General features: G+C 32.7%; 1 non-coding gene and 1 pseudogene across 1 annotated transcript; both read left to right on the top strand.

Annotated features, from left to right (window-relative positions):
* The first annotated feature begins 7,297 nt into the window (after window positions 1-7,297).
* Window positions 7,298-7,401, top strand: LOC138388632 (small nucleolar RNA U13). Its single transcript, XR_011234166.1, has one exon. It is a non-coding gene; the product is annotated as a small nucleolar RNA U13 (small nucleolar RNA).
* A 28,771-nt stretch (window positions 7,402-36,172) lies between these two features.
* On the top strand, window positions 36,173-115,129 carry LOC138385698 (oxysterol-binding protein-related protein 9-like; annotated as a pseudogene).
* The last annotated feature ends 29,050 nt before the right edge of the window (window positions 115,130-144,179 follow it).

Here is a 144,179-nt window from a genome sequence, read left to right on the forward strand (position 1 = left end):
ATTTGTGTGTGTATATATATATATTTATTTATTTTCAGAACTGTAGCTTCCATTATTTCTCTCCGTTATCATTTATCTATTATCTATCTTTCTATCTTTAGAACCGTATCTTATACATGCACACACATACAATTTTAACCAATTTTAATAGAAATACTTTGGTTTCTGTGTCTGATGTAGGATTCTTAAAAATTTGTGGCATAATGGCAAGAAAGGACTCAAAACTGATTTAAAATAACCTTATTTTGAGGATTCTAAATGAAGGGGAATCATATGACACAAATAAAACAATTAAATCCCCATGTGCCTATCTGATATGATTTATCAAATTTGAGATTTTGTGATGTCTGGTATATCTTCTAGTTAACTATATTTCGTTTTTATTTTCTCTTTTCTAATTATATCTTGTTTTAATAATAAAAGTAAAAGTTCGCCAGAATAAATGCTTATCATAGAGATAGGTTGATTAGTTGAACATCTCATCTAGGGTTGGATTATTCTTGTATATTTTGAACACAGAAATTTAAATGGTAAAATGTTAAAGAATTTCTTTCTCCTTATAGCCCTGAAAAATATTTGAAAGTTTTAGGCAATAATACTTAGATATAATTCTTGGTAATTAGAATTAAATCATGCCTTTTTATGTTAGATTAGTACTCTTCATAACAATGTCTAGTTGAAAGTTTAAATAGTGTTTTGACAGGAGTGAAATTGAGTAAAAGTTATTCAGTTTGTTTTTATTTTTAAGTTAGGCACACACAGTTATATAAAACTAAATCTTCAATTCCTAATATTTTCTTCTTTTCATTTTCCTTTATTATTCTACTTATTTCTTCACTCATCAATAGGCTAAAGCCCTCTTCCGTCTCAACCTCAGTACTAATTTAAAAAAATTTACATACATGATATTTTGTTACATAATTTCATGTCCTACTTCTCTATTATTCTTCACTGATTATTCTATTTTTGAGTTCTTCTCATGATGAAAAATGTAGATTGGTTCATTCTTTTCTGCTTTACTTTATCCAACAGTTGTTAATACCACATTTTACTTACCAATTTTTCAATTGACAGACATCTAAGCTCTTTCAAGTTTTTGCTATTTCAATCAATGCTAAAATGAATATCCTTGTATATGTCTCTTTGTAGCTTTGCAAATGGTTTTCTAAGGCATATACCAGAAGTAGAATTATTGGATAATTTAAAACATTTCTTAAATGTGATCCAGAATGGCTGTGCAAATTCATGTTACCATCATCAGTACATGAGGACTTTAGTTCTTTCACGATACCACTATAACTTTATGTCATTAAGATTATATTCTTGATTTTCTGATGTATATAAAATCAGTTCTCATTATTATATTAATATGTATTCCTCTATATTAAAGTTATAGTTCAGATTAATTAAAATTGGCATCTTTTCGATGTTGTCTTCCTATATAAGCATTTTTTATCATTACATGTTTTCTTAAAGATTTTCTTCATTTTTAGGAAACAAATTGAACAAATTTATGCTTTTTGGAGCTGTGGAAAATATCTTCTTTTAAATAAAAATAGAAAACTTTTGGCAGGGCGCGGTGGCTCACGCCTGTAATCCTAGCACTCTGGGAGGCCGAGGCGGGTGGATTGCTCAAGGTCAGGAGTTCGAGACCAGCCTGAGCGAGACCCCGTCTCTACTAAAAATAGAAAGACATTATATGGACAACTAAAAATCTATATAGAAAAAATTAGTCGGGCATAGTGGCGCATGCCTGTAGTCCCAGCTACTCGGGAGGCTGAGGCAGTAGGATCGCTTAAGCCGAGGAGTCTGAGGTTGCTGTGAGCTAAGCTGACGCCACGGCACTCACTCTGGCCTGGGGAACAAAGTGAGACTCTGTCTCAACAAAAAAAAAAAAAAAGAAAACTTTTATGTGAATTGCCCCCTTTCATTATATACCTGACTCTTTGCTGGACTCAGTATTTCTACTAAATTATAACTTGTTTTATATTTTCTACTTAAAATCATCATGCTGTGTACTTTTTTATCTTATTGCATTGGCTAGATCCTCAACACTTTGTAGCAAACTGGTAATCAACTGATACTGTCCAGGGAGACTGTGCTGCATCAGATATGATTATTTGGTATTGAATTTGGACAAGTTTTTAAATATTTTGAATGTAATTCCTGAAGAATGTAAATATTTATTTTGTTCCCAACTATAAGTTGAACTCTTCTAAGTTTTTACATTACGTAAACTTACATATATTGTAAATTTTATCAGATTAAGAAAGTATGATTTACTTTTTATTCCTAAGAATTTCACAATAAATAGTTGTCAAACACTGTCAAATACTTTGTGTTAATGTTTGTTTTTTTTTTTTTTCCCTTGTGTGGTATCTTACAGGGATACATTTTCTGATGATAATCCATTTATTTCTGGGAAAAACACTTTTTAGCTATGATTTATCATTTTAATACAACATTTGAATTATTTAGCTAATACTTTATTTAGAAACTTGACCCCGGTTCATAGGTAAATTGACCTGTATTTTTTTATTCTTGCACTGCCCTTATCAGTTTTGGATCACGATTGTACTATTCTCATAAAATCACTTACTACTGCAACTCATAGGAATAATTGTTATGTATGTTGGGTGCTTATCATGTAGTGGACATATTCTATGCACTTCATCTATACAAATTATGAAATTATAGCATAACCCAATACATTTTAAAATGAGACCATAGAATTTCTCTTTCTTTTCAATTTTTTAACCCATTATTTAGTACTTTATCACAATTGCTATCAACATTTACTACACACCTTAAATCTTCTAAGTCTCATATATTTATTAATTTATTTATTCATTAAAACAACACTGAGAGTTAGATGCTATTGTTAGTCCAGATTTATGTGAGGAAAATTGTGGATACGGTCAAGTCACATAGCTAATAACAAGTGGCACCAGGATTTGAACCCAGGCAGGTTCTAATCACTATGATACACTGTGCCTCAAATGATGATGATTTCTAACAACTTGCAAGTAAGAAAAAATTTCTGCTCCGAGTTTGATAAAATTTTATTATAATAATACTGGTTTGCACTTTTTAAAAAAGTAAGATTATCACCAGTTTAATTTCTTTTATGATATTTCATCTAATCAAATATTGCTAAAATAATGTCTCTCAGGATAAAACACTATGTTAGAATGTTGTTAAAATAAATTTATTAATAACATAATAGCATCCAACTAGCAGTTTTTAGGCATTGTATTTTAGATAAATTGTAGCTAGATAAAACATAAGCCATGAAACTATAAGAAATGATACAGGTCTATGTGTTTTTATTTATACATAGTACACTTAAGATGTTTCATATTTGTTTCTAGATTGAAGAAAATGCATTTAAAATAATGCTACCAGTCCTTAGTACTAGTGTTATGCTATTAAAATAATTCTGGTAATTATTTTTATTATTGTTTTTATATTATTATAAAAGATTTTTTCCCTCTCACAGCCAAACTTGTTCTATTTATAAAATTATTTTGTCTCATAACTTATACTGATAGAACATTAAAAATACATTTTTTGATGAAAAGTTATCATGTAAATCCCAGATTTGGTGGGATTTAATAAATAAGGACAAGTCTCTGTCCTTTTAAAAACTGTTACTCCACAAGCTTGATCATGATGATTCAGTAAACAACACTGAAGATGTGCACAGGAAGGTTATGACAGTGAAAGATTATTTGAAGTGCTTCCATCTGTCTTATCAATTTCATTAACCATTATCTCCTGCTGAGTTATGAGATACTTGGTTTCAGGCAGGATGTTTATTGACAACACTTTGGCATTGTCCTTTTTTTCTATTAGAACTGAAAAATCTGCACTTCCTGGAGCAGTGAGAAGAGGGTGGCAAGAATTAAGCAGAGCTAGGTAGCAAAAGTAAAATGATAAATTTTTCCTTAACTTGAGGTGGCTGTAAGAAAAAGAAAAAAAAAAAAGAGGGAATAGGAGGGCAATTTCTATGCTGCTCACATACCTTTTAGCAGTAATTAATGATTAAAATTTATGATCTGTATAGTTTTAATTAAAATGCTATTAAGCCTTCTGATATTGGAAACATGAATTAACTCTAAATGCTAATGTAAAGAAATAGAGCTTTCTCACATGTGCAATCTCAAGGGTGTGTAATTTTTTTCCTCAAATCAAATCACTATCAATTTATCTGATACATATTTTTATATTTTACATGTATATTTGGAAAATACTTACAAAAATACAATTGTATAACCTGAAAAATCTATGTATAATCCTTATCTCATGGATCTTTAATAAATGTTCAATAAATGAATGGTTTATCAATATTTGTATTCTACAAATATTTTAAGAAAACATTTATGCATATATTTTCAGCAAACAAATATTCAAATCAATAAACCTGTGAGGAAGGCTAATAATGGCCTTCAAGGATGTTGACATCCTAATCCCTAAAACCTATTACTGTCACCTCATATGGCAAAAGGGACTTTGCAGAATTCTTTATATCAAAGGTCTTGAGATGAAGAGATTTTCCTGAATTATCCAGAAGAATCCCCTGTTACCACAGGAGCCTCATAAGAAGGGGGCAGAGTTTTAAATAGTAAAGATCAGTAGCATTTTCATACCTTGCACATTATGATTTAAAGTTAAAATAAAATTCAGTGTTATAGTCAATGTAACAATGGAAGCTACAATAAACTCACAAATAATATTGCAGCCTTAGGATAAGAAATAAGACCTTGAGCAAAATAAAAGAAAATATTTTTTATGAAAGCAACTAAGAAATTTAGGAAAGTTATTGAAACTTAATACTACTTGGACATTATATAATCACTGATTTTTTTCTATAAAATACCACATAATCTTATTTTTGATGCCAAATGGAAAGTTTTAACTGTAAGGTAGTTTTTTTTGTTTGAAAAATGCAAATATATTTGATATTTTGGCTAGCTCATAATAGAATCTTAACATTTTTGGTTGCATGAATAAATAAACCATTAAGAAAATAAAGTCTATATTTGTTTTTGTTTTGGAGGCTTTTTTTGAGACAGGTTCTCACTCTGTTACTCAGGCTGGAGTGCAGTGGCACAATCATAGCTCACTGCAGCCTGAAACTCCTAAGCTCAAGCAATCTTCCTGCCTCAGCCTACTGAGTAACTGGGACTACAAGTATGTCCCACCATGCCCGGTTAATTTGTTTTGTAGAGACAGAATCTTGCTATGTTGCCCAGGATACACATGATTATAGGATTTGTTTGTGTCATGCTCAGTAATTGACTCTCAGAAACAGTTTAATCATGTGTTGACTGCTACTAATTTTACATTTATGGAAATCCATTGAACATGGTTTTATTTATTTAGCAAATATAGTCATAGGTGAATTTGTTATATCTTTTAAAATATTTTTATTAACTTTTTTATTGATACATAACAGATGTACATATTTTGGGGGTATATGTGATAATTTGATACACTCATATAATATGTGAAGATCAAATCAGGGTATTTGGGATCTTTTGTATTAAGCTTATTTTTCTCCTTTGCTATAGTGATGTAATATCTCTAACAAATGAATTTATTAAGATCTAAATTATTGTTTTTGGCCATTTCAACAATAATGAACATAGTCATGTGATTATTCCATGATGGTGACTAAGACACAAAGAACAGCCATTCCATGTATCATTTCATGTCATTTCCTGGCTACAAATATAATAAAACAATTTATTATTACTTTTGTAAAAAAAAAAAATAGAAGGATCAGTGGATCAGAGGGATGGAAATTAATGTGATAAGGGAAGCAGAAAGATATTTGAAGGTGCTAAGTTTCTGACTTCTAAACTGGAGGAAATTCCCACCTCCACCCCAACTGCTGTGGACCAATGAATACAAGGAACACAGCTCTAGAATCTGGAAAAGCAAAGAAATGTATTCTCCCTTACAGCCTCTGGAGCTAACACAACCCTATCAACAATGCAGTTTTAGCCCATTGAAACCCATTGCATATTTCAGACCTCCAGAACTGTAAGATATTTTTTGTTTGTTTGTTTTAAGCCACTAAATTTGTGGTAATATGTTACAGCAGCAACTAGGAAACTGATATAGCATATTTTACATAATAAAAGATATATACATATTTGTGTTTTTACCAAAGCAACAGCTAGTCTAGATTAGTTTGCAAACACTATTTTTAGTTTCTCACCTTCCGTTCACTCCTTATTCTCTGCAATCTCACGTTTGTTCTTTCTCTTCAGTCCGGTTCTGTGATAAATGTCTGAAATAATATAAATATACTGAGCTATGATCCCTGTTTTATAAGGTTAACAATAGGTTACAAGGAAAAGAAAACAAAGAAGCTAAGAACTACTGCTCTAAAGTTTCTTGGTCCAGTATAGTAGCTAATAGCCAGATGTGGCTATCAAACACTTGAAATGTGGTGAGTTTGGATCAAGATGTGCTATAAGTATAAAATGAATACATACATGATTTCAAAGAATTGAGTAAGAAAAAAGAATATAAAACTTTTCAGTAATTTTTATTTGATTATACATTGTAACAATAATTTTTGGAGATAATAGGCTAAATAAAATATATTACTAAATTGTCTTTTCTAGTTTCATTTAATTTTTTTTAATGTGGCTAAATATATTTGAAAATTATGTATCTGGCTCGCTTATTACTATGGAAGAGTGCTAATATAGATTATGCTCTCAGAGTCTAGGGGCCTGTTATGGGTTGAATTGTGTACTCCAATATTCATAGGCTGAAATCATAATCCCCTGTATATCAGAATGTAACCTTATTTAGAAATTTGGTACTACAGATGTGATAAATTAAGATGAGGTAATGTGGGTGGACCCTACAGTACTACCACTGGTACCCTTAATAAAAAGGGAAATTTGGACACAGAAATATGCACATCAGGATAATACCATGTGAAGATGAAGTCAGAGACTTCATTTACAAGTCAAAAAAGATAAATATTGCCAGAAAACCACCAGAGGCTGGAAGAAAGGCACGGAACAAATTTTTCCTCACTGCACTCCAAATGAACTCACCCTGATGACACTTAGATTTCAGACTTTCAGTCTCCAGATCTGAGACAGTAACTTCTGTTGTTAAAGCCACTGAATGTATGGTACTTTGTAATGGCATCTCTAGCATAGTAATACAGGGCCTTTTCTCAGAATAGTGTTTTTATTTGCAAATAAAATGTATAGCATTATAAAGAAAACTAATAAAGAAATACTGTTATTACAACTATATCATGTAGATCCTTTCGTAATTCATAGATTTGATAATTGGGTTTTCATACTTATGTGTGAGATAAGCCTCCCTCAAACCTTATTAGTATATATCCACATTACCTGTCTGACATGAAAAAAATATATGCTCTAGTAACATATGTGCTTCTTTATTAACAGATTAAATAAAAAGGCCTTATACAAGTTATAATATCCTCTTCTGTCCTTATTTTTTCTGGCACTATCTATGTATGACCGATTCATTCCTGAAACTATTGTTGTTTTATTTTTTCATTTTTCTTTGTCATATTCTATTCTGGTTCTCCATTTCCTCATCTTCCTTCTGGCCCTCAAATATCAGCAATTTTAAGAGTTTTATCTTCAGGCCTTTTCTTTTATCCCTCTTAAATTCTATTTCATGAACTATTTTCTTGTGAATCCCCAATATTAGCTCTAATACTGATTTATCTTCTGAAATACAGAAAATTTTATTAACTATACATTTCTATGTGTATTTCTCATGGGCATTCCAAGTTCAACTTTACTTCTTATTTTCAAACTCCAAATTCAGATTCTCTGTAGAGTCATTTATAAATGAAAATCTGATTAGTTCACTATCTTGCCTTAAAAAAATTTACCATTTTCTCCATCTTCCAACCCCACTGTCATTGCTATCTGTTTAAAATACAGACTTCGCTAAGTACTACACAAAACACAAGGAACTTAAATATCTACTGATCCCAACTCATTGAAATATGTAGTCTGGGGAAAAAAAGGTTAAAAGTTTGGGATACAGAAAATCTTTGATTCCTGAGAGGCCACAGGGGCATCTATGGTGGAAAGGCAACTGTGATCAATTACTGGAGGTAAAAAAATAATAATATTCATGTAATTTAGAAACGATGCATCTAACTTCTAGGGAGTTGGTTTACTGGATGTATAAGAAAATGCCAAATGAACAACAACAACAAAAAGAAACATGCAACCTCTTGGTCATTGCAATCTGTAATAGTATTTAAAATGAAAGTAAGTGAGAGTGAAGGGACAGATGCTGACCTGGGATCAAGTTGGATTCTGGTCGGCCCATGGTACAGACCTCACCTCAGATCCTCTTCCAAAGGGAAATGTTATGCTGAAATAACAGATAGAAAAGGTTAAAATAATTCGTAAAAGACTAGGAACTATGATGTGGAAAAAGAAAGGAGAGAGTCAAGAGACTGCTCCCAGCAGGGTTGAAATTATTAAATGGATATTAAGAATTAAGATGCATATAGCAGACATTGATGAGGTCAAAACAAAGATCTTAATGCAATATTCTGAGGAGTTGAGTGGACTGATAGGAGCCTCTGTTGGTCTCTATCTTTCAAAAGCCTAAAAAAAAGTATGGTTTGTTCAACCTGATTTTAGGGAAAGTTAAAAAAAAAAGAAGGGAAAGATGACATGAAAAAGCTATCCTCAGACAACCTGAGATAATGATGCCACAGTCTAATCAACATAAGGATTGGTGAAAAGGTCAGTGTCCCTCACTCCAATGCCCAGCCGGGTACTGAAAGGCATATACACTTGAGTGGGTACAATGGTCAGTCAGTATGCAGAAAAGAGATGTTTCTGGGACTCTTTATTGGGAATCTTAAGCACAGTGGTTCCCAAACTTGTTGATAAAGTCATAACGGGGCCTAGGTTAGGTTGGGAAGATCTAAGAATGCAAGAGTTGATAGTATTAAGGTGAAAAGAGGATAAAATTGATATGTTTAAACAGACTTTATGTGAAATTCTTGTGTCTTTCTATCTACATGTATTATAGGAACGGATATTATGCATGATTGAGAACACTTTCCATATCTAGTATTGTAAAACAGAAGACATGTAATATACATAATTAGACATTTTGAATGGGGACCAATATGATTGCCTGAGCCCACACATGCTGATAATTTAAAAATGCCTATTAGACAAAACATGTTAGCATACCAGCATCTGGTGGGTTTATATGGATTTAGGGGGACACATATTTCACATCTGAAAATAATTGCTAAATTCTATGTATAAAACTACCTAAAACGGGTCCTAGAGTTCTTAGATAGACAGAGGCTTACAGCAAAATCTTGTGAACACCATGCAGAATTGACTGCTGGGATTTTGGATTAGACAATTTCACTTGAGTAGCAATTACCAGCCTGCTATTAGACATTAATTGAAACTTCCATGATGAGCAAATGACATAAAATAATGTTTAAACCAGAAAAAATATATATATATGCATAGTATCTTGGGTGATGTCAGAGAAACAGGTCAACGTGAAGGAGAATAATCAGAAATATTCTATTAATAAAATAAGATGGAATTGGTTTGTGCAGGAACATGATAGCAAGAGATTCCAAAAAGGTAATCAATGTATTCACAAGCAGGTAGTCTCTTTTCCCCTAGGACCAACTTTGGAATCACCTGAGGATCTGCCTGATTCTATTAATATTTAGGTTGTGCCATATATATATATATATATATATATATATCTTCATTGATGATAAAGGGGCTGCTTGGTTTTGGGATGACAATTCTAAGGTGAACTGATAGCCTCTTGTTTGTAAGACCACCACTGTGACAGAAGAAAGTAAAAACAGATTAGTTTAGTGGGCTAAAATTGCATGCTCCTTGCCCCTATGCTTTAGTTTTTACTGACTCATGGGCAGTGAGTGGCCCATTGCTTGGCCATACGGTCAGGCAGAAAAGAAATGGAAAACTGGCTTAGTTAAGGGATGATCACATAGGGCATATTCCTATAGAAACGGCTATGGGAATTTGAGGAGCAAATTAAAACAGGACATGTTGATGTCATTTGAAGGAACCCTAGACCGGGATCAAAAGTAATTGGAGCCAGTTAGTAGATAACCCAATGTACTTGCTATAAGTGGCCACCTGGGTCCTTCAAACAAATGAACCTTTGGGAACCGCAGAGATAGGCTGAATCTAGACAAATTCCTCTTGTATTCTGTTCATTGTGTCAGTTGTTTCTTCCTAATGGTACTTCATCTCATGATGTGATTATTAATAGAGATTTGTGTTTTTATTTTTTTGTGTTTTTCATATTAAATAATAGTCCCATAGTGTGTTTTATGAATGCTCCTCGAAAAAAAAGCTGTTTAGTTCCCCTTTTAGAAGCTCTGGGAATTCAACTAGTTTCAGGCTATTTTTACGCTAATCACTCACATTGGCTGTTCTTTTACTACATAAGTAGTGTAAATTTGTATTCTTCACCTATATATATAAAATACAGATTTTTTGTCGAGAAATTTTATGAAAATTATTATGATCTGTCTTGTGTGCTGAATTGTGTGCCTACCCTCATCCCCCCAAAAAGATATATCCACTATTTAGCTCCTGGTAGCTGTGAATGTGAACTTACTTGGAAATAGAGTTTTATAAAATGTAACAAAGTCAATATGAGGTCATACTGGATTATGGAGGGCCCTAAATTTAATGATTGGTGTCCTTATAAAAAGAGAGATTTGGATACACACAGACCTACCCAAGGAAGAAAGCCATGTGATGAAGGATGCAGATAGTATTTTGCTGTTTACCTTCTGAACAGTATATATTCACTGATGCCAGCTAATGCCTTGAACCTTTCATTCTTTGAACCTGATGCTACACTTGAAAAATATAAGTCCACACTTAGCATACTCCTCATAAAAACCTAGCAAAGTAAATCAAATGGCCTCCATGGAATCTTTTCTAACAGTTCTTGGCATGCAAAAAGAACTCAGAATATGGTGAATAAATAAATAAGTAGGTGGATGCATAAAAAATACTGTATAAACTTTTATAGTCAAAGCCACTAATGAAATATATTCTTGATATATTTTATGTTATTAGAACTCTGTGCCAGTTTTCATTTTATATGGAATTACAAAGCTCTTTTCCAATAGTATCTAGAATTCAATAGCCCTTCAGTGAATTGATAACTATTTTGTAGAGGCTTGTGGCTGTATTCTTCTCTCTGCCATCTACATCTCTGCCATTCTCTCAAATTTGGCTGCACTCAAGAGAAATAAAAGTGAACTCATTCAGAAAACAAAGAAAGCTCATTCCAAACCATGTGATAATGTTAAATGAAAGAGCTTTCCTTGGCAGAGCTGAGATCTTTTCTGATGAATTAAATTATACAGTCCATTAGAATAGGAAATACATATTATAAAAACTTTACTCAACACATGGATCATATATTTGGCCTTAGGTATGAATTATATCTCTAATAGTTGCTTTTGGGTTGCTTCCACATAGAAAATATTAATGTATTTCCAAACTTCAGAACAACACCACCTGTTCATCTACAATATGGGTAAAATAGTATGGGTGTGCAGAAGATGGGAAGTATAATTTTTTCTTGGTGTGTGCCCATGAATAATCTACTTGGTTTACTGAGATGACATTTCAACTCTATGTTGTCAGTTGTACTTAGTAGAGGAATGAACAAAGATTATTATAAAGGCTTCTTACACTTAGTGAACTTTCTTGCTAAACTGACTATACCAGTAGCCTTCGAAACCTAACCACAGCAGATACTACCAACTAATCAGAATTTGCTAGGCATCAAAAAAGTTTTTGCCCTCTTTGCTGATATAGATTAAACTCTGATGAAACATGCTAGAACCTTATTAAAAAGTAATTGGCCAAGAATATTCAGCACAGTGACCAATGAGATTTTCCTTCTACCCAAAGGAAAGAAGTCATTTTATCAAAAAGACACCTACACTGAATGTTTATTACAGTACAATTCACAATTGCAAAGATGTGGAATCAACCCAAGTGCCCATCAATACATTAATGGATTAATAAAATGTGGTACATTTATACCATGGAGTACTACTCAGCTATAAAAATGATGAATTAATGCCTTTTGTAACAATATTTATGGAACTGGAGACCATTATCTTAAGTGAATTATCTAAAGAATGTAAAACAAAACCACAACATGCACTTGCTAAATATTAAATTGGAACTAACTGATGAGCACACATATGCACAGAGGGCAGTAAAACTCAGTGGACATCAAGTAGGGGGAGGGGAAGGAGGAGAAGATGGGAGAAAACCTACCTAATGGGTACAATGAACACTATTTTGGGTGATCAGCACACTTAAAGCCATGACCCAAGCACTAAAAAATTGATCCATTTAACCAAAGACATTTGTACCCCCTTAATATTTTGAAATTAAAAAACAGTAAGAAAGACACATTTACTTGCCAATATGCCAATCTATTTACATTCAACCATATCAGCATACCTTGAAAATAAGTTGCATGCCTGTGTGTGTATGTATACAGTCAGCTCTTCCTATCTGTGTGTTCTGCATTGATGGATTTAGCCAACCATGGATCAACATCATTAGTCATCAGAGAAATGTAAATCAAAACTACAATGAGATATCATCTCACCCCAATTAGAATGGCTTTAACTCAAGAATGGAAAAATAAGTACCACATGTACTCACCAGTAAAGTGGTTTCCCTGATCATCATCTAAGTGCACATTTGGGAATAACACCAATTGGGTATCGGACAGAGGTGGGGGTCTGGGGGAAGGGATGGGTCTATACCTACTTGATGAGTGTGATGTGCACTGTCTAGGGAATGGACACGCTTGAATCTCAGACTCGGGGGAATGAGGAGGCATGGGCAACATATATAACCTGAACTTTTGTACTCCCATAATAAGCTGAAATTAAAAAAAAAAAAAAAAAAAAGACAGGCAATAAGGAACGCTGGCGATAATGTGGAGAAAGGGAAACCCTTGTACACTGTTGGTGGGAGTGTAAATTTTAGTGCAAACACTATGGAGAGTAGTATGAAGGTTCCTTAAAATACTAAAAATAGAACTACTACATGACCCAGCAATCACATTTCTGGATATATATCCAAAAAATAATAAAATAAAAAAATGACAATATAACAATAAAAAATGAAATAAAAATAATACTATTAATATAAATACTGTATAAAACTATCTACATAGCATTTACATTGTATTAGATATTATAAACAATCTAGACATGATTTAAAGTACATGGGAGAATGTGCATAGATGATATGCAAATACTATGTCATTTTATATAAGGGACCTGAATGCCTGCAATGTTGGTATCTGTGGTGGTCCTGGAATAAGTCTGTCATAGATATGGAGGGAGACGTGTGTGTGTGTGTGTGTGTGTGTGTATGTGCTATTTTAGGATTTCTTAAGTTTTTGTATTATAAAAATGTATTAGGTAAAGACATTTTAATAGTAGGAAAATCCATTTTTATTTTTTAATCTTTTTGAATTTTTAGATAGAATTGGATTATAATAAATATTTGCTAAGTACTCATGGAACATGTATGTAAACTACTAAAACAGTGACATATTTTAAAAATATTTAATCTTGTCAAACTTTTATGGAAATATAAACAGCTTATGTTAGGTAACTGAAAAGGAACACATACGCATACTCATAACAAAGCCAAAATTAGATAAGGTAGAAGTCACATACAACCTTTTATTAATACAATGGAACTTTGTATTAAACTGTTCATTGATATGAAATTGTGAATATTTGTCTATATAACTCTCTAAATATGATTATTGTCCATAATGTTTTAAGAAAACAGTAGAATCTCTTTTAAATAACTACTTTGGAACCTGTTACTTGTTTTCTATTTTGAATTGTACTTTATTAATCTATAGCAATTTTTTCTCATAATGGGTTATATTTCATTGGCATGATTGTTATATCATGTTTGACTAGCTATTAGTGGTTTAAGTCACCATGTGGACTATGAGACTGTTGTTCATAGGATAAATATTAACATCATTTATTTTCTATGACATTTTTATGTGAGAAACAGTGTGGCTGGCACAATTACAAGATGGTCTGGAACTGTTAATTCCGCAAAATTCATTTGTGATTTCATTGGAATTCTGTGGATTATGAGGGTTACCAATTAATTTATGCAATGTAATGAGTGTTTCATTTTGCTCAACCGGAGTTAAAAAGATATCCACGTTATATTACAGCGTTGTGTTTTTACAGGCGCTCATACATTTATTCTTTTACACATAATGGCAGCAAGACTGGTTTTTAGATATAATGCCTTTATATTTTCATTAAGAATAACAGAACTATAAATAAATTACTGTTATAAAATTTTTCTAGTGTAAAATATCATGACTTACATTATTATGTTCATCTTTTGAATTATCCGTGACTGCTACTTTTCTCATAAAATGTTATAACCATTTTATCATAGATTGTATGTATTTCATTTAAATATTTTACTATATTAACCATTACCTCTAAAATATTAATATTTTGCTTTTAGTGAATCCTTCCATATATTTATAACTATCTCCAAAATTATATTGAAAAGCTGATATATATTATATAATTAAACTATTGCTTGTAATCTTGTATTGCCATATTTTGTGTCATTTTTCTTCACTAATGCAATATATCTTTTTGTTATTCCAACCTAAGTCATAAACCATTAACTTAAACTAACAATAAAACTAAATCTGTTTGTTCTTAATTCCACATATTTCTGTTCTATTTCTAAGGATTCACAAAACATTCAATACATTTGCAGAGCTGTCTGTATAGTTCAAACTGTTATAATCTTCCAGTGTTAAAATATTTTATTGTGGTTACAGACTGTATGTACCTTGAAAATTATAGGTCATTATTTATGAATATGATTATCTCACATTTAGCAATCTGTCACTGATTTTATTTTTATAAAGAGACAAATAACATGCTTTCTGGGAGGTGTGGATGTTACATAATATAAATATTCCCAAATACTAATTTTTAGATTGCCTTTTGAGTTTCATTTTTCTGCCCCACTTTCTTTTTTCTAGCACTTCTTTCTAATTCTTACATATCGATATTATATTATCCAGTGGTATTCAATTGCCTGCCATAAATTTACTTCCATTGGAAATCATGATTTAGGAGGCAATTTACAATTAAGTTACACTTATTGCCTGATTCCTTTTACCTTATATCTATTGACTAAGATTCTTTCCTTGACCAAACTGTAGTCAGGCTTCTGTGAGCCCTCTTTTTGAGTAGGCCTCATCTTTGGGCTTATCTAGAATTGAGCTAAGTCAGTTTCCTACTCTAGATAGCTGATGACCCTTAATATCTGATCAAATTCCTTATCTCCCACATTTGACAGCTGATCATCCTGGTCTGCCTTCAGCAAGAATCAGTTAAGTCAGTTTAGCACAAAAATCTCCTTACCTTTGGTGTTGCCTCGTAATTTTCCATCCACTGAGTCCCTCGCCTGCTTCTTGGCTATAAATTTTCACTGGTCCTTTCTTAATTCAGAGTTGAGTATAAATTCTTTCTGGTCTAGCAATACCTTTATTGCAAAAGTCATGAACAAAGTCTTTCTTGCCATTTTAATGAATGTCAGAATATTTTTTCTTTAACACTGTTTAGCCTAAATGTGTATAGGCTAGAGTTTATATCTATTTCTTTATTAGAAAAACTTTAACATAATTTTCACCCTTGAGATCTTCAAATAATGAGCACCATGAAAAGTTCAACCATATAAAATATCAAACTATACTGAGCCATAAAACTAAATTAATAATGAAAAATATAATTTCAATCCAAATATCTGACAGAGGTCTTAATACCTTAATACAGAAAGGGCTCTTAAAAAAACAATATAATGAAAAACACAAAATACGGTGTAACCATGAATATAAATTACATAAAAAATTATATGCAAATAGCTTTTAAATCTATAAATAGATGTTCAAACTCAGAGACTTTTAGTTGCCTTCCAATTGTCCTTCTTCCATTTTTTTAGTAAAATAATAATATAAAATAAACCTGCTTTATAGTTGCCTTTTACTGCAGCCATGGCTAGAGGTCTCACAATGATCGTTAAGTACGACTGTTGCAGAGACATCCAGGAGGCCTCCTTAAGAACACACCTCTCAGTATCCCCACTGTGTTTCTCTTCATTCCTTGTGATCGTTGAGGCTCCAGCAGTTGTCGGGAAGATGAGTTTGAGGCCAGAAATGTGAGCCTGGATCACAGGCAACTTTGCGGTCCTGCCATTATCAGCCCCAGGTTAACTTCTCCTCAACTTCAGTTTTATTCTTAATGAGAGATATATGCAACATTATGTAGTATCATTTTTCCTTAATTTGGATTTTTTTTTCCATTTATGCGTAGAAACTTTATTCTATGGGCCACAAATTCATTTATAAAGGAATAAAAAAATTAAAAATATAATTTTTAGTTATCAACGAAGCAAAGATGAAAATGGTTGTGACTATTCTGGTCAGGATCTGGAAAGACAAGTCCTAATACATTAGCCATGGTATGGTCAATGTAAGTTGGTGAAAATTGTTTGAAAACTATGGGTGACTTTTATCAAAATTTAAAACTTATACATCCCTTGTCCTAGTGGTAGATATCAAGGAATTGGAATTTAGTCATCCCTTTTATGAAAACTTCTTGGATGTCTGCCCACCACTTCTGCTTATAAAGTAATCCCCCCTTATCCATGGGGTGTATGTTTCAGGATCGCTAGTGGATGTCTGAAATCACTGATAGTAAATAACCCTAAATATAGTATGTTTTTTCCTATACATACTATGTATACATTCTATGGATACATACATTTTCTATACATTCTATGATAAATTTTAATTTATAAATCAGATATAGTTAGTGATTAACAATAATAGCTAATAATAAAATAGAACAATATAACAGAATACCATAATAAAAGTTATGTAATTATGTATGTGGGCGCGCGCGTGCTCTCTCTCTCTCTCTCTCTCTCTCTCTGAAAATATCTTATTGTCACCGTACCTCTAGTAACTGAAAATTGAAACCATGGAAAGCAAAATCGTAGCTAAGGGGAGACTACTATGTTACCATTTTGCAGACCTTTAGTCAAATGGACATACATAGGGTAAGGGAGGTTGCCATAAAAATGTTGAGTTGCAATTGCACCATTATTTATCATAGATGGGAAATCGAGGTAAGTATAATACTCAACAGTAGGGTTCTGGTAAAACAAAACAAAACAAAAAGGAATGGAACATCAACTTAGTAGTAGACAACCTTACATTTACAAAGCATGGAAAAATTCCTGGATACCAATGTGTGAAGACAAGTGAAACAGACTGGGTAAAAGTAGGTCTGTAAGTTCTTCCTTCCTAGGAATGCCTTAGGCAGTTTTGACCTCACTTGCCTTCCTCTTATAAATTAAATATGCTGACAGGATTTTCCAGTTGGGAGACAATCTCAAGGACACACTGAGTTTTTAACAGGGAGTTCTTGTAGCAGAAAATACATGCTATATCCTGAAAATAAGGCACTTCGTCAGACTACCTTGTACTGCAGACAGAACTTGATTGTCTGTCATTCTGGAAACAAAATGTGTCCCAGTGAGGAAAGGAAACTTCGAGGAAGCTGAATCTGATGGTTTGGGTCTTCCCAGATACAGAGGCTGTATTGGTAACATTATTCCTTTCTTGTATTCTCTAATTATTAGTAAAGGTCACGTTGGGTAAGATCTATAAATTATGTGAGTCTGTTTGACAGTTCAGCCTTTAGTGATAGTTCAGTATACAAGACATGTCGGTACACATAAAGCAAATAGGAAATAAACTGCCTTTATAAATAAATGTATCTATTTCCTCTTGTACAAATACAGAGAATACACTTCTGGATAAATACGGGAGAAATTCTTAACTGTAAGGAATAAGCCTCAAAACAATGATTTATGCACTAAATTATTTATTCATATTTAATATTACTTTTACTAAAATTGAAGTAAATACAGATTTTTTCTCTAACTTTAGGCAAATATGACTTTCCATAGTACTACTTTTTATATCAAGATCTATGAAAGCTTACTCATTGAATTAAATATTACAGGGTTGGCGAGGAAATTCAATTTCTAAGTACAAGCTTATTCAATGAAACTATTAATTATTATACTATAAGCAACATTGTATCAAGACTGAAGATTATATTAGAATAAACCTATTAATTAAAGTTGAAACCCATAGGAAGATTTCCATTAAAAAAGTAATCAGGATTCAATTGTAATAATCATGATAATGACAAAATAAGATTAAGTATAAATATGGCATAAAAGACTCCTGAATAAATCTAGTTTATATTTATATTTTTAATGTATTTAATATATCTAACATAAATATTCTGTTGCTTTCCTTCTGTGTTTTACAGGAAGTTGGTCAATGTTAGGTAGTTCAGCTCTTTGTAATTCTCAAAGAGTCTTTTCCTAAACTCAAAGTCTCTCATTATTCTCTCTAGTTTCATGATATTGAATTTTTTTTTTTTTTTTTCTAGAGACAGAGTCTTGCTCTATTGTACAGGCAGCTTCCAACTCCTGGGCTCAAGTGATCCCCCCACCAAGGCCTCCTAAATACCTTAGGACTACAGGTACACACCCACCAAGCCTGGCTTTTTTTTTTTTTTTTAGAGATGCAAGTGTCTTGAGATCCTAGTCACAAGCAATCCTCCCCTTTTCGGCCCCTCAAAATACTACAATTACAGGTGTGAACCACCAAGCCCAGCCAATATCGAAATATATGGCCTCTGGTCTCAACGAACTTTTCGTAAAGCTTATTTAAATACATTTGAGGCTTATATATTTTAAAATTCACAGCGTTATTTTATATGAAGTTGTATTATTTGGAAGGTATTAGAGGAAGGGGTCTTTTCAGATTATATCCTTCTATATTGCTTTTAATATATTTAAGAGATTCTTCTACTACCTTAATAAAAGAAGTTAGAAATACAGCTCATAACATTAAATAATCATATAAATGAATTCAAACAAAATCTTATTCAAATGAATACTATATCTTTTTTTTTTTCTTTTTTTATTTCTGTCTTTTAAGCACTGCTTTGGGGAAAGATTATAAGGTACTAGATCTCTGAAAATCGCTTTGAGGTGAATGAATTAGGTTACATAAGTAAAGCTTATTCTGTGTACAGCCACTAAAAATAACATCCAAAGTAGAATTCTGTAACTCAGCAAAATCGACAATAAAAGTAACACTTTAGATAAAATCTTCATATTCCAATAATCCTTGCATAGCTATATCTTTTCAGTGTGATATTGGGGGTAGAAAACATAACATATAAATTGTCAATTTTTAAACTTTCCATAAGAACAATGCTGCTGACAGGCTAAAAAAAGGCTTGGGAACGAGGTGCAGATGACAATACAATTCTTAATATAGTAAGTTTATAAATCTGATGATGAGGATGTAAGACAATGAAAGATTAAGGAACCTATTAATGGAAAAATAAAAGCCCAACATTCCTGATCATCATTTTTTTCAAAATCATCTAACTTAGAGCAGATTATTCCTTTCTGAAAATAAAAGTTAGTTACATCATGAAATATAACAAATATTTTGGCACATTATCTATTTATAAACAACAATGGTTCATCTAGAACTAGAAGAATGAATTTCTTTCTGGTCTGTGACAAAAAGTAATGGCTTAACAAAAAAATATCCTATATATTCTTCTCAGATTTGAATTGAGTTTTTAAGCATGGGATGATTTAAAATAATCAGTGGTAGTAAGTATAACTTTACAGCATAGACTATTTCATTTAATGACTACTGCTTCATCAGCCAACACTGAATGCAGGTCCAGTCATAAATAAAATGACCAGAATTTATCACACACTTAATACATGAAACCCTATAAATACTTTGTATATTCTGAAATTTAGTTGTCATATCAGCTCTATGATATGTTTCATATTCTTCTTTATTTTTCAAGTAAATAAATTGGAGCCCCGACAGTTTAAGTGTCTTTTCCAGAAATGACAGTCTTGTTGGATTTGAACACAAATAGGCTTAGCCTTTTTCTTAAGTATACTGTATTGTCTTTAAGCAGCTCCATTCAACACTAAGAAAATGAATATTTTAAAGGCATCATTTTTACTTTAAATGTACTTAGAATTGAAGACTGGAAATATGCCCACTAAAATAAATAAGAAACCACAGTATTATATCATATGAGAAACATATATTAATATACATTAACATATATGAATATTTAGATTTTTTCATTATTCCCCATAATTTTTTTTTATTTAAAACTTGTAGAATAGGCTATCATTTTGAAAGTATGCTCTTTAACTGAATTAGAACTGGAGAAAGAACACAATGTTATTTATTTCAATATTTTTAAATGTATGTGATTAAATCTATCTCCTTAGCCAATGTTAAATTTTAATTTTGAGGGAACACAGATGAATTATGCATGTTCTGGTAAATTAGAATTGTGTTAATAAATTCTAAAAAACAAATCTGTATCTTATTAAATGATAATCTTTAATGTTAAATATCAATAATTATATGAGCACAAAATAATACTAGTGAGACCATCATGAAGGTCTTGATCCTCTTTGTCTTCATACTGAGTAGGCTGAGGAGGAGGAGGAGCAGGAGGGGTTGGTTTTTCTGTATAGGGGGTGGCAGAGATAGAATAGGTGGAGAAGGTGGAAGGGGAGTCAGGAGAGGAAGGCACAGTCCATGTAATTTTTACTTAAAAAAATCTGCATATAAGTGGACCTGCACAGCTCAAGCCCGTGTTGGGGTCAACTGTATTTCACATCTGTAATTCAGTACGTCAACTTTTTATTTTGTAATCACTTTATTATTTTTCTTAATTATTTCATTAGTTATCAGTTTTGTAATTTTATCCTTTAATTTTCATCCTGGTGTGATTCTTCTGTATTTTTTGATCACTTTGTCCCTTGTATTGAACTCATCTTTTAATTCTTTTCAATGTCGCATGTTCTTACTCCATGGTCCTCACGTGCTATTGATAACATTTTTGACCGTATCTGTTCCTCAGCTGCATTCTTGAGTCTCTCAGTGGTATACGTTTACTTGTATTCTGTTAAACAGTAATGATAATGAACTAGCAGGCATCATGAAAAGTGATTTTTGTAGACATTCTTTCAAGGTTAATTTTCATGTGTATTTATATATAGCACTATCCAAGGCTTGCACTTGGATTATAGGACTGTTTGTATTGCTTCTCAATTTCTATGGTGAGATTGAATCAATTCCATTCTATCCTGATGGAAGACAACATTTAGTTATTTCAAGATATACAATCAATCAAAGTTTTCTTGGAGATTCTCTACAGGTATCTATGAATGGGCTGGTAATTCAATTAGTCCATGTTGTTCCTACCAAAATATTCCATGTTTTCATTTGTTGAAATCAAATGTTACAGGGTTATTATGAAGATTAAATGAAATAATTTATTTAAAATGTAAAAAAGATTGCCAAAACTCATGCTCAGTAAATGCTTTTACTTCTAAATCAATTTTCTTAGATCATCAAGAAAACATCTAATCACTAAATCTTACCAAGTATTATTATAATAGAAATATATTTACTCAATAGGAAATTACCCCAGGACAAAAGTCTTTCTCAAAGAATCATCTACTTTGCATTTAACAAAGAAGGAATGCACTTTTGTTTCTTTTTAAGAATTTTCATTATTTTTCTGGAAAGTCAACTATTTCATATGTATTGAATTCCATTAGTAGTCCACAAAAAATTATAAAGATATAAATTACAACAATTTTGACAACCACGGAGGTCTGTCACTCAGATCAGCTGCTGGAGGTATAGCCAGCTGACAGCCTCTACCTGCTGCACCTCCCTGTTTCACCGAGGTATACAAGCCTAGGTCCAGCTTTCTCCTGGCTGCTATCAGTGAAGGAGTGAGCAGAGAAGGGGCAATAGACCTGGTTCGTGTCTACCCAATGTGGAACACTTCTAAGAGCAAATCTTTGCTATGGAGTTCCCTATGGCTTGACTGAGACTTTCTCGGAGCTGTCCTGGAGTGTGATCTTCCTCCTACCCCATCGTCCTCCCTATCATAAGTGTCATATCATAGTGTCAGAAATGGATAGGGGTCTGAAGACTCCCCTTGCCATCCTCTGCTCTTTGCCCTCTTTCTCATTCACAGGCACTTCACTCAACGCACTTTTTGCTCTTCTAATTCTGCTTCTCAGAGGATTGGATTGACACACTCCTGAATTGAGATTTTTCTTTGATTAGTATTAAGAAATGTTTCCTCCCTTAGTAGTCAAGGTTGGGCAAAATGGAAATAAGATTATGTGCATAAAGAATATCACATATAGTATTATTTAAAAATCCTATGCCATTTAGTAAGCACATAAGACATCACCACCTTTGCTATGGTATGAGGCCTCCATTCTTGTTTTTCCTGATAAGAATGATATATCCACATTTTCTCATATAGTGATGGTCAGTTTAAAAAGAAATTCTGTTATAAGGGTCATCAAAGAGAGCTGCAATACTTTTGGGAGTAAATTTTATGAAGTCATGGACTTTGCAATCTATCCCTTCTTATTTCAAACACTTCTTTTTTTTTTTGTAACACAGAGTATATTACAATATAATTTTATGTAACATAGAAAGACTGATTTTTTTAAAGTGCTCTATGGGATGTTCAAAATTATCCTGTATAGTCCCTCATTTTACATAAGAGCAAATTAAGATTCTGACAAACTTAAGCCATCATTACCACCAGAACGAGAATTAAAATTTCTATCTCTTGATAGTATGTTTATATCTAAATAAAGTGCAGTAGTTTGAATATTGCTTTTAATCAAAACATCAGTTTAAGCAATTATACATGAAGTGTTCTTCCTACTTTGATCATTTCTCTATCAGATTTCTAAATGTTCATCTCTCTAATGGCTCTCTTTAGGCTACCTAAAGTAAATCCACTTGTATTCAAATTTCCGATAAAGGGAACCCGGAATAAATAAAGACTTGTTATTTATTGTAGAATTGGGGGTCTCAATTCTAAATGCAAGGAAGGATTATTAATGGATGCAAAATACCCTGCTTAAGCTCAAAAAAGAATCCTTCATATCTTGTAAGAATATATCAGTGCCAATCACCATTGAATTTGACTTAAGTATTAAAATGCAATTTCTTTTCATCCCTAATTTAAAATCGCAGTGTCATTACTCTAATTCAGTTGTTATGTATCATTAAAACATTATTTTCTTGAATACATGATGTATTTTAAAAATTACTGATACACTCATGAGATTAAAGTCTTTGTATTTGATTAATATCCACTCATGCCTGAACATCTCATTTTCTCAGAGTTTATGGTAATACACACTAATCTCCTTTTAATCCTATAGAGGGCCACAAGTGTGAATTGGGTGGGCAAAAGAGAATCCTGTGTGCTCAGTATATGTTAATGCCAGAGGGATACAAAATGATCATACTGTTCTGTATGTAAATTTTGTAAGTGCATGCAGAAAAACTCATTGCTAAAATATGCTTCAAATAAGGATTTTCATTAATGATAAGAAAACATGAATCAAGGTCTCTGGGGATATACTGAAGAATCTACAATGGTAATCTCAAAGAGCAAATCCTATTAGGTAGATGGTATCATAGAGACAGGAAAACTGGCTCGAGCTGGGAAGGAAATTTCCAGATCCTCTTAGTATGACAAGTAAAATGGAAAGTGCCCTTTTGGTAAAAGGAAGACAGGAAATACATATTCATAGCTGGAAAAGTCATAAAAAGTATTTGAATCATGACAAGATCAAAGGAAGAAAAGAGAACAAAGGTTAACATTCCTAAGAAGTAAGCAAATTAGACAAGTCTTATGCATTTGAACACTTAATTCAGATAGCATCATAAAAATATTAACTGTGGATTTTGTTTAGCATTTAATTTTTATTGTTAGACCTCATTCTAACTCTAAGAATTGCCAAGTCATGATTTTCAAAGACATACAGTACCTTTGGATATAAAATACATTTTGTTAAAACATATATCTACTTATGTAATTCTCACCTCTACTTTCTACCCATATTTTCCAAATAAATTGTGTAAGTATAGCATCCAAGATTTTCTAAACTCTTAATTTATTTACAAAAATAGTTGTTGATGCAATGTGTTCCTACTTTTCCAAAATAAAATTACTTTATTATTTATTTTTCAGTTTTAAAACAACCTGCTTATCTTAAATCTTTCAAGTAATGAAACATACAAACAATAAGTAAAAATAATTCTAAGACCAAATATCCAGACATCAACACTGTTAGTATTTTGGGGGAAAACCTCTCAGAATCACTGTATGTTACACACATATAAAAGCAGGTAATTATAGAAAAAAATAGAAATGTGTTGATTTATAAATGTTGTATGTCTAAACAATATTACATCACATCTTTCTTTTCAATAAATATGTATTTCTCTTATATGAAGGGTTACTATTTTGTGAGCATTTACCATGTGCCAGACATATAGCAGATGTAAACAGCATACGGTAGTAGCTATTAATAAATTTTATTTGCTGTATCACCTAATTTTTATAAGGCTCCTGTACATTAGTAATTATTACCTCTATTTTATAAATAAATTTTTTTTCATGCCTGCTAATACAACATTCATTCTGCAGTCCATGGATCAAGGAGTAATGTTAGCTTTCAAGTCTTGTTTAAGAAATACATTTTGTAAGGCTGTAGCTGCCATAGTGATTCCTCAGTTGTATCTGGGCAAAGCAAATTAAAAACCTTTTGGAAAGGATTCTCCATTCTAGACGCCATTAAGAACATTTGCAATGCATGGGAGGTCAAAATATCAACATTAACAGGAATTTAGTTTCAAAATATTAAGGAAATACAAATGGTTGTGTTACATGGATAGCTTTTATAATGCTTTAGGAAGGGATACAAGTGTGTCCATCACCTGAATAGTGTTCATTGTGCTAGGTTAGTCTGTGTGGATGTTCCCTGGTCCCCTGCTTCCCAGTGTCAAAAATGAGTACTGGTACTGAGGTGAGCTGATGATGGAGTGATCACAAACAAAGCAATTTTATACCAACAATGTATGCCATAAAAGAAAGAATGAAAGTAAAGAAGGAAGCTACGCAAAGTGAAAATACATTCCAGACAGAATGCAATGGGTCAGTCTCCATGAGTGGAGAAAGACTCCTAAGTCTGAGCACACACTGCCTTTTATGAGCTCACTAGTTTGTCCCACCTTTCTTTTGGCAGGGTTGGTTTGTCGTTTTCCTTCTTATGGGGTGATTGACAGATGGATGTTATATAACAGGTTACATAACAGGTTGGTCATGTGACAGTTTCCCTTTCTACACATGTGTCTTCCCCAGAATCTTTCAGGAGTCCACTCTAATTAAATGGTAGTGAGCTCTGGGTCAGTTAAAGGTTACTAGGAACTTTTTACAATATGTGTTGCTACCAGGAAACATTTCCTAGCAACAATTTGGTTCCTAGCTACAATTTGGTTCTCACTCTCCACATTTAGCCACTTCCTTGCCACCTATTTACTCTCTACCAGACCTCACAATTGTACTTTTCAGGAAGGTTTTTAACACTTCTCCCTCTTTTCTTCTCAATTTCCAAAGAGTTTTACTTCTTTCTGTGCCCATGTGTGCACATTAATTAGGTCAAGATTATTAGAGAGTACCTATAGTATTTGTTTTTAATTCTTGAGATACTTGACTTAGGATAATGGTCTCCAGTTCCATTGAAATTTCTGCTAAAGACATTAATTCATTTCTTTTTATAGTGGAGTAGTACTACATGGTATATATACTACACTTTGTTAATTCACTCATGAATTGATAGGCACTTTCGTTGATTTCACATCTTTGCAATTATGAATTGTGCTGCAATAAACATTTGAATGCAAGTGTCTTCTTGTCCTTTGGGCAGATACCGAGTAGTGGGATTGCTGGATGGAATATTAGGTTTACCTTTAGTTCTTTAAGAAACCATCATACTATTTTCCATATAGGTACTACCTTGCACTTCCACCAACAGTGTATAATAAGGGTTCCTTTCTCTCTGCATCCACACCAGCATCTTTTGTTTTTACAATTTTTAATAAAAGCCATTCTACGAGGGGCAAGGTGATATCTCATTGTGGTTTTAATTTGCATTTCCCTGCTGATTAGTGACATGGAGCATTTTTTCATACGATTATTGGCCATTTGTCTATCTTCTTGTGAAAAGCTTCTGTCCCTTTCTTTTGCCCACTTTTTAATGAGGTTGTTTATTTTTTTCTTGCTGATTTGTTTGAGTTCTTCGTAGATTCGGGATATTAGCTCTTTATTAGATGTGTAGTTTTGAAAATATTCTCTCCCATTCTGTAGGTTGTCTCTTTGCTCTGTTGATCATTTATTTATTTAGTTTACACTTTATAGAAGCTTTTTAATTTAATCAGGTCCCATTTATTTATTTTTGTTTATTTTTGTTGTAGAAAAAATAGAGAAGAAAATGAAGACAACAGTAGTTTCATAAGACATTTGTGATGATAAAATTGTTAATATATATAAATCTTTCAGAACAGTGCTTGTCACATAACAACTATTAATCGTTGTTACTACTATAATTATTCTCCTAAGGGAGGGAGGGCCAAATCAATCTCAAAGTCTCCAATAGCATTATCCACTGTAAAGACCTGAGTTTAGCTTTAACAGGTCAACTACTAATTTACTAAAACATCAGAACTAATATCTGAGGCCTTTGTTTAAAAAAAGAAAATGAGATAATTTGTCCTCATTTCATAGTGGTTAGGCAGCTTCTGGTAAGACTTTATGTATTCCCTTTTCTTCTCCTCTAAAGTACAAATGAAAAAATTTCATATTCAAAATTTTGTTATTTATTGTTTTACAATGTGACTTATGAAAATAAATCTATCAAGGTTTAAGTGAAAAAAAGGATGAATGGCAATATGAACTACTGATACATGCCTTATGTATATCTTTTACATCACAATGAATTATATAACCATACATGAAAGTCAGAAAATAATAGGAGTATTTTAAAATGTTTGCATTTTGAGCATGTTTAGGGGAACTTGACTGGCCACAGGGAGTAAGCAATAATAAAAATATGAAAAGATAGTCATAGTTTTAAAAGTATGTGTATTTTGAAGCCATTTTGTTGAGGGGTTTGGAGCTATTTTTTTCTTTTATTATTGTATTATTTAGCATTTTTATGATGAATATATAATTAGAAAAACAATAAAATATTTTTCTTGTGTGAAAAAGCAAAACAAACCAAAACAACAACAAAACAAAACCCAGGAGTTTGGAAGAAGCTGATTATAACCTTTATGAATGCCATTGAGGGACTCAAGACCTCTGTGGAAGAAAAACTCATGGATGTGGTGGAAATAGCCAGAGAACTAGCATTAGAATTGGAGCCTGAAGCTGTAACTGAATTGCTGAAATCTCATGATAAAACTTGAATGCATGAAGGGTTGCTTCTTTTAGATGAGGAAAGAAAGTGGTTTGTTGAGGTGAAATCTACTCCTGCTAAACATGCTGTGAACATTGTTGAAATGACAAGAAGGGATTCAGAATATTGCATAAACTTAATTGATAAAGCAGAGAAAGAATTTGAGAGGATATACTCCAATTTTCAAAGACTGAATTCCCTGTTTAAAATAAAATCACTTCCACTCAAACTTTACAAAAATATATTAGAGAGCAAGTCCTTTGTTTTCCTTCTTAGATATTTAGTTACTTATTTGAACACCATCCATTTGTTTTAGAGACAATTATATTCTTAAATGACTTTCGAAGAGCCAGGTGCAAGGTAAGAAATGACTTATGGAGAAAAAAATAACAACAGTAATAAAAGAAACAAACAAAAAACATATCTAACTTAACCTATCTCATAGGTAAGGGCATTTTATCATTTATGTTTAGGGCACAATATTTTAGCCATGTAAGTATTACAAAGAATTATTCCACAAACAAAAATCTTCCCAAATTTGTAATTATATACTATTTGGACAATTTCTTTTAAGTAGTCTATTTCATGGAGTTGAGTTTTTTCCTGTTAATCACTGTAATTTTTAATTATATTTAGCATTGATAAGACATTGTGCCACTAAATAAATCTCTTTATACTAAGAATATACTCTGTTTTAAGTTTTTTCATCTATATAATGGGGCTAACAATTAGGTCTGTCACCACAGGATTATTATAAGGATTAAATGTGTTAATTTACTTCTAGAAAAATGCCTACTGTAAAATATTTTCAATATCTGTTAGTTAAATCATCCCATATATTTCATGTACTGAAATTTCAGTTCAGGAATATATTAGTTAATTCAGGCAATAATCTTATTAATAGGTACTATTATTGTATATATTTAGCACATTACATAAATTGTACATTTACAGACCTAGGTTTAGAGATATAAACTAAAGATGAAAAGCTCAACTATACACAGGGTTATTAAATGGTAGAGTCATTCTTTTACTACATTTTTTTTTATTCTTCATGTTCATTCATACTGCATCTCAAATTATAATTTTGTGGTACAAAAGAAAAGATCCTATGGAAGAAAAAGTCAGTAATATTACCAAAAAAAAAAAAAAAAAGATTTTGAAGAAACAAAAAAATATTAGAAAGCTTGCTTAACATGAGGATTAAGAAAATTTCACTGAATATGTCAAATAAAAAGTAATATACAATCATTAATGTAAATATTTTGTGGAATACTTCAACAGATGCCAGATTTAAGTAATATCAGAAAAAAATTTATTTGTCCAGTACTTGTAAATAATGGGCATGTGATACAAGTTCTTAATTCTAACAGTTACAGAGTACTTATTCTGGATTACAAACTTATTTGAAAAGTTAAGAGGACAAGGAGTAATAAATAGGTCTTATCAGACTTAATCTATTTATAAAAGATTTAGACATACATTTATGGTAAAACATATATAATTGTTTTGTCTTCTTAATTAATAAAGATTTTCGTTATTATTTATTCATGAAGTTTATTTTCAGATCAAAACATCCAACTCTGGATATGAATATTTAGATATGTTCTATATTGACTTAGAATGCAGACACGCAAAAGCTTTTAATATCAAGAATTTCAAATAACAAAACTACTGAGAAATAACCTAAGACTTCCAAGTTTTACATTCTGTATAGTAAATATGTCTTTATAGATTGGGCATTTTATGTTAAATTTGAGTTAATAAACTTTAATCATTTAGAAGACACTTCAGTCCTTCCTCAATTTGATTCCAAGTAAGGTTTATGAAAATTTGAATTTTTTCTACTATTTTATTGATTTCTCAGAGTTTAGTTTGATAAGAGGTTAAGAAAAAGTACTGATTGCACAGTATATATTATTTTAACAGTACAAAGTACATTTGAATTCATTGTGTTCAACTATGTAATTAAATATGCTAACATAGTAATTACCTATTCTTATTATGATACATAATTAGTATAAGTGCATATAATTATGTAGTTACATGAAACATCCATGTGATAATAAAAAATCTTACATTAACATTGAAGATAAAAATGGGAAATTAAATAGTAAATCAAATTTAGAGGAAATATTCATGTCATTCACAGTAAACTTTGTAATCTCTGTTGATTAATAGTTGTTTGTTTGGAATGACTGAGATAATTCTTACTGTTGTTTTTAAAAGTTACAAATGAAAAAAGAAAGGTCAAAATATCATATTAAGTAATTTAGCAGTTAGATGACTATCTGATCACCTAGAATAATTAATTCTTTTTTTTTTTTTTTTTTTTGAGACAGAGTCTCGCTTTGTTGCCCGAGCTAGAGTGAGTGCCATGGTGTCAGCCTAGCTCACAGCAACCTCACATTCCTCGGCTTAAGTGATCCTCCTGCCTCAGCCTCCCGAGTAGCTGGGACTACAGGCATGTGCCACCATGCCCGGCTAATTTTTTCTATATATATTTTTAGTTGGCCAGATAATTTCTTTCTATTTTAGTAGAGACGGGGTCTGGATCTTGCTCAGGCTGATCTCGAACTCCTGACCTCGAGCAATCCACCAACCTCAGCCTCCCAGAGTGCTAGGATTATAGGCGTGAGCCACGGCGCCCTGCCATAATTAATTCTTTAAAGATAAAAAATTCCCTAATGTCAACAATGGTAACAGAACTTGCTACAAAACTGATTTCAGAGAGACTTAGGCAAACCATTCTAAAATTAAAATAATTATCTTTGGTAGATATTTCCGCAGATATAAATGATTTCTCCATATCTAAAGAGTAAATCAATTTATTTATCTAGAAGTCTCTTTGAGAAAATATTATCATGCTTGCTTTTAGATCTTTTATGTGTAATATATTGTGACTTTTTTAAATACCCATGGTAGAAAACTGCTAAAAGCTATTTTAAAATTCTCATTGAGGTGAAATTATAATGATTATTGCACATAGTGCCAATCACAAAATAATAAATTAACATAAATGTATATATTTATATAATTATATATTTCATAATTGAATAATTTAATGAATTAACTCATGAACGAGCAGCATCATATCAAAATAATCCTTGAGCTATCTACATGCATTAAGCTCTGTTTCAGAGCAAACTTTGAATTGTTTCTTAAGGAAAATACAGGCTTATGTGAGATGCCCTTGTAGTAAGTTGTCCTAAATGGCCTATTTAATGTTTTTTAAGAAGATATCAGCCCTAGTTCCTGGAAGTTATACAATATAACTCTGTCCTTCATGTCCAAATGTTGATATAAGAAGCCCTTGTCAGAAAAGTATAACCTTTTGATAAATTACGCTGAGCTTATCTGAATACTTATTGAGAATTGCCCAATGAAGATTCATTTCATTGTGTTCTCTAGGTAGTCCACATTTAATCAAATCCTCTGAAAGCAGCATATTTAAACCATATCAGGTTAACTTGTGAAAGAATTGCCTTTATTGAACTGTACTCTTGTTTTGTGGCTCTGATTGACCTTCATTTTAAGGTTATAAAGACCCTGTATCTAAATCAGGCAAATTTTCCATGTCAGTTTGCACATACTAACAATGCACAGGCAGTTCTAGGAGTGTATTGGGTCTAGGGGTCTAAAGAAAATGGAAGTACCAGTTATTGATATTAAAGTACGGTTGATCCTTGAATAATGTGTAGGTTGGGGCACAGACCTGTATACAATCAAAAATCCTCATATAACTTTTGACTTCTGAAAAGCTTAAGTACTGATAGCCTACTATTGACCAGAAGCTTTATCATTAACAGTAAATTAACACATATTTTGTATATTATATTTATTATGGATGATATTCTTACAATAAAGTAATCTTAAGAAAAGAAAATGTTGCTACAGAAAACATAGGGACGAGAAAAGATATTTACTCTTCATTAAGTAGAAGTGATATCCATCCTCCTTTTCATGTTGAGTAGGCTGAGGAGGAGGAGGGCTTGGTTTTGCTGTTTCAGGGCTAGCAGAGGTGGAAGAACCTGCACAGTTCAAACCTGCATTGTTCAAGGGTCAACTGCATGTTTGAGGTTTGGCAAATACCTATTTTGCATAGAAAGTCTTCTGAACATAAAAGAAGGGGTTTAGGTGGAAAGCAAATGTTAATATAAACAAATGGGATTCTTGCTAGTTAAGAACTTGTAATATAAGCAAGGAAATACAATGCATGATAAACACGTTTACAAGAAGTATCAAGACATGTTTAATAAAAGGGCCTGCAAAGCTTCCTGCTGTCTTTCCTTCTTCATGATTATCGAGGTTTTATATGAAGTGCCTTAGAAGTAATGATATCATTTTTTATATTTTCAACCTAATAATGTCATGAATTACTCCTTCATTGCTTGTTCTATTTCATATTGGTGATCTTGTTTTTATTTAATACTGGGATTCAGAAGTGATTCACAGAAGGCTAAAAGGAATATGTGCATGGTATTTATTAACAATTCAGTGTTCAGCATTGCTATAGTTTGTCCTCTCAAACCTCATGTTGAAATTTGATCCCAGTGTTGGAGGTGAGGGCCTATGCATTTGGGTTGCTGTTGCTAATTTTGTAGTTTTTAAAATAAGAGCAGGTAGCCAGATGATGAAATTGATACTATGTCACAAATATTTTTTATCATTCACTTCATCTTTAAGCATGACCTAATAGAGTGACATATATTGAACTTAGAATAGTAAATACTACCAATTAATCTGCTTATTCTCACTAAAGAAACTTGGCTTGTATTATGCAAAATGCACAATTATGTTACTGAGAAATAAAAAATTTCCAAAAATCATAGAAAAGTCATCAAATTATGTATAGTTAACACAGTTCAGACAGCTCTAAGTATTTTGTATATTGGCGTATGACAAGATATGAACAAGGGACTTTGACATGGCAGCATCTGAACATGACATCTGAACATGACAATTGTGATAGATTCCATTTTTATCATTTAAATTTTACAGAAAAAAACTGAGAAAGAGGGAGGTAAAGTAATTTATTCAGTCCCACACTATTAGTTAGAAGTGGTGGGTTATAACCTAGTACTAGGCACGAAACCTGGACTATCTGAATCTAGGGTGCCTGCATTTAACTACAACATCACTTGGCCATTTGACACTTTTACTGGAAGCTTATTCTGTAAATATAAATATTTTACATTAAGCAAATCCTTTCCCCCCTTTTGAGGATTATTTCAATTTCTATTTCACGTATTTCAGTTCAAGCCCACCTGCAGCAGTATGGTGACATTGTGTTCTGTGCATAGGGATTTGCTTTTTTGCTTTTTTGTAATTAATCATTCAATAATGAGGTATAAACACACATGCGCATTGTCCTATGTCAACTAGTTTATCTTTAACCCATAATTCATAATTTGTTCAGGCTTCTGTGATAATAATTCATTGAAATCATAGTAATTATGCATTTATCTTTATGAAATAGCTGCTGCCATCCATTAGTTCTTAAGGGGCCAAATTTCAGAGATTTGTACAGAAGACGAACTCTATTATTTGTGAATGTACATTGTTTATTTCTGAGTAGTTTTTGGTAAATATTTCTACTTCTATTTTTCACTGACGCTTTTGAATTTTTCCTTAGAAGGAAGTTTTAACTATGTAGAATAATGCTTACCTTCAAATAAATTCTACTAAGGAGATATCGTTACCATTCAAAATACATACATTCTCAAATAGTAGAAAACTCTGAACACAATGCTAACAAGAAATTCTTACATTCTTACCTCTTTCAACATTGTTTTTCCTTATTCAGTTCTGTCATTAACTTTTCATTAAGTGCCATGAAGAAACGTGGGTTAAAGCAGACATACTTCATTATAGAAAGTAAAAAGTATGCAAAAGGTAACAAAAGCAAAGAATCATCATCAATATAAGATGAAATAACGGGATCCTTGTAAATACCAAGAGTAACTGAGAATTTAAATTGTGCAAACGTTTTCTTTCAATTTCTTATGTTTCTGGGAAAATAAAGACTGCCACTTTTGCCCTGGTATATTTCCCCAGGACTTTTATGGGTCTGTTGATGGCATTCATAATTAGGCTGTTAAAGAGTATAAGACATTTGCTCATGACCTTTCTACAGTGAATTAAAAGGAAATGGTGGGTTTCTGTTGACTCTACCAATCCTTGTTCCTCTGAAATTCATAGAATCTTTATCAGAACCCTCTGGAGTTGCAATCTAACTGTAACAGCAGGACATAAATATATTCAGTGTTTCAATGTCCAAAATTACTGAAAAGAATTGTTACTCACTACACACACGTACACACACGTACATAGATATACACAAACACACATGCACACACACACATACACTCAGGCTGCTATAACAAACAAAAATATTGTAGGTTATGGCTTAAACAACAAATATTTATTTTTCACAGTTCCACAGAGGATGGGAAGTCCAAGATTAAGGTGGGCAGCCAATTTGTTGACTGGTAGGGCCAGCTTCCTGGTTTAGAAAAGGTCTTCTCCTCACTGTGTCCCCACATGACAGAGTGGCAAGGAGCTTTCTGGGGTCTCTTTTATATGGGTCCTATTCCCATTCATGAAGGCTTCACCCTCCTGACCTAATTATATTCCAAAGGCCCTACCCTCCATAACCATCACCTTGGGGGTTAGGATTTCCACATATGAACTTGGGGGGACACAAATATTCAGTACATAACAATGGTAGTCACAGAAGCACTTTTTTCCTATTGTAGAGAGTTTTGCTTATTTTCAAAACTAATTCAGTAATATTATATTATTTATTTCAATCTCTAATGATATTAATAGGTATGTGGTTTCTATCATTTTATTTGGATAATTTTCAAATTTATTTTTTTTAATTTTCTCTTTCATAAATTTTTTAAAAATTTCTCTTTTAAAACTTGACATGGAACAAAATGTATACCTGAAGATTAATCATATATCAGTGGAGACAAAAGTATTGTGCTAAATTCTATTATAGAGAGCAAATAGCTGGTTTCCAGTGTCCATACACTTAGTGATTCTATTTCTGATCATTTTTGTTTTTAATTTTTCATTAAATTTTGGCTTCTGTAATAAAATATCAATTACAAAATCATCTGGTTTTGTTAGCTTTTATTCTTTACAGATGAAGGGTAAAAAATAGATTGTCCTTCCAATTTTTCTAAGTGCTGAAAATCTGTGTTGAGAAGAATTCCGAGGCTATTTTGAAATGTCATGCTGGAAAACATGCCATGATATAAAAAATTAACAAAGGAGTGCAGAATGAAAGCAAATGCCTGGTATTTTTCAATCTTGTAATAAGGCATTGTTCTCTCTTAGAACACTTACCTTATATATCTCACTTTTTGACTCTTCTCATGTAGTAACCTGATCTAAAAAGTTGGAAGCCTTATGGATATGTATTGTTCTAAGAATTCTTAAATTCTAACAGAGTCAATGCTCATAACAACAATGCTTACAATATGATGTAAATACTGTTATTTCATGTATCTTACAAATGAGGAAACTGGAGCAGAGAGTAATAAAGGAACTTGCTATGTAGGCATACATAGTGTCCATCAGCTAGCTTTACCTCTGGGCAAATGGCCCGTAGTGGGGACTGAGCCACCATTTGCCCTGGAATACCAGCCCCCGCCCCTTGGGCACTGCAGTATAGCTGCCTTACAGCTGCAAGCCCTGAGCTGATGGCCACTCCCACCACTACCAATTGCAAATGAAACATGACAGCATAGATGTGAGATGTAAGATCTCACGAGTCTGTGAAATGGAACAAAGGATGCAACCTAGAAGCGTGGGGAAGTTAATTCCAGCGAGGATAAACTTTGATCAATAGGAAAAAAAGAAGACAGAAAGGAGTCAGGCAGCGCTTCATGGTACAGTTCGTCTGTGTGAAGAAATCTCATGTCTGAGAGGATCGTCTGCTGAGGGAGTATTTCTCATCCTGGTTCTGTGAACCAGTCAACAAGCCCAGTAGCATCTTATTCTCCTTTGTTCCACCTTTCTTTTCTTCCCTTCTCTTTTTCCTCAATCTCTCTGTTCTGGGTGTAGATGTCCCAATAAAGCACCAGTGTTTTCATCTTTGTCTCAAGTTCTGTTGAATAGTAAACAAATATGTCTGCCTATGGTCAGCGTACCTACTGAGCCAGATTTAAACCCAGATGTTTGACTATATAACTTATACTACTTGCTACTGATGCTAGTATAAAATCACAATGCTTTGTTACAAATGTAAAAACAAGCTATTTGTGCTGAATTTGCAAACTCATTTTAACAATCAGAATGTTTTCACTGGAGACCTACAGGAGACTTCAGGGTTTTATTCCTGACCCAAGATTTCCTCAAGACGGATAGTTTTTCCATCACTCTCTTCTGCCATCTGCAGCATGGGCCCTTATCCTTGGGCGTGCTCCCTTCATGGTTTCAAGATAACTATAGCAGCTCCAGAACACAAATTCACAGGCAAAATTAACCTTTCGTACTTTTTTGAAACTGAAAAATCCATTTCATAGAAGACTTCTTACCGGACTCCCCCTAATATGCGATTGGTCAGAATTGCCTCTCATGCTCATGCCTACGGAGGGATACCTACTGATACCTACGGAGGGATATGGGTGATTTCAGAACACCCTCATATATTCTCTGCTAATTGCGACTGGGAGGATCTTCTGCTAAGTCATGGCTGTGCAGAAGACTTCAGATATATAAATAAAACTGAAGTTCTCTTAAAAAGGAAGTCATCTCAAGAATGGAAGTTATGTACAGCAGAGCAGGAGCAAAGACAGCCTGAGGACCTACAACTATGTAAACTACCAAACCAGCCCTGTACTTCTCGTCAAAGAATTATGGTATGTGTAAGAATAAACTGCCGAGTGCTCAATCATTATATTCCTTGATTATTCACAACCTTAATCAGTACATAACTGATAATATAGCATAAGAAATTTATACATAGTTTATACTAAACTAACATACTGTGTTAGTTTACCTGAAAGGTCACAACAATTTACAATAAAGTTTTATAAAAGCAAGATGCAGTTCTTAGTAATCTTAAATCATTACAAGAATGAAAATGTTTGAAAAGGCAGAGTACCAATTATTCTCAATTAATAAGAACTTTTCACTGTGGTGTAGAATTGGGAATTTTCAGTTTTGATAACTACTGAAATGAATATTAATTAAGATTTCCTCTAGGGTAATATAGTTCTAAAATACACTGAACCATTTCAACATACATATTTATGACTAATTTAAATATTCACTTTTCTGTGCCTTTCACTGCTGATGATTTATAATTTCAGATTAGTTTATCAAGTTATTTTTCAATATGTAAACCCCACTATATAAAAGCCTCACCCCAATTTATTGAATGAAACCAAACTTATTTTTTGTACTTATCTTTGATACAACATATTTTTACACTCTAAAATTGCCAAAAATAAATCCTCATCATAGCTATTACAAGGGTAGGCAGCAATTTTTTGTCATTTTAATGAAATTATCACTGTTTTCTCTTAGAGTGATGAAAGAGAAGTTAGTCAATAAACTGGATGTGATGAAACTTAAATTTTGTTACTTTTATTCTTTTCAAATGAGTTCTATATTCAGATAGTAAAGCTGGACTTAATATTTTTAATATTATAATTGATATTTTTTGTACTTAGTAGTAATATTTTTAGTGAATATACTATCACTATTAATATTTTCTTTGCTTAAAAACAGCATCTTTCATTGGTATATAAGGATAATGTATCACTGAATATCCACTATCCTGATGTGTAGCTGTGACATGATGCACACTATTAATATTAGAAGGACCTTTGAAAAAATGAAGAAATAATTAATAATTCATACTTGCCTATTACCTGTAATAAAGTAATGAGAAGTGGAAGGTTTATATATCTCTCAAGCCTGATAAGGGCGAAGTCATCTTGGTTCATATTCCCTAAGGTCAAAGATTCACAACACTTGCAAATAACATTAATTCTTTAACAAGTGAAGAGTAACATATAAGCTTTAAAGTAAAAACTCATTACAAACCTTCAGTGAAAAATCTATTAATAAAATACAAACATACTTCTAATTATCTTTGCCAACTAGCAAATGCTTTTCCTAGAGGTCATCTTATAAAATATTAAATAATGAGTAATGTAATATAATGTACTAAATTCCATGAATAACTCTTCTAATAAGTATATCTTTAAAATATGGGAAAATTTTTAATGCTTAAAATTGCATCCTTCAATTGCAAAAAAAAATCAAAGATTCTAGAGAGCAATAACAAAATATAAATGAGAAACCTTGTGTGGTAAAGTAGTTCCAAAGTCAGCTTTCAACATGAAGATAGATTTCAAAATTTAATGAAACGAACTTGACCTTAATTTTAATGATCGCACAGGGATGAAAGGAGAAAATAAAGCATAGTGCCCACCCAATATAGAAAGCATAATATTATAATATACATAAAGCTAAGATCCCCAGATATTATACGTCACTGCAAGATTGAACAAGAAATAAACTTGCAAAGCAGAAATTAGCAGTCAATGCAACTTCCTATTTTGACCTAGACATAGGGTAAATGCAGAAAACAAAAAAGAAATCTTGATTGAAAATACAGACCCCCAGGGCGGCAGTTATTTGGAGTCATGGCGTAAATAAAAAGTATTTATATGATTCTAAAACACATGGGTAATTTCATTTAAAATAATCTTCTGTTGATCTTGATTCCATACAACCAATCAAAGACCATAGAATCAATTACAGAAGGAAAACAATTTAACATCAACCTTAAATAATCATTATAGATATTATAGATAAAGTTCAAAGAGACTTTGTGGCCAAAATTCATACAACGCTCAATTAAGCAAGAAATAGTGAAAGTGAGTTAACAGAAAGAATAGACGTTAGAAATAGACATGAATAGTTTAGATGTTGATGAGAAACAATATTAGTTAGGTATATTTAAAATATTTTTAAGAAGCATAAAAGAATATTGAAAGTATGATAAATCATCAGGAAAATATAAAAATAGTTTTATAAAATGTGTAGCTTTATAAAAGAGCCAAATAAACCTTATATTCATGGAAAAACATAACAACCAGATTAAAGATCTAGTGGATTAAACAGCACATTAGATACAACTGAAGAAAAAGAGAAAAAGTAGTTAACTGGAATATATACCTAATTAAACTATTGAAAATGGAATCAAGAAAGTTAAATAAGTGTAAAAAATGTGAAAAGGCAGTTCAGCAACATGTAGGGTAGGCTAAGGTGACATATCTATCTGATCAGAGTTCCCAAAGGACCTAGAGGATAAGAAACAAAAACCAATGTTCACAGAAAAGATAATAAAAACTTTTCAGAATTGTTAAAACTAACTCACTAGCCCACAAATTTCAGATTCAGAAAATCCAGTGATTCTCAAGATGGGCAAAAAAAATAAATATTTACCTCAATACATCTCGAAAACCAAACTCAAAAGAAAAATCTTTTTTAAAAAGCAGGGGCAGGAGTGTGGGTGGTGGTGGGGTCCATTACACACTTTGAGATCTAGTCATTAGACCAATGCCATACAGTGAACCTAACAAAATTTGTCTTTGGATCCTGTAGTTGGGCAAGTCTTTGTTGGCCTAGTATATTTTGTATACCATTCTCATAGTGGGTGAATTTTCCCTATTTCTTTAATATTTTCTCAATGTGGAAGCCAGAAATGCATTACCATTGATTATAAATAAACAAATATAATATAGGTGCTGCTAGTCATATGCATTCCTGCAAGACTTTCATTTATAAAGAGAAATGTGTAAACAAATAACTGTGCATTTCATTTTTTGCTGATGTGACGGTAGAGGAGTTCTCTCACTTTTAGGGGCAGGAATTGGTGACTTACTGGAACCTGGTGCCCAGAATCAACCATTCAAACTGCTGTGATTGTTTCTCCTTGGAGTTTTGCCTTTATTCTTAGATTCAGCTCCTCCAATCCAGACTCTAGTCCAACAGACGAGTCTGTGATTCAGCAACAATCATGTAATAAATAAAATGTGTAGCTAAACCTGCAAGAGTAGGTTTTAATGTTTTCTTCTAAGAATATTGCTTATTGAAGAAATTGAAATTTATTGTGGTTTCAGCTTTCGGACCCTCAGGGAATGAGAATCAATGATATGTTACCTGGCTCCACTGTATTTGAAAAGCATCAAATATCCAGCTAGTATTAGAGTAAGGGACTCTAACAACCCATGGCATACATTAGCTAAATGATCTGTAATGAAGTGTAAATTGAGAGTAAGTTTTTGGAATACCTAACTGGCTGTAGCCAAAAAAAAAAAAAAAAAAAAAGTTCAAGAAGAATAAAAAGAACTGGCTAATTGGTTTCTCTGTATGTATTAGAGAATTTACAGAATGAGAATGGCGTTTTAGTTAAAGTCTTAAGTTTTCAGCACAAAGAATGCTATAAGAAATAGATACTTTCAATGATTGTGCTAAAATTATTTTTAAACACCCATCATTTCTTCTAGTTATAGGACGAAAATAGCCAAAAACCTCAAAGAAATATCAAACTAAAAATAGGTTTGATCCATAGCTCGCTGAGTTTCTTATGTGATAGGACACCATTATGTAAACCATGGGACTCTGGGAATTGGAAATGGAACATATAGCAGAATTTCTAAGACTGAATTGATGGATATCTTAGACATCTAAATCCCACTGAGCTTCATTTCCATCATAAGCAGCCCTTCCTACCCTGTCTCACAAGTTTCACAAGTTGTGTTTTTTTTTTTTTTTTCTTTTTTCCCCTTCCTTGCTGTACTGGAAAACCTTAAAGGGATCTTGCCACGAAAAAATTAATTCTATTCATGTCCCATACCCATTGCCAGTCACTGGCCATAAATATAACTAGAGTTAGATTCTAACATTTTTTCCATGTGAAATACAAGATTTCAGCCCTGACAGAAAAAGGTTCATCTTCCAACAAATTGAATAATTTTGCTATTTCACATAAACCAAAATTCTGAAAATAAGTGTGGATAATGACAGTGTTAGAACAAAAAGGGAGAAATATCATTTTAGATGAGATTAAATTATTCATGTGAATGAAATTATCAGAAATTCTGGATGCATTATGACAGATTGAAAAATATGAGTAGTTCTAATTATTTTCTGGTAGACTGACTGGAACCTGGTTTTAACAGCAGCTTACATTGAGAGGCCAAAAATTTTTTGTTCTAATGTGGAGACAGTAATCCAAGAGTGACACAAATGTTAAAGTGGAATTACCACAAGTGATCTGTTTACCCAACCCTCAATAATGCCCTTCAAGGAGACCCAAAAGCCATTCCCTCATCATGACCTAGATCATTCTTATGGTATTTTACTGAGGTGAGTGCCAGCAATACTAAAAAATATTGCTAGTGGTTCTTTTGTAAGATCCATGATGGTGGTGATAATGTCATTAGAATGGATTAATAGATTTTAAATAAAATGGTGTTATGACCTGAATTGTGTTTCCTTCCAAATCCATATGTTGAGGGCCTAATGACCTGTACCTTAAAATATGACTATATTTGAATGCAAGGTATTTAAAGAGGTAATTGGGTAAAATAATATCATAGGAGTTTTTCTTAATCCAATATGACTGGTGTTTAATAAGAGGAGGAGATTAGAATACAGACACACACAGACTGATGATGGATGACCATGTGGGGACACAAAAAGAAGATGGACATCTACACGCCAAGGAGAGAAACCTCAGAAGAAACCAAACCTGAACCAAACACACTGAACTTGGACTTCTAGCCTTTAGGACTGTGAGATGGTAAATTTCTATTGTGTAAATTATCCAATTTGTGGCATTTTGTTACATTAGACCTAGCAAATTGATACAGATGGTTGCATGGATACTGGTGGGCAGAAACCAATCAGCTTCACTTATTTAATAGAAATAAGGGAATGTTTATTGTAATATTCAGCAGGGAGAGATGACAATCGAGCATCTTGACTACCTCATACTTGATGGTAGCTCAAAGTATTCTAGGGTCCTTAGGCCCTAAGTATATTAGATTCCACTAAGACTAAGATATTACTTGATAATAAAATATTATATCTGCAGAAGAAACACCTGATCTCAGCCTTAAAGTTTAATTTCAGTATCCTCATATAATTCTTTAGCTTGTGTTGTCATATCACAGAGCCAAATCCCCTTGATTAAAAGTTAGGATGGGAAATTTGATAAAATACTCTGTGATAATAACCTAAGACTGTGTTCAACAATCATATTTATTAATTTAGCCCCTTTCAGTCATCACAATGAACACTCAGTGGACTAATAAAAGGGCAGCCATGGTGACAGATTTGCAGATTACAGATGGGATCAATTATATGGGCTTCCTTTCACCAAAGTTGGCCTTGCTCTTGCCAATGCTAAGTGCCCAATCTGCCAAAAAGTTCAACTCCAACACCCTACATGTTACAATATACATGGATGACCAGCCAATCACCCAGTGTCCAGGTGGCAGGTTGAAACATTGTAATATCCCTTGAATCATTAAGGGTCAGCAAGTTTATGGCATTAAAATAATATTCTGAGGTTTAGTTGACTTCATTGATTAGATATCTCTGGCAGGAAAATTATCTGTGGAGTTACTGAATACCTTAGTATCCATCACTCCTACACAACATTGCTTCTGACCATGTACAACAAAAAGATTCAGGCCATTGACTGAGCCTGCTGAGGTCTTTGATATTAGCACCTAATTCATCTACCAGAGGAATAGAACCTCTTAGAGCCTTTACTAAGTTTCAGTCTAAGGTGCCAGTTTGCAAGGAAGGCTTGTTATCTTAATGAATATATTATATGCTTTGAACCGGAAACCAGTACACTGTGATGGTTCACTAAGTAGCCAGAATATACAGGTTAAGAAAGGAAGAATATGGATTTGGGGGTGGCATTTTTTCATGATAAGTTTAATATCACATTTGCACATTTATTTGCTTCTTATTTCCATGACTTCATGACCTCTAGTTTTGATGGTTTCAAGAAGGCGGTCTGCAATCTATGGCCTGTGAGCCAAACCTGGTCTACCACCTTTTTTTTTTTAACTTTTATTGGAACACAGCCGAAACTGTTTATATGTTGTCTATGGCTGCTTTCATGCAATAACAAGAACTGAGTAGTTGTAAAAGAAATCATATGGCCTGGAAAGCATACAATATTTACTATCTGGCCATTTACATAAATAGTTTGCCTACTCTTGGTTTAAATTTTATACTATCTAAGATGGAAATGCATCGAATGTGGTCACCAGAGAATGCAACAATGGCTTCATTGAAATAAAAGCTAAGACATCACCTTCTAATTTGGGGTTCTTGATGCCACTATTTGAACTGACAAAATGGAGGCTTTTATTGTTTAATTAAGCAATTATATTGATTATAAAGCCAAATAAGTTTGCTGCTACCTAGTGAAAAAAAGAGAGAGTATACTTGGAAGTGAATAATAAAAATGATTTGACGACTTAATAAACTCTATGGGTAGCACCAGCAGGAACTCAGATAGTTCAGAAATAAAAGTATGGATCAACTCATCTGATAATACACTTAAATCAACTTAGGTGCTAACTTAAAGCTTTGAGATGTGCACAGGATAACGGAGGAAGAAGACATCAAATACCAATCATAGCTAAGTGACCAATTGTAAAGCTAAGTACCGAATTATCTACTCATATACTTCATTCACAACAACATATATTTATACATGTGTCTGAAGTAATTTTCCTGCTCCTTAAGTGATTTCTTCACCTACTTTATATACTTATTTTTATGGTGTTAAGTTTTAAAATTTGTGTGTAGACTTAAATGCACATATAGTAATGACATTCATCTGCTGTTGGGCAGATGGGAGGGGAAGAGGGGATGGGTATATAAACACCTAATGGGTGCAGTGCGCATCGTCTGGGGGATGGACATGCTTGAAGCTCTGACTCGGGTGGGGGAAAGGCAATATAGGTAACCTAAACATTTGTATCCCCATAATATGCTGAAATAAAAAAAAATTAAAAAAACTTTGTGTGTAGAATAACATAATGATAAAATGGGAATAAAACAAAAGGAAAATGGATAGCGCTCAGAAATTATGAGAAATGAATTAGTAAATGATGTGACTTTGGGTTACTTCACTTTTAGGAAGTGAGTGATAAAAGACCCTTGCATTAATGTTATCCTTCATATTTTATCTTCTGTAGATGGCACCGATATAGTAAAATGTGACCAGAACACTCTGTTTAAGTCATGTTCAATACAGTGGCCTGGAAAGTCAGCATATATTTTATTTTTATTTTTAAACTGATATTTATAATATGTAAGGGAGAAACACCTTTTTTGTTACTGCTCTGATTATTATTATTGTTTAGAAATCGAATTATGGAGAAAGGTATACAGTAATATTGGAGAGCTAAGAAATGGACTCTAGTGTATATTTATTATAAATAGAGTCCCCTTACATCTCCTTAACCCTTTAATATGAGGTATCTCCCTGCCCTGATTACAAGCTAGGATTATTCTTTTACAGCATTATTTGCAGGTAGGACACAGGCAGGTAATTTAGGCCACTCAATCAGATACACCAAAATAGAGTTTGATTCAGAAAAAGAGGAAAGTAAAAAAGCTGAAGTCATTTGGTATTCATGACCTGACTGAGTGATAGAGGCATCAATGACTCAAGTTTTGTGCTGAGCTCTAGAGGCAGTGGGATACAGGCAGCTTTAGGGCAAGTTTGGGCAATGTTCTCAAAGACTCACAGAGAGTGTCTCCGTGAGTCTTGAAGTTACACGATTTTTTTTTTTTTCCAAAATCCTTCTTTTTCCTGAACCAGACAGGGTGCTGTTTGTTTCTAGCATGTAGGAGTCTTGGATGACAGAACACTTTCTCATTGTAGATTAGTGAGGTGGGCAGTAGTGAACTGAACAGCATAATTACAAAGTAACAAATTGCTTCAAACATGATTTCTATTATACATGTAATTAATTATATTGACACTATTTGTGAATACTTTTTATATACTTGAAAAGAGAGAATGAGAAAATTTTTGATCCATCTCAGTAGAAATATATTCTTTTATCAATCATTAAATATCTTATCCACTTATTTAATATAAATATCACCATTTCTGGTACATTATTTTACTCATATTCAAAATATGGCTTGAATAATTCAACTTTCAAACAGTCACAATCAACAGAGCAACAAGTATTCAAGCCATATTTCTAATGGCTGAAAAATTCATAGAAATAAATAGCTTGTTATCAAATTTATCCCATTGGCAAAATTCACTCCAAGTCACATACACATTTTATTTTACCTTATGACAACTTGTCATTTTTAAGTTAAATTTTCCTATTTACACTTTTTACATTTTTTAATAAGAAAATATTTGGTAAAATATTAACAGCCATCTTGTGTATAGTGTTTCATTTATATTTTATTTTATGTGTATAAATCTAGCATTCCAATATTCTGTACTTATTCTGAGTGGATTATTACTTTTTGTTCTAGTTTATTGAATACACTTCCAAAATTGTAAACACAGATACATAATATTTGTGGCAGTTTTCCAAATTAATGAACTAATTAACACACCATATGTGACAGTCTACCAATATATGCATCAATGAAATAGCATCTGTGGGGAGTGTGTGTGTGTGTGCGCGCGCGTGCTTGTGGTGCGGAGATAGAATGATAGGGAAAATACAATAAAATGATCAATCTTTTTTGTTATATTTAAAATTTTATGATATGTATAAGACTATATAATGAAGAGACAGCATGTATTAAAGTTTTCACTATATCTTTGGTATCTTTAATATAATTTAATGCTTCTATAAATTCTAATGTAATGTAAATTAGCATATTCTATATTTCACACAACTGTGGTGCAATTCATAAGCTTTTATAATTAAATGTTTCAATAATAAGATATTAAACTAAAGGTATAATCCAGTTAGCCTTTAGAGCAGGAAAATCTGTGTTAATTTTTTTAAAAGAATATTTTTTCCTATGTTCTTTTTTAGAATTATGGAAATATAATTTTGTTAACATTTTAAAAATATCAGTTTAATTTTTTAAAATTTCAATGTAATTACTATCTTTTTAATGACACCAGGACTGGGAGCTATCAGCCTCAAACCCTTTTGGGACAAAGCAGTTTTCACATAAATAAATCCACTGAGGGGTTGTAGTTTTCTTTTAATGAATATAGGCATTCTGATGATAAAACTTATCTCATCAACCATCTATTGTGTATATTTCTACAGTTATCCAATAGCCAGTATCTTATAGAAAATACAAATTCATAATGAGAACAAGAACCATAAATTTTTAATAAAAAATAAACGGTGACTCTCCTACTTGTATGCTAATGGAATGAAAAAAAATAAACAAAGTTGAAATGCTAAAAGATGATATAAAAGCCCTTAAAATCTACTGCTCAGCTTGACAATAAAACCAAAGATCAAGAAGGTAAGACATGCAAAGTGCTATTTCCCAAACATATGCCTCCCCATCAATATCTCACATTGAGGCTGGGTGGGGTGGCTCATGCCTATAATCCTAGCACTCTGAGAGGCCAAGGTGGGAGTATTGCTGAGCTCAGGAGTTCAAGACCAGCCTGAGCAAGAGCAAGACACCGTCTCTAATAAAAAAATAGAAAAATTAGCTGGGTGCCATGGCATGCATGTGTAGTCCCAGCTACTCTGGAGGCTGAGGCAGGAGGATCACTTGAGCCCAGGAGTTTGAGGTTGCAGTGAGCTATGATGACACCACTGCCCTCTACCCATGGTGACAGGCCAGAATCTATCCAGAAAATATAAAAAATAAAAATAAAAACCAAAAATCTCCTCACATTGTATGTATGCAATTTCTAGAAAAAAACAACAACAATAACAACAAATAAACAAAAACTTGACAGGAAGTAGAGAGTAATGAGAAGTGTCACAATGCCCTTTCTAAGGTGTGGTGCAAACCCAATCTTTCAAGCATATTATTTGTTTTTTATTTCTATACATTCAAGTGATACAAGGGCACATAATCTTGAAAATGTAGAGGAAATGAACAAATTCCTGGAAACATACAACCTCCCAACACTCCGTCAGTAAGAAATAGAGCTCCTAAACAGACCAATAATGAGTAAAAGGTTGAAGTAGGCCGGGCGCGGTGGCTCACGCCTGTAATCCTAGCACTCTGGGAGGCTGAGGCGGGTGGATTGCTCAAGGTCAGGAGTTCGAGACCAGCCTGAGCGAGACCCCGTCTCTACTAAAAATAGAAAGACATTATATGGACAACTAAAAAAATCTATATAGAAAAAATTAGCCGGGCATAGTGGCGCATGCCTGTAGTCCCAGCTACTCGGGAGGCTGAGGCAGTAGGATCGCTTAAGCCGAGGAGTCTGAGGTTGCTGTGAGCTAAGCTGACGCCACGGCACTCACTCTAGCCTGGGCAACAAAGTGAGACTCTGTCTCAACAAAAAAAAAAAAAAAAAAAAAAAAAAGGTTGAAGTAGTAATAAAAAATATTCCAACACAAAAAGCCCAGATCAGATGGATTCACAGCCAAATTCTACCAGACTGACAAAGAAGAGCTGATACCCACACTGCAGAAATTATTTCATAACATTGAGAAGGAAGGAATCCTCCCAAACTCATTCTATGAAGCCAGTATCACCTTGATACCAAAGGCAAAAAAGGACACATCAAAAAAAGAAAGCTACAGACCAATATGCCTTATGAACATACATACTAAAATCCCCAATAAAATACTAACAAACCAAAGGCAACACTAAAATAGTCTACCATAACCAAGTGGGCTTCATCCCAGGGATGCAAGGATGGTTCAACATATGTAAATCAATAAATGAGATTCACCACATAAAAAGAAGCAAAAACAAAGACCATATGATCATCTCCACAGATGCAGAAAAAGCATTCAACAAAACTCAGCATGCTTTTATGATTAAAAACCCTCAACAAACTAGGTGTGCAAATAACATATCTCAAGATTATGAAAGCCATATATGACAAAGCCACAGCCAACATCATGCTGAGTGTGGAAAAGTTGAAAGCATTCTCACTAATATCAATATTTTGGATTACTTATCTTACATTTCATGGAATTCATTTTGATTGGTATTGTTGCTAGACATTTTTTTGTGGGCCTTAGGTGATGTTATATTTCCTTGTTTTTTCATTTCTCCTTTATCCTTCCATTAATATTTGCTCATTTTGTGTACCAGGACTTGGATGCCAACTCAGCAATGTTTGGGCCCCAGAGGTGGCAGCAGTGGGCTTAATTTTCCTGTTTTTAGGCCCCAGAGCAGCTTATGCTGGCAGTGGTATAATTGGGTTCTAGAGGGCCAATTCTTGGGTCTCCATTGGCTTGCTTAGAAGCTAGTAGTGGAAGCAGTTGGCCAGGTGTATGTTAGGGTTCTCAGCCCCTGGGGCAGCTGATGTGATGTGGGTCATGGCAGTAGTGGTGGTAGATCAACTCACTGAGTCCCAAATAGTCTGTGTTGGAGTCGCTGACATCTGCAATATGTTGGGAAGCCTAGCCTGCAGTTGCAAAGCTGCCCATAGGAGGGTGGTGGGTATGGTTCTAAGTTTACTTAGGAGATCTTGATCTTTTCTGTACTTCCCCAGCCAGGTGGTGGCTGCAGCCCAAATGGAGAGTGTAGCCCAGTGTTAAACTCTAAAAATGGCACTGGCTCTGGACCTGTAAGCAGAGAGGGCAAGGCCCTGCTTAGGCAAGCAGCATGGGCAAGAAGCTGTGAGGAGTGTGGTCCACTTTCATCTTGGTTTCACAGCAGACTATTTCAGGGCAGTGGGTATTGCCCTAGGTGTGCCTAGGAGAACCTGGTTTCCTTGTGTCTCCTTGGCCAGGTGGTAGCTGCAGTCACATAAGCCCAAACTTAGTCTGATGGCAGGACACAGCCCAACCTTAAACTCTCAAAATGGCACCTTAGCCTTGGGACCAGAGAGGGTAGGGCCCCTTCCAGGCAAGCAGCATGGGCAAAAAGCTGCGGGTAGTATGGTTCATTCATGTCTCAGTCTTACAGCAGCCTGCAGCATGGTGGTGGTGACCTTCTCGATGGTGCATGGAAATCCCCAATCTCCTCTCCTTCTCTTAAAGGCAGTTCAATGGCAGCATCCACTTTTGTAGGCACCTAATATTTCCCTCACTAATAGTTTAAAATATATATTTAAACAAGGAACAGTTTACTCTTTCAAGCTTGTAAATAAATTGAGGAAAATTAGCATAAACAGTATGAGAAAATACAAGAAATCAGGAGCACTAGGTTGGAGACAATATTGTTATCTATTCATTAGTTTTAGCATGGCAAATTTGTAACTGAGGCAAATTAGAGTGCAATAGGTATGATGAGTTTTCTGGGCTGTTGTGAAGTGTTGATCACTCCTTTTACTACTAAGAGGCACAGGGTAAATTTTTGGGAGTGATGGTAATTCTACCATGATTACTTTGGTCATTATATGATTATAGGTTTATTACACCTTACAGAACTATATGACAAAAGTATAAATTTTACTACATGTAAATTGTCTCTTAAGTTTTTAAAAGACTCTGGGCTATTAAAAGACAAGAGTGACATGACTTTCTTCTGTAGAAATCAACTACATGAAATTCTAAAATATAATAGACTTATTAGTGAAATCAATGGCCCAGAATTACTAAAGTAATGATTCTATTCAAGACCATCTTCAAATTGTCTGTTCGATTCTGTTAAATCTTAGCTTTATTTTCCCTGTGTCGTGCTGGCATCCACTGTTCTGGTTAATATTTGTATTTTGTATCAAAATGTTACTTCTCAATTCTTCAATTGCCTCAATTGACTTTTCATTACTCAGAGGTTATCAATAGCATACTACTCTATTTTTACTATTTTCCTTTCATATTGGTGATCTATACAAAATTATTCTAAATAAGTGAGCTCTCCTAATTCCTTCTAGAACATGACCCTTGTAAAATGACAACTTGTCAAAAAAACACAATGGATTTGATAGCCTCCAGTGCTTCAGCAAAGATAAAATGTGAGCTGAATATTTTGGGCATTTCTACACTATTCTCTATTCTTCAGCTGTCCTTGTGTCACTGGTTATTTTCTTTTTTAAAAAAATCACACACAAGATAACTATAAATCTCCCACAGCAACTGGGTTAATAAGGCTCTTTGCTCACTAGTCTCTGGAGTGTTTCATGTAAACTTTAGCCAAATAATTGTACACTGATCAGGAACTTAAAAGTGGAGTAGTAGTGAATCCAAGAACGGATAAAATGGAAATGTTATCATGCTCAATATTTTTCTACTAATCAGGTATTTATATCCCCAACATACCACAAAGATGGCCCATAGAACATGGAATATGCCACTGTAGAGATATGAATAAATTGCACTATGAGTTGATCTCTTTTATCTGTTTTTAACCACATCTGAACATTATTTTATGATTTTAACTCTTCTTAAATAATATTTATGCTCATCTATTCATTCCTGATATACAAACATAATTGCTGTGATTTTAGTAAACAAAGAAATGTGTGTGCTTTTTAAATTTTGGCTCAATATTATCAAGATAGGACAGAGGGCTTGCAGCAAACAACAGGACATATTTCTATCATCTTAAAACATCATTTAGAAAAGAGAATGCAGAGGTTTTTTTTTTTAATGAAGTCACTTTTTTTAGGGCAATAGTACTCTTGTGGTCTTATTGCCTAAGATATGTAATTTTAGGTTATTTATTATGTACTGTTGCTCATTGTATGAAAATGAAGCTGAAATATTTCCTTTATTACCCACATAATAAGTTACCAAAGAGGATATTATATTTAAAGTGGTTCCTTTTCTAAATCTTCCCAACTAATAGAACTTATATCCTCTAAATTCAATTCTATTATGTGATTATACATTTAATAAAATGTATGTAAATAAATAAAATATGTAAATATAGTAATGCATGACAATATATATAAATATGTATTATGTAATGGGATTTTAGCAAACATATTCCAAACTTTTGAATTCATATATTATACTTATATTCAAAGTGGTATATTTTATTTCCAGTTATTAGATATACATATATTAATTTTAATTACTTTAATTTGTGTAACACTAAATCATTTAAAGTGAAATATTAAAAATTAAATAGCAAGTTTTAAGAATCTATCACTTGCTTCTTTTTTCTTCTTCTGCCTTTAGCATAACATCTAAATGTACATGAATAATGTCTACTTCAAATTAGACACCTTAGGATGCATAGACTTATTTCAAAGCTGGGATCACTGTCAAGTCACTTGTATAAAATTTGGGGCTTCCACGTGAGCTTTCATGTGTTCTTTCCAACTTGTTAAGTGGTGGACATTTTCTTTATCAAAGACTACCCTGGCCATATCCATGTGATCATGAGCTGCAAAGATGCTACCCCTGAAGACACCTTACACCAAGAAATTTGGAATTGTATGGAAATACACATGTACACATATACACACATACTCATACACAAATTCTTGTTGAAACAAAAAAAGTCATGTGGCAAGAAATCACTTCCAATACAATTTCATGATATAATTGAAAACAACTTCTTTTCCCTAAAGGAACTGATTTTCATGTAGTGAAATAATGAAGCATTACACTCACCTTGGTAAGATTCAAGGTGATCTTTTCTAACCAATTCCTGCTGAAAGCAATGAATATAAATAGCGCAGCAAAAGAAAACAACAAAAATGTATAACTTCTTTAACGTGCCTTTAGCAAAAACACATTTAAATCACAGGTTGAGTTTTAGTATATAAAACAGGAGAATGGTACAACCAATATACAGAAATAATTAATTAAAGCAATTTAATTGTTATTTGATTGTATATCTTCACCAGATTTTTGGATAAGATCACTTTTCTAGTTAGATGTTACCTGCCAGGAAATTGTCAAAGACAGGGCAAACAATAATTGAATTCTATGAATTAATATATAAGTTTGAAAAGTTCTTCAGTGGAAAAAATGACTTGTGTTGGTTTTTCTCCTTATAAATTTATTATTTATGAAATATCACTAAATGTACAGATGTTAAAGAGATATTTTACGTGTCTAAAAAATAATTCCCCTGCATGCCCAATCTCCCTCCAAATTTTAAGAATTTACAGCTACTTAATCAATGACTTTTTTTACACTGTCAGGAAAGACAATGGTTCCAAATATTAGTTACAATGGAACTGGAAGTATAGCTCCTACCAGTGTAGTTACTACACAGTTTAAGTATTATAGTCATAATTTGTCACTAAGAGAAATATGTTCTAAGAGGTATCATAAAGTGGATTTGTAAGCATTAAGTTGAAAATGAAAATAATCTTTGAAGTTTTTATTTCTTAGTGTGACATTTTATAAATTTAGGTATTTTTTCATTTTAAACATATATAAATACTTTTCCCAGATTAAAATGATATAAATTGTTCTCTCTTTTTATTTATTTATTTATTTATTTATTTCAGGATATTATGAGGGTACAAAAGTTTTGGTTACATTTTATGTCTTTGCCTCACCCAAGTGAGATTTAGAGGCTTGCCCTTCCCCTCTACAATGCTCACCGTGTCCATTAGTTGTGAGTTTACCCTCTTCAACTCCCTAATCCCTGGAGAATATTACTACCGTGTGAGCGACACTATGCTATTGCCGTACATGCTGCATTGCTTCCTTCCCTGTATCCTTTTTAAAGCTAAGCAAACATGGTGATCGGTAAATCCTAAAAAAATAAATAAATAAAAATAAATAAATAAATAAAATGATATAAATTTATATTTACCGTTCTTCAAAATTTTTCAATATGTTTAGGTTTATAGCAAATAAATCACATGAAAAATTACCTAAGCAACTCGGAGGGGGGGAGGGGGGCATGGGCAATATACATAACCTAAACTTTTGTACCCTCATAATATGCTGAAATAAAAAAATAACATATATTAATAATATATCTGAGGGTGAATATATTATCATTAGTAGTAATTAAATTTTAAAATAATGATTAAAAGAAGATTTAAAACAAATATTCGTGGAAACAATAAATTATGAAAAGCCATTAAAAATAAATAAAAAATAAAACAAAACTACTTGTCCACTCAAATAACTTGGGTAGTTCAATATTTCAATGAATATTTTATGATTTTTTTATTTATTGCTTTAATTTCCCACTCCAATTTACACTGTTAAGTACAAAAAATGATGAAACTATAAGACTGTATGGTGAAATTATGAAAGAGGTGTATAATAGTTATTTTAACCTGAAATTTACCCTGTATTATTTTTTCAATCCTTTAAAATGTATTGAGACTTATTTTATGACCTAGTATGTAGTCTTTTTTTGCAAATCTTGATTAATATTCCAAATGTTTGGTTGTAGTGTTCTGTTAATATCAATTAGGTCAAGTTTCTGGATAGAGTTGTTAGATATGCCATATTCTCACTGATTTTTATTTGTCTGCTGGTTATAGCAATTATTGAAGGAGAGATGTTAAACTCTTCAATAGGATAATGTGTATTTCCAAAAAGTGTTATGAATTTCAGAAATCTTATATTCATATCTACTTCTATGTCTGTCTATTTATGCACGTTTGTTTATCACATAAACATATACTGCTTTTCAGAAAGCCATAAGTTTTGAGAGAATTGAAAATGACCACAGACATATCTAACTTAATTTCTCCCATTTTTCATATGAGGCTTGGATATGGAGAATATAACATTATTCCCCCAATTAAACAGATAATTTGAAAATAAAACCAAGTTTCTCTGAATTAGTTTCTTTTTGCAGTCCTTTGGATAAACCATTTATATTTTATGTATTGTGTATGTGTTCATATTTCTGTATAGCTCAAAATGTATGTTCATATGTAATTTACATTTCAATAATTTATTTATCAGTATTTAAATATAGTCACAGATACATCTGTATATATCTATCTGTGTTCATATTTATATATCATCCACTTTTATATGTACTTAATGTCTATGAGTATATGTGTGTGTGTGTAGCTTGTCTAAAAGGATGCCTATCATATTCTTTATAATAGAGAAGAAAGTATGCTAGAGTTGAAATAATGAAACATAAGGTCTCTTTTTAAGTTAATGTTTCAATATAGCACAAATCTTGCACTTTCTGGATTTCAGAGCTTCATCTGTGTTATGAAATATTTGAAGTGGGAAACTGTATCAACTGTAAAATTTGTAGCTTAGGAATGTTTACTGTGGATTAAGTTTTGTTCTAAGCACATTATATGAATCAAAACTTTTATTCTTCACCTAATATTTATATAGTGACCATGATTGTCATTTTCATTTTACAAATGAGGGAAATATTCTCAGGAAGTCTGTGTAGCTTGGCCAAAATCATATAGCTTATAAGAAGGCAAGGTGGAATTGAACATAAGTAGTCTGTCTTCCCACGCAAGATCTTAACCCATTGCGTGGTACCCTATGCACATTATGGAAAACATCTAAGGCTTGGTTCTCTGTTTAATTTGTCAGTTCTTTTTCTATTTATATCCAAGTTAAGACTAGAACATATAAAAACTAAGAATATCCCCTTATACTTCTAAAATATTAGCATCTTTTAACTATAATTCATCTTCTCACAAAAGTATAAATATAACCAAATAACTGGCCACTCATTTTAATGTGAGTGGTAATCCACATTATCTATATTTGATTTATCATCCTTATAATAAATAAAAAATAATGCGGCTTCTAAACTCTATCTCTTTGTTTTCTTGGTTGACTTGACTCAAAAAGCATTTTAGTGAACACTGAAATAATCATATTTGGATTACATTTCAGGAAAAATTTTACAGGCAACTTTTGGAAGTATGTAGTATTTTTATTAAACTTTTGAGATTTTAAAGAAGTTTTATGGGATTCCTCAAATGCTCCTAGTAATGTGAGTGAGTTTATTTTTGCCAGAATAAAATATAAAATCCTTCAAAATTTATATTCTAAAAGCAGAAGTGGCTAATCAAAAATTTACGTGGTTTGTCAAAACACAATATTTTAAATAGGGAATAATAACAAATAATACATAATTAAAATAATTTATATAACTACTAATCTAACTTCTTTATACTGAATAAATTTTGTTTTTACTTAATTCAGTTAAGTGAAAGATTAAATTTAATTCAACAAATATCTATTAACTCTCCATGTATTTGTGTTTTTTACAATTAATTAATACTATCTTTGTGTTCTTAGAATTTATTTTTACTTTTATTCAAGGCCAAACTTTAGCTATTATGAGAATGCAAATAGTAGTTCAATGTTTACCTTATCCACCAACATGAATAACTTTTCTCAGGATACTATTATCTAAGATAATTTAGAAGCAATCTGTAGATCGATATTGAGGCTCCTCCAAGAAAACAAACTACTTTTTCATAATAACCCCCAACTGTCATATTGCCTTTAAGACTACTTCTGCCTCTTGGGACATGTGAAAGGTCCTTTATGGGTCTCCATTTACAGCTGCGTATGTCTATATACAAAGGTGTGCACATTCACACACATATTATGTAATATGCACATCATGCACAGTATAAAAAGATTTACTATTTGTATATATCAAACTTTATAAGTTACTGTATCTGGAATTCTTTTACTCTGGCATTTTAGCCCCAAATCACTTGTGCTGCCAGGTTTCAAAGTCATACTGTACCACTCTCAATTCACAGAGGAACAGACAGTAGGGAAATAAAGTATATTAAGATAATCAACAAGCTGGAGGGTATAGAATAGAACAGGGAATTGCAAATCAGTAGGCAAACAACATAAAACAAAATAAATTTTTAAAAAATCATTAAGTATAGAAAGTTGATGTGGTGGTGGAGGTGGTGGTGGTGGGGAGGTTGGGGAAATGCTAGAGGAAACAAAAATTGCCACAAGCAAGGTTTACCATAATCATTCAAGGAAGGCTTGTGCGAGGATATTAAATCTGCCTAGGAGACCTGAGCTCCAGGCTTTTGGGGAGGTAAAACAGAAGAAACAGATGATGATCTGGTAATATATTGCTGGAGGACTCAGATCTCATAAGGTGTGATGAGATGATAACAATAACAGTGAAAGAAAAAAAAAAAACACCCTGATGGAATCCAGTAAATGTGCATAAAAATTTTTATATAAAAAACATGACATTTACGCAGTAAGCCTCTTTGGTCTTTAGGGAATTGCAATTTTGTATCATTGTATCAACAATGCAGTAGCATTAGAAATTAGATCATTATTTAAAAACACCAACATTCAAAATTTTTCAAAGGGAAATTCCTAAGTTTCATTTCCCCCCAAAGCAATCATACAGGTAGATAGGTTTTATTGATTTATCAGGAACCAAACCAGGGGGTAGGAGGTGAGGTGGTGTGCAGGGGTGCCAGGAAGATTGACATCCCTTGAAAACCGTTAGATATGGACATTTTATCATCTTCTTACTAAACTCTAGCTTTAATTTATATCCAGTTTCATAATCATTGAGTCACAAGTTTGAATGTATATCTCATTCAGTTTAAATTCTTATATTTGCTTGCTTTTTAAATGGTTAAAATATGCCCATTTGTACAGATCTTTTTTTTTTCTTCTTTGATGCTATCTCTGGCCAAGTAGATGATACGAAATATCTCCTAAAATATACAGATATTGAAACAAAGTAGTTTCATTTAAATAATGTGTTCACCCTTTGTAGACCCACATTCTTGAGTGATAAAGAACTTTCTGGTTTGCAGGCAGTATTGAGGTTAGTTTATCTCACCACATTGAGAAGACATAAATGTTGATTTGTCTCTACTACATGAAAGAAACAGGAAATTGTGTTCTTACAACAACCTAGAAAGAAAGAAAAAGTATTTATTTTTTTACTGCTTCATCAAAATTGGTATATTTAAGCATCCATTTAAATATTATAACCTTCATGCCTTTAGATAAACAAAATCAAGACTATTTGTTGCTGACGTTTTTTTTAATTTCTGGTTTAAGTCCATTTTTACATGGATATAATTTCTTAACACAGTTATGCCTAGGAGGCATGATTTTCTTTGATTATGATACAAGATGAATTAAAATATTTTCTATTTGCAAAATTAGAAGATTAACTTCTACTTACAATCTATGCCCCTTCATAGTTTAGTTGGAATCACCTTAATTAGAATTGTTGTCACATAAAATTTTTTTGTGGGGAAGCCTATTTTGCAGAAAATATGAGACATAGAAAAACACATCTTCATTACTAAGGATTGGAATATTTTGAACAGCTCTTTACCTGAGTTATTATTCCTAGAACTCTTGTTTTCACATGTAGGCAAATAAAACCTATTCCATTTTATCTTCTGAGTAAAGTGACATTAGCAATCTAGGTGGAAATTAACTAATTAACAACTGCCTTTACTAACTCATGTCTTTTTCATTTTGATTTCTGCAAACGTTTTCATTTTGGAACTCCTCCAGTTCCTTAAGTATGATTTAGTGCTAATCGATTTTACTTAGACAACTAGGAAACTGTGATATATGCTCTACCAATATTTGCTCTGTGTGTGTGTGTGTGTGTGTGTGTGTGTGTATGTATTCTAGTATTTGAAATGCAAAGAAAATTTAAGGGACAGTCCTGTAGATCTCTGGAATCACTTGGCATATCAGTGACCCCATTAAACAGATTGAGACTCTCTCTGTCCCTAAGATCCAAATCAAGCCATTCATCCTGTCATTGGTGAGAGAACATTGAAATTTCACTTTTTCTGGATTTATTGCATTGTAATCCTCTCTTTTGAGAACTCTATAAATGTAACATACTTACGGCACTCTTTCTATTATCCTACTGTCACTCTTGTTTCTTTCACACATTTCTGACTTAATATAAAACTAAAGGAAATGTTAGCATGACTTATGTGACATTCATAACATTGCCACCTAAATTCAATATTGACAACAAATTGTCTACATGTTTCATTAGCAAGTAATCTGAAAAAATCCATTAAAGTTCATACTCTGCCTAGGGCAGCCAGATCAGCTGACCAAGGGAACTTTCCTGGAGTAAAAGGGGAAAGAGCCTGAGAATCAGGCACACTTGGCTTTGAACTAACGAAAACGCCACTATTTAGGTGACAAGTTATTGACCTTCTATGTCAGCCTTAGTTTTCTCAAGTGAAATGTGAATGGTCATATATTAATAATCCCAGGGTTTTAAAAATTCATAAGATGTATGACTATAAGGTAACCATAATGCAATCAGTTTCTTCACTAAGTTCCCAGTAGTGTTTTCTAATTCTACAGCTGTGACACAATGTAATGACATTTTTCTGATACAATAATAAACATTAACACATTTCTAAAAAAAAATGTTTGTTATGCTTTTTCCACAAGTTTCTATAATGGCAAGGGTAGACTAACACTTTTTATTTTATTGATGAGCATAATGATTACTTTTATTAAGCTGAAAATATTTTTAAATTCTTTCACATCTAATTCATACATTAATTAGTAATTAATGTGTATCTATTCCCTGACAGCTGGGTTATATGAGGAATTAGAATTTATCTACTTTTTACACATATTTTTTTTCATGGAAAATTTGTTTTTACCTAAAGCAAAAAAAGAGAAACTCATTTTTCCCGTGGTTATTTAGTCAGTGTCAAATTTCTTTAGTTCAGTGTCGGTTTATAACTAATGTCGGCACTATTTTTTATTTACCTATGCATCCATGATTGCAAAGTAAGTAGAATATGTATTGTTTCTTCTGACAAAATCATGTTTTCCCCAAGAATTAGAGAAAGACAATAGCTAATTATGGAGAAGCCAGTGTAGCTGTTATCCCCCGTTTGCATTGAAACACAAGATCCACGTAGTTAACACATTTCATGTGTGGCCAGTAATGCATAGATCCCCTCTTCCAACTTCTCAAGACTTACAGATCTTGATTTTTCATTGCAATCTAGGATGTTGTTAATGTTAATTGGAAAAGTTTTGAGTCACCTCTTGAGATATTTTACATTTGATATGATTTCTGATCTTTCTCCTTTGACTTATTGCATTTAAGCTTACTACTAAATTAAAATCCTTTATTAATTCCTAATCATTATGCCCTTCAGAATCATTATCTGTACTCCCAAAATTTAAATATAATGATCATGTAGATTTTCATTGTTGTTGCTTATAGATAATATTTTGAAAATAGCATATACCTTTTGTTAACTTGTATGATCAGGTTGAACTTTTTAAATACATTTTCCAAGCCCCAACAATAATTGCTAACATGGGCAACATATGTAGCCTGCAATTCTGTATCCCCCATAACAATAAGATGAAATAAAAAAAAATAATTGCTAATATTTAAGATGTTGTTATAACATGGATTGGATTTTATAGATATCATATCTCATTACTTTAATACAATGTATCTCTGGGATTTTATGATGCTATCCAAATTAATCAAGGATTGATGTATATTCAGAAAATTTTCTGGTTGAGTTTTAAAGAAGTATGAAATTATAAAGCATTTTGCCAGATGTAGTTGTAAAATTATAGGAATAATGTCTATAAATTTTATTGTTACTTTTAAATACCAGAAATGTTGTTTACCATTCTGTATTATCTAAGAAGACTCTTTAGAATTAAAAAATGGCACTATTTTAATTATATTTTAAAAAGATAGTTTACTGTAGAGCAACATCATCTCTTTGCTGAAATGTTACCATAATGTATAGAATATAGTTTCAATGCTCCTGAAAAATTTATTTTAGTTTCTTTACACTAAGACTTCCATGCTTTACTTAAGCCAATTAATTTCTTATGATGATACTAAGTTTAAGTCCTTTGTGAGTCTGCTTCAATTACTGAATTTTTAAATATTTGCCACAAAAAAATTGAGTTATTAAGAAATATTTAGCCTAACTTTCATGTGAGACTGCTCCGCCTTTTTCAACATATTCTAAAGATAATTTCTCTTTTTTTCTTGTTGTTTATTAACTTAAATTCTATGCCAACTTTGTCTCCAGCAAGATTTTTATCATAGCTTGCTGAAAGATTTAAAATATCAGTGATCACAAAGTTGTTTCAAGATTTAATAAAACAATTTAGATTAAAATTAAGTTGATGATTTGTTCAGAATATAAAATGCTCATTTTAAATGAGCTGATCTGACATAATGACAATTGCTATATAATAACTATAACTATTTCTAAGTTGGGTGAAATTTAGGAATTACTGAAGCATGATTAACCACTAATTAAAGTAAAAATTTCTGAAGAGATACTCAAAACTTGCTTCAAGCATTTATGTTTTCTGTACTTGAAATGGGTCGTTTCTCTCAACACTTTCTTAAGGTGAATGCTACTAGTCTATGCCTATAAATTGAATTTAATATCAGAGAAAAATTTGATTCTACATATTCTATACATTGATAGGACTGTATGTAGCATTTTAATGTTTTCAATAACCAGAATTTTAAAAATATTTTAAATTTATTTTAAAACATTAGCTGGGTGTGGCAGTGAGCGCCTGTATTCCCAGCTACTTGGGAGGCTGAGACAGGAAGATCGTTTGAACCCAAGAGTTTAAGGTTGCAGTGAGCTATGATGATACCACTGTACCCTAGCCAGGGTAACAGAGCAAGATCCTGTCTCAAAGAATAATATAAGATAAAATAAGAAAGTAAAAAAAAAAAAATGAAAGAATAATTATTTTGAAACATGAAATAAATTTAAAACCTGGCGGGATACATATAAGTAATTAAATTTCCATCAGCAAAATAATTAAAACATCTAATGGTGTATATATATGAGGTACACATAAGAAATATAATCCAGTAATTACTGAAATATAATATATTCATCTAAACTAGGCGTTGGAAAACTTTTTTCTGTAAGGTGTCAGATAATAAGGCCATAGGGTTTCTGTGGATTACTTAATTCTACTGTTGTAGCACAAAAGCAGCCATAGGCAGTACATAAACAAACAAATGTGGCTGTATTCCAATAAAACTTTATTTAAAAAAAGGTCCCATGGTTGCTTGCCTCTCCCAACACTGTAGTAAGTGCAAGCTCACAAATTGTGATTGAAACATTTTCCTCGTTCTTCAAGTTTAGTGAACTAGACACTTGATCATATTTTATCCATATTTAGTCAACTGTGTGATGAAATAAATCATTCCATATAGTGCTAATATTAAGGAGTGCAATCATAAGCTCTTTAAAACATGGGGAAACTTTCTTTTAAAAGGAAGACTACTAGGAAGGGAAGGAGATACAATTATGTCACATCACATTATAATTAATAAATATATTAAAAAAAATTTCCTTAGACATTGATATTCATTTTAGTATGACATGTTATATCCATAAGACATTAATCTATAAGAATAATTTCATATAAATATACATAAACACAAAAATTTACACATATATGTATATAGAATTATCTAAGTACATATATCTGTTTGCTAATTAACTTGGTAACAGTGATATATTTATACTTATATGTGCTTGTATGTTATTCCAAGTTTAATTAATTTCTGCTGAATGTCTGAGTGCATTATCCATGCATGTTATTTAAGTTTCCAGAATGGATTTCTATTTGCCTGGAACTGCAAATATAAGCAAGAGATGTGAATTCTTCATTCCATCTATGCTTTTCAGAAGTATCACTAAGGTAGCTGTAATACATTGACTCCAATACTATGAAGCCCATATTAGATTTCAACGTGTGGCTTTAAAACCCCAGGCATGGTGCAATTTTCTGAATTATTCACACATAATCACTCCAGGGGATTACATTTAAGCATGATAGGAAAGTCCCTTAAAGCAGGCAGCCGTAAAGAGTCTTGTCCTTTAGTCGATATTCAGAATACATTAAGGATGATGATAACATAGCATTCATGGCCTAAATGTGTTAAATTCACCTATTGAGAGCTGATGGCAGAGATGATGATTTCAGATGTCTCAGATAAGAATTTAATCACCATTTTCTCCACTTATTTGTTATTAGAGGAATATATATTTTAGAAGAAGGAATTATTAGAAGGAATATATATTTAAGAAAAAGAAGACTAATTCCCTAAGTGGCATTGATTCTGTATAACACATAGTCAGTTAGAAATGTCCATCAAAATTCTAGTTATCAGAAATAATAGGTTAAGTAAATTGTGTCTCTCAAACTAATAATAGAAAAATACTATTATTACTGCTGTGAATAATCATGCTTTTTAAATAAAAGTACATTTTGTTTGTAGAATCTGGAAGAGTTAAATAAAGATAAAAGCAAAATTATATCTCTCATTGTTTAAAAGTCATAATTAACTGAAGTGAAAATTACAAATGATTTGGCACAAGACAGAATTTCTTAAGTTTGAAAAATGTAAAGCAACTTTTGGATTCCTCGGTATATTACAAAAAATGTACAAATATTGTTCTATGATAAGTAAATGTAGATGAATATCATAACAGTTTATAATTTTACAACACGACTGTTTGTTTTTATAAAATGTGTTCTCATTTGGAAACCTCATCTTCTCAATCTCTAAGGTAGCCAGATTTTATTATCCAAACATATAACAGTATACACATGCTTTGATGATTGAGGCATGTGAAAAAGCCTTGATGTTAGAGTGAGTTTGGTATGAATGGCAATTTGAAAAGAACTCATACACATTTCACTAAGCCAGAGGACAACTGGTGGAAGATTAAGCATGCAGAGCCAGATCCTATTAAAATCTGTAAATTATGGTAAAATCCAGTTACTACTGTTGCCTATTAGTAGGTTTAAAGTGATATGATATAGCATTCAATATTAACAATGTCAACCTGAAAAGTTCCTGGAGATGGTTGGTTAGGAAATAAAGTTGGAAGCAGGGGACTCTCCAAGAAAAGTTGAATATCGGGCACATTGAAAAAATAGTATAGTATATGTATACCATGGAGTTCTACTCAGCCACAAAAAACAATGAAGATATAGAACCTCTTGTATTCTTCTGGAGAGAGCTGGAGCCCAATTTACTAAGTGAAGTATCATAAGACTGGAAAACAAACATCACATGTGCTCACCATCAAACTGGTACTAACTGACCAACACTTAAGGGCACATATGGTAGTAACATTAATCGGGTGTCAGGCAGATGGGGGGAGTATAGAAGGTGGGTATATACACACCTACTGTGTGCAGTGTGCACCATCTGGGGGTGGACATGCTTAAAGCTATGACTCTGGTGGGACAAAGGCAATTTATGTAACCCAAACATTTGTACCCCTGTCATATGCTGAAATAAATAAATAAATAAATAAAAAGAAACAAGAAAATATAGTTTTAGTATCAAAAAATATTCTGATGGATTGATTATAGAAAGTGATTAAGAAAGTGGATGGTGGAAATAAAGTTGGCTGGAATAGAAACAGGTTGAAGGTAGGTGAAAAAAGAGAAACAAATGTTCAGTTTAATTTACCAGTGAAGCATCCAACAAGAGATTCATGAAAGTTGAATGGTTGAGTCTGGAGTTTAGATTATATGTCCTAGGTTAGGAAATAGGTGTTGTCAACCCAGAAATGGCATTTAAAGCAAAGGGGAGAATCACAATCAGGAATATTTCTCTCTATGAATACTGAGACAATATCGGGAAAATTAACATTAACTCTCTATTTTGACAGTTGTATTCCAATTTATTTATGCTAAATTTCATGTTTTCTTGACATGAGAAGTATAGGAGGTGAGAAGAAAACAAGTATTAAGTTGTTAAATATGAAATGTTTGATTTGGAATCAAAAGTGTGGTTTCTTATATCTCAAACAAGAAGCAGTATAGTTAATCAAAGTATGCATATAAACTATTGACATAGTTTTGCCATCTTAACAGTAGTTTTGTTTATGCCCAGCAGTGAAGAAGCCTGGAGAGCTAATGGTGATGAAATTGCAAAATGTGTTTACCACAGTTTGTTGAGAATTTAATATTTTTCCTTGCAAGAATTAGTCCAAAGCCTGGTGAATACAGTGGACAACAGAGAGTTTCCAAGTCCAGCTTCCATAGTTTGAGCAATGTTGTTTGTGTGGCATGTGGTTGAGTGTGTCTTGCGAGAGGATTGGCCTGTTTTTATTGACCAACCTCAGCTGTTTACTCACAAGTATCCTCATCATTTCATCTGATTGGTTGTCGTAGACAGGGGCTGTAATAGATGGAAGAAGTTTCATGAAGCTGTAGTGGATAATACCAATGCTGGAGCACCAAGCAGACACCATTAGCTTTTTTTGGTGAATATTTGGTTTTGGATTGTGTTTTTGGCATTTCATCTTTATCCAACCATTGTGCAGAATGTTTGCGATTTTCAAAAAGAATCCCTTTTTCATCACACGTAACAATACACTATAGAAATGGTTCTCCTTTATGACATGACTGCAAAGAAAGGCAAGCTTCGAGATGATTTCTCTTCTGATGTGCATTTAATTCATGAGGAACCCATCTATCCAGCTTCTTTACCTTGCCCATTTGTTTAAAATGGTCCAATATTATTGGAAAAGTAACAGCAAACCTTGCTGCTAATTCACATGTAGTTTGAAATGGGTTCGCTTCCACTATAGCTTTTAGATCATCATTATCCACCTTGGTGTCAGGTCGCCCACGTGGTGGCTCATTTTCAAGATTAAAATCAACAGAACAAACTTCTCAAACCATCAATGTACTGTATTCTCATTAGCCACATCCTTTCCTAACACTTCCTTGATATTTTGAGCTGTGTGCACTGCACTGGTTTCATAATGGAACTCATATTGGAAAATAACATGAATTTTTGACTTATCCATGGTTTCATAAAAATTGCTCTAAAAAAATCTGAAAGATAATCACAAGCCAAAATGAGAGTTTGAAAGACTGAGGATGTACCTTCACAATAAAAATAAAACAAGAAACGTCAAATTGAAATGTCAGAGATATCAACTGGCAAACTTAGTAGTTAAGGAAATTGGACATTTCATACTTAATAACCTAATATTATACTTAACCATGCTAAAATATTTATATGAATCATTTTAATCAAATAACATTGTTCTGTATTGATTTTATCAAGTATTATTTACTACATATAAGAAAGTTGCTCCAAGGAAAATAAGAAAGGTTATGAGAAGTATAATTTACAACTAAGTTTACTTAATTATTTAATATTATTTCTATTGATTTTATAATGTGCCTTATATATTATTTTTAATAATTAGTCAAGAAATAAAGCCCAAATTTTAAATACATTAATAAAAATATATTTTATTTTAATGATTTTTTTCTCTAGGCTTATAGTTAACAGCTTTTTTACTCATAAACCATTTTTTCCCCACAGAAACATTATATTAGAAAAAATTTATTTTGTACGGAATGAGGGCAGAATTTATGAAATTTCTGTTTGGCTTCAGGGTGAAATGTGCTTAATGTGGAAGCAAAAAAAGGAATATGTAATAAAAGGAGGTATTTAATCTGAGAGAAAAATATTTCCCAGAATTTCTAACAAAAAATATATTCTAAAAGAAAAAATATATTAAAGATATATATATACTTTAAGGAAAAAATTTATATTAAAAACATCTGGTGTTTCACCTTTGTAAGATATTCAAAAATATTAATTTAGCAATGATTGTTACTAGGTATTAAGTTGTTAACTTAATTGGAATGACACTGTAAATATATTTCTTAAAAAAACATTGTTTAATTCTAAATTTTCATTTAGGATGCTTTCTAGAGATTTTAGTATAAAGAATATTTTATAATAGTCTTAATTGTAAGAGACAATATTATTAAAAAGCAACAAAATTTATATCCCTTAACTGACTAGAGGTCTTGCTAAGAGTAGAGATATTATATTTATTAATATGATTCTTAATTTGAATTGGTAAAATGCTAATAAGAAAAAATGTTAAACTTAGGTAGCTGAGGTAGTACTTGTAAAGTACATAGAAGAGCACTTAGCATCCAGTAAACACTCCATGAAATGTTTACATTATCATTATCATTCTATTAATCCCACTGCATGCTGATAAATGGTAATATGCTCTATTCTGACATTTCATTTTGTTGGACATAAAAACAACATAATTTAAAAAGGATGTCAAATTACTCTTGTTTTTAATCTCCAAAAATTTTCTCTTTCCTCATTTCATTTATTTATTACTGGTCCTTCCTTATTTAATATGATCAATTACCTATAAAAATATAATGAGAAAAGAGATATACATGACAAATAGTAAAGATTAGTTTATTTCTGGAAAAAAGTATTTAGACGATACCAAATAATGTATCTTTTTATTTGACAATAAACATAAGATATTTATAGTGCTCCCAACAACTAATCCAGTTTTCATTCCCAAATATATTTCTGCATATTTACTAAATATTTTCTCCTCTATAGCAGTATGAATTTTCTTAATATTTTATTCAAACACATATAATTTTGTTAAATATTAATGAGATAAAGAATGTAAACTGTGAACATGTACTGTTATTCTTCTATTCTGAAATACTATTTTGTTATATTCTATTCAATATAATATATGTCTTAAAAATTCAACCATCAAGAAAGGAACAAATTTATGCAATTTAGTTATAATCATTGCATTCTTTTAGAATTTTCTGAACTCTAATACTTTTGAATTATAAAGTCTCCTTTTCCTATAATACTTATTTTACAAAAGATTAAATTTTGCTTCAGGGGACAAAAAAATAATCTACTTTAAGCAAACCAGTGAATACTTAAATAGTTAATGTTCTTTCTCAAATTTCCATACATTGTGTAGAACTGGTATTATCTGTCCATAGGGAAGAAACTCCATGTTCTTGTAAATTTAATCTACAGATAAATATACATATAAAGATCTCCCCCCTCTCTCCCTCTTACTCTCTCTCCCACACACAATACTCATACACAGTTTTGCTCTTTGTCTTGTTCTTTTCATTAATCTTAACAGGCAATACACATGCTAAAGAAAACAATATCATCAGTAAACTAAACTGAATAACACTAAAGGAAAAAGTGCTATCAAGATTCTCTTTCAGTTAATTAACTTTGAGGCCAATAATGCAACAGGATTATGCAGATCATGGAGTACATTATTTTATTATTTAAAAAATTCTGGGGTGTAAGAAAAATTAAGTTACATAAATCCAAGTTTTGTCACTATAGAATTTTACTGCATATGGTATTAACCTAAAGGTTAGTTCAGAGATTTTGCTGGTAGAAATACAAGAAGGACAATGTAATAGCCTGTTTTGATATACATAATCCATATGTGCCTAAAAGTTCTAGGTTTCTAAGGTTATAAATTTTTAATATCTAAATAAATGCCTAAAGCACCATCCTTTTTAATATGATAAATTCAGTGTCCTGCTTGACATTTCTAAGTATTCCAATGGTGCTTATATTCACATGATCATTTTCTCCCTGAACACGTATTGTCAAGGAATTCTCTATAACCATTATAAATTCTGTGTATGTTTGCAGGCATATCATCAGATAATAGTGTAATAGGTTCAACTGGCAGAATCAAGTTATATTTTTGTCTTGCTTCATTCTATGTAAAATAATCCAGGAGATTCTAAAATTCACATTTACAAACATACAGGTGATGTACACACACACATTAAAGTAGAATTCAAGATATTTTCATTAAAAAGGATAATTTTTTCTAATATATAAAAATATTCTTTTTAAAGTATTACTCTCTGTATAATTGAGAATCTATTGAGAATAGCTTTTTTTTTTTTTTAAGTCAGTGTGTACTCTTATTAAGGTAGAGAATTTTTCCTTCTTTTCTAGATTCATCTCAAATATCAGTTGCAGCTCCACTGGACAGTTACTTGGAAGTTGGATTCAGATTGTCAACTTATGTAGGCGTAATATATCACTGTGTTTTTTCCCCAGGAAATGCAAGGAAATTTACACTAGTAGGTAACCTTCAACTGATGGAGAACTGAAGCCAGTGGATATACAACTCAACGTCTATCTGTTAGATGACAAATCATATTGGATGCTTCTCAGATGTGACACTAATAATCTACCCCCATATTGATTTTTTCTTTCTCTCTCTCTTTCCCGACTCACTCACTCTTGTTTCCTATAATCAATGCCCAAAAAAAGTACCTGCACCCCAATTCTTATCTCAGGCTCTAGTCCAAGAAAACCTAGAAGAAGAAAATTACTGTTTCTCCAGGACCTGAAACAGTGTCCAGCACATGGAAAATATTTATTTATTTACTTATTTGAAGAAGTAAATAAATGAATGAAAATTATATTATGTGGAAAACTCAATTTGGAATTTCAAAAATAATATCATATCTTCAGGCAAATGAAGGTGATTTTACATAAAATAATTACTTTGGAACAAGTTACAGTGAAATATTACTTCAAGTGATGTTAATAAAAATTGCATTTAGTACATAAGGAAAATACAGTTTTTCTACTTAATATAACAAATGAAACATTTTATTTGCTTTAATTAAACTATAACAAAGATTGTTCATTAGCAAATTTTAAATATACCCAATGAATGATGCAGTCTTCATTTAAATTGAATTGAATCATTACTACATATTTTTTGCCTAATTTTAGCTACAAAAGAACATAAGATGCATAAAAATTTGATCTTAATCAAGAAGTTTATAAATCTGGTGAAAATCAAGTTAATGCCATTTTAAAGAATTATCATAGTATATATCAGTGTTCCTCAAATTCTCTTTTAATACATACATTTAATGACTATTTGTTAAATGATATATAACTAAAAATAAAAACAATTTATAATTGTATCACTATCAAACTACTATAGAAAGTATTAATTTTTAGCTGAGGATTATAAATGAAATGAATGAATGGGTTATAAACTTGTACACCTAATTTCCGTGCATTGCCAATATTTTGAAAAAACTGTGGTACAGCACAATGATCAAATTATTGTCAAATAAACACAATTTAAAAGTCATGTATTCAACAAAATTCAGCATCCTTTTATGATAAGAATGCTTACAAAATAGGTGTAGACAGCACTTACCTCAAAATGGTAAAAACCGTATACAACAAACTCACAGTCAACATCAGACTGAATGGGAAAAAATTGAAAGCATTCCCGCTTAGAACTGGAACCAGATAAGGTTGCCCTCTATCACCACTTTTATTCAACATAGTGCTGGAAGTCCTAGCCAGAGCAATCAGATAAGAAAAGGAAATCAAGGGCATCCAAATGGGGGCAGAAGAGGTCACACTATCACTCTTTGCTGATAATATGATCTTATATCTAGAAAACCCTAATGATTCTACCATGAAACTACTGGAATTGATAAACAAATTCAGCAAAGGCTCAGGCTACAAAATCAATATACACAAATCAGTAACATTCCTATACACTAACAACAGTCAAACTGAGAACAAAAATCAAAGACTCAGTACCCTTCACAATAGCAACAAAGAAAATAAAACACTTAGGAATATATTAACTAAGGAGGGGGAACTATGAAACACTGAGGAAGAAAATAGCAGAGGATGTAAACAGGTGAAAAACCATACCATATTCACAGATCAGCAGAATCAACATTGTTAAAATATTTTACTACCCAAAATCATCTACAGTTCAATGTAATCCCTATTAAAATACGAACAAAGTTTTTCACAGATCTAGAAAAAATAATTCTATGCTTTTTATGGAACCAGAGAAGACAACGTATAGCAAATGCAACCTTAAGCAAAAAGAACAAATTGTGAGGCATCAATTTACCAGACTTAAAGCTATACTAGAAGGCTATAGTAACCAAAGCAGCATGGTACTGGGACAAGAACAGAGACATAGACCAATGGATCAGAACAGGGAACCCACATATATATATATATATATATATATATCTTGATATAGGCACAAGCTGATGTCACTGCTCATCGGTTAATCTGTCATTATGGTGTTTATTTTTATTTTTCCTAGTCCTGGAAACTGTGGAATTGCTCTCATGTCTGTACAACATATGGGTCAACCAAAGATATAAAGACAGTGTATAAATTCCAAACTTTGTCTTGAGACTTGTAATGCAGTTGAGTATTTCTGCTTGGATAATAGCCACCTTGGTGATACAGATTTTACTCTTTGTCCACTAAACTGCTGGCATTCTTCTCTGGTACAATACCTTATCATAGATGGTTTCAATACAAAGGATATACTAGTCACATACATTGAAAAAAGTCCTCCTTATGTACTCTTTTAGTTTCTTCTTTATATATTCATAGAACAAATTAACAATATCAAATAAAAGGAAAAATGCAAGCAAACAAAAAATCGTAACTAGCATTATCCTGGTGTTTGCGTGTATGTAATAAAGTTTAGTGAGGGCGGATAGATAGATTGACATTTCTCTACAAAATTATTTATGTTATCTGCATTTTGGAAAGTATTAGCAAAATATTATTCACTGCAGCACTTCACGATATTTAAAATCTCAATCTTGCTTGTATTTGGGTCCCTTTTTCATTGTAAATTTTTTTTTCCTCATTTGTTGTTTTCTCTCTTTCCCTTTTCTTATATTTTACTTAATTTTTCTAATCGTCTATTTTCATTAGTCTGAAAAATCATGTTTTGGTTTGGTTACTTTGGTTGGTTGATTGTTTTACTTCCTGTTCTTAGTTTCTAATTGTATAGTTATTTTGCTATCATTTATTTATTAGATCTTTGCATTCTGGATAGTCAAAATGTCATGGCATGAAAAGAGTTCTTTGGTATCATAGAAATTTTGAATGATTATATATTTCTGATACTTTTCTTTTATTATAATTCCCCCTTATTTCCTAATAATATTTTTTCTTGAAAATTACTCCACATAATACTAGAAGAATTATGCATGTTTTCTTAGTTGTCTTTGGTGTATTTTCCATTAATTTTGACACTTTTGTGGAGGAGTAAATTAAGTTTTGTTACCCTTGTGTATATTTAAGTTCAATAAAAGAACACCATTTTACTGGCAAACTTAATGTATTTATACTAATTGAATTTATGATGCATTTGTATTCATTTTTATCATTTTATTTTGTTTTTTATTCTCTATAACCTTATTTACTCTTCTTCTATTTCTATTTTCTATTGGTTTGGTGATATTTCTTCACTTGTCTGCGCCTCTGAATACGTTAAAACTTATGTTTTATTTCTATACATTAGTGGCTATGTTATATTTTTAGCATGCACATTTAGCTTAATGAAAATAAAAGTAAATTAAGACTTACTTCCTTAATAATATTTATGCAATAATAGCAATTGGAGATCTACTATATATCATGCAGCATTTTGAAGGGGTGCTACAATTCTTCATTTATGAAATTGCTAATACCTACCATAATATTAATATATCTGAGTTTATCATTCAATAACATTTTCTTTGGAACTCTAATCTATCTTTTATTGATCTAACAAATCTTTAGATTAACTTTTTTTATACTTCTAGAAAGTAATTTGGCCTATAGTTTTGGATTTTTTTCAGTTCCATTTGTCCTACTCTGTTTCACAGGGAATTACATACATATGCTCTAGAGTTTTCATTTCTACCTTCTATATCTCTCTTTTTATATCTCTTTCTATATCTCTCTTTTTCTCTCCACTTTTTTCTACTCTTAAGTAACATTTACCCTATTTTGATAAATCTGAGCATGACTTTAGTGTGTTTTTAGCAGTATTATATCTCATCGGTGCTGCTTTATTTTATTTTTGTGGTGGCTGTACTGTTTTGTTCTACTTCCTAAGATTTATCATGTCACATCCTATCTCCTTTTGCTATATTGACATATATGACACACATACATATATAAGCATTGTATCTCTGCTGTGAGCATTTTAGTAACTTTTATTCATTGAAGTTTATTGCAATGTTTTTGATTACAATGTGCATCTGATCTATTAAAATATATTTTTTTAATATTGATTTCCTCATTGTTTCTTATTATAAATTCATATAAATATTCTCCTGGTTATTATTGCTATTAATAATATTAACAATATTTTAATGAAACTAATTTGTCTAAGACCAGCTATTTGCATCTAGGTGACATTTAGGAGAAACCAGGTCAGTGACCCAGGCAAGTAGGGATTCTCCTTGATTCATGGCATAGCTTCTAAAGATAAAGTATTTTGTAAGTGTGTGGGATATTTTAGCTTTAATTTTACTCAGCAGTCACAGAACATTAACTGCAGGCTTTCTCACAATTAATTCACTTTCCTACACATTAACAGCTTTCTGCAAAAATGTCATACCTTCTGTTTCTGTCTTAAAATTTTATATTTTGTTCACCATGGATTTTTGCATTAATATTGATGTTTTGGAACACTGGATGAAAACATCATTCATTTTGGTTGCTAAGGTTAGTGTGCCCCCTTACATTTTGTACCTAAGATTAGCACCTTACTTGTCTCACTTTAATGAGACTGCCTTGTGTCTCTTCTTCCAGCTTGTCATCTTTTACTAAGGCCTCTTATACAGTTGACAGAGCATTGCACCCTTTGCTCCTATAAGGAGTGATTTGTATTATTTATTCATTTTTTAATGCTTGAACAACTCTTGGGAAAACTCCACTCTTCTGGCTTTATCTAAAGCATATGCATCTACATGAATGCTCTCTTTGCTACTTCTTTTGTTTCTGATAACAGATTGTTACTGATCTTCACTGTGCTTGGCCATCTTTCCTCATGCATATAATTCTTAGTTACATCCTCATGGAGTTTAGGATGGTGCTTGATTTGTTTCTCATTCCTTTTCTTCTTTGTTGGGGGTACTCCTGCACCAGATATATATAACAGAGAATTTAGCAGAGCCACCATAAAAGCATCTTAAAAATGTGAATCATAATTTACTTAATTCAGTTCACTTTGGTTAATTTCTCAATATTTCTTTTATCAGCATAAGAAAGCATAGACCATGAATGGGAAACTGTCATTTTAACATCAAATGAAAGTATAAATTTAATAAATTACATAAAAATAGAAAGTTTAATTCTATAAAGATTCTTTCAATTCCTATTACTTTCAAACTATATTTTAATTATAATAACTGGCAAAATAATTCAGCATAAGTAGAACAGGACAAATAATTGTTGCTGTTTTGACATGAGGGCATTAGGGCTTTAGGACAGCATGTTTACTAATGCACTAAAATGTTGACTTTGACATTTTATTAACTGATATCTTCTGGAGCATAAACATAAATATCTGGTAGCATGTGGTCACTAAGTGGTCATGTAACACCAAGTGTGTTTATTAAAATGAATATCTCCGACCAAGCAGTTCTCTTGGAGTGCTTGTGGAACCCTAAAAATAAATGAAGGTTAGGTTTGAGGAACTGTGCTATATGCCACTATTTCTTTAAGTAATATCTTGACATATCCACCAATGCTAAGACAGCAGAGAAGCTAATAAAGTACATTATTTCAGATAAAGGAACAATTCTATTATAAATTTCTATCTCTGAGATGAGGTAGTTGTGTATAAGCAAAATAGAGAAGCAGATTTCAATAAATCGTATCCATTGATAGTTCAAGATAGTCAAGAAAACATGAATGAGAATATCAGGAGCCATAACAGAGAAAACGTATGCAGTCCTCATTCTCTATGAGTCCCTGGCATGAGATAAGGATAAAGCACAAATTACGACTATGAGAAATGCAGCCACTTCAGAAATGATTGTAATTTTTTTCATGGATATTTCCAGTGAGATGGACAACTAGGCCAGTACTCCCATCCTTCTTCATGCTATGACTCACATAGAACAGGATATTTGTCTGACACATGAGGAAAAGCGACAAGGTCATGTGACCAGAGGTGACACCTAAGCCCTTTTATTCAATGTTTACCTGATGACAAGAGAGCTCAAATGACCCAAATGTCAGTACTTATGACCCATTTGTGGTACAATATTCAATAGAATATCTGTTGTGCAGTTTTGAACTAAAACTATTAATGTGAGGCAGATCTATCTGTAAGAAAGTCTACCAACATCCTGTTAGAAACACAGGGACAATACATTACAGAGCAGACTACAAAATCACAAAGCAAAACCACTTAGCATTTTGAGCTTTATTCTAGCTTGAGAACTCTGAATCAATTGAATCTTTGCAAGTTTCCTAAGCTATCTTAGATAGAGGCATATCTTGTGTGTCTTAGTTAAAATCTATAATCTATTAAGATCTTAATGCAAAAGAAGAATGAAATAGCAAAACAAAAAGGAAAGCGGCATCATTTATCACTTTTGCATATAACTATAACTAAGATCCACAGGATTAAATTTATAGAAAAATATATGCACATATATGCAAAAACTAAATGTATATATACATATGTTTTAACAGATGATTGGACACATGAATGCTGATATGACAAAATATTAAAAAAATACTGTAAAATTGCAACAAAGCTAAAAAAAGGTTCATAAAGACAAAGATGAGTTGATTGAACACTCCCTCAAAAGAATAAAAAAAAATACCCTTGGGACTAATAAGTGATTACAGTAAGGGTGCAGAATATAAAAGGTTAATGTGCAGAGGGCAATTACTTTCCTATACATTTGTTACAATGAACAAATGGAATTCTAAATTAAAAACACAATACCATTTATGTTAATTAGCAACACAAAATGAAATACATAAAATCCATAAAAATATGTACAATATTTATCTGAGAATAATGACAAAAGTCTGATGACAGAAATAAAAAATATCTAAATAAATGGAAAGATACTCCATGTACATGGGAAGGAAGTATTAATATTGTTAAGATATCAGTTCTTCTCAGCTTGATCTATAGATTTAATGCAATCCTAATCAAAATACCAGCAAGTTTTTTTTGTATCAGCAAACTGATTCTAATGTTTAGATGAGAAGACAAAAGACCAAGAATAGCCAAAGTTAAAAACTCTTAAAACTAAACAAAACCAGAAATAAACCAATTAAAATATTGGCAAAAGATCTGAGCAGACACCTCACCAACAAAGACGTACAGATGGCAAGTAAGCATATGAAAATAAAATTAATGCAATATCTCACTAGAGGACTGCAAATTAAAACAATAATGAAATATCATATACACCTATTGGAATGACAAAAATAAAAAACACTGACACCAAATACTGGCAATGATGTGGAGCAACAAGAACTCTCTTATTCATTGCTGGTGGGAATTAAAAAATGTACAACCACTTGGAAGGCAATTTGGAAGTTTCTTAACAAAGCTAAACATACTCAGCATACAATCCAGTAATTATGTTCCTTGGTAATTAACAAAATGAGTAGAAAACTTACATCTACACAAAAACTTACATGTAAATGTTTATAACAGCTTTATCCATAATTGCCAAAACTTGGAAGCAACCAAAATGTGCTTTAGTGGGTGAGTGGGTAAACAAACTGTGGTACATCCATACTTTGGCATATTATTAAGCACTAGAAAGAAATGAGCTATCCAGCCATGAAAGACATGAAGGAAACTTAAACGCACATTACTAAGTGAAAGAAGGCAATCTACAAATGCTACAGATTGTATGATTCCAACTATTTGACATTCTGGAAATGGAGACAGTAAAAAGATAAGTGATTGCCAGGAGTTTGAGAGAAGAGAAAGAAGGATGTGTTGGTGGAGCGCAGGAGATGTTTTTAGGGCAGTAAAACTATTCCATACTGAAATGATGGATATATGTCATTACACACTTTTCAAAACCCAGAACATGTACAAAACAATTAGTGAATCCTAATGTAAAATAGGCACTTAAGTTAATAATGATACAATATCATCTCATTGATTATAAAAAATGCATTCCATTAATTCAAGATGTTAATAATAGATGAAACTGGGGGACGTGGGAGGGAGTGTATGGGAACTCTCTGTATTTTCTGTTCAATTTTTTTCTGAACCTGAAAAGCCTCTAAAAAATAAGTCCATCAATGAAAAAACAAAACAGAGCAACAAACCCCAAACAAAACAAAAAGCACAAAAATTTTACAAAGAGGAAGGCTTAGGCTAGATTTGATAGCCACAGTGTGGTGACTTACCTACCCTTACATTATGCTAAATGTATATCTGGTATCTAATAACCATCAATAAAAGATCATTGCTCTTTTTGCTGATGGTTGTGATCCTGTTAGTGTTATCTGAAAAACCACCATCAGAATTTTGCCTTCTTTGATATCATAATTTAAATAACATGCAAATTTGGAAAGAGTAAAACATTAATTGGTATTTCTACATGGTCATAAAGGGAAATGGCTGGAATTTATAAGGAAAAAATATAGTAAAAATATTGAAATAAATTTCTTAGAGCAAGCAAATAGACCCCATTGAATAAAGAAATAATGAAATGTTAGTTGATGACCAAGAGCATACTCATGCTTTTCTCCAATTTGCTTTTGTTATCTCCAGAAGGACTTGTAATCAGATTGTAAAAATCAGGAAATATATTTTAAAGAATTAATTAAACTCAAGTGTTGCTGCAAAGTCAGGGGAAAAAAATACATGAAAAGAATCTAATATTTGTAAGAAAAGTCATATCTACATATCCAGATGTACAGAAGTCTCCTGCACATGCACTTTCAGGACAATAGTTAATGAAAGAAAACACAGAGAAACAGTGGAAGTGCCAAAAGAATGAAGATAAATAGCATTGCAATTTTCTAAAATGGGAAATAAGGGAATTCTAAATCTACATATCAGTTAGTCAGTAAGCTTGATATGGGTCTTTGGCAAAATTGTACAACAGATTACGTAGCAGATGGTTTGTGAGCATTTAACAAATATGGTGTTGATCACTAGGCACCAAAATGAATTCATGTGGTGCAAATCATACCAAAGTAATTTTCTTTCCATTATCATTGTGGCTATTAGGCCAGTAGAGTAGTGGGATATAGATATAATAATTTGCTGAATTCGGCAAAGAATTTTGCAAAGATTTATATCAAATTTTTATGTGTGATTTTCTAAAATGGTGCCGTCATGGGAATGTTATTACATGGAATTTTTTGTCATTTAATAACTCTGGCTTATTTTCAGTGTAAATTTGTGGTAATAGTTATCAGTAAGTATTATATATCAGAAACGTGGAACTTTTTTTAAAAGACAGGTGCTTACGCTGGGTGCAGTGGCTCACGCCTGTAATCCTAGCACTTGGGAGGCTGAGGCGGGCAGATCGTTTGAGCTCAGGAATTCGAGACCAGCCTGAGCAAGAGCGAGACCCCATCTCTATTAAAAAAAAAAAAAGAAAGAAAGAAAGAAAGAAATTAGCTGGACAACTAGAAATATATATATATATATATATATAAAATTAGCCGGGCATGGTGGCGCATGCCTGTAGTCACAGATACTTGGGAGGCTGAGGCAGTAGGATTGCTTGAGCCCAGAAGTTTGAGGTTGCAGTGAGCTAGGCTGACCCCACAGCACTCTAGCCCGGTCAACAGAGTGAGACTCTGTGTCAAAAAACAAAACAAAAAACAACAAAAAAAAAAAACAAAGACAGGTGCTTAGATCTAGGCCCTACCCCAGATAGCCTGAATCAATAAGTCTAGATATATCTGGATTATTTAAAATAATAACTTGTAAAATAATATAATGCTATTGATTTTTAAATGTAATTTAAGAAAATTAATACTATGTACAATTGTTCTTTTATTTTGGGGGCTGCTTTATTTTTTATAATTGACTTTATTCTATAAAATACTGCATGAAGCTTTATAATAATGCCTTTCCATCTTTAATTCAATTTTATTTTCAAAGGAATAAATTTGGACCCATGCTTAACATTATATAAACATTTGAACTCAAATTGGATCACAAATGTAAATGCAAGGGCTAAAACTATTCTTGGAAAAAAGCATGGAGTAAATTTTAATGACCTTGTATTAAGCAATGAAAAGCTCAAGCAGCAAAAGAAAATAATAGATAAATTGGACTTTATAAAATTTTTAAAAATTGTGCTTCAAAGTACACCATCAGTAAATAAAAAGACAACTCACAGATTGGGAGAAAATGTTTTCAACCTGCATATCTGATAAGGAACTTGAATTCAGTATATATTAAGCAGACACACACATACATACACAAAACTCAATGAGAAAATGAACAATAACCCAATTAAAAAATCTGCAAGGAATTGAATAGACATTTGTTGAAAGAGGATATACAAATGGACAATCAGCCCATGAAATGATGCTTAAAATCTTTACTTATTAAGGAAATTCAAATCAAAACCACAATGCAATACCACTGTAGACCTAGCAGGATGACTAAAAAAGATAAACAATAATAAGTGTAGGCAAGGATAAGGAGAAAAGACAACCATTATACATTGCTGATGGGATTGTAAAATGGTACAGTTGCCTTGGAAGACATTTTGACTTTTCCGCAAAATGTTAAACATAGAGTTACTATATGACCAAGAAATCCCATGCCTAGGCATATACCCCAAATAAATGAGAACATACTCCCACTTAAAAATTTGAACACAAATATTTATAGAAGCATTAATAATCAAAAAGTAGAAATAACTCAAATTCCTATCAATTGACAAAAGGATAAACACAAATGATATGTACATAAAATGGAATATCACTGGCAATAAGAAAGAATGAGGTGCTGATATATGCTGCAACATGGATGAACCTTAAATATTATGCTGAGTGAAAGAAGACAGTCACAAAAGTCCACATTTTTTATGTTGCCATTTATGTTTCAAAACTAGACAAATTCTGTGCCCCCGGGCAATGCAGCTGGGAGGGCAGAGGATATATACACACCTAATGGGTGCGGTGAGCACCATCTGGGGGATGGACACACTTGAAACTCTGACTAGGGTGGGGCAAAGGCAATATATGTAACCTAAACATTTGTACTCCTGTAATATCCTGAAATAAAAAAAAATTTAAAAACAAGAAGGAATACAAAACAACAACAAAAAAATAGGCAAATTCTTAGAAGAGACAAAAATTAGACTAGTGGTTGCCAGAGAATTAGGGGAAGAGGAGAATGGGGACACACTTATTTCCAGTGTGTATGAGATTTCTCTTTTGGCTGAATAAAATCTTCTAAAATTAGATAATCGTGAAGGTTGCACAACTTTGTGAATACACTTAAAAAATAACAAAAAACTACACTGGGTTGTGTAATTTAGAAGGAATAATTCTATGTTATGTGAATTGTATCTCAATAAAATTGCTAAAATATTTAATATATAACATATATTAATTAATTCAGTTTTAAGTTTTATATTAAACTTGATTTCCTAATGTTAAACATATTTTTGGCACACTATGCAGAATTATTTATTTATCTTTTGAAACAGGGTTTCTTTCTCTCTCTCTCTCTCTCTCTCTTTCTCTCATTCTCTTTTGCCTAGCCTTGAGTGCAGTGCAATATTCTTGTTGGAAAATAAAAATCCATAAAACCATCTGTCCATTCATTAGCAAATATACTAATAGTAATATCTTAATGGTAGAATCTAAGTAGTAGGTCTATTGGTGTTTCCTGTTAAATGCTTTCAATTTTTATATATGTTTAAAAATGCTCATAATAAAATGTTGGAAAAAATCCATAAATCCTTTCAAGAAGCTTCCATTTATTTAAATTTTGAACAGTATTTCCTTATAAAACTGATGATGAGATCACCTTCTTTTTCTTGCTAATAGAATTTTGGTGACTCCGACTTTCACTGCCTTCTTCTGAGGAGTCCAGATCTGGATCTTACCATCCAGCTCTGGCAAATTCTATCTGCAAAATCCATACTTTTTCCCCTTACAAAGCTGAACACTAAACATACCTCAATCAGTCTAGATGGGTGCTCAATCTAAAGGATGAAAAGTTTGTAGGTTGAATCTAGAAATCTGCTGTTTATCAGAGAGTCACTAAACGTAACCCATCATATAATTTTCCTGGGTGATTGAATATAAGGCAGCCACAATAGGTTTGGCTGAAGGTGAGATATATGGAATAAAATAAGCATAAAGCTTAAAGTAGTAGAATTATGAAAAAGCAGGAGCTGTGATATTGCAAATATTAATACTGAATGTGTTTAATAATGTATTTAGAAGCACCTAGATACAGAGAGACACATAGATGGAGAATCTGAGTCATGAACATGACAAAACTTAGAATTACTAATAAATACTAATACTAATTACTAATAGATACTAATTATTATCTGAGATACTGCACAGTAGCCCAACTAGAGCTAATTCTGCATCCAAAAGTCATTAAACAATGGTTTCTAATTCCCTTTCTTTTCCAATGAATACATAAATTAAATCTTGTAATCTAAAATAACTTAGCATATAGCTTTTATATATGGAAGATGTGTAAATAACATACCTCATTCTTACTAATATTTCATTTTTCTCTTGACTGAAACTGAATAGGAAAATTATTTTTTCTTAATATATTAATCAAATAAAATCAATTCTTCTAAAGTAACTTTGAAAATCCATTGTTTAACTCATTCCAAAAATTCCATATAAACTATTATAAAAGTTTATTTTTTTAATCCTTTGGATTCTTTTTTGAGCTTACTAAAATCCTAAGCTTTCATTCAACTTTCACTACATATTTCTTTTTTGTTTTATAAGCAAGTCCTATGAGTAATTTTTTTCATGATTGTCAAAATCTCTAGGTACTCTAATAGTATCCCTTATATTTAGAAAGATCATCTGACCAAGAGCAATTCCATTTTCAATTTATGTTTTTTTTTTTTTTAGTCAAATGTAATTTCTACTGTGATGATACAATTTATAGCTATCGTTATCTTTTCATAGTTATTCTTAAAGCAGAAAAACTTGTACTTCATCTTTTATTATGGCTTTGGTCCCATAAATTGGTATAATATGTGAAATACAATGGTGAGCTCAAAAGATTTAATTCTTGCTTTTGCTGCATTAGGTAAATATCAAATAGTGTAGTTTATGTTTGTGTTTTCCTCCTTAGACTCTGTTTTATTGTGGACATAAAGTGACTTATATGATTTATATATGATTCTTGGTCTTACATGACTTTTTTACATTTTTTAATGCTTCAGTTGTGAAACACTTTTTTGAAATACAATCTTTCCTGGAAAACAAATATATGAAATAAATTAATACTCAGTTGTTGCTCTTTAAACCATGTCTACTCAGACAGTATTTCCTTCCTTCCCACAGTGGTTCCTCAGAACTTAAAAATTTCTTGTAGCACAAATTGAAAATTATGGTTTTATAGTAACCATTAAATCATTCCATGCTTTCCATAGAGCTGCAGCTCTCAAACAAGATGATTTTGCCTCCACTCTGGGGTTAACAGAAAATATCTGGAGATAATCTTTTTTTTTTTTTTTTTTTTTTTTTTTTTTTTTTTGAGACAGAGTCTCACTCTGTTGCCCAGGCTAGAGTGAGTGCCATGGCGTCAGCCTAGCTCACAGCAACCTCAAACTCCTGAGCTCAAGGGATCCTCCTGTCTCAGCCTCCCGAGTAGTTGGGACTACAGGCATGCACCACCATGCCCGGCTAATTTTTTCTCTATATATTTTTAGCTGTCCATATAATTTCTTTCTATTTTTAGTAGAGATGGGGTCTCGCTCTTGCTCAGGCTGGTCTCGAACTCCTGAGCTCAAACGATCCGCCCACCTCGGCCTCCCAGAGAGCTAGGATTACAGGCGTGAGCCACCGCGCCCGGCCTCTGGAGATAATCTTGTTTGCCACAACTGAGGTGAGGTTTTCTTCTGGCATCGAGACTGCAGAGATCAGAGATGCTGCTAAACATGCTGCAATGTATAGGACAGCACCCCACAATGATAACTATCCAGCCCCAATGTCACAAGTGCCACTGTTGAGAAAACTTGTTATGAAGGTTTATTCTGAATAAGCACTCATTCATCTAATAATATTCATAATTTTATTGGTGATTATGCTTCATTTATGACAATATTATGACTATAAATTATAAAACTGTGAGAAGTTATTGATATAAATCTACATGCCACTCCTTAATTCTCAGCAATAATAAGCAAGTGCATCTGTATCCTATATTCTCCAGGTAAAACTAACTTGGAGGTAAAAAATTAAGTAGTGGGTCGAATCTCAAACAATTTATGTTGATTTATACTCTGAAACCTGCTCCTCTCATACTGTTTTACAACACAGTTAAGTAGCACCAACAATCATCCAGTTGTTTAGACCAAAGTCTTAGTCATTCATCACCTTTTTCTGCTTTCTTTCTTTTACCTGACCTATTCCATCCAATAGCAAATCCTGTTTTGTGTGTGTGTGTATGAAATGGTTGACATGATTAGCTTTATGTGCAAAATATGTATTTATATTAATATAGAAAACTTTGCCACTTCTCATTTCCAGTCCTATCATTGGAGCAAACCATATGGACTATAACAACAGCTTCCAAATTGGCAAAATAGTTCCTGTACTACTATTGACACGCTTCCCTACTTCCCACCCTAATCACTTTGCCATATATTAGTAAAAATAATAGAAATATTCCTATTTCTCTTTTCCAAAAATTCTTGAGTATATTCCCATCATGCATAACACAAAAAAGACAATGATAATTTTCACTAAAGGTGATATACAAATGGCAAGTAAGCATAGATAGGAAAAGAGGTTTAATATCCTATGTCATTAGGAATTGCAAGTCAAAACAACAATAAATTCCGCTACACACACATTAGAATGGCAAAATCCAAAACACTGCCAAAAGCAAATTCTGGTGAAGATGTGGAGCAGCAAAAACTCTCATTAGTTGCTTGTGGGAATGAAAAATTGTACAACACTGCTGAGAAATAATTGGCTGTTTCTTACAAAACTGACCGTGCCATTCAATCTCTTACCATACAATTCAGCAATCACACTCTTTGGCATTTATCATATGAGTTGAAACTTATGTCCACACAAAAACCTCTACATGAATGTTTTTTTTTTTTTTTTTTTTTTTGAGACTTTTTTTTTTTTTTTTTTTTTGAGACAGAGTGTCACTTTGTTGCCCTGGCTAGAATGAGTGCCGTGGCGTCAGCCTAGCTCACAGCAACCTCAAACTCCTGGGCTTAAGCAATCCTACTGCCTCAGCCTCCCGAGTAGCTGGGACTACAGGCATGCGCCACCATGCCCGGCTAATTTTTTCTATATAGATTTTTAGTTGGCCGTATAATTTCTTTCTATTTTTAGTAGAGACGGGGTCTCGCTCTTGCTCAGGCTGGTCTTGAACTCCTGATCTCAAGCGATCCACCCGCCTCGGCCTCCCAGAGTGCTAGGATTACAGGCGTGAGCCACTGCGCCCGGCCTTACATGAATGTTTATGGCAGCTTTATTCATAAATTGACAAAAGTTGGAAGCAACCAAGATATCCTTCAGTGGGTGGATGGATGAATAAACTGTCATAAATCAATGGATTATTATTTAGGTCTGAAATGAAATGAGCTTTCAAGACAAAAGAAATGGGGAAACTTTAAATACATATTTAAGGTTTCTAAGTGAAAGAAGCCAATCTGAAAAGGCTACATTGTATTTCAGATTGAGTGTCACTTATCTGAAATACTTCAGGTCAGAAGTGTTTTGGATTTTAGATATTTTCAGATTTTGGAGTATTTGCATATACACAGTGAGATATATTGTGACTGGGACTCAACTCTAAACACAAAACTCATTTAGGTTTCATATATACATTGCATCTATAGCCTGAAGGTAATTCAATACAATATTTTAAATAATTTTGTGCATAAAATAAAGTTTGTATTAAACACTTATTTGTGAATTTTTCCACTTGTGTAATGTTGGCTCTCAAATTTTTGGGTTTTGAAGTATTTTGGATTTTGGATTTTCAGATTATGAATGTTAAACCTGTACTAGGGCTGCCATAACAAAATACCAGACAAACCAGGTGTCTGAAATAACAGAAATTTATGTCATAGTTATGGAGTCTAGAAGTCCAAGATCAAAATGTTAGCAGGTTCTGTTCCTCCTGAGGTCTCCTCTCCTTGGATTGCAGATGAAGCCTACTTTCTATGTCCTCATTTAGCCTTTTCTCTGTGTGTGCACCTTCCGGATGTATCTTTCTCTTAAGGCCATTAGTTATATTGGATTAGGTCCTCATCTTTAAGACACTATTTAAGCCTTAGTACCTACTTAATGCCCTGTCTCCAAATACAGTCATATTAGGGGTTATGGCATATGAATTTGGGGGAGACACATCTCAGTCCATAACAGCTACATACTGTTTGATTACAACTTTTAATATATGGCATTTTGGAAAAGGTAAAACTATGGAGACAGCAAAAAGGTCAGTGGTTTCAAAGTGTTAGGAAGGAAAAAGGGATGAATAGGTGGAGCCCAGAAGATTTTTAGGACAGTGAAACTGCTCTGTATGATACTGTAATAGTGGATATATGTCATTATATATTTGTCCAAATGCAAGAGTAATCACTAACTTTGAATGATAATGATACTTTTCACCCAATTTTACTGTAAACATAAAACTGCTGTGAAAAATAAAATCTATTAAAAAAAAGACAATGGTACTTTAGTAGTTTCCTAGAGCTTCTCTAACAAAGTACCACAAATTGGATGGCTTAAAACCACAGAAATTTATTATCTCGTGGGTCTGGAGAATAGAAGTGTCTGTACCCCTACCTCTTCCCCACCCTGACATGCTTCCTCTGAAACCTGTAGGGAAACCTTTCTTGCCTCTTCCTAGCCTTTGTTGTAAACAGGTAATCTTTGGTGGTTCTTGACTTGCAGCTGCATAATTCTAAGCTCTGTCTTCATTGCCACACAGTGCTCCCCAGTGTGTCTCTATGTCTTCACATGGCCGTCTCCTTATAAGGACACCAGTCATAATGAGTTAGGGACTCACCCTACTCCAGTATGTCTATATCTTAACCAATTATTCCAGCAATGACACTATTTACAAATAAGATCACTTTCTGGGGTACTTCAGCATATCTTTTATTAGGGTGGGGGGGTTCACAAGTCAACCCATAGCCGTTATCATGACTACATGATTGTTTATAATCTGGTCTCTGAGTCCTTTCTGAGTTCAGTTTCTGCCTATTTACCCCTCCCTCATTGTTCTAAGGCCATGGGGGCCACCTATTATTCCATAGATTTGCAGCCTTTGCACTTGTGGTTTCCCTTGCTTGGAATGCCCTTCCTTGGAGACAGTTATGTACCTCATTCCTTCACTTCATTTGATCTTAGCTCTGATTTCATCTCCTGAGACGACCTTGTCTGGCCAACCTGCTACAACATTATATCTCCTTTATTTCTTATCATAACACTTTATGTTATTTATTTGATTTTTGTTTCTTATTTAAAATATACCTCCATTCAAAAATGCAGGGTAATATTATATCTCCAAATCCCTGAAATGACTTAGCTTAAGTGTGCACTCATAGTTACATAGTGAATGAGTGAACAACAAAAATCTGATGAGATAATTTAGGGTAATTGCAGTCTAATCATTGTAATCTCAGCCTATGAGACCCCAGGATAATCTAAGTATTCCCAAACTTTGCAAGTGTACAGTTTCTGATCTCACACTCTGTTATTCTCTGTATCTTCCTGAATTGCTGACTGGGTTTCTCTTTTTCTCATTACATTAAAGTTTCTAATTTTGCAAGAGTTGATTTTTAAAGTTAAATATTGACCCTACGTCATCAATGTTATCTTCAAAATTCCCCTTAAATCCCCCCAAAAGTATAATTTCAATCATAATTTTATAGTAAACTGTGTGTATGCATGTAAAATATGTACCGTTACTTTATATCATAATAGTTTATGCTTAAAATGTGATTTTATAACATCTACAGTTGCATAAATAAAAGAGGGAAAGATATTTTGTATGACTGACATTGTATAATTTAAATATGAATATGACATAACTTCTGATCCTCACAAGGCTTCATGGCATAACCACAGTCAAGGCAATCTATCATAGTTGTATATTGCAGTGCCTAGTTATTATTATTTTCAATGATATACTCTGCTGAAGGGAGAGCAAGGTTCTACACCCACCAGGGTTAATCTTATTAAACTACAATAAACTTGTGCTCTCAATTACCATAATTTCCTCAGCCATATAGCTGCTCATTTGACCAGCACTTTCATTTAATATTCCCTTTGAGTGTAGAATTCCCTTGGTATTCAATAGCAGTTCTTTTGCAGGGCCAGCTCAGGAAGCGCACGCAATGTCATTTTCAGGTTATCCCTGTTGATAATCAGCAGGCGTTGCTAAATAGAGCTGGGGCACACTGTGTCTTGCTTCTCAAGATATGTTGCTTTCTCATTGACTACACTAGCCCATAAGATGAATGAATACATTTGTCTCTCTCTTACTGTATCGTGACAGCTGTAAGGCTGCCCGTGAAATTTTTCCCTTTGCCTCTCCTGTTAGACTCATGGGCTTACTTTGACGTAGTCTAGACTCATGTAACTTCTTTCAGTAATCACATCCTCCTGAACTAACTCTGAAATGCTTTATATAAAAGTCTACTATACATTCCTCATTCATTACCATAGTTCTAAATTATTTCTTCCATGTCTTTCCTGTACTTCATTTCTCCTTGTTTCTGATTCTCCAAGACATATGACTTAATTGTGGCCTACAATTCACTCATTGAAATTAGCCCTCTTTTATTTTCCTCTTGAGGTAACTTTGGCTTCCTTTAGCAATGAACCTGATTAACCCCTCTTGCTATATAACCTCTGGCTGCTTTTCACAAATGCCCCACTTATTTTTGCAACTCTCCCCAGCATTTCCATGCGCAGCTTAAGTACTACTGGTTCCAAGGCATCATTGGTATTGTGATTCACGTGTCATTCATACATAACAGCCCGTTCTTCCTCCTCCTTCTATCCAAGCTCACATATAAACAAACATTCCAGACCACTTGCTATTCATAAGTATTCTTGTGATACCCTGCACAAATAAGACATTGCCATATGGGCTGTGCACAACTACTTGTTTTCTCAATAGTGAATGGGTTTAGCTCATCTATCCATATGGCCACAACATCCTCCTGTGACCAGGAATAGACATTTATAAAACAGCTGCCCAGCTCTAAAAGCTAAGGCTTTGTACTAGAACAACAGTACAATCTGGAAACAAATCCCATGACTATGTCCATTTTAGAAGAGTTCTTTAGTGAACAGAAATAAATATGCCCCCAATAAGCCAACTGTACCTAACCCCACATCACTTTTGTTTATCTGATTCTGAGTCTCCTGAAAATGGCTGAGGTTTTAGAACTTGCTGTGTAAACATTTTCAGTTTCGAGGGCAGACAATAATGATAATTTCAGTGACAGTTTCCATTAAACCAAAGCAGTGACTTTAGGAAATAAATTCAACTTGACCTGTTGGTTATTATTTCTCAGGTTATAAGTAATGGCAAAAGAAATTCAAATTTTTCAGCATTCTATATCTGATAAATTATTTTTCTATAATAAGAGCTACTAAAAAGTGCTTTGTTTATGGAGAAAAATAGCTATAGATAATATTAAGTAAACAAAATTTTATAGTCTTTTTATATCAAGTGTCTGACCTCACCCCTGTGCCAATAACTAATATATGTTTATATATCTTAGGATTTTACTAGAAGATAATAAAATACATATGCGCATCTATGACAACTTAGAAACCCTAAATCTAACACTAGCCCAAATAAAGATATTTTCTAACACAGTGACTATCTCCTGTGTTTTGATTTGGTAGAAAATGAACTCAGCTTGATCTTTCTTCAGTCTATTTCATATGTTTATAATCACTAACTAAGAAAGACCAGAGAAGTTGCTTAGTGAGTTTTTATGGAATGAATATATAATTAGCAATAATAACTTTAATTTATTGAGCATCTGCTATATGCAAATCCTCTGTACAAAGATCTTAGTGATTTCCTATTCTTTTCAGCTAGTGCACTGAATTTCTTTCCTGGCTTTGAGATATTTTCTGTTTGTTTTCATTTATTTGCCTCTGAGCAACTTACTCAGATTTCTTACTCTTCATTCCATATTTTTTTTTTGTTCTGCTCCAAATAAACAAGAGTACTCATTGTTTCTGAAAACCATCTATTTCATTCTAAATTGCTTCCCATTTTTCTCCTCATTTGAATTGGATTTTGTTTGCCTATCCACTTGTCAACAAGTACACCATCCTCTGGATCCAGCTGGAGAATATGGTTTGTTTGTCCCCACCAAATCTCATGTTGAAATTTGATCCTCCATGTGGCAGTGTTGGGAGGTCGGCCTTGTGGGGGGTGTTTGGACCATGGGGGCATACCCTTTATCGACGGCTTGGTGCCTTTCTCATGGGAATGAGTGTGTTCATGCAAGTCTAGATTGGTTTTTGGGGAAATGAGGTAGCTCAAGAGTTGTTATAAAGCCAGAATCATCCTTGAATTTGGTTCCTGTTTCCATGTGTCCACTTTGTTTTCAAGCAGTGCAAAAGCCCTCATCAGAAGCTGAGAAGATTCTGGCACCGTTCTTCTTATAAATCAATCCCTTTTATTTATAAATTTCCTGGCCTGAAGTATTTCTTGATAGCAGCACAAAACAGACTGAGCCAGAAGTCCAAGATCAAGATGCCAGCAAATTTGGTGTTTGATAGGGGCTGGCTTCTTGATTCATAGAAGGCTTCTTCTTGCTGCATCTTCACATGGTGTAAAGCATAAATATGCCTTCTGGGGCCTTTTTTAAAAGGGGACTAATTGCTTTGATGAGGGTAGAACCTCATGACCTTACCACTTCCCAAAGACCTCACCTTCCTAATGCTGTCACCTTGGAGGTTAGGATTCCAACCTGTGAATTTTGGGGACACACAAACATTTAGATCATAGAAAACAGGTATGCATTTAGTGTAATATAACAAAGTTCAGTATGTTATATGCTATAGATATCTATGATACATTTATAAATATGAGGACACTTTTCAATTATGGGCTTCTTGGATAAAGGAAGAACACTGTTAGAGATAGCATTCAACCCAGAATAATTTTTTTTTTCCTCAGCAAATATTTGGTAGATTTTAATACTCTATCCCCTACAGTAGACACATTTTTGTAACACAAGCAATAAAAGCCACATTTCCTTAATTCTAATATTGTGTAAATTTGCACAGTTACTAAGTGGAATGAAGATACATAGAGATATATAATTATAGTTGACGAGGGTTCTTTAACATCTGAACTTTGAGCAATTAAAGACATAGGAGCAGGAATTTTTTTTTAGTTATTATATAGCTGTCAAAAAATTAAAATCCACTTAGATAAGAAGAGTGTGGATTAGTGTGGGATAGAGAAAAAAGAATATCACAAAATGTAATAGACACAAAACTATTGCAGATACACAGCTCCAGTCACACCTGCCTAAAGGTTTCACCGGTGCTTTAAAGAGCAGGTGTGGATGTGTCTTCACTGAAGTCTTTTGCCAGATGCTGCTCTAATACCTGAGGTTGTTTTAAAATCATAAGTTGCCTAAAATTTTGGTATATCATTACTGTAATCCTTAAATAATTAAACTTAAACTTTAAGCTGGTGCTCAAAATCTGGCTTTGGGCTCACATTTTTAAATAATCAATTATTGAGGAATAATTTACATACAACAAAATGTTTCCACTTTGAATGTACAGTTCAATGAGTTTTGATTAAAGTTTAAACAATGGGCACAGAGTACGTTCATCTTCCCCAAAGTGTCCTTTTTTCTTTTTGCAGCAAATTCCCCACATCTGTCCCAATTCATGGCTTCAGACATGTGCTTACCTACATTCTGTCACTGTGTATCTGTCTTTTCTAAAGATTAATATACATAAAATTATTCAGTAGACATTTTGTTTTGTGTATGGCTTCTTTTGGTAGGCATTTATTTTTTTGAAATCAATCCATGTTGCCAAATGTATCACTGTTTTGTTCAGTGTTTTTTGCTGGGTATTAGTACATTGAATATACCTCCATCTGCTTAACCACTCAACTATTATTAGACATTTAGGTCTTTCCAGTCAAGGAATATCATGAATAAAACTGATAAAAAGTATTGTACTAGTTGTTATCTGCATATATGTTTTAATTTCATTTGTGTAAATATCTAGGAGTGGGCTTGCTGGGTTTTATGGCAAACGTATGATTAACTTGATGAGATGTACTGAATTATATCCCCACCAATAGTGTATGAGAGTTCCAGTAACTTCCAACACTAATCAACCCTTGTCATGGCCTGTCTTTTAATTTGTATTTATTCTAGTGGATGTTGTAGTATCTATTATAGTTTTAGTTTGCATTTTCTTCATTATCAATTATGGTAAGCATCTTTTCCTGTGTTTATCGGCTGCTCACATATTTTATTGTGCGAAGTTCCTGTTCAAATATTTTGCACACTTCTGTTTCATCATTTGTTTTGGTATTATTATTTGTATTATTTATATGTGTGTGTACGTATGTGTTAGTTTCAGATATATATATATATTTGAACAATATCATCTTCTTATCTTTGTCTTTTCTCTCTTTCTTACTTTATTTTTTAAGTGTCTTTTTAATTTTTTTTTTATTTCAGCATATTGCAGTGGTACAAATGTTTAGGTTATATTTATTGCCTTTGCCCCACCTGAGTCAGAGCTTCAAGTGTGTCCATCCCCCAGACGGTGCACATGGTACCTATTAGGTGTGCATATACCCATCCTCTCTTCCCCACTTCCATCTGCCCAACACCCGATGAATGTTATTACTATATGTGAACTTAAGTGTTGACCAGTTAATACCAATGTGATGGTGAGTACATGTGGTGATCGTTTTTCCATTCTCACGACACTTCACTTAGTTTAATGGGCTCCAGCTCTATCCAGGATAGCACAAGTGGTGCTAGATCACTATTGTTTTTGTGGTTGAGTAGAAATCCATGGTATACATATACCACATTTTATTAATCCATTCATATGTTGATGGGCACTTGGGTTGTTTCCTCATCTTTGCAATTGTGAACTGTGCTGCTATAAACATTCTAGTGCAGATGTCTTTTTTTTATAGAATGTCTTTTGTTCTTTTGGGTAGATGCCCAGTAATGGGATTGCTGTATCAAATGGTAGTTCTACTTGTATCTCTTGGAGGTATCTCCTTATTGCTTTCCACAGAGGATGAACTAGTTTGCAGTCCCACCAGCAGTGTATGAGTGCTCCTATCTCTCTGCATCCATGCCAATATTTATTGTTTTGGACTTTTTGATAAACATCATTCTCAGTGAACATAAGTGATACCTCATTATGGCTTTTCAAAAGAAGACAGACTAATGGCCAAAAAACATATCAAAAAGTGCTCAGCATCTCTAATCATCAGGGAAATGCAAATTAACAGGTTCTTTTAAAAACAGAAATTTTTAATTTTGATAAAGTATAATTTGTCATTTTTATAAGTAGACATTTTATTACTAAGATATTGCTTTATAGCAAATATTGAAATTACATAGTGTAAGTCTTTCAACTTTTTTTTCTTTATCAAATATTTTTGGCTCTTGTAGGCATTTTGAATTTTCACACAAACTTTAGAATCAGCATGTGTCATTTTCTATAAATGATCTCTTGGTATGTTGATTTTGATTCCATTTCATTTTAACTGCTTGAGCATATTTAGAATAGGTGTTTTGAAATTTTTGTCTCTTAATTTCATCATTTCTGTCATTTATGGCTGTGTTCCTATTGATTTGACTGATTTTCCCTGTTTCTCTGCATGTCTATTGAATTTTAATGTATGTTGTGTACTGTAGATCTTACATTTTTAAGTGCCTACTGTGTCTTTAAAATCTCAATCTTTAAAAAGTGTTGAAGTTTGTTCTGACAAGTAATTAATTTAATTATAGCTCGGTTTGATCTTTTCAAGACTTGTTTCTAAGCTTCCTTAGTTTGGGTATAGACAATCTTTTTTTCTGTGAGTAAATTAGCCCTGCTTTCAACAGAGGGCCTTTTTAGAATTTCTGCTGAATACCCTAGGTGTTCAAAGTGAGGTCACTTCATTTCTGTTGCACATCTTAGAATGTGGTCAAAGATTTATGGAGATCTTCATGCAAATTTTCAGAACTCTTTTCTGGTTCTTTATGTCCATTGTGTCCTATAAATTGCAACCTCTTCTAAGTCCCTGAATTCTGATTTAGCTCCTTCCAGGGTAATCAGAGTTTAAGACATAAGAATATTTGTTCTCTAAAACTAGTCTTTCTGATGTTTCCTTTGCTGGATTTATTTGTGAAAAAAATTTCTCTCCAACCAAAAAGAAAAAAAAATGTGATAAACACAATTCTCCAAATGGGTGTATTTTCCATCCTGTGCTGTGAAGAGTTTCCTTAGTCCATATACAAACTCCTGGTTCAAGGAAGCTGGAATTTGAAATGCAAAACATTAGATACTTTAAAATAATATACAAATGCATAATATCTAGATAGCCCAAACTATCATGAAAACATTGGTAAATTTTACAACATTAAAATGTCTTAGCAGATTTCTCATCAGGAGATAATGCAAAGTAAATAGAAGAAAAATCACACATGAAGAGAGAGATTTGCACTCATAATAAATCAAAGAATATTATCCAAAATACACTGAGAATTCTTTCAATGCAATTAGAAAATAGCATTTGCAAGCACATTAGGAATTTAAAGAAAGAAAGCTTTTCAATGCTCAAAAAATACATAAAAAATTATAACAAAATATCAGCTAACACCAAGTATTTTTAAGGAAAATGAGCAAGAAATATTAACAGCAAGTGTATAAATTTGTAAATCCATTTCAGAATGTAAAAAATTTCCTATTGGGTACAATATATTCTCTTCAGGTGAAGGGTACACTAAAAGCCTAGACTTCAACACTGTATAATTCATCCACTTAACAAAAAAACATTTGTTACCCCTAAATCTATTAAAATAAAAGAAAAAAAGAAAAAAATATATTTGTCACTATTTTACTTACTATCCAGAAATTTCAATACTAGTGTAACTCTAGAGATCATCTTGAATGTGCACATGAGGAGAAATGTAGAAAATATTAATAGCAGGGTTTTTTCCACAGTACAAAAAAATGAAGTAAAACAAGTATTCATGTGTTTTGTATTCATAAGCTGAACTGTAATATAGAAATGAAAGTTATTGTGCCACTGTTAGAAGCAACCACATGAATAAATGAATTTCAGAAATAGATTATGAAGTGGAAAAAAAATCATTTTATCAAAAAGTCACCAGGATTTAAATGTTTATTGAAGCACAATCCAAAATTGCAAAGATGTGGAATCAAGACAAATGCCCAGTAATTCATGGATTAACAAGATGTGGTATATGTATACCATGGAATGCTACTCTGCCATGAAGAAGGATGAATTAATGCCTTTTGCAACAATTTTTATGGAACTGGAGACCATTATCCTAAATGAAGATCTACAGAATGAAAAAAAAAACAAAAAAAAAAAAACAAAACACCACATGTACTCGCTATTAAATTGGAATTAACTGATGAGTACACATGTGCTTACAGGGAAGTAAAACTCAATGGAAATCAAGCAGTGAGGGGAGCATGGGATGGGCGAAAACCTACCTAACAGGTACCAATAAATATCATCTGGGTGACAGGCACACTTTTAACCCTGCCTTGAGCCTTACAAAAGCTACCCATGTAACCAAAAACATTTGTACCCCTGTAATACTTTGAAATAATAAAGAAAGAAAAAAAAATTACAGACATTGTGAAAACACTTTATACTGTTGAAAATATACCATTCAAAAGACTCTATTTTGGGATATATATATCTTATCTATACATCTTCTCTTGTGTATATATGTATTTATATATATATGTGTGTATATATGTTTTGTATTTATATAAAGATTAAAAAAAGAAGAAGAAAAATGATATACAGCATACTTAGATTATTTGTTAGTGTTTCTTGTAGTGAGGGACAGGAAGATGACTGCACTTGAGCATACAGGTGATTCACGGTATGGATAATGTTCTCTTGCTTAACCTGGGTGGTAAACATATGACTATCTTATCATTCATATTTACTGTCTTAGTCTATTCAGATTATGACAAAATACTATTAACTGGGTAGCTTATAAACAACAGAAATTTATTTGTTACAGTTCTGGAGCCTGGGAAGTCCCAGAAAAATGCTACAGTGAATTCAGTGTCTGGCAAAGGCCACTTTCTTTCATTTAGAAAAGGTGTCTTCTCACATAGTGGAAGAAGCTAGCCCTCTTGAGCATCTCTAATAAAGGCTCCCCCGATCTCATTCATAAAGGCTCTGCCCTCGTGACTCAGTTACCACCCAAATGTTTAATTTTCCTAATACCATCACCTTAGGAATTAGGATGTCAACGTGAATTTTGGAGGACACAAACATTCAGACCTCAGGAGTAACTTACTTTTCAAATATCATAGTTTTTATCCTAATATGCCATCTATTATAAGATACAGTATTAATTCAGATACATCAAAATTGAAAAGGTACATTTTATTACTAATGAAATATAGTGTATCTTTTTATATTAATGATATATTTTATTATCCAAATTGTGAAATATTTTTTGTCAAATGTATTATCAATAAGGTGTATTTTCTATGGATTTATTCTAATTATAAAAGTGATATATCTTTCTATCACCCAAAACAATAAAGTATATTTTCCTCAAAGTACAATTTTGGTTTTTTTGTTGTAACTCAACTTGAACAAAATAAAAAAGTTATCTTATTGTAATTTCTCCTTTAATATTCTATTTTTTTGTGCTCCATATACTGTTTCTTTCCATGAAAGAATCTTAGATATGCCTTAGATATCTAATATCATATGTTGATTTTCTTTTTAAAACTTTTAACTGGAGATTTGATTATTTTCACTTCTGTTGGTCACCCCACCCTACCATCGCAAGCATTTTAAATTTCATAAGGAAGTAGAATTATGGCCTTTAACTTTTTATATTAAAAATTGTATCACCTATCTGTGTCAGGCTCTATGGCTAAATATAAAAAGCCTTATGCTTATTTAGTTAACAAACTTTGATCTCTATACAGTCAGTTAGAAATATATCTCTTGGTAATCTACTGATATGTAAAAAATTTAGATGCTCTGTTTTTATCCCAAGCTCTGTTAAAATCATTTCAGCAAAAAAAGTTGTCAAATTTCCAAGTACACATATCATTATCAAGCAGTCATGAATTATGGAGTTTCTTTTTTTAAAATTTTTTCATGTCTTACGCAATTCATTATCTCTTATCCCACATGGATAGCTTGCCCACTCTACCAGGGCTGTATAGTGTGACCATGTGAGATGCAAATTTGAATTAAAGGTGTAATGCCAGAGCCAGACAGTTGTGGTTATGTATTTTACAATTAATTTAGTGTAACAACCTTAAGTCTGCATTAATATTCCTTTTTAAACATGTGGAAAATGTAACTGCAGTGTACACAGGACAAATAACAGAATGGCTTGCCCAATTTATTACTACAGAAGATTTAGTGTGATGGCCAATTAAAGGATTCATTTAAATATATTATTTATCATGGAGTACTAACTCAAGGAAGGATAAAGGTGTTACTAGAAACATTAATTTAATTCCATCTAAAATGACATAAAATTTTATAAAATATAATACATGGTCATAAAAGAACACTTCAATGAAGTGTTGATATAATTAGGAGGATTATAATTTACCACTAATAAAGTGAGAAGTATAATAGCACATTTTATTTTAAAAGTTATAAGTGATATATTTTATAACATTTGTTCTATATACTTTATATATATACATATTTTATACACACACACATTGGCAAAGGTAAAATTTTAATTCTCTTCTTAAAGATACTTTCATTCCAAATATTTGAAGTAAATAATGCATATCAGCTCTAATATTAACATAAACAAGGATTGCTTTTTTGTCTTTCCACACAAAGTGGAATTAAATATCAACACAGAGAAGGGGAGGAGGTTGAAAACCAGCATGAATGATGGAAAGAAAACACATTTTTCTGCTTTCCCCAAAACTTAAACTCAATATTTTTTCTTGGTATCTACAGGGAAAAAAAAAAAAAACACTAAAGGTAAATGTTTTCATTGTTATTTCTTAGAACATTTTTTTGTTTTTGAGATATTAATTGGTATTCTACAGGAAAATCCCATTAGTTTTGTTGTTATGTTAATTGTTTGCTGTCCTAAACAAATACAATTCAGTCTCCAACAACAAAGCTCATGAGATTTTTTTTTTGACAGGTGTTAATAATCTTTATGAATTTCTGAGAAAGTGAAATGGAATTCATTATTTCCCTAATGCAATTTATCATTGGGAAGAAAAGACACCTATTAACCTTTCTAAGAATATTGTTGTATATCATCAAGATTTACACAACTTAGTTAATTCGAACAGAAGAAAATGCTGGTTCTCAAATGCCTAAGCGTATTCACCTTCATGAAGGATGTGCCCATATACTGTTTAAATGTTTCACATTGTTACTTACAAAAATCTTCATTCAGTAAAAAGTCACTAATAAAATCAATAACTAACAAAACAAAACCATAAGAGGACCATCGATTTGGTGATAAGACATGTATTTTAATTCTACTTTTATCAACTCAGTTTTGAGAAACAAATTTTACAAGGATGCATATAAGATATTCTACGTAATTCATTTTTTATTTTTCAGATAATCCACAAAATCTATTTGCTCAGGAAAACAAGCTGATTGTTGGAAGGGAACTCAATTTGTACTTTAATGTGATGGGCCATCTAACACTACAGGCTTTATATTCATACTTTACAACCAAAAAGTACTAAATTGTGAGTGATTATAATCAGAAATTACTTAAAATCAGAATTAATATTGGGTAAAACAAAACCTCATCTTTAATGTATCAGTGCATAATACTGTTAAGAACTTTCAAATCGAGATGGGAATAGTGTTTGTCATAAGATGCTACAAACAAAAAAGAGGAAGAAAAGATTCTCTGCTGAAACCCCAAAGAAATATGTCAAAGCTGACTCTTACCCTTTTCCTTCAAACTAACCTCTACTTTGTATTATAAAATGTGTGTTGCTCTAGAGATTATGGACTAGAATGTGGTTATGATTGCTGTTTTAATTGAGAAATGCAATGATTCTGTGCAATTTTTAAAAGCTTGCTTTAATTTGGAGACAGTAGCCCTTGGTTGCATATTTATAGCATGAGATCAATATCATCAAACATTCTATAAAACCAACCTGTTGTTAAGTCATTACTGCTTTACACAGTTGACTCCAGAGAGACTAAAAAGTAGTGTGGGTAAGAAAGTTCATTTTCAGCATCCATTTTCTGTTCCCTATATGTATTGTTTTCCAAAATTACTCCATTACTGGTTATTGAGGTATTTGTAATAACTAATAATGATTAAAATGCTTCTTAATTTATTATTTGAAAATAAAATTCCTTTGAAATATTATCTGCTGCCTATTTTGCAAACTTGAGCAATAAATTATGTACTCAATGGAATAATTTGTTTTAATCCTGGCAAAAGTATAAAAAGTTGATAGCATACCAAATTTAAAGTTTGAGTTTTCCAATCCTACATCTTTGGCTATCATTAATTTGTATTTCTTTATTATTACGACTACAGTGATATCAAAATATCTCCGATCTTTTTCTTCAGTTCCTGGTTTTTACCTGGAATATTTTGGTTTTATTCATTTTATAACTCTCTTCAAAATCTATGAATCCACGTGTGGACCCTTGACTGAATCCAAACTTCACTAAAATTTGGATTCAGTCAAAAGGCCTCACTCAAAGATCCAGAAATCCACATGTGGTCCTAAGGCTTCAGGTTCCCCACCCTATTTGGAAGAAAGATATCATAGAAACATAAGAAGCAGTGAAATACTTATCACTACTTTCTTTGTAAACTACGCTTGTTTTATTATAATGATATTCTAGAATTATATAATAAATTATTTTGTATTCATCACCATTAGTTTTTATTTATGCTTTTAGATATGATTGATAGTTCAAGATTGTGAGCATCTATTAATAAGATTTTAGTTGTTACTGAATAACTCATTCATCAATAAGTAATTGTAGAGCAACTATTGTTAAGAAAATTGTTCTAAACGCATTGTAGGATTTAAATATATTCAATAGTCCCCTTTCATAAAAGAACTCGTAGTTTATTTAGATGTATTTTATGTGGCAGTATTTGTTTGAATATATTTATTTTACAACTAATTTACCCCTGAATGGATTACCCATAAAAATTTTTACTTCTAAAGACAACTCCAGTTAAAATTTTGTCATTATTGACAATGTTCAATTTTTCTGTGGAAGACTCCTTCCTAATTCTAATATTTGGTCAATGAAAGGAGTAAATATGTATTCCCTGCTTCCTTTTCTGTTGGGAGAAACAAACATAAACCAAGAATGTGAAGCATGAAATAATAGATATTAAATTCAATTTCTATCATTAACATGGGCCACCATTCTCAAAGATAAACTGTGCTTGTCTACAAGATGACAACAAATTTAAAAACTATATCCTACTTAGTGGAAAATGTGAATATGTCTCTTAAATAATAACACATCTTTTTAATTAAGATAGTTGTACTCATTTGCCTGTGTTTTAAACTCAGTTACATTGTCTGTGTCTATAGTGGGGAGTATGAAGTTTAGAAGGCATATATATATGTTTTTTTGATTAAACAAACAAGTAATATTTGTGTGCATTTTGGTTTTTCTTTAGATAAACACATCTTGATTTAAAGATGGTCATATTTACATTTTTAAATGCTGCATACTTCTATCACATCAATCAAAAATGCTGGAATTGATTGATGCTTTATAATTCTAGTGTGAGAAGATACTTTGACACCAGGAATAACTACATTCAAGACAGATCACATAATTTGACACTAACATAGTTTAAAAATTTCCTATAGTGCAATATAACATACATTTGAAAGGTAGTATAGTTGAAAAACTAATAAATGAATGCCACTGATGACAGGCCACCCACTTTAAAAAATAAAACGTAACCACTGCTTTAGTTTTAACGAACACTCACTTCTTCCTCCCTTCTCCTCACTTCTTCCTATAACCCTAATAAAATTACAAAGCTATGTTGCTGTATTTTTCTTAATTTTATCTAAATTAAATAAACTAACAACATATGATTTAATTTGCCAGTTTTTGAATAGTTTGAGAAAAACTCACTGAGTAGGGTTCCTACTACACATATTTGTCTGACTTGATTATTATTTCCTTTTGCTGATTATGTTTATGATTTCATTCAACTAAATACATCATCTGAAGTTTGCTCATATACACTTCTGAAAAGTACTTTATTTTATTTATTAATTTTTTATTTCAAAAATATTACATATACTTATTGAGGAAGAACTGGCATTTTTAAATCTTTTTTTTTAAATTTCAGAATATTATGAGGGTACAAACATTTTGGTTATATAAATTCCTTTTGTACCATTTGAGTCAACTTTATAAGTGTATCCATGTGTCAGATAGTGTGCATTTTACCGGTTAGGTGTGAATTTACCTATCCCCTCCTACGCCCTCCCACCTACTTGATTTCCTATGAATGTTATTCCATATGTGCACATAAGTGTTGATCAATTAATTCCAATTTAATGGTGAGCACATGTGTCATTTGTTTTTACATTCTTGTGATACTTCACTTAGCAGAATTGGCTCCAATTCCATTCAAGTTAATACAAGAGGTATTAGTTCATCATCTTTTTTTTTTATGACTGAGTGGTACTCCATGGTATACATATACCACATTTTATTAATCCACTCATGTATTGGTGAGCACTCGGATTGTTTCTACATCTTTGCAATTGTGAATTGTACTGCTGTAAACATTTGAGTGCAGGTGTCTTTTTTATAGAATGTCTTTTTATCTCTTTGGGGAAATACCCAGTGGTGGGCTTCCTGGATCAAATGGTAGGTTTTTTGTTGTTTTTTTTTTTTTTTTTTTTTTTTTTTTTTGCTGCTTTGAAGTATCTCCATACCATTTTCTATAGAGGTTTTACTAGTTTGGTTTTCCACCAACAGTAAATAAGTGTTATTATCTCTTCCCATCCACACCAGCATTTGTTGTTTTGGGAATTTTTGATAAAAGTCACTCTCACTGGACTTAAGTGATACCTCATTATGGTTTTGATTTGCATTTCCTGATGATTAAAAATATTGAGCATTTTTTCATATGTTTGTTGGCCATTAGTATACCTTCTTTTGAAAAGTTTCCGTTCATGTCCTTTGCCCATTTGGGATTGTTTGATTTTTTTCTTGCTGATTTGCTTGCATTCTTTACAAGTTCTAGTTATCACCACTTTATCCGAGATACAGCATGCAAATATTTTCTCCTATTCTGTAGGTTGTCTTTTCATTCTAGTGATTGTTTCCTTAGCTGTGCAGAAGCTTTTTAATTTTCTCAGGTATCATTTTTTTTAAATTTTTGCTGTTACTGTGATTGCTTTTTGGGTCCATTTCATAAATTCTTTGCCTAGGCTGATGTCTATAAAAGTTTTTCCAACATTTTCTTCTAGTCTTCTTATAGTTTCATTCCTTAGGTTTAAGTCTGTTATCCATTGTGAGTTAACCTTTGTGAGTGGTGAGAGGTACAGATCTTGTTTCAGTCTTCTACATGTGGCTATCCAATTTTCCCAGCACCATTTATTGAATAAGGATTCTTTTCCCCAGTGTATGTTTTTGTCTGCTTTGTCAAAGATCACATGGCAATAAGAGGACGGTTTTATGCCTGAGTTCTCAGTTCTGATCCATTGGTCCATGTCTCTGTTCTTGTGCCAATACTACTTAACCTGATCATAACACCAAGTGAACTAAACTACTCAAAAGTTGGACACTGAAATTAGAAGTGTTGTGTCATCTGAACAAAGCAAAACCAGCCTACTTACCTGGCAAGTATAGTGGCAGAGAAATTTACACACTCTGAAGCAAAGGTGCCATTTCTTCTGTCTACTTCCTAGTATCATATCTGCCGGCAGGCAGGCAGTACTAGAATTGGGTTTCTATTAAAATAGCCTCATGGTATTTGGGAGTCTTTTTACAGACTTGTTCCTGACTATGTAGAGTCTAAGCCATGCTTCTATTGTATATATGTCTAGTAGCACAATTACTGTATCATAGGATATATGTGGTTTCAACTTTAGTAGTTAATGCCTAAATGTGTTTTTTTCCAAAGCAGCGTACCAATTTACATTTCTACCAATAGCACTTTTCTACTGAGTTGTCTTTTTACCATAAGTGTATATAAATTTTTTGTATAGTCTAGGTATTACATTTACAAATAACTTATCCTAATGTGTGACATATCTATCAACTTCCTTTATGCTAGCTTTGAGATTAAGAATATTTTGTTTAATTTTAAAGTTGTCAAATTTATCTAATATGTTTTTTTTATGTTTTCTATTTTTTTTATCTCACTTTAAAAAGTGTTTATTACCCAAGATATTAAGGTAAACTTCTTCCAAAATATTTTATTTTCTTATTTTCTTCCAAAATATTTTAAATGTTTCCTTACATAGTTTAGTCCTTGATCCATATGTAACTTATTCTTTTACCCTTTAGGTATGTGCTAATAAAAATCTTTAAGTGATCTACGAAGAGATCTAATGGAAGTTAGAGTTTATTGCTATAAGGGCCATGAGGACATTATTAAGAAAATATTTTTAGAGTCGTTAGCCTGATGTTACAAAGTTTACAAGTGAGGACCCATGGAATTTTTTTTCTATATATCCATAAGGAAGAAACAGTTTTTTCTACCACCCTTTATTGAATTTTCTATCTTCTTTCCACTGATTAGAAATGCCAGCTAAAGCACATGCCAAGATTTGATTTTATACATAATATGGGTCCTTGTCTAGTCTCTCTACTGTTTCTTAATAAAATTATCTATTCTGGTATTAATACTACACAGTGGTAAAACACAAACCATTTATTTTTCTAGATCCCCTTCTCCTTAGGAACTGAATTCCAATGTTTTCAAAGAGTTTCAATGTTGGTCATGTGATTCTGTCCAAAGTTGACCACTGTTATTGAAAAAGGCAATACATTTGAGGGAAAAAATGCAGTACCCTATTTTTGGCTCACTTCTCTTGTAGTTCTTTCCCTCCATGGCTTTGTTCTCTCAAAGGTTTCCTACTTGGGTAGCTCTCCAATACCTACAACCAGTTATTTACAATTTATTCCTTTTCATATTTTATATTGGTTTTCAGTAAGAGGAATGATTTAAAACAAATTAGTCCTCCATTACCCATTATCAGAGAAACAATCTTCCCATTTAATTGTTTTTTTCTATTTTTATTTCATTTATAATTTTTAATTATTTACCTCAAATATACCTTATCCATTTTACAGCCTGGTTTTCCTATGCTTTTAAAAGATCTATTCTTAATAGCTTTAAACATATTAATAATTTATTAAATTCTGTATGTTATAATTCTGCATAATTTATGGGTCTGATTTTTCAGTTTGCTTTTCTTTTGCTCCAACTCATTGGGGCTTGCTTTCCTACGTGTTTAGGATTTTTTAAAATTATAAATGCATTTTATCCTGAAATGTTATCTGTAGATATTCTTCATGGTTTAAATTCAAAATGCTTCCCTTCAGAAAGGACTTTTTATTTACTTGGATATGAACCGTGAAGCTCTATCAATGAAGAACCACTTTACAATTTGTGATTGGGTTATTTTAAAACCATAAAATTATTGTGAATTCTGGGCTCAAAAATAAATAAATTTTTGCTTGAGAGGAAGAATAATAAAATACTTTTTAAATAGCTTTTTTCTTACACTCCACTAGACTTAAAGCCAACTTCAGAAAACTTCTTCAATGTCTTTCTCTATCATGAGTAGTTCCTCCTCCTCCTCCCTCCTCTTCCTTCTTCCTCTCCTTCTTCCTCTTCTTCCTTCTCCTCCTCCTCCTCCTCCTCCTCTTCCTCCTCCTCCTCTTCCTCCTCTTCCTCCTCTTCCTCCTCCTCCTCTTTCTCCTCCTTCTCCTCCTCCTTCTCTTTCTCTTCCTTCTCCTTCTTCTTCTCCTCTTCATCTTTACCCCTCCCCTGATTCATATACTTACTATACCATACTCTGTGGATTCTGGTTTTCATAAGGACTCTCAAATCCTATTTCTCACCCTTCCAGGGCATCAGGAATTACCTCCTGTTCCTGACATGTGGCCCATTAAAACCTAGGCAATAAGCCAACAAGACTGGCAGTTAACCCAGGGCAAATTCCGACATCATCCTTCCTTCAATTCTGTAGCTTCACATTGTGATATTATTTTTTTCTGTTCTCTACTGAATTTTTATGTTTTGGAGTTAGGCTGTACTCAATGTGATTAAAAGATATTTTAGCCAACATTTTTGATGTGCTATATATAAAGTTTAGTCTGAACACTTAGAAACAGCTACAAGGCTTCCTATCTTTCCTTAATTAAACACAACTCTATCCGAAAAGTAATGTGCAAATTATCTGGAAGCATTTAATGAAATGAACTTTTTGGAGTAGTTTTATAAGCGTTTGGAAAGAAAGGTATTACACAAGTCAAAGATATTACAATAGCTTATTTTTACATAGAACTATAATCAAAATAACTTTTAAGAAAAAAAAAGCCTACAACTTGTACTTATAGTCTTATAGACCTCCAATATAAAAAAGTAAATATCCTAACTAAAATCATATAAAGGCACAATAATCTATTGTTACAGCATAATTATCTTAAGGACTATAATATTTCAGAGAGACAACAATGTTCCCCATTTTAGCATTTTGGATATTTAAATTGAATTCCTAAGTGGAAGAATAAAATAATAAACTGATATTGGGCCTTTCCTCTAGTCTTAGAGCAGTGAAACACTGAACCTTGTTTGAATCTCTCTTGCAACATCAACTAGAGCAATTATTAAGAAGCTACTTACGGCCGGGCGTGGTGGCTCACGCCTGTAATCCTAGCACTCTGGGAGGCCGAGGTGGGCGGATCGTTTGAGCTCAGGAGTTCGAGACCAGCCTGAGCAAGAGCGAGACCCCATCTCTACTAAAAATAGAAAGAAATTATATGGATAGCTAAAAATATATATAGAAAAAATTAGCCGGGCATGGTGGCTCATGCCTGTAGTCCCAGCTACTCGGGAGGCTGAGACAGGAGGATCGCTTGAGCTCAGGAGTTTGAGGTTGCTGTGAGCTAGGCTGACGCCACGGCACTCACTCTAGCCTGGGCAACAGAGTGAGACTCTGTCTCAAAAAAAAAAAAAAAAAAAAAGAAGCTACTTACAACAGATTCAAATAAAATAAAATCTAGCCAAAAACAATGACTGTACCAATCATTTGTATCTAATTACTGAGTTTGTATGTTAAGTAATACATAACTAGTAGTTATGAGAATTAGTTTTCTCTGAGAATGGGAACAAGTTTAGTGGCCAGTGGGTGGAGTAGGGCGTGACTAGCTATATATATGTAAAAGCTGAAGAAATCTGAGATCTGATGGCTTCTATGAAGTGTAATGGCCTGTATAAACTTAGCCTCATCTCATTTACTGTACATGAACAAAATGTGGAGAGACATAGACATCAGAAGTTGTGTCTGGTGGTCATGAAATCACTGCTATGCTGTTGCTATACATGCTGTGTTGTTTCTTGTTCTTAGAGCTAAGTAAGCTTCGTGCAGAGTTAAGGCCATAGTGTCTCATAAGTATCATGTCAGCCTGAAATCAAAATCACTTTTCCTACCAAAACAGACTGAAAAATCAATTAAATATTTCATAAAATAGAGAATTTATGAATTGAACGTTTTCCCCAGAAACATCCTGAAACAATTTAAACATAGAAGGTATATATAACATAATATAATAAATTAATAATTCATTAATACCATTAAAAATATATAATGTAACAATATAATTTTATAAATATAACAAAATTTAAACATAAAGGTATATTTAATACACTATGATTTTTAAAAGCAAGTGAATAAAATGCTCAGTTGAATAGCTCAGGATTATATGAGATATATTGGATAAAAATATCTTTTTAGGACATAAAAGGGAGAGAAGACATTTTATTGATCTCTATGGTTTAAATATTTAAATATTCTCAACAAATAAAACACACTTAGTAACTTTTTTTCCATTGAGATTTCAGTTATTTAAAATGATTTAATAAAGACTGTTGTTCAAAAGTTTTATAGGTAAATAAATAATTTAAAATATGACAATTCTTTCTTAGGCACTAGTTATAGGAAGATGTTTGTAGATGCAATAGAAATCATTATTAAAAATATGCTGTAATGAAAATGTGAAATTTCGTATATACTTACTCTTCCACTTTCAGCTTTTACTTCATTTTTGAAGAAATTTTTTTTTTTATTTTCTCTGTTTCTACCTTAGCCTAGCTATCTCCTCGGCCAGGCATATGATTGATAGAGAATTGAATTTGAAGAGTTATAATAAATCAAGATAATGCAAGAAAGAAAGCGGAATGCAAAAATGCTTCTGAAAATAAATATTAATAATTAAAACATCAAGTTGTTTTAAAACCTTGAATATTTAAAGCACATAAGAGAAGGGAGAGAGTCATAAAATCTATGTGTGAGTAGAAGATGGTGGAATATTTACTCTCTCATTTCAATTCCTTATCAAATACTTAGGGGCAATAACTCCGTATCAGGAAATGATATTCCTTATGTTCTTAAAATGGCATGAATAAAATTAATAGATACATATGGTGATCAATTAAAAAATAGCATATGTAGGTCCTTGGATTATCTGCCAATATCTGTGTTATCTGTATGTGTTTTTGTGTGTGTCTTTCTCTGTATGTGTATTTAATATACATTATATTAGATAAAACTTATCCTTGAGAAATGCAGATCAAAGTATAATAAATTCTTTTCTCTTCATTCAACATTGCAGTCTTTTGAATAAGATATTAACTCAACAGCATCTTGGCCATATATGAAAAAAATTAAGGCAATTTTCTGCAAAAAGTTTGAGAGGAAAACCACATATTGATCAGTACTAAGTAGTAAAAATTTATTGCAATGTTGTCAGTTGCCTTATTCTAGATCAATACAAATCTCACCAAAAGCTTCTTAAATGCAATAAGAATCTGACAAGACCTTTTTGTCATAGATTAGTGTTAAAGCAATGAAAGAGCCCCTAAGGAAAATTGTCTTTCTGGCTGAAATGCCAGCTGTATTCTGTTTCTGAAATGTTCTGTGCATGTATGACATCTTTATCGATATTGTGGATGTCTGAAAAAAAAAAAAAAGAAAACCTTAAACATTTTGTGTGCTGAGTAATGCAAATGAGGATAACAACCTGAAAATTTAAATTTGAATTCATTGTTTCTATCAAAAATCCACTATTTGATGTATATTATATTGCTGAGCAGAATTAAGTTAGAGAAGCACAATCTTAATTAAATTCTGCAACATTTTTATACTAGCCCATCATATCGATTTTAAGTTAATAAAAATATAATGTAATATTTTCAATAAGACATAAGAATAAGTTAGCAAAACATTTATTTTTCTTAAGAAAGAAAAGGTTATAAATTTGATACAATTTAAATTTAGATTTCACTCAACAAAGCAACCACATAAAATAGTAGAATCTAATTTGAAACTGCAGAAGGAGTTCTCAGGCACTTTGAGACAAGCTGCATTTCATGAATTCTGATAACACTAGAATTTAGTCATCTTGGCAGTATTGTAATATCAGTTTGCATAAGTAGACCCATTGAGGCTTGCTTATTTTGGTACCTGCTTCTTTTGGCACTTTCAATTATTTGGACAGAGAAACTACATGCATCTTTCATGATATTTATGTGAATTTAATTTTATGAAAGGTATCAGTTTACCTGCATAGACATGTATTTTATTCAAACATAAGAAAAATTTTATTTTAGAAATGTAACTTTTACTTAAATCATTATTTTAGCACCCTTTTCACTAGTCTGATAAACTCATGATGCTTTTCATACCTGATGCCAGTTTTGCTTTTTATTATTTGTCTCATCTGTAGATTTTGCCTTTCTAATCTCAAGTAATATCATTTGTTAGTGCACTTATCTACCTCTATTTAATATAATGTCTATTAATTTCCAGATTTAGTCTGATTTTAAATATGTTAATATGAAAAGGTAGCATAATAAAGTATGCCATACTAATATATGAGTGTTTTACAAATATGTGTATATGATATAAACTCAGAATGACTCTGATAATTATTAAAAAGAAATGCACATTACACATATATGGGTATACATAGATAATATATACATACACCATATATATGTATATAACATATGCATAACTATTATATATGCATACATATATACACATAAATACTGTTATATATTATATTACATTATAATGAAAGATGGGGCCTAGGCCAGTGCCATTCTAAGCACAGTGTTCTGTTTACCACTACCATTATTTGAAATTAATTTTTACAATTTACTTAATGCATGTTGCTACCTCATAAGAAGTTCCAGGGTTAAAATGGACAGGGTAGAGCATGAGATTATATTTGGCAAAGAGTTTAAAATACTTATTTAGCCTACCTACAATTCTTAGCTTCAAGGAAAAAGATTCAAAGGCTACCTTGAATATTATCTATTGGGATGTGGCACAACACAATGAGGAGCAGTGGAAGGGCTTAGATTATTAGTAACATCATAGAGGACCTAATTGTACAGTCTGATGGAGTTTAAACTCCATCATTGATGTCATGTTCTATATTAGGAGTCTCTATATTAACACAAAAGCACATATGGTTAGTTACACCAAACAGCCTGTTCCTATATGGGGCTGTCACCTGTATCAAAGCTTTGGAACCCACTTTTATTTACAGATATGAGAAATGTTAAAGAACACCTAGTTATAGCTTTTAAAAGAATCAAGGAGGTGAAAGCTCCTTGCTTTTAGAAGCATCAAGCTCCTAGCTTTTAGAAGAATCAAGGAGGTGAAAAATCTCAACAAAAAGAACTATGAAACACTAGGACAGAAATCACAGATGACAGAAACAGATGGAAAAACATATCATGCTCATAGATCAGTGGAATCAACATTGTTAAAATGTCCATACTACCCTAAGTGATTTATAGATTCAATGCAATCCCCATCAAAATACCAATGTCATATTTCACAGATTTAGAAAAAAATAATTCTATGATTTGTTTGGAACCAGAAAAGAGCCAGAACAGCCAACACAATCTTCAGCTAAAAGAACAAATCTGGAGGCAACACATTACCAGACTTCAAACTATACTAAAAGACTATAGTAACCAAAGCAGCATGGAGCAGCAGCAAAAAGAGAGACATAGTCCAATGGAACAGCACAGAGAACCCAGATATGAAACAATTCACATATAGCCAACTGATCTTTGAGAAAGCCCACAACATACACTGGGGAAAAGAAACCCTATTCAATAAATGGTGTTGGAAAAATTGGATAGCCACATACAAGATCCATACCTCTCACCACTCACAAAAATTAATTCAAGATGGATAAAGGAACTAAATGTAGTCTAGCATTCTTATGGTTTCATATGAAACCATAAGAATGCTAGAAGAAAATGTAGGAAAAACTCTTCTACATGTTGGCTTAGGCAAAAAATTTATGCAGAAGACTTCAATGATAATCACAGCAAAAACAAAAATAAATAAATGGGATTTGATTAAATTAAAAAGCTTCTGCACAGCTGAAGAAATAAGAGAGAAAACAGACAACCTACAGAATGGGAGAAAATATTCACAAGATATATATCTAAAAAAAAAGGAGTAATAACCAGAATCTGTAAATAACTCAAGCAAATTAGCAAGAAAAAAATCAAACACCCCCATTAAAAAGTGGACAAAACACATAAAGAGAAGCTTTTCAAGAGAAGATAGACAAGTGGCTAATAAACATACTAAAAAATGTTCAACATTACTAATTATCAGGGAAATGCTAGTTAAAACCACAATAATATATCAACTTACACCAGTCAGAATGGCTTTTATTAAAAAGTCCGCAAACAATAAATGCTGGCATGAATGTACAGAGAAAGGAACACTTATACACTGTTAGTGGGACTGCAAATTATTACAATCTCTATGGAAAACAGTATGGAGATTGCACAAAGAATTGAAAGTAGATCTATGATTCAATCCAGCAATCCCACTGCTGGGAATTACCCAAAGGAAATAAATCATTTTATCAAAAAGACACCTGCACTTGAATATTTACTGCAGCACAATTCACAATTGAAAATATGTGGAATCAACCCAGTGCCTACCAATTCATGAGTAGATTACCAAAATGTGGTATATGCATACCGTGGAATACTATTCAGCCATAAAAAAGGATGAATTAATGCCTTTTGCAACAATTTGGATGGTACTGGAGACCATTATCCTAAGTGATGTATCTAAAGAATGGAAACACAAACACCACATATGCTTGCTATTAAACTGGAACTAACCAATGAATACACATGTGCACAGAAGGAGTAAAACTCAGCGGAAGTTGAGCAGGTGGGAAGAGGGAGGAGAGGGTGGGTGAAAAACTACCTAATGAGTACAATGAACATTCTCTGGGTGATGGGCATACTTATAATCCTGACTCAAGCTTTACAATAGAGATTTATGTAACTACAAACATTTGTATCCTGATAATATTTTGAAATAAAAAATAACTATATAATAATAATTAAAAAAGACTAAAATTGTTGCTATCTGGCCCCTTACAAAAAGTTTGTGGATATCTGCTCTAGACAATAGAGTGATGGCCTGGTTTTATCTTGAATTATTTCAAGTGAAGTACATCTTTCTTTTACACAGAAAAATGATCTAAATACCTCATTTCATCCTGCAACTGCAATGCTTCTGCTTTCACAACAGGCATCAAAAATCACTATCTAAACAGATCAGAGATTTAGATAAAAAAACAAAAAAGCAACTTTTAGTTGATCAAACTAAACACATTCTTCCCAGATGTTTCTGACATTAAACACATGTGTCCCTACAATAGTTTTAAAATGGTGAGGTTTTTTAACAAGAACATGCAGACCAAGGATTGGACCACATTTTAATTCCTAATGGTGAATTTTGTCTACTTTTATAATCACTCACAGATGACTATGTTCAATCCCAATTTCCTAAAGACCTGAATTCCCAACTCAGGTGGAGAATCTTTAGCTAATAGCCCTCCCTATTTCCTTAAGATTTTTATGTTTTTTCCATTCTTGGGATACTTCACTTAATAGAATGGGTTCCAACTCTCTCCAGGAGTGCACATTTGGGAATAACACCAATTGAGTATTGGACAGAGGTGGGGGCTAGGGGGAAGGGATGGGTGTATACCTACTTGATGAGTGCGATGCGCACTGCCTGGGGAATGGACAGGCTTGAAGTTCTGACTGGGGGGGATGGGGTGGGGGGAGGGGATGGGTGCATACCTACATGATGAGTGCTATGTGCACTGTCTAGGAAATGGACACGCTTGAAGCTCAGACTCGGGGGGATGGGGAGGCATGGGCAATATATATAACCTGAACTTTTGTACCTCCATAATGAGCTGAAATAAAAAAAAAAAAAGGCATATTTTCCAAAGCAGATATTTGAGTGCCCATGTATGAAGTTTTAGAGGGAAATACATGATAGATAGATACAAATCTCAAATATATATTTATATATTAATAAACAATTTTATTATAGTAAAAAATGATTTTTATGTTTCTTTCACTTAATATGTATTTAATTTTGAAGAAAAGAAAAAAAAAGGACTACAATATACATTCTTGTAAATAAAGCACTTTCTGTTACTACTAAAAGTGGTGTAAGTAAGCAGCACTAAATAGATACATTTATTCATTGAGATATTATGCTCCTGTGGTTATGCACACGGAATAAATCAGGCTGAGCAGTCATGCTCTCCCTAAGGGCCTCCAATTGGCCTGAAATATCTTTCTGCCTGAAGTCATATGGTTTTGAACCTAATCAAAATGTGTGGATTAGGATAGCTAGCATTTTTGACAGCCTAGGGAACAGACAGGAATGAAAAGGGGAGTGTCTGGGTAATTTTTATGTCAATGCTTTTTTCAGACACTGACAATAATGAAAGAGGGATATAGCTCATTTTAATTTTCACTAACTCAAATATGGCTTCTGTATGTAATACCATGTTTATGTCTCAATATGTATGTTTTGTAATTGATTTTAAAAGATAACCTTAGAGATGGAAATGACAATAGAACAAGTTGAATTTTATTTAAAAATTTTTAAGTAACTTTTGGAGATAACTTCTCTGACTGCCCCTTATAATTTAAAAATTTTAAAAAATGGACATTCTCCTTACCCTCAGATACATACTACTTATTTATTTCTTCTTTCTGAGTATACAAAGGTATATTTTTCAAAAAAGAAATAGCACATTTTTAAAAATAGTAATAAAATGTCTTTTATTAGCAGATATAAGAAAGAGAATTTGTGGATGATAAATACGGCATCTTGCATAGTAAGCATTCTTTCTCAAAACACCATTAATTTGGTATCTATTACTATGTAGAAAACACTCAAAATTTCTTGGTTAAAACATTCTTTTCTAATGCACACAGTTTTATGGGTCTGGGCTGGGTACAGCAAGGATGCATGTCTTGTCTCCATGATACCCTCCATGAGTCCTTAGCTGGGGTTAGTCATATGGTTGTGAATATCTGAAATGGGTCTACTGTGTTCTCAGTCTAGGGTTTCAGTTCTGCCTGTTACATGGGACCCTTGGTTTTTCTTCACGTGCTCTTCTGCTGAGGCAGGAATGTTCAAGATGGCTTCTTCATTTCCATTCTGGTTTCTGGGCTGCAATAGCTGGCATAGTTGGCTCCTTGGGCATCTCTTTCACTATTTAAGCCTCTTCACATGGCTAAGTTGGGCTTCCTCACAGTGTGGCTTTCTCAAGATAGCCAGACTTTTCACATGACAAATGACTTCCCCCTGAATCTTCTAAGATTAACAGGTGGACATTATAAAGTTTTTTTCATATGAATGTTTTTCTAGATATTCAGTCTCTGAAGTCCTAGAGATCACTTTTACATTCTATTGATCAAACAAGGGCCTCAGGCTAGGCAGAATTCAAGAGAAAGGGTGTGACCACAACGCAAACACACAGAGGAAAGGAACTGGTGATGGTTGAGGATGGTCATTTCGAAGATCATCTACCAAAACCACCTTTGATGTTACAGACAGAATAACAGATGACAGTATGCATTGAATATTTTGTTTTTATTCTTGTCTTTATCACTTCTCTAGTGACAATACATAAATCCAACAATATAAAGGTGGAGAAAGCACATGATTTTTAACATTAGGGAGCCATAGACTGCATTTACTAGCTAAGTGGATTGACACACCTCACACCATCTCTTTGATCCTCCCTTCCTTCCTTGAATATGTAAACCATGTGGCACTTGATTGATACCCACTAAACTGGAACTGCCACTGGCATTATTTCTTTCTTAGGTTTAACAATGTTTTTATCTTTTCACAAAAACAATTAGAATGAGCTATATTGTTATTGCATTTCTCACATACTATGATTTTGACTTTTTGCTCTTCTCTAGGCTCAAGGAGTAATACCTGGGAAATAAGGGTTGCAAATGTGGTCTTCTTTAGGTATTTGTAACCAAAGGAAGTCTTTCTGTGTGTGGAGTAGAGGTGTTAAAGACTAGATTACTAAAGAATCCTTATGTTACTTGATGAATTAAAAAGATTTGCTGCCTTGGTCAATGAAAGGCATGTATCCTGATGCTGAAGAACATCTGCTATGTGCTATGATGCCACTTGTATATCATAAAACACATAGTGGGGATCAGCCACCTTAAAAAGAAAGCTTTCAGAAGCCAGAACAAAACAGGTAACAGATGTTCCCGTCAGATGGTCGAAGTAAAATATGTATTGTAACTGGCATCTGAGACAAAAAATAAACAGGATTTATCTCCCACATAAGGTTTTAATTACTGTGAATTCAAAAAAGTATTATCTTTAAATATAGTATCTCTTAGTCAAAGGGAGTGGCCTCATCCCTGAGAGTATCAATATTATATGGAGAATTGTGTTGTGACAATATTGTTTACCATTACTGATTTTTACTTTATTTGGCATACAAAAGCTCTTGTATAAATTAATACAGAACTCTATATTTTTATTCTTGACTTACAGTTTGCTCATAATATTATGAAGGATATACATTTTTAAATGAGATTTTCTGTCATTTAATTTTTAAAATGAAGTCACATATTTGAAAATGTCTAGCAAAATGCCAGTCACATAATACGTGTTTATTAAATGTTGCAAATTTCAGTGTAACATACTGATGCCTTACCAGATGCAGCAATTTCACATATTGGTGGATCCTATTTAGTTGTTACTGGCTGGATTTTAGAAAGTTAAGTTTTTTTTCTTTGCTTATGTATTTCTAAGTATGCACATGTAAAACTCACAAAAACACAGGGAGAAACTCGGAAAGAAAAATAGCAATTAAAAGGAGTGATATACGGACCCCTGAACCACAACCCAGGGATTGATCCAATAAAGGGAGAAACAAAGAGGGGTGCTCAGGAGCAGCCCCAGCTCCCTCCTCTGGAAGCATGAATAGCAGGACTTTGACAATTGACTTTCTTATTGGCCACTTGTAGTTTGAGTAGACCAGAGGTCTGAGAGAGGGGCTAGTCCCCACACCGGAGTCCCAGGGTCCCTACTGCCTTCCCAGGGCTAGACTGTGCTCTCCCTGTTGCCTCCCTGGTGGCCCCTGGGTTTTAGATTCAGGATTTATTTCTAGTGTTCAAGACTTTGATAGGAAACTACAGTTGGACCTATATTAGCTATCAGACTTCAATACCAAATAGTACAGTGGCCATTTACTACCTAGTTGCAGCCTCACTTTTACAACCCATGCCAATTTGTCCGCAGATGCAGGCCCAGAGCTCTCCATTCCAGCAGTAAAGATGAATTCTGTGATGCTGACGAAGTCCATCAAAGTGTCTCATCTCCAAAGTGCTTAATGGTCTTCTGGATCTGCTTCAGTCTTTACACACAGCAACTCAGGAAATAGTCTAAAGTGTCCAGTTACCACAGAATCACTTAATTATTTCACATCCAATGGAAGAAGTGATGCTGTTGTTTTCTATTCACGTGATGATAGAGATGATGATGGGAGGCAAGGTCAGTGGAGGAGCGTAAGAGCATATTCATGCATCTCTTGTCACAAGTCAGGCTTGGAGTGGCTCTCTCTAAGGTATTTCTTTCAACATTTATTCTTGAAAGAAGATCTCTCTGAAATATCTGCAGACTGTTTTGCACATTTGGATCTGTTTGTGACCAGAAGGATCCCAATGATCAAAGGGTTCAGGCTGTAAATTAGTATCTCTCAGCCTTTAATGCAGGAAGGAAAAAACTGCTTGCTAAAATGTCATAGAACCCCATTTCAAGTGAGATCTTTCAGTGTCACTGGACATTATAGAGTGATACTGAAGGATTAGTTTTAGAAGGACAAGTTCCCTTGGTTTCCCAAAACAGCATAACATTCATGGCTGAGCAGGTTTCCCCATTTTAGCCTTTTATGCTGAGTGTTTTGGGAAGACATCAATATTCATATCTCTACAAAATCAAAATTCCATGAGCTGTGAATTGGGGTGTATAGCATAGGACAGAGCTGTCTTGTGTCCAGAACATGATGAGCATTAAATTCTCACATTCCCCAAAGGTTACAGGTCTATATTCACAGTGCAGTGGAAAGTGACCAGCGGGGAGAGTGGAAGTAAGAAGGAAATAAATCAACCTAATGGGTACTGTGAACACTATTTGGGTGACAGGCACACCTACAGCCAGGACTGAAGCATTACAAAAACGATCCATGTAACCTAAAACATTTGTATCTCCTTAATATTGTGAAATAAAAAAATAAAAATTTTAAAAAAAGGAAAAATAAAGAAATTAGGAGGAGAATATGACATTGTTTCAAAATTGGACTGCTGTGCAAATAACATCTTCCACACTACGGGCAAGAAACACAGAATTACCACTGAGATGTTTTTCTTCAAATGACAAGAAGTCTTTTCGCTCGATTGAAGGGGAATAGAATGGTGTAATGTATGCAAAATACACAGGGAAATACTTTCTTTGTACATACCAAGTAGTTCCCTATAATCAAGAAGAAAGTGAGGACGTTGGAAGATCAGAATGAGGATAACTCCTGATGCCTTTGGGAGGATGTCATTTTCACCTTAAAAATAAGAGACATTGATGCAAAACTGAAACAAAGCACGGATTTGAAGACAGACAAAAAACAGAAGCTTGAGGAAAGAAGGAAAAGGAAATTCAATGACAAGGAAACAAGGTTATTTCATGAAGATGGAGAATGTTGGATTTACGATGAACCATTACTAAAATGTTTTGGTGCTGCCAAGCATTAGGTTGGTAAATGCAAAGTTTATACCTAATAAGCAGAGCAGTAGGCACAATTAAGCAACAATCTTCCTTTGGGAGAAATTATTCACTCCCTTTTTATTGCAGTGGTTCCTAGCTCAGGAATACTGGATTTTCTAATGCAGATGAACCATTCAATCAAGAAATGTTTTCCTTTTTTCCTCAAAAAAAAAAAAAAAAAAAAATGAGTACATTTGTTTTGTAAGCTCTGAACCATATCATGGAATATAAGATTATCTAGATATTGCAAGACTGAACAGTATAATTAAGTACTATCATTCAAAAGCATGAGAAAAAGGACAATTTAAATTGGTTAATACACAGACATGAAATAATCCTGAAATTCTGTTTATTTTACTGACCTGAAAAACAACAATAAAAAAACGGTTTGCTTAAGCTCCATGGTAAAAGTGCCACATCTGAGCTGCCTCTCATCAGGTAAGCTAGCAGCATCCTTTGTCAATCTGGTTAACCTCGAGGATTACTTTTATTCCTCCTAACTTGAGAACTCATTTTGAATGCTATTGCTGTGGCTGTAGCTGTCTTTTCTCATTTAAAAACTAGCACTGATGATAATTGCCTAGTCTTTATACTGCTTAGTTTTTCAAGGAGTCTTTGACAAGCTGCCTCTGTAATGTTGTCACCAGCCATCATTTACAGGGCCAACTTCACAAGTCACAAATAATTGAACTTAATTGCAGGTGCATTTGGACCTTTATGGTATCAAAACAGGAGGTCAGAAATCAATTATTACAGAATGCCATAACCACCTATCTTACTGGGGGAAAATGAACTTACAAAAAAGAATGTGCTTTTTAAGTATATTTGTCTCATTGAGGTCATGGTGATCAGTTTCTTTCTTTTTTCTCAGGAATGAAGCCTTATCTTTCCAGAATAGCTGCTCAGTAACTGCTACTCTCTGTATCCTTTATTGTAAAAACATTGCATCGAACCTTCAAAATTGGCTAAAATATTTCATCCTTTATTAGCTCCTTTCCTCTAGACAAAGTACAGCCAGTAAAGATGTCATTCTTGTTCTTTGAAACAAGTAGATTAGTCCATTTTTCTCATGGGGCTTAGCAAAGTCCTTCGACAGACGTGACTGGCAGAGGAAGAGGCTGAAGATGCTGGCCCCAGGGAATAGATTGCTGGCTTGATAAATCTTTGGGCCACAAAAGGTCATCTCTTGATGTTTGTAAGAAAGATGGACTTACTAACAAATACCAGCAAGAAATCTTTCTGTAGTGTAAAATAGGAAGAAAGCAAACTAACATTGAAAGAGCATTTGCATGCTAGCCATGCCAAGACCTAAATAAATGCAGGCAAAGTATTTTCAGTTATAAATTTACTGTAAATGATTTTTAAAATTTTAAAGTCAATGCTGCAGGAAAACACATGCTTTCCTTAATTGTTTATATTTCTAGTGGGCTCTGTGGAAAATACATAGCAAGCCTCTAAATAGGCAATTTTAAGCAGAAGTAATTTTGGTCAGCTCCAGGAAATGCTGCTTTGAAATCTAGGGGTAAAACATATTTGAAATTATACTGTGCTTCATAAAAGCTGCTAGAAGTTAAAAAGCGTATTAGCAGTTGAGGTCGAACTACTATTAATGAATTCTTAGGCCCCACTGTAATACTTAGCTATGGTATTTTCATCATGAAAGATAATATTAATAACTAAAATTAAAAGCAAAAACAAAAATAAAACAGGGTGATCCAACCATTAGAATCACTCGACTACATCAGCTGTACTTAAATTTACAAAACAAATCTTGTTTCTTCATTCAATTTGCTTTTTAAAATTTTTTTAATCAGGAAATTGAAATATTCTGAGTATGTGCTTATAATGATTCGACGCTCTGTAAGGAATGATACCAGCAATATTACCAGTGTGCCCCTTCCTTCCTTCCTTCCTCCCTCCCTTCCTTCCTTCTTGCTTGTATTTCTACCTGTTTTTTAAACACATTTCCTCTTACCTCTCCTAATGTGAAAACTCTTTTTTTCATAACTAGTGAATTAATCTCACACAGTAAGTCCTCAATGAAGGAGCCATACTTTAGGAAATTTCTTCAGTTCTCCGTGTTGTGTTAATTCTTTGTATGAAAGCAAAAGAGAAGGATGAGTTCATACCCTCAATAAGATCTTTATTACTAAGAGGAAGAAAATACAGGCTGGTGACCAACAAGAGCCTTTACAACAATGATCTAAACCCTATTTCACCTTTTTGAAGTTTGACATCTAATTTTAATAGCCCATATCTGCACACACACACATACACACACACACAAACACACACACACATGTATGTACACACAGACATATTGCTAGATTTTAGTGCCTAGCAAGAATTTCAAAATAGAACATCGCTTCCAATATTTTATAAATTCAATACTGAGATGTACCCCCAGGATATTTTGATATCCAAGAATGTGTATGACTGTTGTTTTTTTCTGTAAAGTGTTCTCACTAAAATGTGACTTCTTCCAAATAATAAATGCATTTAATAACAACTGGAGTTTTAAAAACAGATGTATAGAAAACTATCCTGTAGGAATTAGAAAAATGAAGCAAATATTTTTACCATTGATGTTTTGGGGACTACAAATCTCCTATAAACTGGGCAATATGGGATTTATGTAGAGTGCAAGGGCCAGAATTTCATCAAGAACTTTTGAGATCATATAATGATAACAGGAGGAAAAGCTGTAATTGTTGTTAGGCCCCTTGAATGCATCGTCTTCAATCATTGCACAGCCCTGCACACACATTACCTTTTCTGTTTCACAGATGGTGTCCAAAGATGTTTAATTACTAGCCCTGGGTCACAAATATTTTCAGTGGACTACGGGGGCCTACATCATATATGTATATGACTCTTGACCAAATGTTTGACCAATTCAAGGCCAATAGTCACGTATTTTTGAAATAATACAGAAAGTGCTAATAAAAGAATGTAGCTTTGATGAGTAGAGGCCAAGATGTTAAAGATGTGTGTAGATCAGAGTCTTCTACAGGGTAAAAAGATCATGGGATACATGAGGAACACAGACCTTTGGCAAAACTGTTGTTTATAAAATGCTGACTGTAGGAGTGGGAAGAGCCTCAGAGTGATTATTGTTCCTGTAATGTCGAATTCCTGCCAATTAACTGGAAATAACTCATGATGTTCTATGCTGTTTAGAAGCTGGATTTGGACAGTCAAAGAAACCTCCATTCAAGGATGACTTGAAATTTGAAATGACTGAATGAGGCTCACAGAGAGAGAATGTGTCTCAGAAAACAACTCACCCAAGCATCTCATTTTACACAAAGGAAATGAAGTGCCAAAGAGGTTAAGCAATCTTGGCTTGTCATTTTATATAGACTCTCCCTAGGAAATCTCATATAATCCCTGTCATAGGCACATCACACTTACGCCAAGTAGAACTTCTCCGCCTGTCTCCAAAGGCACACATGCTGACCCTTCCCCCCATTTTGCTACCTGGAAAATGCTAAATCACTCTTTCAGGCACAGGATCAAAGGTACAATGCATCTCCTCAGTAAAATCAATGAGCAAGTAAGCAAATAAATGATTAAATTTAAGTCCGATTTCTGAATTGCATTGGCAATCTTGGATGGTAGTCAGAGATAGGTTTCTATAACTTGGAAAATGCCCAGACCCAGGGAATGCAGTTCGAGTATGTTTTGGAGAAGAACATCCGAGCATTCACTCAGTTAATCCCCTTCTCTACCGCCTTCTTCTCAATAAAACTACTCAGAAGCTCCGCAAGCCCAGGTCTCCATGCTGTGCTCAAAGGGCCCTTACCAGGTTGCTCCCAACTAAAAGGACCAGGTATCACTGCCTGAGCACTAGACTGGGAGTCAATTTCCCAGAAAAAGGACTGGTGAACAGGGATAGTGTGTTCTGTTTTGCAATTTGCTGGCTCAGTTAGAGCCTCCTGTGGGAGTTGGAATGTAAGGTATGAGGGGAATATAAACTGACTTTAAGAGATCCTGTGACTCTGTTGTGAAAATAAAAAGCAATAGAAACAACGGCTTAAAGGAATTCACCACAATGGTAAAGAACTGGGAAAAGTTCAATGGATTGAGACTTTTGGTTGGGAAATCAGAAAAAGAAAGATAAAAGATGTCCAGAGGGGCATGTCTTTGGAAGTCCTAGCTATGTGGCCAAGACAGTTTTCTGCTATTTTCTTAAATTTTACATATCCATACATAGGTACCCCCTTGCAGGAGATACCCTGATTGTATATCTGCCTCTTGCAGCTTTGCATGGGACAGGCATGTATGATTTGTGAGAGAATGAAGTTAGTCCACAGAGTGTTCCTCACGGTAAAAAACAAAGCAGTAATTTCCAAAAAAAAAAAAAAATTATTATTGTGATATTTTTGTCTTTCATAATAAAACTAAAAAATCTAATTAAAGAAAAATTAAAAAATTAAAAATTGTTTAAATTGACACTAGGGTTAAAATGTGTCTTTCATTTTCATGAGAAAATTAGTAACAAACTATATGACTTTAATAGTTTATTTATAGTTTTTAAGCAAGTTAAGCAGCTGAGGGGAAAAAACAATGGTTTTAACATTAGGGGCATTAAATTAGCAAAAACACTAAGGTGTCAAAAATTGTCACAAGTGTCAATGACCTCCACATTCCCACTTCCAATCTATGATATTTATCCTTGTTTTACTCTACATCTAATTAGCATTTGTTGCTATTCCTTCATCTATAAAATTCAGAAATTCTATTTCTTTAAGCTTTTTTGTGAATTAGATGAGGTAACACATATCAAATGATACACAGCAGATTCTTGATTTATTTTTTGACTGTTTCACCCTATTAAACAAAAAAAATTACAACTGAACAGAAGAAAGAAAATAAAGTACTTTATTAAGTTACATTAAATTTTCTAAAATAAAAATCTAATACCTCTTAAAATGACATAAGGGAAAGTTTATATAGCTTTAAATTAAATGTATGCTGTAAATTAAGAAATGAAGATACTCTAATTTTCTGTTGTTAAATTAGTGAGGCTTATAATAAATTGTAAATTTGATTGAAAATAAAAATGATATGTGTTCCATTTCAAAAAGTCATATTGAAAATCAATGTATTTTACCAAATAGAATGTGATTTATATAGTGATATATGTACATAACATAATGCCATAATAAATTAATAGTGAAACAATACACTAAATATATTTCCCAACAAATTATAATTAGAAATGTAAATATCCCAATTAATAATAGAAAGCACAGGCATTTAGTTACTTCATAAATAAGACTAATTTAAATATATTCATGCACTGTAAACTGTTGCTTGGTTTCTGCTCAGAGTAATTAGGCAACCATGAAGTTAAAGGGAATAATTTGATTACATTTTTCCATCACATTACTGTTTTTTTATGGTGGGAACAGGAGGACTAAGAGATAATAGAGTCCTATATTTTCTCTTTCCACTGATTTTAGTATGATTTCTCAAAATGCATTTTATTTTTATAGCTAAATGTACATGCCTAATTCTATATACTTGTTATTTTTATTTGAAATATAACTTGTAAAATAAATAGATTTTTCTGTTATCTCTAGATTTCTGCTCATTATATGTTAAAGTATACTTTTTAAAGGTGGGGAAAAAAGCCTATTATCCGTTTGGCTAACTCTCTTACCTCCTTTAAGTCTGTTTCAATCCTCACCATTCCAGTGGGACCTACCATGACCAATATAGTGAATACCTTGACCTGGCACCCAGTCCCCACCAGCAGCACTCTGATACCCTTTATTCTTTTTTTTTCTTCCTATAGAATTTATTTTCTTAAAACTTACCATATAACTTATTGTTTTTTATGTCTCCCTCATGGTAAGCTCCTGGACAGCAGGAGTCTTTGTTTTTCACTGATGTATTTCAACCTCATTTAACAATGTTTATTTAAAGAATACGTATATATGATAATCATGTTTAATTGGACCACATTTTTGTTCATTTATAATATTATGTTAGAGAAATCAAAAATAAAACTTATTCAGAAGACTAGTTTAACCCTAGTATGTATTTTTTGTTTAGATGAACGGCTGTTTAGTAATCTTACAATCTGTCAGTGAATCTTGCCAAAATTTAGAAGGAAAAGTAATCCTGAAGTTCAATTTAAAAGCAGCACATTTAAAATGGTATCTATTTATTAATGTTGCACATATGAAGCTGTCTAAAATTATGATATGTTTCAGTAAGAAAAAATAATAAAGAATGCTTAGGAAGTGCAGTCTCATTCATGGGTTGATAAATTTAATGGAAGAATGGCTATCAGTATTAAAAATATGTCATGATAGGAAGCCCAGGAAACAGCTGTGAGTTTTAAAAGAATATGTCTTCAGAATTCTGGTGACATAAATGGTGAATTTGCAAAGCCATGTTATAAATAGTTTTTCCTTCTGCTTCCTCCTCTAGCTAGATGGAAAATTTCATCCTATAGTGAGAGGAATACTTACACTAAAATGAGCTGTATTCAATTATTGCATAGAAATAATAAGAGAAAGTCTGTCGTGTGGTGTGGGGGGTTGCATGCATATGTGTGCATGTGCATGTGTGTGTTGTATGTATACATGCATGCAGTATCCCAGAACTTGGTAAAGAATTTATAACTTGCCTGTGATTCAATCTCAAGCCTTAGATGAAACTTGGTAGTTTGATCTGAGGTAAAGTCTCTGCTCCATTCATTCTGTTAGAATTACAAGCATAACCAGAGGACGAAGAGGGATGAGTGAAAAGGGAATAGTTGACTTGGACACTCAGGTGTGATATAATGGTACAATACAATACATTTACCATCTGACAAGAAATTCAGAAAGCGCCAAACAGCATTCACGACTCTTAAGTATTTGTAACTTGTGTGGCTTTCCCATTTACATAATTTCTTTTTTAATATCCTATCATGTCCCCCCTAATTATGGGCAACAACAGCCTTAAATTGAAATGCTTTGTGTGTTCATCTTCATTCAATAGCTTTAAGGAAGAAATGCATCACAGAATAATCTTTCTACTTTCCACTCAGAGGAGTGAGGAAAAAAGAACTCCCAATGCTAAATTAGACAGAGGAAGCTGCCAGCAAGGGAGAAAATTAGGTGTAGTCTGTACTACCAGCATTAATAAAGGAAAAACTGGATTGGGCCTGAGAACGGACTCTGCACTTAAATATCTCTTTGTATTTTACCACAATCCTCATCACACCATGTTACTGATACGCGTCTAATTCATACACTTTTATTTGCCAGGGATTTGTGTTTGTGGACCCTGTTTTAGAGAGCATGAGCCCACTGTGACACATACAAATGAAAATTTTAAGTAGGCAGGGAAACGAAGACTCATATGTGATTTCAGGACTGGAGAGAAATAAATGAACACCTTGTGCTTCTCTAGAATTATCTCCAATCATTTATTACCAGAACTTCATCAACTATATATGGTATCTCACATTTAAAATAAAAAAATTAAAACTAGCCTTGTCCAGAAAGCTAAATATGAGTTCTAAATTCTTCAAAGAATTGCAAATTGTCTTGTTTGATAAAGTTTGAACTTCATCAAATTCTGGTAGTATCTATTTTATCCTTGTGTAGTTATTTTTTCCCCAGGGCACGGCAGAGTGCTAAGGCAAAGATGAGTAACAATTTTACCGGTAAAAAATAATAAGCTCTGGCTCTGAGCCTTACTGAGTGTCAGTTGACATTCAAGCCCCATAACTGCCCCCACCGCCCCCTGCTTTCCTGGGAATGCTGTGGATGGCAGGCCTATTTTCCTTGAGAGCCACTTAGAATTTTCTGCTGTGACCCTCTGTGACTGCTCTTTATTCCACCACCTGGAACTCTTTATTACAACTGCTTTTGCCCCCGTGACCCTGAGTTGCCTCTGAAGTTTCACCTTTTGGTCTCTGCCAATCTGGATCTCATTTTCCCTCCTGCAGCCAAGAGTGCTGGCAGCTTTTGCTGAGAGAGGAGAAAGGGTATTTCTACTTGTGTTAGAGCTCATTAATTAGCCAGATTGGAAGATATGTCCTCTTAGTTCCTCTCTCAGAAACCATGAAACACATCACAACAGGTTTGGATCAGTTCAGGGTGGCACTCAAAGGTTCCACAATTCAGGGCCACCCAGCAGTCAATCAGCTCGCAGCCTCAGACAACGTAAACTCAGTGGAGTCTCTTCTGATTGAAATGTCGTTTTCTGCATAGCACATACTGTGTGTTTTAGAGAATAGTTAATATTACTCTCGACACAGAGTTCTGTTTATAACGTGTATTCTAAACAATTTAAGAAGTCATTAAGCAAGTATTTATAGAGTGCTTGCTACATGCTGTATAAAACATGTACAGGATATTATGTATGTTATATTGGGTTTATTCTAAAAGCAATCATATATATTTGTTATAATTGGTGTTTAAAAAATCGCCATTTATGAGATGTTTTAGAATATTGTAAAGGCAAACATTTTAAAAATAAATAAACACTTCAGGGTGGCCATTAGGGTCTAACTTGCTATTAACTTGCCTCCAGTGTTTTCTAGGCAAACATAAATAGAACAAGGAGGAGAATGGATCAGAGCCTTGACTTTTGTAAGATTCACAATGCAATTTTAAGATTTCCTTGAAGAAAAACTTAAGATACTGTTGCCTTTTGAAGGTTGATTGCTGTGTTCACCTCTGCTCTTGGACAAGCCAGAGCTGCCAGCTTGTGCCCATGTGGTGAAGCCAACTGATGTTGTCCCATCTGTTTTATTTGTTGTACGGGTTCAACAGCATCTACCTCCTATGATTTTGTCTGGATTCTAGGCTTCTCTCTTTTCCCAGAATATAAAATTTTAATTGTTCCACAGAAGACGTTCAGCTTGTAATTATCTAGCACAGGGAAATAAATTTGGAAGGCCAATGTTCTAAACGATATTCATAAATTTACATATTGCAGGAAATATGACATTGTTTGTTTATTTGTTTTTTAAGTGAGAGAGTTACTAGAGATGTAAAGCTTCCTAATTTGAATTGATTGATTTCTATAAAGTCACAAATTTATGAGACAAGGAGAAATTATGGTTAGGAAATTTAATTGTTAATGGTGTGATTGGTGCCTTTCAAATTTTTAATTGTATGGACTGATAGGAATTTTATAACATCAAGGCTGTCTATATCTTAAATGTTACTACAAGCTCATTGAATACTTCTCCTATTTTTTTTCTTTTTTCCTCTCTAATAGTTCTACATTTTATCAGGTAGAAAATAAGAAGATGCATTTATATTACTGCCAGCAATTTTGACTAATTTATTATCTGTCATTTTACATTTATTTATTTTGGTCTAGCTCCACTTTTCAACTCTGTTCTCTTTAAACATTTCCCCCTGTGCTGTTTGTTACCCTCTATTTTATTTGAGCATTGTCTGAAGTTTCTGAATTTTAAAGTTTTACTATGTTTTTTGCTTTTAGAAAATAAATAAGTAAATGTTCTTGGATTTTAGAAAGAGCAATTTTCTTTTTCAAAATAAAACTAATAATTGAGGTTTAATGACTTAAGTGTATTGCATTGATCATAGATTGCCTTGATAAGATTTGATCAGCATGTGCAAATGGACTTTCATTCTAAACTCACCCATTAAGTAAAAGTTAGTGTCCCTGATTTTCTAATGTATTAATTAATGCTAGCTCTCAATCTCATTCATAAAAGAAAAATATGAATGAAAATTTTACTTGGGTATTACGCTACAGCTATCAATTTAGCAAAAATTTCAAAATTTGATAGTACATTCTGTTGGCAAGGCTAGGGAGAAGGAAGTATGTTCATATATTTCTGGTGGCACTGTAGCTTGGCACATCCCCCGTGGAGAAAGAACTGGCAATGTCTTTCAATTTAAGAATTTTATATACCTTTTGACCAGCAATTCTACTTCTGGAAATTGATCCTTTGACACTCCTGGCACATGTAGAAGACAAATTCTCAAGGTCAGTCATTGTGGCATTGTTTGTAACAGCAAAGAATTGGAAACAACCCAAATGTCTGTCAGCAGAATATTGCTTAAATACATTATCTCACACAAATTAATATGAAATGATACTGAGCAGTCCTAGGAAAGAAAACAAGTGGTTCTAGCATGTATAGAAAAAAAAATGATCATTTGCTTTATAAAATGAAAAAAAAAAAGCCAAGACATAGAAAAGTACATCTAGAAAATGTTAATTTGCATTTGCCTGTATTTTGTTAAAGAAAACTGTAGAGATACACACATACATACAAAAAAAAAAATGTTTTCTAATGGTGATTGAATGAGATTCAGGAAAATGAGGCACAAAATGAGGAGCAAGAATTCCGCTTTATTTCGTTTTGTTGGAATATCATAAATACATTACTTATTATAGACACCCACACACAAACAGGTCAGGTCAGCATACAAAGGAAAATTTATCAGAAAACTAAAGATAACTCTAATTACTACAATTGAGCAAAGAGGCTGTTTCCCAGGAAATTTCTCGTGTATTGGAAATATTTGTATGTTGATTGTAGTGGTGATTCCACTGGTGTATATGTCTGCCAAAATTCATTAAATAGTACACTTTAAATTGATGTGGGATATTAAATGCAAATTATACCTTGATAAAGTGATTAGAATAGCTTCATTCTGAACTTCCAAAACTAACAACAACAATAATATAATAGATTATATAGAGACGACTCTGTCATATGGACATTGTCTTTGATACCTGTTTACACAAAATGGAAGGTAGCTTTCCAGGTGCTGAACATTCAGTCACATATGAAGACATTTCTAAAGAGTCCTCTGGCAGTCTGACTTGACCTATGCTTTATCAACCCCTAGAAGAGAATGCTTACACAAAAAAATCTAGGCTTCCTAACTGGGCTTATTTCATTCAAATCATTTATTATCACTTGGCATACTATATATTATTTGTTAAGTACTGTATCTGTCCCCTCTCTTTAGAATGAAAGATCCCCAAGGACAGAGACTTGTTTAATTTTCTGCTTTATCCTTGGCACCTGATGTCCTTAGCAAATAAAGTTTAAGCACTTCTTAATAAATGGTTTAAACTGTGTTATAAAACAAACTTTGACAAAGATGTCATGTTGTAAAGTCAAATACCCTCTCTCCTTAGCTCTAAACAACCAGGATTTCCTCCAGCATTGGAATAATTCACATTGTATTTGATTGAGGTCCAGAAGAAGTGGTTGTCCAGTATTCACAAGAAAAAAAAAAAAGAACAAAAATACATGGCATTACACCTTTAATATAACCAGATGCTTCCTCTAATCATACATGGGAGTTGAGACTGTCAGAGAAAGGCGAATATGTTCTTTTTCAGCTCTCTTCTAGACACAAAGGTATTGAATCCCAGGTTTGCTGGAAACAATCAATTACTTAACTTGCTCAATCTCTATGGTTTCTTCTTGTTGCTTGCTTACTTGTTTTGTTTTGTTTTGCTTTGCCTTGTTTGCAGAGGTTCTTTTGTGTGTTCGCTTGTTTGGTGTCCATCTAAAATGAATTCATGTAGGTTAAATATGTGTTATAAAGAATCTTAGCTACTAAAATTTGATAATCATTATGTTAATTGGTTCATTCATTCAATTATGTGTTTTTAATATAATTGTATCAGGACCTACTAAAAGCCAAGCTTTGCTGTAGGCACAGGACAATCAGGAAGGAATAGGACAAGCCTGGTCTGGACATTGAGAGTTCACATACATATCAGGGAGGCAGACACTACACTTATAAATATATATAATCAAGAAATGCTAAATGCTAAGACAATACACAAAGCATAATGCAAATGAAATTTCATTCTGTGATGGAAAGCTATTTTATGTGAGAAGCAGAAGGATGTGATCTGATTTGTATTTTTAAAAGAATACTCTGGTTATTGTGTAGAGAATAGACTTTAAAAAGAAAGAGTAAAATCCTCAGGGCCCCATTAGATTCTTAGAGTACCCAGGAAAAGAATGATAGTGGATTGGTCTGGATTAATTAAGGTGCTCCAAATGATGCAAAGTAGTTGAACTTAGTGTATATCTTGACACTAGAGTGGATACACTAGTAGATTGGATGTGAGGTGTGCTGGGATGATAGGAATGCCTCCTTTATTTTGGCCAAGGCAAATAGCTTAACAATGGGAAGATAGCTGTTTGTTCTGTTTTGTTTGTGAGTTTGTTATGCCTCTTGGGCAACAAAGCAGAATTGTTGATTAGAAAATTGGGGGAAAAAATGAAGCTGGATATCAGAGGAAAATCAGATCTAGAAGTACTAATATGGTGTTCAATTAATATTATAATCCTATAAATATAGAACTTATAGATGGTATTGTAAAGCATGAGGCTCTAAGAGATCATCTCGGAAACAAGAGAAGCTGGAGGAAGTGAGTGGTGAGAGGCTTGAGCCTTTGATTCCATCATATAGAGGTTCAGGAAGAAAAGGAAGAGCCAGCAATGGATGTTGAGGAAAACTAGCATCAAGATAGGCAGAAGCAAAAATCAGTGAGGAAGCAAATTAAAGGACATGCTATAAGAAAAAAAGTGTGTGTGTGTGTGTGTTGGGGGGTAAGCTGCTGTATTAGATCCTGCAGAAATTAGAATAAATTGAGATTGAACAATAATTATTGCATCAAACAAGATATTAAGATATTGGTGTTTGTCAATCTTGATAAAAGGGGTCTCTGTGGACTGCTAGAAATTTATGCCTAATTAGAATGTTTTGAAGAGGAAAAAAACTGCAGACAGAGGTTTTAGATATTTTTTCTAATGGTTCTGCCTTAAAAGGGATGTGATATGGCTGTATTCCAGTTATCTATTTAGTGACTTAAATCCAATAACCATTGTATTCTACCTCCTGGTTCACAGCTGGGAAATAGACTGGTCTCGTGGTTCAAGATGGCTTGACTTACATTCCTCTCAACTTAGCAGGGCTTAAGGAAAACTGAGCCTAGGGGGGTCCTTCTCCCTCCTCATATGGTCTCAGGGCCTCTCCACACAATCTCTTCAGCGGGATATCCAGGATAATTGGCTCCAGGCTCCAAGAACGTGCATTTCAAGAAACAAGAAGAGGCCGGGCGCGGTGGCTCACGCCTGTAATCCTAGCACTCTGGGAGGTCCGGGAGGGCGGATCATTTGAGCTCAGGAGTTCCAGACCAGCCTGAGCAAGAGCGAGACTCCATCTCTACTAAAAATAGAAATAAATGATCTGGACAGCTAAAAATATATATAGAAAAAATTAGCCAGGCATGGTGGCACATGCCTGTAGTCCCAGCTACCCGGGAGGCTGAGGCAGTAGGATCGCTTAAGCCCAGGAGTTTGAGGTTGCTGTGAGCTAGGCTGACGCCACGGGCACTCTAGCCCGGGCAACAAAGCGAGACTCCGTCACAAAAAAAAAAAAAAAAGAAAAAAGGAAAAGAAACAAGAAGAACCTTCCAGTCTCTTAAGTTCTGAGCTCTGTAACGTGCAGAGTGTCACTTCTATGATATTCAATTTGTCAAAGCAAGAATGCAAGTACAAAGACTTTCAAAATTACGAAGGAAGGATCATATACCCTACCTTTTTATAAGACAGTAGATGAACCACCCATAACTTTTATTTGGAGGTCTTAAAGGAGGTTTATTCAATATGGGATATACTATAGGTGACCCTCAATTATCTCAGTCTGACTTAAATTTATTTTTAAAGCTCTCTTCCAGGTATGGGGTAATGTTGATGTAGTCTTGTATCACACAGCCTTACTTACTTCTCCAGCTTTAAGGCTGCAGTTCCACATCTTGTACTTTATATGCCAGCATAATTGAGCTATTTTCAGTCTATCATGTCTTTGCTGGATACCATGTGTACTTCACCCCTCGCCTTTGCATGCTTTCCCTGTCCTTACATGTTGTCTTATAAACATCATTCCTCTGCCATTTGATAGCTTTAAATTTGCCTTCTTTGTAAACATTTCTTGATTCTTAGAGAACTTGAATACCCTCTATGTTCTCATATACCATTACTCATAATTATACTGCTTCACATTTTATACTGCAATATAATTATAATTTTATACCTTCTCCATTGATGTAAACTTCATGAGGCAGGGACCATGGCTTTTGAGTCTGGTATAGGGCCTAACGTAGAAATACTTGTTGAATTCATGAATTCCATTGTTATATTCACTTCTACATGTTTATCTTGATTAAATTTTAAAAGTACAAAGATTCCAGTTCAATTGTTTAAAAATTACATCCAAGAAGATTACTCCTGATGAATGGAATAGGCTGTAGTCATTATTGAGTTATAATCATAATAATTGAGATTAATTTCTTTATGTGCAACAAGAAGAGTTAAAAAGCAGATCAATTTCCAGTTTTCATCTTACTTGTTATTATTAGATTACTTTCTTTATGGGTTTCACAGAGTAAGTTTTTTTATTTAATGATAATAAACCAATATTTTCAATGCTGAATCATTAGATGCATGACATTTTTGAAAGCATGATTGTATAAAATTATAGCTATAAAAATCCATTTCAAATGTAAAAAAAATTACTGAAAATTATGGTTAAATAGTATCATACTCATATAGCAATGCTAATTAATAATTGTGTTGTACCCTTTTTATCATTCATCTGAAAGCAATTATTTCACATGTGTCTATAAGTGGATAAAATTTATTCTACATCATCTTTAATTATAATTTGTTTTCATAAGGCAAATATTCTTCAAAAAGGTAGTATAAGGAGATTTGGTAATTTTTCACTTATGTATCTTAGTATTATCACTAAAAGTATGCCAAGCATTTATATTTCCTGCCATTTAAACATAAAGGTTGTCGTAGTTCAAAATGGAATTACACATACTGATTCATATCAAAAGTGTCCAGTAACACAACGTCTATTTATTCCTCAAATCACAGGTCCATATTTTAAAACCTTATCAGAAGTAAAAGAAAAATGAAGAAAGATGATTTTTCAAGATTTAAATTATGATACTATTAAGAGCAAACAAAGATCAGGTTTCAAGTCATTGTAAACTCATCCTGGTTTAGTTGGAAATTGACAGTACTAAATAATGCAATGCATTAGACTTCAATTCATTATAGAAACAAAATATATGTGGAAAGTGAATTTTAAAAATTAATGCATAAAGAGTAAACATTGTATTTGATAATGTATTAAATTACTGTCAGCAAATTAAAAAGTATAAGTTTTTGCTGTTTGCATAAATAACTTCGGGTTTTCCATTAAACCATCCCATGCAATTACAGATTTGTAGATTTGTCTAATGATTTCATTTGTCCTCTTAAAATATTGGACTTTAAAATAAAAGAAAAAACTTGACTACCAATAACACAGTGCTTTGAATATCGTATGTGCTCAATATATGTTTAGCAAATAGCCATATTTTACTCTCATAAATATTTATATCAAAATACTGTTATATAATAAATCAAGATACATATATGATTTAAAAAAGATCATAAATACTTTTATCATAGATTGATTAGCCACAGATGTAGTTCTTTATACTGTTAAGCAGTTGATAGGTGTGTGAGGGCTGGTTAATACCCTGGAATACAAGGTGTCTTGGCATAAATGGGAGCCTTGGGGAAGAAATTGAATAATTATTACACTGAAGTTAAGATTTGATAAAACTTCCAAGAGCATTTAGGAAATTTTTAGGGCTTCTCTACAAAAAGCCAAGGACAGATTATGAGAGTGAAGAAGTTCTACCTATTGATGCTGTTTACCTGTTATAACAGTAAAAAGAGATAAATTATTGTTTAAATATAAAAATATCTTTTATACAAGCCATTATATGCAATTTTACAAGTTATTTCTATCATTTGAAGAAGGAAAAAACACTTCATCCACTATGGAGTCCCTTACACAATCATCTTATCCCTATCACCTAGAAAGAGGCACATCATTTGTTAAACCTCTTCAGGTTTTAACAGTAGCACATATCTCATGTGGAAATACTGGTTCAAACCAAAACTGCTAGTTTTGAGTGGGTTCAAAGCAAGGAACGGCTCTGCAGCAGGGCTAGATTGCCATATAAAGATCACGGCTACCTAGGCAATATGACCTGGCAGATCTTATATTTTTAGAGTTATCTGTAGGGTAAGGAGCCATATGCAGCCTCTGGCAAGTCCTAATAGGTAATTATGCATTGAACAGCCCTACAATTCTGGTGTGAGGCTCTCCTATTTGAAGCAGAGATCTATACTCTATTTGAAAAGCAGATCCTGGAATGCTATCGAGCTCTGTTAGAGACCAAGTGTTCAGCCATGATACATTAAGCAAGTGTGTGACTAGTGTTGCTCCTTCAGAGCTGAAAACTGTCACCCACAAAATCCTAAGGTTGATCTGGCCCAGCAGTAATTTATTATGAAATGGGAAGGTTGTATCCAGGAATGGAACTGAACAAGTCCATAGCATATAAATCAGCAGCATAAAGAAGTGTCTCAAACCCCATTTTACTCACTGGAAATGCCCTGTCATCTGTCTGTCAGCTTACACTTACGGTTCCATAGGGAGTTCCCTAATCCACCTGATGGAGAAGAAGGAAAAGCAAAACAAAACAAAACAAAATAAAACAAAAACAAAAGCAAAACAAGCAAATAAAGAGAGCTTCAGTTGGCATACCTGGTAATCCTTTTTCAATAAGAAATAAGTAGCCCAGTTATGGGTATATGTGAACTCATGGGTCAATGGCTTGGCTAGTTGGTGATTGATTTAGAAAGAACAAGATTGAAAGTTTACAGCAAAGACACAGTAGAAAAAATTTATAGATGCATCTATAGGAATAGATATAAAATGTTAAGATCTTTGTATTATACCTTGATGCTCACCAAAAAGTTAGTCTAAGCAAGTATAAAACAAGGATAATCATTAGGTAGAGATATGCATGCTGGCGTCAACGGATGCAATATTTGCAAGATGGGATTATGGAGAGGACGTGATAGGAAAAAATGGAGGCTACTACATGGTTATAAAAGTCTGAGTTCCCATTCACTGCCTCTGTGTATGCCTGACTTGCCAATTATAGAAATCAACATGGAATCCTCACTATATTACTGTCCATTAGGAAATGCAACAAGCCATTTATAATTATGGTATCCACTGGTCATAAAATATACTGTAATAGCCAATGGCTTATTGGCTAAAAGAATGTTGAAATGAGCTCTTAAATTTGCAGATGTGGTGCCAGATGTGACACCAATCAATTAGGTTGATGTTCTTCAGATTTTGTGTATACCTTATATCAATACCTATTATAGAATGCTATGTCCTCTTAGGTAGATCATATGAGTGTGGAATCAAAGAAGTGAAAGTAGAAGTGAACTGTTTATCATCATTCCTAATGACTCACTTGGGGGATTCTGATTTCCATCTCTACAACTTTTGGCTGTGTGGGTTCAGATATTCTACTTCCCATTGGGGTGATTCTCTCACTAATGGACAGAGTCCCACTAAATTTACACATTTACCTACCACCCAGTCTTTTTATATTCCTTATGACAGTACACTAGTAGACAAAGGAAGTTGCAGTATAGTCAGGGTAACTGACCAATTATTATGAGGAGGTAGGATTGCTAGATCATAATGTGGCAGGGAAAGAAATATGATTGACATTTATATGATTCACTGTTGCATCACATATACTCCCATGTCCAGTGTTAACTGGAAATCAGCAATTTCTTCAGCCTGGGCCTATCAAGAGGGTCAGATTCCTTGGGGATGGAATTCTGACTCATTCCATCAGGAAAGCCATTTAGACTAGCAGACATCCTAAGGATAAGGTCTCTAGTATGGGTGATGGACCAGGAAGATATTATGTGGAAATAACAATTTTAGGAACACTATAGCAACAGAGGCTAGAGTCTCATTCAAATAATTTTCCTTTCTTTTGTTTTTGCCCAGAAACTGTAACCAAATATAAACTCGATGAAGCTATAGAAGGTTGAGCAGCTAATATCACCATGAGCCTACTACTTGCTTGGTTTTGTTTCTTTCCGTGTCTAGCCTGGTTCACTTTCTCACCACCATTTATTGGAGCACTTTCTAAATATATCACCTGCACCTGAATTCTTGGCACTCCAAGAATTCTTTAAGTCTCCTCCAAGAAGGATATTTTTAGAGAACCAAATGCAAACCCCAATGTTTTATTTTAGTCATAGTTAATACCTTTGGAATAAAAATTCAGTACATGGAAATGAATAAAATCCATTATACAATACTGTTATTTTTTTCACAAAATAGAACACAAAAGTATTTTATAGGAATTATTTATCCTGATCATGTTTTAGTTGTAAACCACACTAATTGCCCAATGTGATAAAGAATAGATCTGTTACAAGTCATAAGCAAGAAAGGAGATTCATACTTTACATGCCAGAAAATTAGTGATAACTTGATTCTTTTTACTAGCTTTTCCCCATTCGATCCAAAGCACTCATACCTGGGAAATACTATGCAAAATAATGCAATATCTACATCATTGATCTATGTAATATTAACGAGTAACATGTTTTCTCTCTTCCAGCATTTTCCCAATGGTATTGATTGTGAAATTGGTTGGCTTCACACACAAAAATAACATGTCAAGTGTCCTCAGAAGCATAATAAAAGCAAGGAATTATACAAACACATATAGCTAAATGAGTAAACGTCACTGTGTTTTAGAATTTTAAACTACATGGCTAAAAAGCTTGATTTTTAGTTTACCAGCTCATCTGTTAAAACTGAAATTCTACAATTTTGTGACAATTTCTCAGAATTACAACACTCTGCAGAAGAATTATTTGGGAATTTTAAAAATATGTTTTCCTTATGAAATTATTTCCTGTATTTATCTTATCCTAAAATCTTTAATTTACTGTAAAAATTTACCTGCACCCCACTCTTGGCTTATATCTTTCTTGATTATCAAATAGAACCTCTCTCATGTGTTCTATGAATTTTTTCTCCATGTTCTTATCAAAAAATCAATCATCCACTTTCCGAAAATTTTATTCTCTGAATGAGAACAGATATTTGGAAATGAAACATGTAGAATCGTGAAGGAAGAAGGAGAAAATTTCCTCTATATTTGAAATGTGAATAAAACCTCAGGGACAGACAGTAATAATGTCATAAAGAGATTATTCTCAGACTGAATCACATTTTGTATATTTTCAACCTGAATAACACAGTAGAGCCAGGATGATATACTTTAAAATACTAGGCTGACTGAAGTAACCACTGAAGTTATATTTTTTTCTTTTTTCAATAAAAAAGCAAACTCCCAGAAAATGCTAAAAATAAAGACAATATTTAATAAGTATTTTTAAATGAATGAATGGATAAATTGCACTTACGTAAATAAAACATAAATTTCTTATTCTTCATCAACTATGGTGAAGGATGCCACAATGCAGTAAGCTTTCAGATTTTAAATTGGTCTTATATGATGAAGAGAAAACACTGATTATTGAGGCCAGATGAGGGCCAGCTGATAAAATCAGTTTAAGGTAAAAACTAAACAGCTGAAAATTGGATTATTGTAAGGTGATTCCTATTGAGAAAATGTTTTTTGACTAGTGTACAGTATATCCACATAAAAAAAAATGTGATGATTGGGTCAATTACAAAAGCATGTTCTAAAATTCAATCCACTTAAAATGTGAGAACTGTGTTGTATTCATAATTATTTTTATAGTTGTATCTGCTAAGTTAATGCTGGCATCCATAGGAAAAATGTGAATACACCAAGTGCCCAAGTTTCCTAGAAAAGATACCCATTATGGCAAACTTGTGCTAAGTTAAGCAAAAAACCACAAAAGAACCATTTTTCTGCACCATCTATTAAAGGCAAAATATACCATAACTTACATGCTATTGTTATAATATTTCATTTTTGGCTGTTGATTGTGTGCTTTGTCAATGTAGAGGAAGGGCTCCTTATGAGAACCTGAGTTGCTAAAAGGATTATTCTATGTAAACATCATGATGTAACAGGACTGATAATGGAAAAATAATATTCTGTTGGAAATCTCTGGAGGTTCTGCTACATGAGGTATAATTGGACGGGCCTAGTAACCCAGTATACCAATTTCCAAATCAAGATTGTTAGTCATAAAAAAAATGGATACTCCAAATTCATCTTGAGAGTTCAATCAATAACAACAGGAGGTAGAAAAATAGAAAATTGTCCTAATTTTCAAAGTTCTTCTAGTAATAAATGCTTCTTAGGGAGAAAGAAAACCCCATAACATTCATTATTTAACTACTTCCTTTTGTAGAGTTCACTTTTTGAGAATAAAACATGGGGTTCTGTTGATTTTGACTAATTTTCTTGAATTTCCCTTATTGTTAAACCCTTTAACTTCCAGATGTAAACTTCTTAGAAGTAATCTTCAATTTTAATTATGAAAAAAATGCATTCGAGACATTTTGAGACAGATCTATTCTCTGCAAATAGGTATTGAAATATAATCAATAAAGTGTCTAATTATCTAAATACTAAATAATCATTTGGCAAAAAAATCATAATTTTTAATTTATATTTATGTGACATTAATATCACAATATCTTCTTGAAACTATTTCCTCAGAGGCTATTTGAAATATTTCCTTTACCAAATGTTATACAATTTCATAAAAATATATTCATCTTGACGTACATACACACATAAACTATATTCCTAACCTAAAATATACTCTAACACTCAGTGAATTCTCTCTCTGTAATCACTGACCTTTTCTCCATATTGCCCACTCTCTTGTAATATAGTGTGAAGTGGTTAGGAAAGAAATGAAAATACCAATTCACAACCCTGGAACCCAACTGAGATCAACTGCTAAAGATATTTCTGCTCAAAAATAAAGAAATAACCTGCCTCAGTTGGGCTTTTCAGCTTACACAGCAGGAAACATCCTTATTTCTGAAATCTGCAATATCCTCAAAAATAATTGTCTTGTGATACTTTGACTCAAAATGTGGCTTTAGCAGTAAAAACATATTGCATCCTCAGATTTTGTCTTTTTATTTTTTTAGGATAAAGAGTCAGCTTATTTATTTACTTCCATGTATGTTTATTGAGTTTCAAGTAACAAAAAAATACTAAACGTGATGGTGTCACCTTTAATAGAGTTACCCTCTTTAGAAATTTAGTTGTGTATATTTTGCAGCACAGATTATTATTTTTCTTATTTTTAAATCTATAACTTTCCTATTTTCTGAAACATTAATTTTTTCATAAAAATTATTTCATCTTGACAAGAAAAGAAAGGTTGCATCTATGTTGATATCCAAATTTCCCTAACTATGCATTGCTTCTTGGCTACAAAATAATGTCACAATTCTGAAAAATTATTTGGCAGCACAAAACTGGTTGAATTAAAGTGGTAGTGTAAATATTATTTATAATTGCTCCCAAATTTTCTGTTATTTATGTGAATTCTCACAGGAAAATTTCTTTCCTAAAGAACTTATCAAACACTAAAGACTTAAACACTTCCTGTTAGCCAACTATTCTAGGGGAAATGTTTGCAACTTTAGAAAAAAAAAATGTTATTTCTCACTCTTTTTCCCTTTTGGTTTCTGTCTTTCACCTTCCTCCTGCAAATCTCTTTGTAAGCAAACAAAACAAGTACAAGAAAACCAACAAGGAAACCTTTATAGGGTTTTGGGCCAGTTCATGGTCTTCCTCTTAACCACTTCCTGAATGTGCTCTGGGAGCAGTATTTTTACACTTGGAGACCCCCACATTCCTGTCACAGTGGATTGGAGTAGATACATAAATTGATCAAAGTTGTTCTTAGCAAATTCTTTTTCCTAGAAAGAAAGCAGTTTCCTGGAGCCAGGGGATGTATTATCTAAGCAGTTGTAATATGGGAATCTTCTGCCTTGTAGGCAGAGAAACAGAGTAAGCTGGCTTCACAGGGAAAAAAATGGAAGCAAATATCACAGAAAAAGCGGTGAGAAGCAACAACAAGAACAATGAAACAAGCAAACAAAAAACAAAGAAGAGAATATTGTCTGGTTCTTTTTCAACTTTCTTTTCCCAGGTACTTATTTCTCCTTGAAGCCAGGATATATCGCTGTCTTTAGAATTGAAAGATACTCCTGTAGCATGATAAATAATTCCTTTCTTTGCAGCTTGAATTGTCTATTATATGCAACCCAAATCCTTACCATTACCGAGTCTTTCAGAGATGAAAACAAAGAGGAGACCTAGATTAATTCTTGACTCCAAAAATTATTAGCTTATGATCATTGATATTGATCTACTTGGTGAAGCTTAGTTTCCTCAAATGTAACAGGAGCACCATAATACAGATCACACAGGATTGCTGTGGGTGGTAAATTTTATGGTTTATGTAAAGTACTTTGCACAGAACCTAACATGCTTATAAATGTCACTTCTCTTCCATTCCTCATTTTACCTGCATTTACTAACCTCTCATGCCCTTCAATGAAATAGTAATTTTCTCACTATTGTATCCTATGGCTTTGTGGAGTTTTTGGTTCTAGAATCTCATGAGATAAGAAGGATCCATCATTCATTATTTTCAGTATCTATAATAAGATACTGATAACTTTGAGCAACGTGTGGAAGCTGTCTGAGTCCATTAATGAAGTTGATTTCCTTCTGGTATCTCTGTCACTCATTGTCCCCCTTCTCGGGAGTCCTATAATCTCTGTTATTTCTTTATATCTACTCTAGATGATTGAATCAGACTTCTCTAAAAGCCCAATAAGGAATACTATCTGTTTTTTATAGCAAATATGTAAACAAAATTCCTATATATGTACTCTTATTCCTAGGCTAAGTTTTTCATGAGATTTTGAGCAACAGAAACAACGGCAAAAGTTTACAAAAATGCATCCCCAAAAAGACAAGTTACCAATAAAAATATAAACTAGGAAAATGTAATCAAAACAAAATACAATAGGAGGAAAAAAATATGTAGCAGATATCTAACATGAGAAGATGACATAACAACACAGTTGAGACCCAGATTTGATTACAAGTCTCTTAGCCAAAGAAAAGATCCATAATTAGTACATGAATTGTGCCATAACATTAAAAGATACAATTCACTTAGGAGGATGTGAGTCAAATGTAATTATTAATTTATTATTTTATCTTTTTAGCATGGGCAATATTAAACAACAATGGTTATTTTGAAAGATCCGTTTCCTATGAATTCCTCTCCTCATTTATGACATAGCAACATATGTAAAATAAACACTCAAGTACTTTTTACATCTTTTGTATCATTCATGATAGGGCAAAATTGAAGATATTGCCTACCCTTACTCCTTCCAGAATATTTTGTTACTTTCCACAGATATTTTATTGAGGTCAGATCTTTTCATTCCTTTTGTTTCAACCTTGTTTGTCTTATAATTTTCCTTTTATTATAGCAATACCCTCCTCTATGATCTCCCTTCATCCAGTTTCTTCCCACCATTGCCAGTAGAATCATATTTTCTTTTTCAAAACATATTCATTCCACTGGTTAAGTGTCTCTACATGCTATGTATAGCATAAAGTTTTAAATCTTTAGAAATTCAAGTGAATATCTTTCAAAACTTGCATTGGTCTTTTTTTTACATAACACATGTTATTTTTGACATAAAACATATCACTATTTGATGCAGTTATCAATTTTTTTGGTTTATTTCCTGCCTGTTCCCTCTTTCCCATCCATGCAAACCCAAAAGAGAGTTAGTAACAACCAGGACACCATTCAGGCTTTGCACCTGTTTCTTGGTACTCAGTATTCAAGCATGTCTTCATTAAAAGGAATAACAGTGGAGGAGTATTTAGTGCCTGACTGACCATGGAGTTCAGTCAATATGTCCACTACATATTTTCAAGGACTTCCCTCAAATCCTAACACTCGGCCTGCAGGAAGGTCTTTCTCTTTTTTTTTTTTCCTTCCAGAAAGCTATGTATCTATCACCGTCATATCCTTATAATCAGAACTGCCAAGACATTTGAATACTATAAGAATAAGAAATTGTAAGCTAACAAGTTAGCCTGCCACAGCTCCATGGATATTGGTAGAAAAAAAAAAAAATCTCTTGAGTAAAAGACAAAGGACAATTTATTACTCACAGCAATAACAATATCCAGAGTAACATCATTTGTTCATGTTCCCCGAGCCCCAATTCCCACAGTGTGAGACAATGAGGAATGATCAATGCTTGAACACACATAGGGGTACATTTCAGGACAAGAACCCATGTTTAGGAAACCCAAATATTTTATAATGGAGCCACAGGCAAAGTTGTACAACATTTTCCCAAAACGAGACATTATCTATATTGTCTTGAACAGAAAACAAATCTGCCTGTGATCCAGAGGGATTCATTATTTCAAGGACATTTGCTATACAAACATCATTAGAATGATAGGCAAAACAAAAACTACTAAACTGTTCATGCCTTTTCTTTTATTTTTTTAATTGGAGAAAAAGATAAAAATTTATTTAATGTTGTATGCACACAATCCTTTTCTCAGAAGATAGGAGAATACCCATGGAGAATCGTTTCCAAGCAGCATGGATACATTATTATGAAAGAGCAAAGACAAGAGCAAAAAGAAATGAAACGGAAATGGAGCATCAGGCAAGACTTGCTAACAACAATAAGAGTATACACGTGTGTGTGTATTTTATAACAATATTTATAAAATATCTTTGTAAAATAACTTGTATAAAATATCATTTAATTTTTATAAAGGGCAGCAATCATGCTCAAAGTTTTCTTCTCTTGTTTTCATTCCATTCATATGTTCATGAAATTTAGTGTGCTTTGCACAGTTATAAGTCAGTCACTTTCACAGTTTCATACATGCATTATACTATTTGCATGAACAGCAAACCAACAGGTCATGGGTCATTTGGGTTGCTTGAAAAATTTTGCTACAGTAAACCTATGCATATTCTGTTATATGACCTGCATAATATATTTGAGTTTTATTAGAGTATATTTTCAAGTGTAGGTGAATGCTCATCTTTCAAAATAACATTAAAATACTTTCAAAGTGTTCAAATTAACTTATAAACTTATAAATTCAACAGTTTGTAATATTTCTTTTTACCCTAAACTCTGGTAAATACTTGCCCCTTTGAATTTCTTAATTTTGCAAGGCTATAGTATAGAAAATTTAGTTTTGTTTTTCATTTCCCTGATTTTTGGTGAGCTTAATCATTTTTTCATGAGTTTAAGTCATTCTGAATTTTTGCAATTTGTGAAACACCTTCTCCTGTATTTTGCAAGGTTTGTGAGGTTAACCGCCTTCCTTACTAATGAATACATATTTTTTTTTTTTTTTTTTTTTTTGTATAAAAATGTCCCTCTGGTTCACATATTGCTTTTCAACTTCTTTAAGGTGTCCATTGATGGACAAATGTTTTTAATTTAATATTGAGAACTGACACCTTTAATATAGCTAAAATTTTTGTGTCTAATAAAAGGTATCCTTTCATCGTTTCTTATCCTGTATTGCCAGTGTATACTTCTAAAAGGTTTAAATTGCTGTCTTTGAAATTTAAGTCTTTAATTCATCCAGTATTGATTTCTTTGTTATGGCTTAATTTGGAGATCCACAATAAATATTTCCCTGTATGGATAAGCAATGGTCCCACTACCATTTAATTAACAGCCTACCATTTTCCCAAAGAGCTGCAAAACCAGTTTTATCTTTTAATAAATTTCAGTATATTTTGAGTACTATTTCTGGGTTCCTTACTTTGTTCCGTAGGTTAAAACTTTCTATCCCTGTGCCAATATCTCACTTTCCTCATTATTAGAACTTTATAACTCTCCCTCTGTGATAGAAAAAGCCCAGTCTCCTACTTTTTTTTTTTTTTACCTCTTTCTTCACCTTCTCTTTTTTCTTAATGCTGCTTCTTTTTACATTTTTCCTTAATGTTATCTTGGCTAATTTGATCTTTGCTTCTATATTTACATTTTAGAGACAACTTTTAACTTTCCTTGAAAAAATATACAATAAGCAATTACTTTAAAACTATATACTAATATGAGAGAAATTGGTATTTTCATATTTAATTATCCTAATATCAAGCATGATTTATATGTTCATTTTTTCAGGACTACTTTTATTTCTTTCAATAACTTTTAAAATAAATTTTCCAATTCATATCCTAAATATCTTATTTAACTTATATTTTGGTCAATATTATACATAGAATATTTTGGACTATTTTTTAAACTTCTTTTTTTTTTAATTTTTTTTTCATTTCAGCATATTACAGGGGTACAAATGTTTAGGTTATGTATATTGCCTTTGCCCCACTCTAGTCAGAGCTTCAAGCATGTCTGTCCCCCAGATGGTGTGCACTCCACCCATTAGGGGTGAATAGATCCACTCCTCCTCCCCCTTCCCACCTGCCCAACACCTGATGAATGTTACTACTATATGTGCACATGAGTATTGATCAGTTAATACCAATTTGACGGTGAGTATATGTGGTGCTTGTTTTTCCATTCTTGGGATACTTCACTTAGTAAAATGGGCTCCAGCTCTATCCAGGACAATACAAGAGGTGCTAGGTCACCATTGATTTTTGTGGCTCAGTAGAACTCCATGGTATACATATACCACATTTTTTTAATCCACTCAGGTATTGATGGGCACTTGAGTTATTTCCACATTTTTGCAATTGTGAATTGTGCTGCTATAAACATTCCAGTCCAGATGTCTTTTTTATAAAATGTCATTGTCCACTGCAGAACTCAGTCTTCAACTGTTTTGCCTTTGTTTGGGTGTTCACTTTGAAATCTTTTTGCTTCAATCTATCATTCTCTTTGATAATCTCCATTTTAATTCGTTATTCACTTTGAGGACACTATATATAATCAATCTCTTTGAATCTCAGCCTTATTTCAATCATTCTTTAAAATCTGGCCTCAAATTTATATTTTAAAATAGTAAAATGATATTTCCAGTAATTCCATAATTTCAAGATATATTTGTGTTTAAAATATGACTCATAGAACACAACAGAGTTTACTAACAATTTGAGGCTTCATTATGAAAGTAAATCTGTATTTTATTTATTATTTACTATGTTTATAAATTTTTACTTTTGACTACAGATAAATCATAAAGTGAAATATCACATAAAATCTTCTATAACTGCCTATGAAAATTTTTCATATACACGGGCTCTTTTTATTTTATTCTGGCAATTCCTCTTTCACTACAATTGAGTTCTCAAATACTATTACAATATTATGTATGTTTTAATTTTGATTTCATCAGTTGTTTTTCATAGATTATATTAGTCAATATTTCATGCTTATTTTAGTTCTTTTTGTATGTTTCAAAATCTTATTTGCTGGATTTTTAAATATTTTGATTCAGACATACATATGTATATTTAGATTTCACATTGTGCACAGTAACTTTCCCTTATTAATATGTTTATATACAAAGGGAATTAATTATAAGCTGCCTTCAAATATACAGTGTTATTTTTATTTCAACATTATTACAACTGTAGTTGAAATGCAGCTATTTTCAACTGACATTAAAATATGGAACAATGGTTATTTCATATTCTATTCTAAACAATAATATTTTTCAGCTAACTCTTTGAAACAAAAATATTCAAAAGTAAATATTTTTACAAAGTTCTAAGATATGCTAAATATCATAACAGTAAAGAATATGTGATATGCATGTATACATTGCAGGAAATGTAACATTTCCCTTTTTCTTGGCTGTTGTTTTACCAATTTCTATTTCTTACCCACCATGACTGAAGTAAGGACCAAGAAGAATGCTAACTTAAAAAAATAAGTTTCAGCACCATATTATATGATTGAGACTTGAAAGATGGAAATGACACACCTAATTTATAAAAACAAAAAAATTGAATAAAACATATGATTAAGTCTTTTATTGAAGAACAAAATGTAACTTACAAGAAAGTAAAAAGTTCAGGAAAAGCTATAACATATGAAGATGTTGTGTTTTATTACTGGAGAAGAGAGTTGTGTCTTCAAGTAGAATGACTGATTGCTCCTCAATGAGAAAGAACAAATACAGGACAAAATGATTAATGGATAAGAAAGCTGTAGAAGGTCTGTGGAAAATAAATTTTGTGAAAAGAATTTTATGTATAATCAAGCTGGCTAAATTTAAAAATACAAATCGTTCTCAATTTATAAATCTTTGATTTATAATTTTTGACTCTACAATAGGTTTATTAGGATGTAACCCCATCATAAGTCAAGGAGCTTCTTATCACTTATGATGGGGTTACAGTTTCTACTGAATGCATATCACTTTTACATATTCATAAATATGAAAATTATAAATTGAAACATTGGAAGTTAGGGACTGTATGCTATGTCGCCAGGATTAAATACATTCTTTTACTTATAATATTTTAAAGTTACAATGGGTTTATTGGGATGTAATCCTATCATAAGTTAAAGAAGATCTGTATTTATGAGTGTTTTTAAAAAAAATAACATTAATATCAAAAGTACACTAATGCAAAACTAGAATTTTATCCTCTGGATTAAAACAAGGTTTTCTTAGGGGATCGTTCTGCTCTTGATAGAAAATTGTAAAAGGTTTGGCTTTACCTTTTAGGTAATTAGCCTAGGAAACAAAGATTCTATGTTTTACCAAGATAAGTTTCTGTGCTTCATGTTGTCTTTACTAGGTTTTTGATCACTTAAGAAAACTGAGTCCTTTTTTAATAAAACAGCTATGGTTTTTGACATCTATATAACTTTCGGTATTTGACTTTGAAGTCTTTTAATTACCATTCTGATTAAATATGTGATATTATTTCACAGTGACATGCAATCGATTTTGAACAAGTGTTTTAAATCCTTGATATCTTTTTTTACACACTTCCCTAATGAAAATCCTAAATTAAGTCTTTTTCTCGACCTTGAATTAGCTTTGAGATATTCCAAATGGGCCTTTGGAACATCTCAAAGTGATCTCTCTTCTTATAAAAAGAAAGAAATTAAACTACTTGGGCTTATGTGACATATT

The sequence above is a fragment of the Eulemur rufifrons genome, chromosome 7 (assembly GCF_041146395.1).
Source record: "Eulemur rufifrons isolate Redbay chromosome 7, OSU_ERuf_1, whole genome shotgun sequence".
NCBI classification, from domain to species: domain Eukaryota; kingdom Metazoa; phylum Chordata; class Mammalia; order Primates; family Lemuridae; genus Eulemur; species Eulemur rufifrons.